General features: G+C 35.5%; 6 protein-coding genes and 1 non-coding gene across 9 annotated transcripts; 2 read left to right on the top strand and 5 right to left on the bottom strand.

Moving 5' to 3' along the window:
• The first annotated feature begins 31,027 nt into the window (after nucleotides 1-31,027).
• LOC145003356 (homeobox-leucine zipper protein REVOLUTA-like) lies at nucleotides 31,028-37,009 on the top strand. Its single transcript, XM_078962481.1, has 17 exons — nucleotides 31,028-32,065; nucleotides 32,353-32,512; nucleotides 32,597-32,670; nucleotides 32,781-32,871; nucleotides 32,970-33,065; nucleotides 33,162-33,275; nucleotides 33,366-33,449; nucleotides 33,559-33,714; nucleotides 33,805-33,879; nucleotides 33,980-34,086; nucleotides 34,152-34,335; nucleotides 34,446-34,634; nucleotides 34,761-34,841; nucleotides 34,961-35,436; nucleotides 36,216-36,321; nucleotides 36,405-36,554; nucleotides 36,675-37,009. The coding sequence occupies exons 1-17, from the start codon at nucleotides 31,824-31,826 to the stop codon at nucleotides 36,822-36,824; spliced, it is 2,535 nt and encodes an 844-aa protein (XP_078818607.1). The 5' UTR covers nucleotides 31,028-31,823; the 3' UTR covers nucleotides 36,825-37,009.
• Nucleotides 37,010-46,119: 9,110 nt separating this feature from the next.
• On the top strand, nucleotides 46,120-46,193 carry TRNAN-GUU (transfer RNA asparagine (anticodon GUU)). The gene has a single exon. It is a non-coding gene; the product is annotated as a tRNA-Asn (tRNA).
• A 376-nt stretch (nucleotides 46,194-46,569) lies between these two features.
• Nucleotides 46,570-49,652, bottom strand: LOC145001470 (auxin response factor 18-like). Of its 2 annotated transcripts, XM_078960840.1 has the most exons (4): nucleotides 49,554-49,652; nucleotides 49,046-49,358; nucleotides 47,789-48,859; nucleotides 46,570-47,106 (listed from the first exon to the last, which is right to left on the bottom strand). In XM_078960840.1, exons 3-4 carry the CDS (start codon nucleotides 48,824-48,826, stop codon nucleotides 46,690-46,692), a joined length of 1,455 nt encoding a protein of 484 aa, XP_078816966.1. In that variant the 5' UTR covers nucleotides 48,827-48,859; nucleotides 49,046-49,358; nucleotides 49,554-49,652; the 3' UTR covers nucleotides 46,570-46,689. The 2 variants fall into 2 exon arrangements, with proteins under 2 accessions (XP_078816966.1, XP_078816965.1); XM_078960839.1 differs by lacking the exon at nucleotides 49,554-49,652 and having other exon boundaries at nucleotides 49,046-49,536.
• An 11,412-nt stretch (nucleotides 49,653-61,064) lies between these two features.
• LOC145001821 (protein ENHANCED DISEASE RESISTANCE 2-like) lies at nucleotides 61,065-63,952 on the bottom strand. The gene is made up of 10 exons (XM_078961167.1): nucleotides 63,844-63,952; nucleotides 63,050-63,252; nucleotides 62,847-62,916; nucleotides 62,576-62,754; nucleotides 62,400-62,501; nucleotides 62,246-62,296; nucleotides 62,002-62,148; nucleotides 61,803-61,898; nucleotides 61,608-61,709; nucleotides 61,065-61,520 (listed from the first exon to the last, which is right to left on the bottom strand). The coding sequence occupies exons 2-10, from the start codon at nucleotides 63,218-63,220 to the stop codon at nucleotides 61,434-61,436; spliced, it is 1,005 nt and encodes a 334-aa protein (XP_078817293.1). The 5' UTR covers nucleotides 63,221-63,252; nucleotides 63,844-63,952; the 3' UTR covers nucleotides 61,065-61,433.
• A 4,372-nt stretch (nucleotides 63,953-68,324) lies between these two features.
• On the bottom strand, nucleotides 68,325-72,764 carry LOC145001621 (uncharacterized). 2 transcript variants are annotated; one of them, XM_078960978.1, is made up of 15 exons: nucleotides 72,639-72,764; nucleotides 71,504-71,652; nucleotides 71,309-71,420; nucleotides 71,108-71,230; nucleotides 70,901-71,005; nucleotides 70,712-70,795; nucleotides 70,516-70,631; nucleotides 70,330-70,431; nucleotides 70,128-70,241; nucleotides 69,972-70,028; nucleotides 69,815-69,881; nucleotides 69,508-69,561; nucleotides 69,315-69,389; nucleotides 69,181-69,216; nucleotides 68,325-68,563 (listed from the first exon to the last, which is right to left on the bottom strand). In XM_078960978.1, exons 2-15 carry the CDS (start codon nucleotides 71,521-71,523, stop codon nucleotides 68,468-68,470), a joined length of 1,161 nt encoding a protein of 386 aa, XP_078817104.1. In that variant the 5' UTR covers nucleotides 71,524-71,652; nucleotides 72,639-72,764; the 3' UTR covers nucleotides 68,325-68,467. The 2 variants fall into 2 exon arrangements, with proteins under 2 accessions (XP_078817104.1, XP_078817105.1); XM_078960979.1 differs by lacking the exon at nucleotides 72,639-72,764 and adding an exon at nucleotides 72,452-72,585.
• Nucleotides 72,765-83,712: 10,948 nt separating this feature from the next.
• LOC145000530 (protein CNGC15b-like) lies at nucleotides 83,713-87,326 on the bottom strand. The gene is made up of 7 exons (XM_078959768.1): nucleotides 86,895-87,326; nucleotides 86,192-86,741; nucleotides 85,884-86,096; nucleotides 85,497-85,789; nucleotides 85,296-85,407; nucleotides 84,971-85,207; nucleotides 83,713-84,690 (listed from the first exon to the last, which is right to left on the bottom strand). The coding sequence occupies exons 1-7, from the start codon at nucleotides 86,921-86,923 to the stop codon at nucleotides 84,034-84,036; spliced, it is 2,091 nt and encodes a 696-aa protein (XP_078815894.1). The 5' UTR covers nucleotides 86,924-87,326; the 3' UTR covers nucleotides 83,713-84,033.
• Nucleotides 87,327-91,093: 3,767 nt separating this feature from the next.
• On the bottom strand, nucleotides 91,094-91,411 carry LOC145002561 (uncharacterized). Its single transcript, XM_078961806.1, has one exon. It carries the CDS (start codon nucleotides 91,409-91,411, stop codon nucleotides 91,094-91,096), a length of 318 nt encoding a protein of 105 aa, XP_078817932.1.
• Nucleotides 91,412-144,179: the final 52,768 nt, after the last annotated feature.

Genomic DNA, 144,179 nt, shown 5'->3' with positions numbered 1-144,179 from the left:
CTTGTCCCTGCGCAATAAAATCCTTGTTCTCACAGATCGGTACATCATCCACAGTCATCTTACACTTATCCCAGGTATCCATGACATAGGCGACATAACCTGCGCAACCCTATTGTACGTAGCGTCTCGCCCTCGCTGCTGAACACAAAGTCGGTCCACCCTGCGACCTCTCAACCTGAATCACTAAACCTCCCCCACTTGAGGTCTGAACCCACACTAGCTATTGCTGGCAGTCGATCACTGCCCTATTGGGGCTTAACCAGTCCATACACACGATAACCTTATTCCATTGCAGGGTAATAAGGACTAAATCCACGTAAAACTGCTCATCGAACAACTGCAGTGTACACCCCTGACGAACCCTCACAACTCTTATCATCCTATCATCCACGATCTCTACATCAAGAGGACAGTCCAACTCCCCCAGAGCTCCAAGAAATCACTTGCTAAGCGCGAGCGATACAAAAGATCGGGTAGCCCCCGAGTCAAATAATACCAGAGCAGATATACCGTTCACAAGGAATGATCATATAATAAAACACATAAACATGAGCAATAATAAGTATAAATAAAGAGATAAGGAGAAGATACATACCCGTCACGACTTCAGGTGTTGCACGTGCCTCCTCTATGGTCAACTGGAAGGCTATGCTCTTCGCCATTGGCACCTCTGCCTTGCCCTGACGGCCATCAGTAATCCTCAATGTAGCAGGAGCGGGTACCACCACCAGTCCTGCTCCTACTAAACTTGGACACTGGGAGATTGCACTGAAAGCAAATTATATCGGATATTGTCATGGTGGTGATGGTGGTAGCAGTATAATCATTGCTGACATGACCACTTCGACCGCACTTGAAACAACCCGAACTACCCGCTCTGCACGTCCCCTCGTACGACCTACCACACTTGCCGCAACGGCCTCAGCCATGCTGGCCCTTTCCTAGGGAATCAACCTTGGGCTTCTTTCTCGAACCCTCTACACCAGATACCGCATCTGGTTTCCTCTTCCTCTCAATCTCTAAATCAAACCCCCCCTCCCTCTTTCTCTCTCTAGCCCTGACAAACATATCCTCCAGCGTCTTGCAGCTGGATCAGCTCATAAACTGTCTAATATCGCTCCTCAACATATCATGGTACCGGGCCTTTTTCATCTCCTCGTCCGCCACATATTGTGGAACAAGAAGGGACCTCTCCCTAAACATAGCGATGATCTCTGTCACCGTCTCAGTCGTCTTCCGGAGATCCTGGAACTCCCGTGCAAGCTGCTGCACCTCAATAATAGGTGCAAACTCGGCCCTGAACCTGGTCATGAAGATGCTCCATGTCATAGTATCAAGGGCAACATCACCAATAGCATGCCCAACCTCCTCCCACCAGTCGCGTTCCCTGTCCTTCAGGAGACAGGAAGCAAGTCGTACCTTGTCTCCCTCGGGACATCTACTGGTACGGAAGGCATTGTAGATATCCACCAACCACCTGCTTCTAGCAATGGGGTCCCTAGTCTCATCGTAGTCTGTAGCTCTACAAGCTCGGAACTCCCTGAAAGTCATCGTGTGAGCCCCTAATATGGCCGTCATCTCACTGCGGAAGGCACCCAACCTCTCATCAAGAATCTCCAAAATACCCTCCTTGACCGTACTGAAGATCACAAGAGTCTGGTCCAATATACTGCACGTGACCTCAGATGAAATGAACTCTCTCATCTGCTCATTGAGCTACCCGGCTCCAAAGCCCGAGCCTGATCCCTCGTCGACGCCAGAGCTGCCAACTAACCTAGTGCGTAGCATCACCATACTGAAAATACACCATAACAAGCATCACAATACTCATCATAACTTGATGGATCTTACATATTACAAGTTCCCTAGGTTCATCTCAGCCTTCCTTGATTCGAGTACGGATCCTCTGCTTTCAGTAGTACGTGCCCATACTACCTTCCACATCTATTGATACTTTCCTCAAGAACTGCCTTGACTCCACCAAGTCCCTTTTCACTACTACTGCTTCACGCGATAATCTCATCCTAGGTTTTCCCTAGGGTAATCTATGTCCCACTCTCCGCCATAAGCAGCATAAGAAGTCCCTGCTACCTTTCCCTAACTAGCTCATGAATACCATTACATATTACTAAGACCAAATAATTATTCGAATGAGAGGTCCTACACTACAACGGTTTGACTCAACAAGAGTTCTGAAATAGAGCTAAACCTAACCTTATGAGATTATTTAGTCCTTGTAATATGTAACTTAACATATTCGTTTACTAGTTAGTTAAAGATAACTAGGACTCATAAAAGCACAAAGCAAGCAGCATTCGAGCATTGAGTAAAAAAACCAAGCATATCCTAATCAGGCTATCATATCACGGACTTATCAGTACTAGCATACAGTTCAAATAAGCTCATATAATAGGCATACAAGGCATCCTTCCTAGATCCTAAGCCCTAATCTAGCATGTAGTTCTCATACACATACATCAGGCATACGAGTCATCCTTCCTAGATCTTTAGCCCCTAATATAGCATGCAATCCTCATAAGCATATCATATCATAACAACATGTATGGGTAATTTGGGAGAACTTCAGCTCGGCTGATTGCATGCACTTGTAATGACCATAAAATTCGAGCCAAATCAAAACATTTTAATTCATTCAAAAACCATTAAGTTCATACATCTTGTTTTCAAAATATTTTAAACATCAGAGTATTCCCCAGAACCATATCACATAAATCATAAAACATGAGGAGCGGTACGTTCACGCCTTCGCCTTGCCACGATCTCCTGAACTAACTTAAACAAAACACTCAACTGTAAGCCCGAAAGCTTAGTGAGTTACCCCTAAAATACCAACCACACAAAAACATACTCATAAAATAACATGAATAGAACAACCATGCACATCGGGTCTACTGTACGACTGGTCCGCCCGCACCGGGCCTTCAGTCCACCTGGATCTATCCCGAGCCTTTAGCATGACTGGACCGCCATATGGGCCTACAATCTATCCGGACTGCTTGTAGGGTATGTTGGCCTTCAGCACAAAGCGGAACCGCCTCAACCCAAAGATCAAGCAAATAACCATGTACACATATAACAGGTAATCACATAACAATCCATAGACAACAAATTGATCTAACATATCATAAAGCATAGCAACATCCTAACCAGGATACCGACCTAACCGGCCACTAACATAGCATCATCCTAACTACCAGGATACTGACCTAAACCAGGTCACCATACATAGTACTATCCTAATTACCAGGGCGCCGATCTAAACAGATCGATAAGCATATCAAACAGTACACATATAGATATCAGATATAACTATCTCACGGATCATTGATCATAGTAATCTCTCATAACCAAAACACCGACCTAACCAGGTCACTAACATACCAATCCTAACGGATCATAAGAGCATGACAACATATTGTCTATCTGGATACCGATCTAACATATCATAACCACATGTAGCATACGCTAACCATGATAACAACTAAAAGGGCCGGCCTTGGTGCCTTAGACCCTATTGATATAGTGAGGATAACTCACTCGCAACTGCCAAACCGAATCACAAGAGCACAATCCCGAAGCAGCGGCTCAAACTCCAAAACCTATATCCATCAATAACTATTGACATAAATATCCAATTTACCATAATACCCTTGAAGGTCAAAGTCAAAGTCCTCAAAGTCAACCTTCCTAATTGACTCTACTTGCCGAGTCAGCCCGCCAACTCGCCGAGTTCTCATATTCAGAAAAATATCATAGCACGACTTAACTTGCCGAGTCGCCCCAAGACTCGTCAAGTCCAACAATCTCTGAGTTTCATCCTGCCCAAATCATTGAGTCCCCAACCAAATCACTAATCCAAGGCTTTAACTGAAAGAGGTTAGGTTCTGCGAGCAGACTCGCCGAGTTCACGATAATCTTCAATAGACTCGCCGAGTTCACGACAATCTTCAATAGACTCGCTGAGTTGTTCTTTTAACTCGTCGAGTCCAAGCTCATCATCATAAGACTCGCCTAGTCAACCATGCGACTCGCCGACTCAATATCTAATCTCCAGCCCGACTCGCCGAGTCATCTCCCAGACTCGCTGGGTCCATACGTGCATTCTCATAATCTCGAGTCATAAAGCTACTCCTTTGCTCCAAACAATAGATCAGGATCTCTAAGGTCCATTAGCAACATAAAGTTGCTACCTTTATGTGCTTCTTGCCACATAATACCAAAAACCAAGCTAGAAAGGGACTTAACTCTTGGGGAAAGGCTTTTGCATAACAACTAGAAAGGATTTCTGTATCAATGATCCATATAGAACTCAGATCTGGAGTTTCAACTCCAGATCTAACTCATGCTTCAAGATCTCAACAATATTTCTCTAGCCAAACCCTAAAACACCATGAAAATGGAACTAGAAAGGAGAAGGCCAAGGATAACGATTTCTTACCTCCAAAATAACCCCCCACAGAAGTAAAATCCGGATCTCTTCAAGTCTCCTTAAGCTTCTTGATCTTCAAGATCCCTCCACAAATCACACCAGTTTGCTTCCAAGTCTTCTCATAAATGAAATTAGGGCTTTTGGATCCCAAAATGGTAGCAAAGAGGCTAAGGGTGGGTTATAATGTGATTTATATAGGGCACAACCTCCGAGATTAGGGTTTTCTCCCTTCAGCACCAACTCGTTGAATACAAGCCGTCGACTCGGCAAGTTGGCCACTTAAACCCGTGAGAAATCCCGCTCCGACTCGGCGAGTAAGCATGCCTACTCGTCGAGTCCCTTTCCTTAATTTACAATTTAAGCCCTTCAACAACACCTCTGGAATTTGGGGTGTTACAACTCTCCCCCAGTTAAATTAGCCTTCATCCTCAAAGCCTACTGCAGTATACGCTTCAGAACAAACCCCTTGCAATGCAGACTCCGATTTCTCAATCAACTCATGCCCTTACAAACCCTACTTCTATATCTCAATTAAAATGGCTTATTCGCACGTGGCATCCTTGCCACTACTCCAAGCAAACCATTGGTATTTCAACTCCATAGCACCACTTATCAGTCACATATCACTCGATGATACCATCCCTTCAAATCAGGAACACACCTTCGCGCCCTGCGAACACTAGATACCACAAACACCCACTGAGCTCTGTTAAGACACTAATCCATCTTCCCTCGCCCAAGATTAGCGATAACCCTGATAACTTGCAACCTAGAATGAACCCTGTTTTCCAATCTGATTCTATACCTCACGCGCTAACAGGATACCGCATCCTTCAGCCCTAATAACCCATCAACCAAACATCTCGCGCAACCACTTGTACATAGCCCAATTAGCCTCGGGTTGGAATACCAGGCACGCCTATAACGATTCGAGACTACTCTTGAGTCTGATAACCTGTTGTCTCACCTTCCTCTATCCAGATCTCCAATCTGGAACCACTATCCTCCTCCTCCTCTTCCAAGGATATTGAAAACATGTCTGCGCATCATCCAACATTGCCACAACCTCAACGAGCATCCTACCCGCAAGTGCTTCCATATATCTGGTACAACCCCAGTGCTTACTATCAATAAGTGGAGTACTTTCGATCATCTATTTACACTGCTATTTTCCTTTCAGAGGACCCACACTCCTTCCGGAGCTATATACCTTTCCTTTCCAGGAAATCTACTCAACAACCCTTGCCACACCTGCAAGTGCCAATGTGCTAACTCCTCTCCACACAATCCATGTAGAGCAACTGCTATTCTCGAACTCCCATATATTCTGAATCCGGTCACATACTAACTAAGCCCACGCACGGCCTCAAGCCAACTCCATCATGATGATCAATATTTGGGGCTAGACCATATCAATTACCATTGCATGGCGACATATTCACTCATTCTCCTTATACTGATCCACTGGCACATATAGAGTCTTCAGCATGATTGGACCACCTTTCCAGTCCTTCAGTCTATCTGGACCACTCTCAGAACCTTCAGCATGTCTGGACCGCCCTCCTAGGCCTTCATCCTGTCTGGACCGTTCCCCGAGCCTTCGTCCTGACTGGTACGCCTTCCGGCCTTCAGTCTATCTGGACCGCTCAAAAACCGTTGTAAATCACCCTTAACCATTCTTCCCGGAAATCTCTCCCATGCAGTCTATTCTAGCCCTCTAGGGGTTCCGAAATCCGAATCCGCCACATGAATTTTTCCCAGCCTAATCCCAGGCCCCACATCGACTAACTACCTCATCCGATACCATGGTCTGTTCCCTACCCTACGAGTCTATCACATACGCTAAAGAACCTGCATACCTGTGTTGCAATGTTGCCGAGCCCTGGCAGCTTACAAAACCTTCAATCTATCAATCCACAAACCCTCTGAGTTGGGCACACCCTCGAGCTAATACTCGAACTTAACTCAATCATAACCATACTTCCAACCTGATTCCCCAAATTATGTTATCAACTACCGAGAAGATGTGATACACATAATGGGGAGTCTTACCGAACCACCAACTCACACAACCCTCAACCAAGCAGCCACTAAGGCCTCCATTCTCCCTATCGGGTTATGAAACTTATCCCCGTTTCAAAACCTTTCCCACTTCCGCATCGTGGGGTAACACTCCCCCACTTAGATTTGACTAAGCCTTCATAATACATGAAAACTAGAGGATTCTCAATCCTTCTCACTTCCCGACGACCGATCTGAGGCCGACCAACTCTTTCCCACTAATGTTCCATTATTAGCCCATCCCGAATGATCACACACCTCCAAGAACCAGATGAGAACTTGCTGAACTCCATAGAACCCGCCACCCACTAATGCTTGAGCGACCCCACACTCATGCCCTGAAGGCCAACAGATAAATGCTCCAACTAATACCTCAGCAACGAACCCTTTTCCATTGGCGGTTTCGTCCATCAATCACAAACGGTTACTAATACCACTGAGTCCCGAAAATGCTGAATAACCATCTTGAGAAACCCTACTCGTAGACTTCCCCCATAATACCCCTTTTTCCAAAGGTGTTCCAATAAACTTCCCGCTCCCAGGCACTAGAATCAGTATCTTCAGGGTTCGCACCATGACCAAATTATCTGCTCAAACGTCCACAACTGAACTGCAGTAGCTGAAACAACCTCTTCCCTAAATTGGGCTTCAACTACTCCCAAGACATAATCTACACTCCCAATGTGCAATAGATTGTACACTCAATCCTTACCGTCCGATGCAAGAGATCTAAGGCAAACCGGACTCCACATTTACTTATGCCAAGTCGACCCACCTGCACTTACCGGCGCTGGAATATTGTTGCCGACCTCTGCAACCGACTGACCCCAAGCTAGAGAGCAACCTGTCCCTGGGTCACAAGTCTTCTCACTCCTTCGAGCTCGAGAAACTGAGAGGGCACAGTCCTTTCCCTACCAAACGTCAATCCAATTCATCAATTAGCCATTTCACTTCCAACTGCAAAACCCCAGCTGAACATAATCATTACTCCTTTCCAGTGACCCTGAGCCCTTGGAGGTTTCACTCCACCATGACCTCCTCCCGTATTCCTCAAAGTGGCCGGTGCTGGAGCCTACACCGGTCTTGCAACAAGTTGTGGACAGTTGACCCTCAAGTGTCCAGCTTGATGATAATGATAACATATTTGCATATCCTGAGTCAGGACCGACTGACGGAAATCCCTCACATAGTGCCCTTCTTTCCCACACTTGCGACACGCACCACCGGACCTACAAACTTCGGCATGAACCTTCCCGCACTTCTCACAGGTGCGACTGCTCTGACCTCTAACCCTAGAGTCAATGGTTTTGCAACGTTTTGGCGCCGGCTGCGACTGCACCAGGGCCTACCTCTGCTCTTGTAACTGCAACTCCATCTATAACTCCCACCGCCTAGCGGCCTCCTGCAGCTCTATCAAGGTATCACACCTCTGCGTGGACACAAACTGCCTGATGTCCCTCTTGAGCATACTTAGATATCGGGACATCTGAGCTTGCTCCGAAGCAAACTCCAGGCAAAACATCACCCTCTCAATGAACATCCTGGTGATCTCCGTCACCGACTCTGAATCCTTCCTCAGCTCCAGGAACTCCTGAGCCAATCTCTCTCTCTCTCTCTCTCTCTCTCTCTCAACCCGTGGAACATAATGAGTGTTGAACATCTCCCGGAACTGATGCATCAAAATAAGATCTCGTAGTCAACCTCCACCAATCCTTCACCTCGAGCCTCAAAAGGTTCAGATCACACCTCACCCTCTGATCCGTAGGGCATGAACACGTGAAGCACGTCTGACAACCCTCTCATAGCAACGATCAGATCCTGAACTCCATCGAAAGTAGGGGGCTTCGTATTATCAGAGTCCCGATACTGAAAACCTCGACCGGTTCCTCCCCTATAGCTGCTGCGGTAGCCGCCTCCGTAAGAGCTTCATAGCGCTCATCAAGGTACTCAACCATGATGGTCTTGATCGACCCAAACATCTCCAGCAACTCAGCCCGAAACATAGCAGCAACCTCATCATGCAGGACCTTACAAATCCTGGCATCCAACTCATCCGTACTCATCTGACCAATGACCCCGGGTGGTACTGATCCATCCTGATCACCCTCTCCTGATCCCGATCCCGAACCGGATCCTGCCCCGAGACGTCTCATAATTGCCATACAGAAAATACACCACAAGATATTAGGCATTCCTCATAATGACCTCGAGAACTAGCTCCCAACAAAAGCCTAGGGGTTGTGACTTCCTTGATACGTGTATGGGTCCTGTGCTTTCAGTAGTACGGGCCCATACTACCTTCCACACCTACCCATATTTGTATCAAGTATCACCACAACACCCTAACAATAGCATACACATAACGCACACTCGATCCCCACTCCTAAAGGAGCACCACTATCCCATAAACGACCTGCCAGTCTCACGCAACTCTCCCATCCATGAAACTTCCACCAACCCTACGGCACTAGTGTATGCTAGTCATACATAACGCTGGATCCTATAGACTTTCGAATATCCAATCCTACCCTAAGCTCCCAATCATACAAGAACATAACATAAGGTCAAATCAAACATTCTCAGGCTATAAGATCTTAATTATGTATAACCATGATGCATACACTAAATAACTACAGTAATGATGTCAATTTCATACAGAGGAAACCCTAGGCTAGCAGGCATCATATAATAAGGCAATTCTATCATCCAATTCCTGAAGATCCCTAGCCTAGTACTAGCATGTTGTTCTAACATATCACATAATCAAATAGCTCGTATGGTATTTTGGGGTCTACTTACTGGCTCTGGATGACTGTACCCTCTGCATCCTCCTTTAATTATTTCAAAAAACCTTTTGAAAACCATTTTGAAAATCCCTCCTTGATTTGAGACTGGATTCACACGAATGTTCCTCCAATTCACTCAAACCAAGGCTCTGATACCAACTTGTAACGACCATAAAATTCGAGCCAAATCAAAACATCTTAATTCATTCAAAAACCATTAAGTTCATACATCTGGTTTTCAAAATAGTTTAAACATCAGAGTATTCCCCAGAACCATATCACATAAATCATAAAACATGAGGAGCGGTACGATCACGCCTTCGCCTTGCCACGATCTCCTAAAGTACCCGAAACAAAACACTGAACTGTAAGCCTGAAATCTTAGTGAGTTACCCCCAAAATACCAACCACGAAAAACATACTCATAACATAGCACGAATAAAACAACCATGCACATCGGGTCTACTGTGCGACTGGTCCTCCCGCACCGGGCCTTCAGTCCACCTGGATCTATCCCGAGCCTTCAGCATGACTGGACCGCCATACGGGCCTATAATCTATCCGGACCGCTCATAGGGTATGGTGGCCTTCAGCACAAAGCAGGACCACCTCAACCCAAACATCAAGCAAATAACCATGTACACATATAACAGGTAATCACATAAGAATCTATAGACAACAAATCGATCTAACAGATCATAAAGCATAGCAACATCCTAACCAGGATACCAACCTAATCGGCCACTAACATAGCATCATCCTATATACCTGGATACCGACCTAAACCATGTCACTTTACATAATATTGTCCTAATTACCAGGGCGCCAATCTAAACAGATCGATAAGCATATCAAACAGTACACATACATATATCATATATAACTATCTCAAGGATCATCAATCATAGTAATCTCTCATAACCAAAATATTGACCTAACCAGGTCACTAACATACCAATCCTAACGGATCATAAGAGCATGACAACATACTATCTATCTAGATACCGATCTAACATATCATAACCACATGTAGCATACTGTAACCATGATAACAACTAAAAGGGTCAGCCTGGGTGCCTTAGACCCTATTGATATAGTGAGGATAACTCGCCCCCAACTGCCGAACTGAATCACAAGAGCACAATCCCGAAGCATCGCCTCAAACTCCAACACCTATATCCATCAATAACCATTGACATAAATATCCAATTTACCATAATACCCCTGAAGGTTAAAGTCAAAGTCCTCAATCAAAGTCAACCTTCCCGATTGACTCTACTCGCCGAGTCAGCCCGCCAACTCGCCGACTTATCATATTCAGAAAACTCTCATAGCACGACTTAACTTTCCGAGTAGCCCCAAGACTCGTCGAGTCCAACGATCTCTGAGTTTCATCCTGACCAAATCACTGAGTCCCCAACCGAATCACTAATCCAAGACTTTAACTGAAAGAGGTTAGGTTCTGCGAGCAGACTCGCCGAGTTCACGACAATCTTCAATAGACTCGCTGAGTTGTTCTTTTAACTCGTCGAGTCCAAGCTCATCATCATAAGACTCGCCTAGTCAACCATGCGACTCGCCGACTCAATATCTAATCTCCAGCCCGACTTGCCGAGTCATCTCCCAGACTCGCTGGGTCCATACGTGCATTCTCATAATCTCGAGTCATAAAGCTACTCCTTTGCTCCAAACAATAGATCAGGATCTCTAAGGTCCATTAGCAACATAAAGTTGCTACCTTTATGTGCTTCTTGCCCCATAATACCAAAAACCAAGCTAGAAAGGGACTTAACTCTTGGGGAAAGGCTTTTGCATAACAACTAGAAAGGATTTCTGTATCAATGATCCATATAGAACTCAGATCTGGAGTTTCAACTCCATATCTAACTCATGCTTCAAGATCTCAACAATATTTCTCCAACCAAACCCTAAAACACCATGAAAATGGAACTAGAAAGGAGAAGGCCAAGGATAACGATTCCTTACCTCCAAAATTACCTCCCACTGAAGTATAATCCGGATCTCTTCAAGTCTCCTTGATCCAAGCTTCTTGATCTTCAAGATCCCTTCACAAATCACACCAATTTGCTTCCAAGTCTTCTCACAAACAAAATTAGGGCTTCTGGATCCCAAAAGGCTAGCAAAGAGGCTGAGGGTGGGTTATAATGTGATTTATATAGGGCATAACCCCCAGGATTAGGGTTGTCTCCCTTTAGCACCAACTCGTCGAGTACAAGCCACCAACTCGGCAAGTTGGCCACTTAAACCCGCGACAAATCCCGCTCTGACTTGGCGAGTAAGCATGCTTACTCGTCGAGTCCCTTTCCTTAATTTACAATTTAAGCCCTTCAACAAAACCTCTGGAATTTGGGGTGTTACACACCATACCCTTTTCTCTTTTCAAAATCATTTTTATAAAAATGGTTTTGCTTTAAAAAATTAATACCAAGTCCTCAGTTTGAGTTCTGACACACCCGAGAGTGTGCCCAAATCCCTCAAACCAAGTCTCTGATACCAACTTGAAACATCCCAAAAATCATGACCAATATTTTCAATTTTAAATATTAAATAAATCATAGTCATCAAAATCATTTCATACAAAAACATAAGTCATCGTATCAAATCAGAATATAATATCCAAACACATGTCAATATATCAGAGTAAAACATCCCAGGCTAAACAAATGGTGCATGCACTGCATTCATCCTGAGCTCTTCCCCTTGCTACCAGAATTACCTGAAACCAAAAGTGAAAACTATAAGCACGAAGCTGAGTGAGTCTCCCCAAACTACCATATATCATACACATAATCATACTACTAGGAAATACGGGCCCCGCCCACACTCAATAAGATATGGGCCCCACCCACACTTGGCTAACTAGGAGATACGGGCCCCGCTCACACTCCACTGACTATGAGATATGGGCCCCGCCCGCACTCGGCTAACTAGGAGATATGGGCCCCGCCCACACTTTGCTGGCTATAAGATACGGGCCCCGCCTACACTCTATTGACTATGATATACGGGCCCTGCCCATACTCGGCTAGCTAAACATGAATACAAGTATCACACAGACAAAAAGTACAATCAAATCTATCAGTCAGTCCTATATCCGTACTTTAATAGTGCTATGAGATACGGGGCCCCACCCACACTCGACTAACTAGGAGATATGGGCCCCGCCCAAACTCCACTGACTATGAGATATGGTCCTCACCTACACTCGGCTAACTAAACATGCATACATACAGGGGCTGGAATTGGTGCCTTTGACCTGTTCAAACCAGGAGGAAACTCACCTCACTATCGGATGATAGTTGAAACGTCTCTTCCCGGAATACTCACTCCTTGAACCAAAGTAACCCCTTAGATATCACTTCGTACTCATAACCCTTAAGGGTCAACTCTGGTCAAGTCAATTCAAAGTCAACGCTCTAAGTTGACTCAACTCATACAGTTTACCCTTCAACTCGCCGAGTTCTCATGAATCATAGAATCGTGAAATCACGATCTAACTTATCGAGTTTTCCTCCAACTTGTTGAGTTTCTCCTTCTCAACAGAAACGGAACTTTCCTAGTGTAACTCGTCGATTTCCCTTCTGGACTCGCCGAGTTCCGTTAACTGTTAACAGAATCGGGAATGATCAACCCAACTCATCGAGTTCCTCTATGAACTCGCTGAGTTCCTCGCATATATAGTTCATTCAACCCTTTCCTCATATCCAAGGTTCCAAGATATAGATCCACATTGTTTCCATGGCATATTTTTGTAAAGTTGACAACTTCATGGCTTTGCACGCCTCAAATGGACCCAATCTCGAGATATAGCAACCTACTTCTATAAACATGGTCGTTCCTTGGATAAGAATGAGTTTAGGACCCTTTTATTAATCTAAGGGTCAAATAACTCTAAGAATGTGAGCTTGTAGCCTCAGAACTACGAAGGTTATCATGCTTCCAACAATGGGTCCAAAAAAGGCCCATAAAACTAGACCAACGGAGAGCTAAGCAATGAATCATCAAGTTAGGGACTTTTTACCTTAGAAAGTAGCCAAAGATGGACGAGATCCCTAATCTAGTGCTTCCCTTCAAGCTCAATGACCTTCTAGTTCTTCCAAGTCCTTCACCAAGCTCAAAAACACACAAAAATCCACTCAAAACCTCAAGTTTCTCACCAAGGAGCTCACAATACGAATTAGGGTTTCAGGGAGGCTGATGAGGGCTGATGGAAATAGATTAAGTCCTTTAAATAGGGTGCAAAACCCTGGAAATTAGGGTTTCATCCTAGCCGGTCTACTCGTCGAGTTAAGGCCTCTCAACCCGTCGAGTAGATTTCTTAAATCATGCGATCCTGGCAATCTCTACTCAACGATTTTGGGGCTACCAACTCGTCAAGTTGCTCTGCAAACAAGAATAATTTATAAATTAAATGTGTGACAGGAACCAGGCGTTACAGGTAAAGTGGATTATGAAATGTTCTTATGTTGGTTCATAGAGATGTTGCTCGTTGGGAAATCTTTGAAGATTGAGAGTTCAACCAAAACCTGAGTCATGTCATTTCACAAGCGAATTGCAAAAACTGTATGAGGTAGAAGAAATAGTAGGTGTGAATCTGGATATTGTAGTATTATTTAAAACATATTTAAGTTTATGTAGTTATTACGTTTGTTAGTTATTTTTTTGCAATACAAACAATTATTTTTCAAAAACCCTACGAAAATACAAGCTTTAATTTTCTCACAAGAAATGACCACACTTTAAATGCTTATTAAAAATATAGACAAAAATATTATCCGAAATGCACAAAACTACAAATATATCTATTTAAAACAAAAAAATAAATGGAAAATGACTTAAAAGGGTAATATATTTTCGATTTGTACACATTTGGTTACTGAGTTTTTTTTCGTCCACATTTACCCCTACAACTTGTTTAATTGTATACATTTAGTTCTTATTACCGACTACTCCAAGTAATCCGGAAAAAAATGGCTTAAAAGTATAATATATTTCTCATTTTGTACATATTTACTCCTTAATATTTTTTTTTCCACATATAGTCCTTAATATATTGCAAAATAAGTCTTTGTTGTTTATGTACACATTCAATACTTATGATCGATTTTTTAGGGTTTCTCACGTCATCATACGCAACACAATCATTAATAAGGTGTTTGGCTGCTGTTAATGGTTATGACCATCATAGCCTAGGCTATTCGGTTGCTTAGTTCTTTTGGTTTGGCTTCGGTCTTGTTTTCTGAACGTCATCATTTCTTCACACGATCACATATTTTAACAATCTTTATATTCACGCGTTTATCTTGAGTCTACTATATATTTCGTTTAGATTATTCTCATTAACAAGTAGTATATTTTTACTTAGGATCTCTATATCCCTGTGTTATTTATGGATGTATGTATGAACTTTTTTTTAAATCGTAACTAAAAGTATATTGTTTTTTAACGAGGGTAATCTAAACGAAAATTGAAATAGACTCAAATACAAATGTGTCGATATAAATATCGTTAAAATTCGTGATTGTATGAAGAAGTCACGGCGTCCAGAACATAAGACCTGAGTCAAACCACAAAGAACTAAGTAACCAAACAACCAAAGGTAGTGGTGGTGGTGGCTATAAGCATTAACAACTTTGAATACCTTATTAATGATTGTCTTATCGTACGATGTAGTGAGAAAAACTTTAAAAAACAATCATAAATATTGAATGTGTACAAAAACAACAAAAACTTATCTTTGCAACAAAAAAACATAAAGGACTAAATGTTCAAAAAAAATATTAAGAAATAGATATATAAAAACTGATAAATATATTACCTTTTTAAGTCATTTTTTTAGTTTACCTGGTATAACCGATCATATGTATTAAATGTGAACAATTAAACAAGTTTAAAATATAAATATAGACAAAAAAAAACACAAAATATATACAAATCGAAAAATATATTACATTTTTAAATTATTATCTCAAAAATAAATAGCCAAACCAAATACTTTCCTACTTTAATCGAAGAAGCATCTACAAAATGGATTTTTTTAGGACAAAATTATTATTGTCACAATAAAATATTAAATTTGTTATTTTTATTAAAAAAAACATCTATATTGCTTGGATTAATCAGTTTCCCTTGAAAAAAGATCCAGTTCAATTTCAACTTTAGTCCGATAAAAACCAAACTAGAAGTTAAGTTTTGATAAATTTAAAACACAAAATCAGTTTCTTATTATTTTTTTTTAAATTATATAAACACAAACCAAACCAAATTCAACCGGTTGGATTGAATCTCGATTCGTGTTTTTTAGCTATATTAGTGAAGATCAATTTTTGTAAAGGCCTACTAGTTTAAATTAGTTTTTTATAATACGTAGGATCTAATAGGGGAGGTGCCTCAAGATTGGATTTGACCCAAGTAGTCCCTGCCATGCCATGCCAATTAATAACAAACGCCACGGTGCCTTGCCCCTCTCACGTCAAATCCACCCCATCTCCAAATCTTTTACTTTTATCACCAAATTCATTTATGAGCAATAATTACCGAAATATATTACAATAAATATTTGTAAGTTATAATTATATAGGATTAGAAAGCAAAACAAACCTACTCATATACATCTTATTTGAGCCGCTAAAAACTGATAATGCCATAAATTTTGATCACTTGAGTATATATTTTTACAATGTAAAAATGGTTTTTTTTTTTATGTATCTTAAAAAAAAAATCTATATTTTTTAATGTTTTCTGTTATTTTTTATATTACAATAAATATTTTTATGCAACCTTTTTATTTTTAATATTTTTAATAAATACAAGATATTAGTATTTTTTTTATTTGGACCTTCCTTTTGTTTTATATATTTATGTTAAGGTACATTATTTTATATTCCTTGTGGTTTGGTCGAATTTTGAGTTTTAATCATTAAGTTTAAATTTTGATAGGTTACATCTCTATGGTTTGCGAAAACTATTTGGACTATATAAAAAGATCAAATTACATTTTCTTTCTTTTTTTTTCTTTTAATAACATATATATATATATATATATATATATATATATATATAGAGAGAGAGAGAGAGAGAGCTAGCTTCAAATGTGGATTGATATCTATTGTGTGGACGTGTGATCATTGTTATTTTGTGAGAATGACATGAAATATGTTGTTTGATAATACGAATATGTTTAATCTTATATAACTATTATCATTATCACGTTTTCTTACTAATTAAATTGTATATAAAGTTATTACAGATTTTTTATTATTATTCTCATTCTGTCAGAATATTTATGGAGTCGTATTCTGTAAAAATGGAAATAAGTAAAAAAAACAATCCGTGAGAACAAAAATAAATAAAAATAAGTGAAAATGCATAAGTATGACGATAGTTGAATGTATTCACATTAACAAACAATATATTCTCTTAGTAATTCTCATAAAATAGCATTGTTCACACGTCTACACAATAGTTGTTTATCTAATTCATAACCTAGCACATAAAAAACATATTTATATATATATATATATATATATATATATATATATATATATATATATATATAATTGTTTTTTATCTTTATTTTAATAGAATTAATATAGATTATTTATAAAATTATTTTTATTTTTTAAATCAATTATCTAAATTATATAAAAACAATTTTTTTTTTTTGAAATCAATTATCTAAAAAAAAAAAAAAGTGAAACTGCTTGCTTAGTAGCTCCTACAACTGAGATGATAACTCTTACATCCCAGGTGGTGCCAAACGGTACAATTCCTTGACAATCGGGGTTGCACCTGACATAAGGTCAATCCTAAACTCGACCTGCCTCTCGGGAGGCACATCGGATAACTCCTCAGGGAATACATCTGCAAAACAACCGGAACCTCTGAAACTAAAATCTGATACCCAACACGCGTATCCACCACATAAGCCAAGTAGCCCATAGAACATGCTGAATATATTGACGAGCCCTGACCACTGAACAAAACCCTGAATCCATCATGGTGCCCTCTTTATAGATAACAAGTTCTCCCCCACTTGGGGTTTGAACTACCACTCGTTGGCCCTCACAATCAATCATAGAACCAAACTGGCTCGGCCAACCCATGCCCAAAATCACACAAACATCCCCCATAAGAATAAGGATCAGATCGGTCGAGTAAGGCACCCCGAAGATCTCTAATACACAACCCTGATACACCGATGATGCAGAAACCCTATGTTCGTTGGCGATAGAAACCCACAACGGACACTCTAACTCTCCGATAGGCATATCAAACTCTCTACTTAACAAACGAGATACAAAGGACCGACTCGCACCCGAGTCAAACAACACGATAGCAGGTAAAATTTTCACTAGGAACGTAGCTAATAGAGGTACATATATAAGCATAACACAAAACATAATCAACAAGATAACAGATAGAAACATATCAGTCATAACATTTGGAGCTGCTCTGGCTTCCTCGACAGTGAGCTTAAATGCACGACCTCGAGCCCACGGGGGCTCCGTCCTCCATTGGTACCCATTTGTGATCCTCAAAGTAGCAGTCGTTGGGGCCTGCGCCGGCTTGGTGGCGAGCAATGGACAGTTGACCTTCACATGGCCAACCTGATCACAATGATAGCAAATCCTGATACTTAGAGTTGGGGCCAGCTAGTGGCAATCCCTCGCATAATGCCCCTTATTTCCACATTTGTGGCACACACTTCCTGATCGATAAGCCCCATCATGAACCCTACCGCACTTCCTACAAATGCAGCCTCTCTAGCCCCCATATTTAGAATCAGCTGCCTTGAACCACTTCGGCATTGGCTGTGACTACGCCAAGGCTGGTATTTACTCTCTCATCTGCAGCTCAATCTCAATCGCACACCGCCCGACGGCCTCCTGCATCTCTAACAAAGAATCATATCGATGGGTGGAACAAACTGGCTGATATATGTCTTGAGCATGCTCAAGTAATGGGTTATCTGAGTCTACTCTAAAGCAAACTTAGGGAAGAACATGGCTTGCTTTGTAAACATCCTGGTGATCTCCGTCACCGACTCTGTCCCATGCCTTAGGTCCAAAAACTCATGTTTTAACTTCTCGTGCGCCACCCGCGGCACATATCTAGTACATAACATCTCCAACTGCTCCCACGACACAATAGCTCTCTACTCTGCGAAATACGATCTTGTAACAAGTCTCCACAAATCCTTCGCTCCAGACCTCAAAAGGTTCAAAGTGTACCTAACCTTTTATTCAACTGGGCAAGAGCAGGTGAAAAATTATCCCTCAACAGCAGATAGCCACCTCATAACTACGATCAGGTCCTGAACTCGATCAAAAGTTGGAGGCTTCCTATTGTCAAAGTCCTGATACTGAAAAACTCACCCAACACTAATCCCTGCAGCCGCGACAGCTACAGCAGCAATAGCCTCAAACAAAGCAACATATATGTCATCAAATAACTCCATCATTGTGGTCTTGTTAGACCCAAAAAGCTCTGGTATCTTACCCCCATGCAACCCATCCTACTACTAACTGCCTCATAACCCTTCATTGGTGCCAGATAACTATCGCATGAATACACTCACATGCCGCACAATTTAAACAATCTTAGACTAAAAGACTTAATCCTACAATGGTTGGACTCAGGTAATAGCTACACAGCAGGACCAAATCCATTATCCAAAGATCATTTAAACCATGTAGCATGTGACTTAGCGTATTCACGCAATAGCTAGTTCACACATGGAAGAGTCATATAACGATCAATCAAGTACTCTACAAGAGATAAAGCATCATATATTAGGCAATTCTATCATGTAGTTCCTGAAGATCCATATCCTATTACCATCATGTTGTTATAACATATCATAACATAATCTCAATTAACTATGTGGTAATTTAAGGTCTACTTACTGGCTCATGCTGATCATACACATCGCATCCTCTTTGATTATTTTTAAAACCATTTGAAAATTGTTTTACAAATCTTTTTATTTAGTTTCAGACTAGATTCACATGAGTGTTCCTCCAATTCACTCAACCAAGGCTCTGATATCAACTTATAACATCCATAAATTTCATGAAATATTTAAACTTTTAAAACCATCCCACAAATCAACATTATTTACAAATTAGTTTTTAAAACATATTTGATATCAGAGTTTTCCCAAAATCAAAAATCAAAACACGAGGAGGTGTACGATAACGCTTTCTCCTTCCCACGATCATCTGAGGTACCTGAAATATAACCCAAAACTGTAAGTCCAAAGCTCAGTGAGTTCCCTTAAAATACCAACACAACACATTATAATAACAATAACAACAAACAACATGCATACAGAGCCTTCAGTTGACTGGAACGTCCCATCAACCTATAATCTACCTGGTACGCTCACAGAACCAACATCATGAATGGTAAGTCACACCGGTCCTTCAGCCTATCTGGAACGTTCTCCAGGACTTCAACCTGACTGGTATGCGCCACTGGCCTCCAGTCTATCCGGGACGCCTTAGGACTGTTGGCATTCAGCACAAAGCAAGACCGCCTCAACCCAACCTCAGATAAACCGTGTCAACACACATATATAACAGATAAGCATATAAATAACTAGCCAATAAACAAAGAGACATATCTTATAGATCACTAAACATAGCATCATCATATCTACCAGAATATAGATCTAACAAATTACTACATTACACAATCATATGATAAACCAGGATAACAATCCAAAGGGCCGACCTTGGTGCCTTCGACCCACAAGTACAGTGAGGAAAACTCACTTCGCAAACAAAACCGAACTGATAAGGCCCGACTCCGAATCTTAAATTTTAAACCAATACCTATTTCCACCAAATGACCAATTCCATCAAAATCCCAAAATACCTAAAATACCCCCAAGGTCCAACTTGGTCAAACTTGATTAAAATCAACTGGTTATACCCATTAAGTCAATCGAGTCAACCAAACCGAGTTGACCCAATGCGAGTACGCGGGGTGTACTTCGGAGGTATGCTTAGCATACTCCAAGCCTCGTATTGACCACCATCGGGGTGGTTGACCGAGTACGCGGCGCGTACCCTCGTACCTCCCAAAAACCCCATTAAGTGCTCAATCCAACACGTCTATATGTCTAATTCCATATCCAATCCTAAAAAGGTGTTCCAAACCATACAGTTTCCAACTTTATGGTTATGCATGTCTTATTATGTCCAAAAACCAAGATCCTAGTTTATCTTAACCACTTAAGACCTCTATAAATTGCATGCATGCACCAAATTAGCCAAGATAACATTTTTATGACTTAATGCACATCATTTCTTCAGAAAAGACATGTCATGTGGTCTTAGAGTAGCTCATACTCATTAAGGCCAAGAAAGGGACTAAAAACACATAAATTTCTCAAGGCTAGATCTTAAAGAAATACAAGTCAAGATCAAAGCTTTATACCTTCTGGAGCTTCTCAAGAAGGTAAGAGCTCCAGATCTACAAGTTTCTCCCACACCAAGGCTTCTCCAATAATCTTCTTATTCCTTCAATACACCAAGAACACATACTTAAGGGTTAGGGTTTGAAAAAATGTCTTAAAGGATGTGGAGACTTAAAAGGTTGGGAGAAACGAGCCATAATGTTGCTTAAATACCCCTTAAACCCTAAATATTAGAGTTTCCTCCTGACATTAGTACACTCCGCGCACATAAGTGTACACCCAATGTACTAGGGCACTCCTTAGTATGCTCAACGGACACACATGTATGCTTGGCGTACTCCTCCTGCCCAAATTTACAAAATTGCCACTTGGGCTTCAAAACATAATTCTTGGACTTAGGGACCAACTTGACATGAAATATAATTATAGGGATGAATTTAGAGGTACCTGAACATCAGGATGTTACATGTTCTATTCGATAATTACACTATATTCAACAGATACATTGTGAATGTTCTTTTTAAGATTTTTTACTTCAGTAGTTTAGTTATATATTTTGTGGATGTTCTATTTGAAAATTACATTATATTCTTTTTATCTAAATCTCTACTTCAAGGTTTGCCTACCACCTGCTCGATGAAATGATCGAGAGAAACTGTTGTGATTGCTTCTTAACAAGAGGGTTCGAAATGCTCCATCTCTTGCGATAGGTTGAGGCTGGAGACTTCACAGTAGGTTTTGCTTCATTGTCGGTGTTTTCCCCAAAGCAGCCTGCCACTTCCTGCTTCCTTAAAGACACGTGTCCATTAATTAATAGGTGCATTCTACATCGCCATTCCTCTACACAACAACTCTTCCTTTTCTTTTTAAATAATAGTGCGAAGGTAAGAATACAAGTTTGTTAGTTAATTCGAACTAAATGTAGGTTCCAAATTTACATTTTCCATCTAGGGTTTTTAAATTGGTTCATAGGTGAAATAGGGCGAAAGTTCGCAATCGTTTGGAAGACTATGGTCTGAATCCCGAGGGATTGTTTCACGTGGGGAACAAGTAAGTAGATTCTCAAATATGGATCTACATGTTGTTTGATTGTTGATTATCCTTTTTAACATTCCTTCTATTTACTAATTAGTTCAATTTTTTTAACATAATGGATTTTCAAAGATGGAGATCGAAGTTGGATGGTCAACTTAAGAGCTATTGTGATGTAAAAGTAACTTATACCACAATAATTTTACTCTTAGAGTTAAACAATTGGTATTTTTAGTGGATACACTTTTCTTTTAAGAGATTGATGCCACGCCAAGTGAGTTGTTTTCACTAAGAGGGAAAGAGATTCTCATATCTTCTTGATGACACCAAGGTTCTTTCTCATATAACTTCTTTACATGGAAGTGGTACAAGCTTAATATACTAGTTGTTAAAATATTTATTATTTCCTCATGGCCTCTTACTTTAACTACTTGAATTGGTGAAAAAAATTGTTGCTTATATGTTGATAGATTGCAGTCGCCGAATACTTTTTTCTTGATGAAATGCGTATAAATCGTTTGAAACAAAATGTCTGGATAAGATTTTAGTTGAGTATTGGTCTCAGATTGTAAAGATCCATCATAAGTGTATTGTTAATGAAAATAATAATAAAGTTTTTGACTAGAAACCATAAACGGGTGGTTCTATGATAAATGTTCTAAGTATTATAGTTGGAGATGCAGAGGCATCTGTTACTCCTAATCCTTCTATGTATTGAAGTTCACTTAAGTACTTTTGGCATAATTGTTATTTTTGGTAGTAATCATTTTTCTTCATATTCATATTTTTCAACATGTTTATTGAATGATCTCTATTGTCCATATGGTGAAGGATTATACATTTTTATAAGCTAAACCAACAGAAATCATCTTTCTTAGAACTATCAGTTATACAGCACTTGAATGTCATATTAACTAAAATATAAAAAGCATATATTGCAATGGTCTATATAATTCCTTGTATTGCAAATCATTCTCATGATCATGTCTTCCTTTTTGGTAGAAAGTGTAAAATCGATAATAAGCATCGCATTCTTCTTTAACACATGAGGCCAGAGGTTTTACAATCATGGATATCCTTCACATGATCTTCATATGTTACTTGTGTCTAATTAAGGTTGGTCAATTTCCAACATCCACACTTCCAATTAGGTTACACACAACGTGTTTGATGTTTTGCTTAAATGGGTTTTTAGAATTTTATTCTTTTTTCCTGACTCATAGCCATAAACCACCAACTCAAACTTTAGCATTAAATTTATTTGATGCTCCGTTTTATACAACTTTCATGACGAGTAATGATGAAATTTGGTATAACTGCAACCATGAAGCAGTATAATGGAAGTCAGACTCAGAGCAATCCTCTCTTATTATCAAATATTATGGTACTTTTGTGATATAAAGTTGTTCATCAAAAAATACATATATGTTTTTATCATAATTATTTTCAACTATTTCCATCATCTTATAATTTTCTTAAGTGTAACCGATTATACATTCCCTAACTGATGGTGTCATATTAGTGATAATAGATGAAGGCTCAACTTGTTATTTGAATGGGAAGCCATGAGTTGCATTACTGAAACATATAAATAAGGGTCGAGAAAGTGACATCAAGAAAGGTTTTTTTGTATATACATCGTTTTTTTTATTATCTTACTTTTTTATTATTTCTCGATAATGATTATTGTTTTTATTTGTAGAATTTAATGTCATCTTCCGAATGTGAAAAGGATTCGTAGAGAAAGAGGAATCAAATGATACTTAAGTTCCAAATATATAATTTATTTTGACGTGACAATAATAGAATCCAGACAACAAAATTTGGGATTCATATGCATATAGAAGCATTTTAATTGCATTTTTCTCTATTAAAATATTCTCATTTCGATTTCTTATTCTGTTAGGGTAGTGTGATTTGAAAAGTGATTATGCATTTGATTGTGTGATATGTGTGTGTCATGTGTGATGTGTGTGAGTGTGTATAGATTGTGGTTGGTTAAAAAAGTTATGATTCCATTGAATGTGAAAATTACATTAGTTTGCAAATTGAGAGAGTGAGTGTTTCCTAAAAGGGCTTAGGGAATATGTGGCTGTTGTGTACCTAATATTAGGTATAGAACCACCAATAACTACATAGTTTTAATAAAATATAATAAAATCTCTCTACCATCTTTCTTATATTCACTATTAGAGTAGATGATAGGATTTGTACATATTTTTATGGAGTTTTAAATATTTTATTTTGGACCACAACCCATGTATAAAAATACACTATCAACTACCTATAATTAAATCTTCATATTCAAATTTAATTTAGAAAATTATAGTGAAAGATTAAAATTGTTCACTAAAATCTCAATAAACTTCTTCCCATAACACATCAAAAAGAACCATGCAAGTATACATATGGTAGGTGTCAAAGAAAATTATAAAGCCTACTAGAAGTCTAATAAAAACAACACATTCGAAATACATAGATGTTGGAGATAAATTATGAAATTAGGAATAATATAAGCTCAAAAGCAATAGAAAATAGCTAACAAAGAAAGAAAATTATGTTTTTTTTATTTAAAATGAAGTTAATTTTGATGGTTCTATACCTAATATTCCGTATATGACAACCACATATTCACTTTTTCCTTCCTAAAAAGTTAAAGATGTTATTTTTTGTGATGCCAACGGAAATATCCAAATCATCCGATAGATGCACCCACGACATTTGTGAAAGAAATATGAAATTACCTTTGGGGTCATGATTATCGCGACCCTTAAAATGTACCATATATATATATATATATATATATATATATATATATATATATATATATATATATATATATATATAACCCTTTGTAGAAATCAAGGAAAGGGGTGAGTGGGTTTGTTATAAATTAACAAGGATTTTTAAAGGATTTTTTTTGGAATTGTAAAAGAGTTTGAAATTAAAATTCAATGAGTTTGTTTTTCATAAAGGTAATAGACAAATAAGCGTGTATGACAAAAGTAACGGTTATCTGCAAACTAGTAGCGAGTAGCTAGAAGCGGACAACCGGTAACAGATAATTGTTAGTTGGAAGTTGTAGCTTTTATTTTTTTATACGAGTGTTTTAAAAAATATAGTAAAACGTTTTTGAAATATGCAAAATTACATAAAGGAGAATTATTATATATATATATATATATATATATATATATATATATATATATATATATATATATATATATATATTTATTAAGGTTAATTTTGTAATTTGATTTCAAAAGCTCAGTGGCGTTTTGTAAACACTACATGAAGTGACTTTTAGATTTCTATCGTTTTGTTTAAACTAAAAGCTAAACACATGTTAGTCAAACGAAACCTTTTGTTTAAATTGAAACATTTTGTCAAAAGTGAAAAACTAGAAGCTTTCAAACACTCTCAAATGACATGTGCTAAACACACCCAATGCATGAGACTTTTTTCAAGATGGATATAAGATTGGAAGGAGTGGGAGGGATGATTCTCTCACTTTTGGTGGACCATACCATTCTTTCCCTCACCTAAAAGCCAAGGAGTGCATGGGAACCCCTTCCCTCACTTTTTTTTTTTTAATAAATAAAATTAACTTTTTTTGTTATGAATTATAATTTTTAAATTAATATTAAACATAAAACTTAATTAAAAATCAAAAGCATTTCATTAATTAAAATAAAACTTACATTAAACCTAAAATATAAAAAGTAGACAATTAAAAAAAAACACACAGAAACTAAAAATCAAACAAACCACCAACGACCTACGGAATATATTTTTTCAGAATTTTTTCCCTCTTCTTTATTACGAGCTCGAGAGCCGGTCCCGAGAGATGATCGACGTTTTCCATAAAAAACTTCATGTCTTCCATTTCTTGTCTCTCCGCCCGCTCCTTTTTCCTTGTTTCTTCTTTTTCTTTGTCAAAAGCTAAACGTTCGGAGAAATTAAGATTATATCGATCAAACGACGATGTTATCTTCCGCATTTCCTCAATGTCCATGCTGAAATCAGATGCACTCAAAGAAGTCCCTTTTCCCTTTATCTTCGCTTTGTCCCTACCAATTGGGCGGACAATTTCTTCTAGCTCGAGTTCGTTGTCCTGATTTAAATCTACACCGACCCGAGCATCGGAGGAGGTTGTGTAACCACTAGAGCCCGTTTTCGTTCGCTTTGATTGTTGGACTCCAAAAATAAAATCCCGCTCGTATGTTATCCACCTAGGACTTCGGACCAATAATTTCCAACAATCGTGCCACTTGAATGGTTTTCCGACTTCCTCAAGGTAAAACTGCAACACTTCTTGAAGTATTTCTTCGTCGCCTTGGACGCTTTTTCGTTGGGTTTTTAGGTTGTTGTACAACCCGTTAATTTTTGAAACCCCCCTTGCTATTTCTCGAAACTTTAAGTTAAGTTGATGTTTAGTACGGTAGTCGTCACATTTTCCTAGCTCCTCTCGAAATCGTTCTAAAATTCGAAACCAAAAATGTTCTCCCGGTTGTGCGTTTCCCTGAATTGAATCTTCAGAAATATCAACCCAAGCTTTGACCAAAACTAGCTTTTCATGTAGAACCCATAGTGTCGGCTTTTGTCTTCCCGGTTATGTAACACCCTCACGCACTTGTTTTTTCCTTTTACGTCTTTGTGGTGGTGGTGTTGGTTGAGTTTCGGGAACCATGTCTTCTTCTTCCGCGTCATCCAATTCATCGACAAGTTGGTGGTGGTGTTGGGTTTGAGTTTGAGTTTCAGTTTGAGTTTGGGGTTGATGTTGATTTTGGCGATTGTTGATCTGGAAACACAACAAAGTTTGAAAACATTTGCGACGGAACATTTGGAACTTGCATCGGGTAATATTAGCCAACATTTTGGTATTGGAATTGTAGTGGCGATTGAATGGGAGAATCGAGTTGGGGGCGGTAAACTCCTTGCTGGGATGAATCGATAGCAAAAATGTTGCGAGGAAGGATGTTTATACTCGAACCATGACTTTTTTCCCATCGATCGGAACTTGGGGTTTGTTTGTCGGGATTCATTTTTTTTTTTTGGTTGATTTGAAGTAGAGAGTATAGAGAATATTTGATATGTTTAAAAGTTATGTATATGTATTTATAGTAGTTGTAAAAGGATAAAAAAAAAATTAAACAAAAAGTAGCCGTTAACAGCCACATAAAAAATAAAAAAAAAACTTTTCTACAGTTACACAACGGTATTTTTTCAAAAAAAAAAGTAAATGACCAATCACAGCAGGAGAGGCTCCCCTCTCCGTTTCCCGCACCCACCTTACCCTCGCCGACGGTGCGGTGTTCCGCCGGGCGGGAAGGTTCCCGTGGCCTTTCCCCGCATCCGCTCCGTCCGGCCTAAGGGCTACAAATGGTCACTTGTGATGTACCTCCTTTCTTTAGACTTATACCTTATGTGTACTATGTTCTAACCAACCATAATCTTTTTGTTCAAAATTTTAATGAACAAGTATTTTACTATGATATGTTAGTTTTATAAATCCCGAACGGAAGGGAGATCGTGAGCTAGTTTGTTATCCTCATGTTTCATCCCAAACATCATTTTTTTACAATAGTCAATATAAGGTGACTACTAGTTTTTTTTTTTTTTTTAATAGAATTTTGACATTCAAAATTCAAGTGAAAACTATTCACATTTTTTTCAGTGCAAAAAATCTATTACGTAATTGTAATTCCTTTTACAATTTATTGGATATTTATATATAATTAAGAGCGATTCTGGAAACACATATTTCATGTGCATTGTAATCATATTCATATTATTATATAGGCAAAACTTTACAAATGGTTTGTGTATTTTTCAGAAATTTGAGATGTAATACGTAAGTTTAAAAAACCTATTAGATACTTCTTGTGATTTCAAAACTTTTAGCAAATAGTCATTTTTGCTTACTCCGTCTGCTTTGGATCGTTAACTGTCATTTGATTAAAATAATAAGAGAGCATTTATATCATTTCACTACCACATTGACCATTTATAAGGTTTTGTCTCACTTAATAAAAAATAAAAAATAAAATATATTATTTAATATACAAAGGACCCCCCACCTCACACACATACACACTCTCTCTTTCTCTCTCATCTTCCATCTGATGTTAATCTACAATGTAAGAATACTATGCCCCCTCCCCCCCTTTATCTATCTATCTATCTCATATTCCATCTGAAGTCAATCTACTATGCTTGAAATGGTAACCTTACATGTTTATTTCTCATATATTTTAGAGCTCTTAACAACTACCATCATACTCATTCATCAGCTGCTACCGACGACCATATCATTTGTTAGCTTGCACCATGACACCACCACCACCATTCTTCCAACTTTTCACCAATTGATGAAGGTGACTAGAATGAAGAGAAAGCATCACCATCTCCATAATTGTTCTTATCGATGTTTTTGGGTTTGATTTAGGTTCGGGTTAAATCATCTGTATCTTTAGAGATTTTTTAGGCATTAAAGCAAGGCATATATATATATATATATATATATATATATATATATATATATATATATATATATATATATATATATATATATATATGCACATGTTAAATTGAAGGCGACTGGATCAGTTAAAATTCATCAGATTTTAGTTTTTGATTAAATCATGAAGGTTATCAGAGTTTATTCTTTCTGTCATCGCCATTAATTTGGAGATTTTAAGGCATGCTTCTAGTTCGATTTCAGCAAAATGATTGACCACCATCCCGGGGAGAGATAATGGTGCTTGGATCTAAACGACATGTTTTATCGTAATTCCTTATCCTTTTTTCTCTACTTCAATAAAACTTTGAGGCTGATTTCATCTTTTTCCGAGTCTACGCTTCCTGTAATCTTAACACTGTTAATGGCTTCCTGTCATCGACCACACAAGGAACAAGTGCTTATCTATTTTGTTGTAAGCTTTTAAGTCGATAAATAGCCCAAAGGAACTCCTCAAATTCTTGATTAACGATTGACTTCTTCTTCTTCTTTACGTTTTTTCTGAGACTTGAAGGAGATTTGGTACCAGACTAAAAGAATCCATTTAAATTCCTACTAATATTATACCAAATCCCCAAATAAAAAATCCTACAAAACTCAGTAAGAACATAAAGAAAGAATCTTTGGCGATGGATGAGTAACAAAATGTTGCTTGAAAACTATGAATTACAAGGGTATGTTGATTGTTAGCTTTGTTCTTGAGCTAACAATGGGATCAAATTAATCATGTAGTGTAGTGTGATGATGTAAAACACAAGTGGGGAGTGAATGAGGTATGACAGGACTAATAGATGATGTTGAGAGAGAGAGAGAGAGTGTGTGTGTGTGTGTGTGTGTGAGAGAGAGAGAGAGACAGAGAGAGACCCTTTATATATTAAACATGTAACTTACCAAATTCAGAGTAAAATTTTCATTTTTCAAAAACAACCCAATGACCATAACTATCTACTCCTCAAATGATGTCCTTAACCATAAAGTTTCTAACTTTATGGCTTTGCATGGCTATTAAGTGCTCAATACCAAAAGCCCTAACTTCTTAACTCATTAAGACATCCTAGTTCATGCATGTAAGGAAACTAATGCCCAAGATTACATTTTTATGCTTCTAAACACTAAACACGTCTGAAAGGACAACTTATATGAATTAGAGTAACCCATGCTCATAATACCAAGCTTATGGGACCAAAAAGAACACAAATCCATGGCTAAACAATATTTAAATGAACTTCATAAAGATCAAAACATTTTACCTCCAAATAGTGTCAAATGATGATATGATTATGGATCCAAAGTGCTCCACTTTTCTAAGATGATTTCCTCTTCCTTCAAGAATACCAAAACGCACTCATGGTCAAGATTGTTTCGCTCTAGAGATTAGGGTTAGCTAGGGTACAAAATGGGCTTGAAGGCTAATGAAAGAAAGGTTAACGAGGGCTATAAAAATGTTTAAATAGTGCACAAACCCTAAATATTAGGGTTTTAGGTCCAAACCACGCACATCCAGTGTACGCAAGAAATCTCCAAAATTATAAAAATGCCATTAAGGACCAATTTGCAAACAATTCTTAGACAAAGAGCATAATGGAATACCTGGAAATCAAGATGTTACAAAATAATATATTTTATTTTTTAAAAAATGAAATAAAACATCATAAATGTTCCTTGTGGTAGTGAAATGATGTAAATACCCTTATATTATCTTAACAAAAATGACATTTAATAACAAAAAACTGATAGAGAGCAAAAATGACCGCTTATTAAAAATTTTAAAATAACAAGAACCATTTAGGAGACTTTTTTAACTTAAAGACTATATCTAAAAACACAAAAACCATTTATGAAATTTGTTTATTATCTATATAAACACTAAGAGCATCCCCATCAGTGCAAGGAGTATGATCTTGCAAATGAATGCCAACTCATAATCTTTCGGAAAAAGAAATTAATTGAAAAGAAAAATCAAATTTTGGAAAGCGAAATTAATGGAAAATAAAGTTTTTTTATAAAATATTAATACAATTAATATTTACAAGTCTTGCAAACTGTAAAAAAAACAAAATACACATGACAAAAGCTTTTTGTGATGGAACATCGCAAATTAGTTTTGCAATAAACGCAACGGATGGTCTAATGATTATTATACATAGTGTTAATGACATAAACTATAAAAATTTATTAACATTTTTAAGAAAATGCTTTTGATCTAGAAATATCATATAAAAGGATTATTGAACTATTTATTTTATTTATAAAATACCCCAAAAGTTATTAAACCATATTATTTAATTAATAATATTTTATAGTGAAGATCCATAGATAATTACAGTTTTTGATAATATTTTAAAAAAATCATTAGTATGTTCATAAAACACATATAAATATACAAAATTATATATATGGTATCTAACATGATATATTTTCATGATTCCAACTCAATTAATCATTTGATAATCTCTCTTTATTACTTTGAGTCACGTTTTACTAAATTTTCATACCAAACCTTTTATAATACAATATATATCTTTGAAACAAGAACGAGATATATGCTTGAAAGAGAACAATTAATTATTTTCTATATTTAATCCCACATAGTATTTAACAATATATCAACAGCTATTAATTTTTAATAGTAGTATATAAATTAATGAATATAATATATTTTTATATTTTTATATTTATATTGCACAAACAAAGGCTGGCTCGAGGCTGCGCGCACCAGCAGCATATAACACTGTCATTTTTCGATTTCCGAGACGACTCCCTCTCTCTCTCTCTCTCTCTCTCTTCATCTTTCTCTCTCTTCTTTTTAGCTCTCAGACAGGAGCTGTGTGCTTCTGTAAACTCTAGTGTGTGTAGTTCTTCTCTCCATTTCCCTTTGATTTTTTCTCTCTCTGCATTTGTTGTGTTGCTGATTTCTTCTGTAACAAACATGTCTAGGGTTTCTTCTTCCTCTGCTTCTTCTTCTCTCTTCTTCATTCGCCCATCCCTCTAATCCTGCAACTGTTGCCTCCTCTTCTTCTACGCGTCAAGAAGATAGGGGGAGCTTCAAACACCCCTTTCTTCTTCTTCTTCTTCTTTCTGTTTCTGTTTCTGTTTTTTTGTTTGTGAAGTTCGAAATCGATAGGGTTTTTGTGTTTTGGAGATTTTGAAGGGGAGTTGAAATGTTGAATTAGTGAAACGTTTGAAGATTTTCGTGGTAGATTAAAAGTGTGTACACAGAGTTCGATCGAACTGGTTAAAAAGAGACGGAAAAGAAACAGGACTGTTTTTGTCTTTATATTAGTTGTAAGTTACAACTTTCCCTTCTGTGAATTTTGGGTGTGTGAACTTAAAACAAAAGCGAAGAGCACTCTCTCTTTCTCTCTCTGTATTTCTGTGGGAATCTTCTGGGAAGAATCGGAGTTGTTTTCGTCTCTTCAAATCACTTCTCTTCGTTTCTCATTTCGCAAACGAACAAACACTTGTTCATACCTCAAAACCTGAAAGAATTTGAGGAATTAAACAAACGAGATTTAGCGATTTCTGAAAATGGCGATGGTAGTTCAGCATCAACAGCATAAGGAGATCAGCAACAATACAAGCATCACCAAACACCAGTTGGATAACGGGAAGTATGTCCGGTATACGACGGAGCAAGTTGAAGCTTTAGAGAGAGTCTATGCAGAATGCCCAAAACCCAGTTCTTTGAGAAGACAACAATTAATCCGAGAATGCCCTATTTTGTCCAACATAGAACCTAAACAAATCAAAGTCTGGTTTCAAAATCGCAGGTATAAACATTGATTTCTTTCTTTCCTGATATTTCTGAAATTGGGTATCCTTCGTTTTCTCTTAAATACGATCTTACATGATTTCATCTCCACTTTAAGCTTCTTCATTTATTTGATCTATTTACATGCATTACGAGTAAATCTAGAACTTTCTGCCATTGCCATTTCCGAATTCACCACTTAAAACAAGCGATTTTACATTTCCGAGTGGGAAATAATAAAATGTAGATAAAATCGATTGTGTAGCGAATCTTATTTCCCCCCTTTGAATTTCGATCCTATTTTAGATGTCGAGAGAAGCAACGAAAAGAATCATCTCGTCTTCAAACTGTGAACAAGAAACTATCCGCCATGAACAAGTTATTAATGGAGGAAAACGATCGCCTGCAAAAACAAGTGTCTCAACTTGTAAACGAGAATGGATATATGCGCCAACAATTACACACTGTATATTCTTAAATTCCCCAAATCTTTAATCATTAATCAAAATCAAGATCCGATTTTTATAAAATAAATCGTCATTCTTTACAGTCAACTGATGTAAGCTGTGAATCTGTCGTCACCACTCCCCAGCATTCTCTAAGAGACGCCAATAACCCAGCTGGGTAATTTCTTAATTTCTTAATTCTATAATTCAATCTTTTTATTAATTACATAAATCTCCATAATTATTTAAACATTCGGATCTAATTATTGTTATTTATATCTCTTGTAGACTCCTCTCCATTGCAGAGGAAACTTTGACGGAGTTCCTTTCAAAGGCTACAGGAACTGCTGTCGATTGGGTCCAGATGCCTGGGATGAAGGTTTTTATTAACTATTTATATAATTAATTCACATAAATCTTGATTAAAATTGTTTAACTTTTTTATAAAAATTTAATCTTTTTTAATTTTTATTACAGCCTGGTCCGGATTCGGTTGGGATCTTTGCCATTTCACAGAGTTGCAGTGGAGTGGCAGCTAGAGCCTGCGGTCTTGTAAGTTTAGAGCCTACAAAGGTAAAAAAAAAAAAAAAAAAAAAAAACTCCCTAATTTTTATTATTCAAATTTATATTGATCATTTTCAAGATTTAATTTCTTTTAAAAATTCTCAGATTGTAGAAATCCTTAAAGATCGCCCTTCTTGGTTTCGTGAATGTCGGAATCTTGAAGTTTTCACAATGTTTCCTGCTGGAAATGGAGGCACAATTGAACTTGTATATACACAGGTAAAATATAAACATAAATATAAATATAATTACAAATCGATTTGTATTTTTTTTTTTTTTTTATAAATTTAATGTATAAATTTTGTTTAGATCTTTGCTCCAACCACATTGGCTCCTGCTCGCGATTTCTGGACGTTAAGATACACAACGACTTTAGAAAACGGAAGTCTCGTGGTAATTTTTTTTTTTTTTTTATAAAACTTGTTATAAAATTTAACGTTTTTGGTTTAATTTCTCAAAAGGGTGTTATATAAATTTGTGATGTTTTTTGGTATTTTATAAGGTGTGTGAAAGATCCCTTTCGGGTTCTGGAGCTGGCCCGAATCCAGCTTCTGCTACACAATTTGTAAGAGGAGAAATTTTACCAAGTGGATACCTAATTCGCCCTTGTGAAGGTGGTGGATCCATTATTCACATAGTTGATCATCTAAATCTCGAGGTAATTCACCAAAAAAAAACTTTAGTTTTATAATTTTGATTGATTTTTCAGAACTTGGTTGCTATAACTGAAACCTTTATCGTGTTTTAGGCATGGAGTGTGCCTGAAGTTCTTCGTCCTCTTTATGAATCTTCCAAAATTGTTGCTCAAAAGATGACAATTGCAGTGAGTATAACTTTAAAATTGGAATTAATTATATACGCTTACTGATTTTGATCATAAATTGTTTATTTTTTGGTTAATTTGATTTCAATTTTGGATTTAGGCTTTGCGATATGTTAGACAAATAGCACAGGAGTCTAGTGGAGAAATAGTTTATGGATTGGGAAGACAACCCGCGGTCTTGAGGACTTTAAGTCAAAGATTAAGCAGGTAGGATTCAAAAGTTTCTTCAATTTTCGTGATATGAAATTTACAATTCCAGTTTCCAATTACAGAGGATTCAACGATGCCATCAATGGATTCAGCGACGATGGATGGTCGTTAATGAACTGTGATGGCGTTGAAGATGTAATCATCGCAGTGAATTCATCCAAAAATCTAAACAACTCCATGAATCCCTCCAATTCCCTTTCGTTTCTTGGTGGAATTCTTTGCGCAAAAGCCTCAATGTTATTCCAAGTAAGTCCCAACTCCTAATATCCAAACTATCCATCTTTAAGGACCAAAATTGCAAAATTTAGATACATAAAGTGCTATTTTGGTAATTTAATTGATTATTTTTTTCCCAGAATGTCCCTCCAGCAGTTCTTGTTCGATTTTTAAGGGAACATCGATCAGAATGGGCCGATTTCAACGTCGACGCTTATTCTGCTGCTTCGGTTAAACCAAACCCGTATTCATACCCGGGAATGCGACCCACAAGATTCACGGGTAGCCAAATCATCATGCCCCTTGGTCACACAATCGAACACGAAGAGGTATTTATATTTTCACTCGTAGAAATCAAACCCTAGAAGCTTATTAGGTTGCGTTTACTTCATTCCAATCCAAATGAATCGTAATTGTTTGGTTAATGAGGGGTATTTTGGTCTTTATCCAAACAGATGCTTGAAGTAGTAAGACTCGAAGGACACGCGCTAGGACAAGAAGATTCCTTCATGTCACGTGACATTCATCTCTTACAGGTTCTTTACTTTTCAACAAATTTCAATAAAAACATTTTATAAAAAAAAACGGAATTTAAAAAAAGATTTTGATTATATATATAGATATATATATATGTTTTTGAATGTTTTGAATATAGCTATGTAGTGGGATCGATGAAAATGCAGTGGGAGCATGTTCAGAGTTGATATTTGCTCCGATTGATGAAATGTTTCCTGATGATGCGCCTCTTGTTCCTTCTGGGTTTAGAATAATTCCATTGGATCCAAAATCAAATGATGTGAAGAACAACACAATGGTGAATGCACATAGAACATTGGATTTGACTTCGAGTCTTGATGCAAGTAATAACCATGGTTCGGGTGGTGATGTGTTGATGACATGTCAGAACATGAGATCCGTGTTGACTATTGCGTTTCAATTTCCTTTTGAGAATAATTTAGCAGAAAGTGTCGCGACGATGGCGCGACAGTATGTTAGGAGTGTCATTAATTCGGTTCAGAGAGTGGCTATGGCGATTTCTCCTGCTGGGTTGAGTCCTTGTGTGGGACCCAAATCGTCTCCTGGTTCTCCTGAAGCACTCACTTTAGCTCAGTGGATCTGCCATAGCTACACGTAAGCTTTTTTTTTTTTTTTGGCTTTATAACAAATTCTTTATTCTTGGTGTTATTGATTCTTGAATCTTTTGGTTGTTTTGATTCTTGAATCTTGGTTTCTTGGTTTTTTGATGCTTGAGATTCTTTTTGGTTTTTTGATTCTTTATTGTTGAATCTTGTTTCTTTTTTGATTCTTGAGTTTTGTTTTTTTGGTTGTTTTGATTCTTGATTCTTGAATCTTGGTTTCTTGGGTTTTTGATGCTTTATTGTTGAATCTTGTTTTTTTTTTTACTCTTGACTTGTTTGTTTTTTGATTCTTGAATCTTGTTTTTTTATGCCTAGATCTTTGTTTTTGATTCTTTATTCCTGATTCCTTGTTTTTTGATTCTTGCTTGTTGAATCTTGGTTTCTTGATTCTTATTCTTGTTTTTTTTTATTTTTTTATTTTTTATTTTTTATTTTTTATTTTTTATTCTTGATTGTTAGAATCTTGGTATCTTGATATTATTATTTCTTGTTTTTTTCTTATTCTTGAATCTTGGTTTTTTTTTTTTTAAGAATATTGGTTTTCTTGATTGGTTTTTTTGATTTTTTTTTTAATTCTTTGATTGTTGAATCTTGGTTTCTTGATTCTTATTTCTTGGTTTTTTTGATTCTTGATTTTTGAATCTTTGTTTTATTCTTGATTTTAGAATCTTGTTTTTTTTTGGATTCTTGATTTTTTTTTCGATACTTGATTTTTAATTTTTTTTTTTTTTTTAAAATCTTGTATTTTGATGTGGGTTTATATACATCCAGGTACCATTTAGGAGCGGATTTACTAAGTTGTGGTTCCGTCGTTGGGGAATCACTACTAAAAGATCTATGGCAACATCAAGATGCCATTTTATGCTGTTCTTTAAAGGTACAAACAAAACATCATCTTTCTCAATATCTTTTTTAAACCAATCATTTCTCACCCATTTCATTTTTCTTTTTTCTTTCCAGTCGATGCCAGTTTTCGTATTCGCCAATCAAGCAGGACTCGACATGTTAGAAACAACTCTCGTAGCCTTACAAGACATCACATTAGACAAAATGTTCGATGATTCCGGAAGAAAATCTCTCGTCCCTGAATTCGCCAAAATCATGCAACAAGTACATATAACATAACTCCTACTACTTTAATACTTTACACCTTCAATTTTTTTAAAAAAAGATCATGACTTTCTACATTACAACAAAAAACAAATCACGGGTTTTTGTTTTTCTTTAAAGGGTTACGCACATTTACCTGGTGGGATATGTATGTCAACAATGGGGCGACATATTTCATACGAACAAGCTATCGCATGGAAGGTTCTTGCATCCGATGAAACAACTGTTCATTGTCTCGCTTTCTCTTTTGTGAATTGGTCATTCATTTGACAACAAACACACCTTTTAATCTCCCATTTTTTTTTTTGTTTTTGTTGTTGTTGTATTAGAGGTTTGTTTAAAATCTTTTTGTGAAAAAAACATATGTGATGATCATGATGATATGGTAAATGGTCCATGCAATGTTGGGTTTTTGAAGGGGTATTTTTAATGAATGTTAGGTAATGATTCTCTCATGGCATGTGTTGGTTTAAAGTTTTTAACTGTTTATGTGGTCCTTTGATCTGGGTTGACATGCTTTGCTTTTATCTTCTTTATTGACTATTGTTGCTGTCATCACTTTCTTTATAATTCAATCAGGTTAGTGCCCAAAAAGATCACTTTTCTATACTTGTAATGATGGGTTGTTGCAGTGCTTTAATCCATCAATTTGGGTTTTTTTTTATGGAGTGTCATCCTCGAATAGACCCCACACACACAAGAAAAAGAAAATTAAAATATCTTTTTAATTTTTTCTTTGTACGAATTATGTATTTTGTGATCCGTTTGAATAATATTTAATGGGATCGTCGTTTCTTTAAAGAGAGCTTCGTAATGATATATTACACATTCAAATTTTTGTTAATGCGAATGAGATATTGACTTTTAAAATGAGGTGATTACATAAAAAGATTAAATTTGAAAGTAGGAAAATAACTTGTTCTACATTATACGTAGGGAATGATAACATTTATTGGATTTAAAAAGCAAATGATACTTTACTATGTAGTTGAATATTCATATTCTAAGTTGGGTACCACACATGTACATGGTTGTGGTCGCAAGTTGCGAAATTTGACGAGTGGCGTGTGTATGCTTACGTAAGAAAGAGAGCATTAGGAGTATTGGTATGTTTTCATTTGAGTTAATGATGACATATTTTGAAAATTCATATTAATAGTTTTAGGTTGAAAACAACAAACATCATGTTTCTTCTGAGATTACATTCTTATTCCGATAAAATATTTAGACAAGCTTGAATCAAATCCAACAATACAAAGTGATCTATCTAATTTATCTTAAGAAACATATGGAAAGTCAAATTTATTGCAAGGAAATTGTGTCAAACACAACCTCAACCACCTCGAATTTTATTTTCTAGATTTCTACCTTCATGTTTCGACCTTGTTTTTTTGTGTTTTGAATCATTTTATAAGCACTCTAGAAGCGGTGCAAATAATTATTTCCAACAAACTTAAAACAAGCTAGAGATTTAAAATATTTTTTCAAAGGAACATTTAAAATAGAACAACTGTGACATGTTTTATTTAGGCCCGATTTGAAAATACCATTATGGTTTTGATATCACAATGGAAAATCATATAAAAATTAATACATGTTAGAAAAAATTAACAAGGTCGGTGCTCAATAACTGCTACGTGTCCAATAGAACATCAAAACAATAAATAAACATAAATAAGCTATAGTCAAAGGCCAACGACAATAAATATCAAAACTCAACAAATAAACATAAATAAACTATAGTCGACGATAAATATCAAAACTCAACAAATAAACATAAATCAGCTATAGTCAAAAGGCCAACAACAATAAATATCAAAACTACAAAAACCGCCTCTCTACATAAGCTTCTTTCAACATAAATATCTTACAATAATGACTAAGCCATGAGTATACACATCAAATAATAATGGGTTGTGTTATAAGTACATGTCTTTACTCATATACACTGGCACATCACGGGTGCATAAATATTATTACACTCATATATAGAAGGGGTATATAACATTGAAGGGATACATATAGAAATTGCCATAATAACATGTTAAGTTAAAATCCTAGTAATAATGACTACCCAACGATGATCCTAACACAACAAATATGTTTTATATAGTTGTACAGTACAATAATTTAAAATGTAAATTATTATGTATGACTAAAAAATATTATTTACAATAATATATCAAAACAATAACGAACATATATGATAATAACTACGTAAAGGAATCAAGAAACCACACAACAACGACCACATATCTCTATCATAAGTATATATGGGAATAAAATAGTATATCCTGGTCATGAATAATAATATTGCACTAAACATGAATGCACACCTCTCTTCAATCAATAACGGAGTTAGAACAAAACATCACGGGCAAGACACGTAAATTTTCGGGGTAGTACACCGAAAAAGGTGAACTACACAAAAATTCTCAAAAAATTTCAAGTATGCCAGGAAATTTTAGGCGTACCACAGGCTATTCCGAACACCTATATAGATTTGCCACAGCCTCCAATGCAACATCACACTTTTGCTGAGCATTATCCTAAACTATGCTGACACTAGGAAAATAATTGTAATGAGGATATTACGCTATGTATACCGTAATTAATCCTTAAATAATCAATATCAGAAATGCTAGAAATAATGTTTAGAGTCATTAACTATTTTGATAATATTTCTAATAATAGCAATATCTTTTTGAGTTGGTCTCATAACACAACTAATTATAAGAAAATGGAGAAAATATAATTTTAATTTATTGAGCAAATTAATAAACTAATTAGAAATTATTTTGGAATTAATTAAATAGTTTTAATCAATTAAAAGCTTGAATAACAATTAAATTCTAATGGTTAATTGGAATATTACAAAAATCCTAGAGAGCTGCATGGGACGTTTTTGATTGTCCATGGATATGAATGATATAGGTTTTGAATAAGGTAAGGATAAACCTAAGAGTTCAAATCCTTTAACGATTTATCAACTTTATAAAAGACCTTTAACCTATGACCATTAACATTGAACACTTTTCCTGTTTTGTTACTTTTGATCTCGACTACACCATGATAAAATACATTAGTAACAATGAGCGACGTATGATGGCAACAAGTTTACTAGTTTAGCAAAATCACAATCAATTGAAGAAAACTCACCCAAAATCCGAGTGGATAAGAATGAAGAATAGAAATCGGGAATCAACAATCAGGTTGTTTCTCCAGTCACCGGGTTGTGTTTGATTTCATGGGTCCCTTCGTTTGTTCTCGTTGAAAAGGAAATCGATCTTGGCCTTCGAACTCAGTATTTAGAAATCAAAAATCAGAGAATGAGATTTTGAAAAAATCGATTGAATGTATCAGTTTTAGAGAAGATAGAATAAGAAATTGAAAGGAATTAATGAGAATCGGCAAATCAAACCACACAACAAATAGTTTAGTCGATTTGAACGTTTCGTCGACTCCTCAATCTCCCCATTGTCCAATTTTAATTTTTTTTAGCGTTTCTATTTGATGATTGCGTTTTCAACTTGGTGCTCAAAAATTCGGTGATGCCCCAATGCCGATCACTGTTCCTGTTATTCTTGGATTGAAGTAATTGAGTTTAATTTTTGGCCTAAAATTATATATATATATATATATATATATATATATATATATATATATATATATATATATATATATATATATATATATATTACTTGTTGGATAAAATAATGCCCCAATTTTTTTGATACCTTGGCTTAAGCCCAACTTGCCCATGTATTTGGGCCGGGCCTGAGTCTGCAACTCCTACAATAAATCACAATAATTAATTAATCATATTAAAAACAGAGAAACCATGATTGATGGCAACAAGTTTACTAGTTTAGAAAAATCACAATCAATTGAAGAAAACACAACCAAAAATGGAGTGGATGAGAATGAAGAATAGAAATTGGCAATCATTAATTAGGTTGTGTCTCCGGTGTTCGGGTTGTGTTTGATTTATTGGTTCCCTTCGTTTGTTGTCGTTAAAAAGGAAATCGATCTTGGTTTTCGAACTCAGTATATAGAAATAAAAAATCAAAGAATGAGAGGAAGGAATAAGAATCGACAAATTGAACCACACGACAAATAGTTCTTTCAATTTGAACTTTCTGTCGACTACTCGATCTCCCCACTGTCCGATTTTCAAAATTTTTAGCTTTTCCATTTGACGATTGTCGATTGTGTTCTCAACTTGGCGGAGAATTCGGTGATGCCCAAAGGCTGATCCTTGTTCCTGATATTCTTGGATTGAAGTCATTGGGTTTAATTTTTGGGCAATATATATATATATATATATATATATATATATATATATATATATATATATATATATATATATATATATATATATATATATATTATTACTTGTTGGATAAAAAAATATGCCCCTATTGTTTTGATGCCCTGGGCTTATGCCCAACTTGCCAATGTAATTGGGTCGGGCCAGAGTTTGCAACTCGTACAACAATTCACAATAATCAATTAATCATATTAAGAACAAAGAAACGATGTATGATGGCAACAAGTTTACTAGTTTAGCAAAATCACAATCAATTGAAGAAAACTCACCCAAAAATCGAGTGGATGAGAATGAAGAATAGAAATCGGCAATCAGCTATCAGGTTGTCTCCAGTCTCCGGGTTGTGTTTGATTTCTTGGGTCCCTTCGGTTGTTGTCGTTGAAAAGGAAATCGATCTTGGTCTTCGAACTAAGTATTTAGAAATAAAAAAAGTCAGAGAATGAGATGTTGAAAAGATCGCTTGAATGCATCAGTTTTAGAGAAGATAGAATAAGAAATTGAGTGGAATGAATGAGAATCGGCAAATCAAACCACACAACAAATAGTTCATTCAATTTGAACGTTCCGTCGACTCCTCGATGTCCCCACTGTCTAATTTTCAAAAATTTTAGCTTTTCCATTTGACGATTGCGATCTCAACTTGGCGCTCAAGAATTCGGTGATTTCCCAATGCCGATCGATGTTCATGTTATTCTTGGATTGAAGTAAATGAGTTTAATTTTTGGGCCAAAATTATATATACATATATATATATATATATATATATATATATATATATATATATATATATATATATATATATATATATATATATATATATATATATATATATATATAACAGAAAACCATAATTAACCAATGAACCAATGAGCCAATTTTTTTTTCAATTTTTAGAATTTATTTTTTATAAAAAAAACTAAAAATACAAAAATTCATAACTTTTTATCATTTTTCCAATGATATCAAATTCAATAATTTTTCTTTCGTCACATTCACAATGTGCATCTTTGAAAATTCATCTGAATCTAAATTCACACGGTGAATCCGAAAAATATATTTAACGTTCACAATGTTAAGTTATTAATTTAGATATTTTTACTTTTTTTTTTTTTTTATAAAGAATAAGTTCTAGAACTTGAAAAAAAAATTTAATTCTTTGGAGAACCAATAATTATAGTTCTGTATTGAACTTCTCGGTATATATATATATATATATATATATATATATATATATATATATATATATATATATATATATATATATATGTTTGAGATCGGTTAACAACTCATAGTTTCCAGAGAACCCGAGAACTAAAAGTGGAGCGTTAGATCAAAAGTAATTAATTAAGGGCATGATCGTAATCTTATCAATTTCATTTAAATGTTTAATTTTTTGTGTTATTCTACATATGAATAGAAATGTCTAAAAAATTATATAATAAATCAAAATTTTGGATTTTTTTAAAGAAAACATGAATTTTAAAAAAAATAAAATTCTGTTTTTTGCATATATAAAAAAAATAGTATTTTTCAGTTTTTTTTTTAAAATTTTTTTTTTTTAATTTTTTTTTTAATTTTTTTAAAGAGCAGATTTTTTAGTTTTTTTTTTATAGAAAACATGAATTTTTGGAAAAAAAAATTGAATATATATATATATATATATATATATATATATATATATATATATATATATATATATAAAACTCCATTTTTTTTAAAAACATTTAAATATCAATAAAAAAGTGGAATATTTAAAAAATACTATATTTTTTAACAAAAAAAAAAATCAACATTTTTGGTACATTTATGCATATTTTTACAACTGCATATATGCATATTTCCTATACTATAATATTTGTAAGAAAATATAAGAAACTCATTTTATTTACTAATCTCTCACAATACAATAAGTATTTTATTTGATACAATGTAAAATATAAAAAACACAAATATGCTACAAAATTTCAAAGTATTTTCATATCTTCGTGTTAATATTTTCATATTTTCTTCAATTTTTCATTTTCTACCTCTTCAATATTCATCACAAATTCTTATAAATCTACAAGAAAATTAAAAAGAATCTGATTGATGCAAAAACACTTACAAAAATACATATGTGATTTACATGTGAATCACATGTAACTCATATGTGAATTACATGTGAATCACATGTAATTCATATGTGAATAACATGTGAATAAATTTTGATTTACATGTGAATCATATGAAATTCATATGTGAATAACATGTGAATTACATGTAATTCATATGTGAATTACACGCGAATCACATGTAATTCATATATGAATTACATGTGATTTATATGTGAATAACTTGTGATTTACATGTAAATCAGATGTAATTTATATGTGAATTACATGATATTTACATGTGTACCACATGTGATTCATATGTCATTTACATGTGAATCACATGTAATTCATATATGATTTACGTGTGAATCACATGTAATTCATATGTGAATCACAAGAATTCAACGATGAACGATAAACAAGTAAAATAAAGAAAACCCCATGGAATTTGTTCTAGGTTTATAAAAAAACGTAATTACAAGTTTTAGGATTTTTGCAATTGCAACATTAAAGGTATCTATAAATGAATAGATTGGTTACCAGGTATGATGGATCTTGAAATGTCATTGTCATATTTGACCAAAATAAGACATGCCATGAAAATGAAAGTAAAGTATCTGTAAATAATGATATTATCTTTTCTAGTAATGAACTAGTAAAGATGAAAAGAACAAAATATTTAAAAAAAAAAAATAGAAAATACTGAAACCAAGCAGAAACCTGAAGAATAGAAATGTCGGATTTAGCCCCACAGACACTCTTCCTCTATGTGGAGGTTATCATAAAAAGCTGAAGCAATTCAAGCTTTCAGTTCCCAATCATATAAGTATTAACTCCATCATTTGGTGATGTTAATATACTTATCAGATTCAGTTACATGTATGTAACTACATTTTATACATCTCAAGCTCTCAACTGCTTATTTATTTATTTTATTGTTTTATCTCCGTATTTCAGATAATCCTATCTCAAGAAAAACAAATTCAAAAGCTTAAAGCACTGGTACAATCTCTTCAAGAACAGTTGCTAGTATGCAGATGCAAAGATGACATTGTGAATGATACTATAGGATCTTTAACTGAACTACTAAACGAACTAAATCATCACCAAATCATGGAGTAATAATTAACGTATTAACATCACCAAATTTCTTATATTACTTAGCACAATCAATGATGAAAATTTTCATTAAGTGAACACCATGGATGGTTACTTCCACAGAAAAATAGATTTTATACGTGTTAATTGTATAGTGCAGTCGAACAGGGGAAACTAACCCGCCTCTGTCGGCATTGTAAGGTCTAATTCACTACGAGACTATAAATTTTCAAGAAGATAAAATCAATTCAGTACGAGAGAGAGAGAGAGAGACTAACTTGTTCCTCGCACCGTTGTAGGGCTTATGAACACCATCAATAAAGAATAACATAATAGGATACCTCCTAAGGATTTAGATCACTATACCTGATTCGCGATGGACATGGAAGTAGTCGTTGATTGTTTGATCGGAAAATCGTCCGGAAACAGGAAGAATAACTTCATAGTCGACAATTATTGTTTCTGTTGAAGGTAATGACGGATTTTCGAGCATAAATTAGATATGTTAATCCATGGAACGACATCAATTTGTTGATTCATCGATTATCTTCCAATGATTTAGAAATTAGGCATTGTGGATTGTAAGTTAGTGTAAATTAGAACTTGTAAAAATCTTGGTACTCTCGAACAAACTCCACCATCACAGCCATTGGAGTTTCTTTTTCTTCATCTCCTGTTACATGTCTGATCGGAAAATCAAAAAATAATGGTGGTTGACTCGAGACAACAGTGCGAATGCGGAGGCGATTGTAGATAGCCACTTCTACATGATCTATGACGGTGGCTAAGATCCGGCGCTTTAAGGCAAATCAAAATCAACAAAATAACGGTGTCAGTGTGGAGGAGTAGAGACGGAGGCGGTACTCTCCGACGATTGAAGACGAGTGAGAATGTGGCATTGATGAAAGTCGTACGAATTACGGCACGAAACTTCGAGAGTGAAGAATGATGCAACCGTCGCGATGTTAAATCAATCAATCATCGGAGAATCTTCAATGAAGGCGGTGGTTGTTGACAGAGGTAGGGTGGTCTTTAGAGGAAGGAGGGGTCAACGAAGAGGGAGGAGGTCGGGTCATCGGAGAAGGGAACGAGCGATAGAAAGACTAATCATGATTTATTTGGAGAGCTAATTAATTGTTCCCTTAAATGCCCTTATCTTATTTTATTAAGATATCCTTCCTTGATTTTTTTCTATTTATTTACAAAATTGCCATCAAAGATCTTGACCCTTACCTTTTTTAATCTAACGGTCCACTTTAGTTTTTAGGTTCTCGAAAAAATATAAATTCTCAAATGATCATTGCTCTCTCTCTCTCTCTCTCTCTCTATATATATATATATAATATATATATATATATATATATATATATATATATATATATATATTATTACTTGTTGGATAAAAAATATGCCCTTATTTTTTTTTTTGATGCCCTATGTTTAAGCCCAAATTGTCAATGTAGTTGGGCCGGGCTTGCATGTGGTAGTCGTAATGAAAACACTTATTGTGCAAGCAATGGTTACAAAGAAGTACTCAAACCAACTGTCAGAATGTGCATCTCCTTGTCGTGATTCACCTTTCTAAGATTGCGGCCAATACAACAAAAAATTGTAAAATGGTTTTTCTATGGTCCTCTTCAATAGTTTTAGCACATAACACGTCATTTATCATATTGATATCCTCATCCATTATATTACTCACATGTTATTTTTTTTATATATATAAAACACTTCCTTTCTTAAACTTTTTATTCATGGGTTTACCATTTTCTTTGATAATACTCATAATAATGTGTCAAAAGGTACCATATGGAGGCATGAACAATATGGAAGACAGGAAGAGCAACTGGGAAAATCAAAATGGATTTGAGCATTTCCTTGTTAAATAAAGAGGTGTAGGTTTTAATAAAACTGTTCCTTACATAAAATAAAAGGGATTTTTAATTTGTCTCTATTAATAGTAGTAACGGATCACATACGAACTTTCTGAAATATAACTTTTAACGATTTTATGGATTTATGTACATGTTTTCTAACCAAATCGGCTGGAATAGCTCAGTTGGTTAGAGCGTGTGGCTGTTAACCACAAGGTCGGAGGTTCAAGCCCTCCTTCTAGCGATCCTATTGTGTTTGTGTTTGTCTTCTGCATCAAACAAGCTTGAAAGTAAGAAATATCAACTTTAAATTGAGAATTGAAATCTGAAACTATTTCCTTTCTCTTATTCTCATATTCCTATTATTTTACACCATTCAATAAACGACCCAAGACCTTGTTGTTAGCTTGATGGCATCTAAATGCATATAGATTTTCTTGAACACACGTGTTTGTCCACAAAACTCGTATGTAGCATCATAAACATACTTCCATTTTGTTAAGAAGCCAAGTTTCTTATTCTGATTTATAAACTAGAAACATAACGACAAAACTATTCATTTTCTCTCTTTTATCCATTATTTAATCTGATTATGATGAGGAATAGAATAACAATGCTACTATGATTAGATATGATTCAGATTGATTCTTAAGAGCATGCATATAATATCCAGACATATAAAAGCAAACACAAGAACTTCAACTTTCAAGTCTCGAAAGTCAACTACAGAAAAGATAAAATCAGTCAATGTGAATGGGTTGACCAAAGAGAAGAAACAAAGGAGTCTTGACTTGTTTCTGATTATCAGTTTTGTCCAACAAAGGAGTAGAGGAAGTTCCAATGGTCAACAGACATGATATGTCATCATGATTTCCATTCACATCATGATGTGAATCAGAAGAAGGAAAAAGACCCGATTGTAGTTTATGGGTAAGATTCAGATCCGATAATGGGATCTCAAATCCACCATGCCTGGCTCCCTGTATGCTTGTAGGAAGATTGTCAGAGTGTAAATCTGGTGGTTGAGGTAATCTTAGCTTCTTTCTGTGTGGTGAAAATGGTGTCAGATGAATGAGTGGCATGTTTGGTAATAATTCAACCACCCATGGGCTTACATTCTTCACGTTTTGTAATAAATCTGGTTCATCCCAATTAACCTGCATCATGATTCATGAATGACACAAAATATGACCATTTTACCCTTACATTATTCATTAATTTTTAGGTGATTGGAGAAAATGAAGGACAGAGAGGTAAAGGGTTAATGAAAAGATGGGAGAGGCAAAAGGGAAGTTTCTTTTTTGGTTATTTGAATGAGACAAAATGACCATTTTGCCCTTACATTATTCATCAATCAATTTCAATCGTGAGAGGAAAGAAAGGAAGGACAAATACGTAAAGGGTTAATGAAAAGATGGGAGAGACAAAAGGAAAGTTTCTTTTTTGGTATTTGAACAAGACACAATGACCATTTTGCCCTTACATTATTCATCAATCGATTTCAATGATGATAGGAAAAAAAAAAAGGAAGGACAAACAGGTAAAGGGTTAAAGAAAAGATTGGAGAGCCTCTTTATTGGTGATTTAAACGAGACAAAATGACCATTTTGCCCTTACATTATTCATCAATCAATTTCAATGATGAGAGGAAAAAAAAGGAAGGACAAATAGGTGAAGGGTTAATGAAAAATGGGAGAGACAAAAGGGAAGTTTCATTTTTTGAATGAGACAAAATGACCATTTTGCCCTTACATTATTCATTAATGTGAGAGGAAAAAATGGAAGACAAAATAGGTAAAAAAGGGTTAATGTGATAATACATTAAGGGTATTAAGTTACCTGAAGTAGACGCCAAGGAGAATTAGGCCATTGAAAAGGGTCAACAACATGAACAGAAGAAACAGTTCCCATGAAGCAGCTTATACGCGAAGAATCCTCTGTTTCAAAAGCCATTTTGAATCTCATTCCATGACACCATTGAATTTGCAATGAAGCAATCAAAGAAGAAGCCTTCACACAAAACTCAGGTGTATTTGCACGTGGGTAATAAGTAACCTCAAATGGTTCCCCATTCACTGCAAATGATGTAGCTTCAATAACATCTTCAGGTCTCATCTTTCCCCTTACACCAATATCATAATTCATTTTTCTTCCATTGTTTATCATCATGAGCTTGTTGTTCCCAGATGAAGAACTCCAGCAGCATTCTGGAGACCCTCTTTTAGCGCGTCTAATTCCAACACAAAGATCCCCGTTTTGTGATCTCATGAACACGATTGAATCACCAGCAATTAGTTTCTTTTGGTTCACAAAAGTACTCCAACCAGTGGTTAAAAGATGTCTCCTTGGTGTTCCTCTGTAGATGTGCCTAAACCTCCAAATTTCACCATGAATGTCTTTAGCTATGATTGTTTGAACAGGTGGATCAGATGAGTAATCCAAACGGGGGAAAATTGTTTCTGCACAGCATCTAGGGACAGAAAAACCTCCACCATTGTTTGCATCAGATTGTGTCAAGGTTTTTGCAAAAGAAGAGGCTTTATCAGAGGATTGATCAGAAAGGTTATGAATCTCCACCGGATTTCTTTCTTCATCATCATCGAAAGTAGTAATACTGTTTTGAAGTGGATTCAACTTGATCTTCGCATACACTTCATCGGTTTCTAAATCTGCCATGAACTTCACATCAATCACCTTGCAAAGGATGAAAGGTGGAACCCCTATAGGAATCGCACTGAAATCTACATTTGTAAGTGTGTGTTCAGCATGGCCTTGTGGAAAATAATAGACCTTCGAATTCGTTAATGGCATCTGAATCAGCCCACCAGCACACGCATGCCATAATTGAGAGTCTACGCTCTTCTCCACCTCTTTCATACTTGTTACTTGTTTTCTAGATCTTTGTAAATGCTGTAGGGAGATTAACGTTAAAAAATTCAGGTGGATTCGAATAGATTCTACGAATATAACGACTGATGTACAAAAAATTTACAACATAAATAATCATCCTACCTATCACAACTGAAACAGTACGCACATACACAGTACTTGTAATGCAAACAACATATAGGAAGAATGTGAAAGGAAGAGAGGTACCTGAAGAGATGTAAAAGTTCGCCGGAAGTCGTAAAATCACAAAATATATCCCAAACTTCGAGGATTTAGTATCTCAATTAAACCCTAAGTAGAGATGAAAGTCCGAAACCAAAAACCAGTTCCACAACCTGAATTCTGTAGCCTCAAATCCACACTATGAACTTTCTACACCAACTTCTTTTGGACGATAAACTGATCGGTAAAAGCCGCAATTCATATACATTAACAGAGCCTCAAGTCTGTCTAATCACGCATTTAACCCGTCGATAATCTCCTTAGAAAGCACTCCATCGTTCATCTAGAATCACCGATACTGTCGAAATTACGAAACACACCACCAATTAGTTAGAATAAGAAAATAGTTGGAGTTGTGAGATCATGGCCATAAGTAGGTAGACGAAAATGAAGTAAAAACAAAACTAGAGTCACAGGCGACAGTAGAGAGCAGAATAGTTAAGAGAGAGAGAGAGAGAGAGAGAGAGAGAGAGAGAGAGGCCATGGCAGATACCTCCATAACAAGTGCTGCAGCATTCTCTCTCTGATTTTCTCTCTCTAAAACAGACAGTCTCTCCCGACCCTACCTGTAAATGTAAATTTTGTTTCTTTCTTATCGAATTTTCTCTCATTTTAAATTTGATTATATAATAAATTTGTTTCTTTGGAATTTAGATTTTTAATTTAATATAATTTATTATTTACAGAACATGTATTTTATGTATGCATTATGCATGAGTATCATAACGACATAACGATGTAACATAACATGTTTAAAATGTGTTTTGTAAATCATAATAAATGTATCCATAGCATTAATTATATATGTAACAAAATAATAAAATATCTATTTAAAAGTGTCATTATTAGCACTTCTAACTAAGATAATGTTAATAAAGAAGAACAAACTGATAATGCATATTTAGAAAGATTACGATGGAAAATGCTTTGAATTAAATAAAAGTAGATGACGATTTAAGTTGTCAGCTAAGGAGGCCACATTTACACCTGTCCTAGTCTGCTTTTGTTTCTATCCGCTCTCATAGTCTATACTTATTTTACAATTATATTATATAAGAAAATTTTAAATGAAAAGAACTTAAAAGATAAAAAAGAGAAAATTGTAAAAATGTTCGGTACACACTTTTTTTTTTTTTTTTTCATGATTGTTTTTGGTTTCGTGGTTATTTTGGAATAGTTTGTATGTAAAAATAATCCTTCCAAAAATTAAAATAACTATAATATCATTCAGATATTTATTTTTCATTTTTCTTTAATTTTTGTATTTAATATTTATTTTAACAATTAAAAAAATAATAAAAGACTTACATCTCTCTCTCTCTCTCTTAAACCCAATTAAATATTCCCCTTCTTTCATAAATAATCTGATGATCGGAAGCACACAAAAAAGAAATTCACGATTTCTACATCCAGTTCAAATAAGAAATCCTCCGGTACACAATCGAACTATCCTCATTTTCCAAGCATCGATTTTTGTATTAATTGTTGATGCGACATCGACTCCGACCACCTTAGTTGAGGGAGTGCTTCTACACCGAAGATAGATCTGCGAGGTCACAACAGATAAACGCGTTAGAGCCTCCCCAGGGAGTGTTCCCCGGGAGTGGGCTCGGACGGTCAAGTTAGATCATCTAGTAGATCTGAGACGGTTCTCTTTAGCTAGAGAGAACCATCTTGGTGCTGGTGATGGTGTATGACAGCGACGGGTGACAGCTGAGCCACCCCGGCCAGAGTATAGTGTGGTAGCTGAGCCAAAGGGAAGATCCCCCTCCATGGAGGAGATACTATTCATTATATAAGGGACAATTAGGTCAATGGGCATTAAGTTAGGCCTTCAGCCCGCCCAATTCAGGCCCAGTTAGCAAGGAGCTGGGCGAGGCCGCCCGGAGGCGCCGAGCAAGGCTAGCGGGCACGCACTAGGAAAAGATGGCAAGGGAGTCCCCAACAAAGCTGGAAAGGGAGAGTCAGGTCGGGCCAACGGGAGTCCCCCAGCAAGGCTGGCAAGGGAGAGTCAGGCCAGGGAGCGCCAGGTCGGGCCAGCAAGAGAACTCCAGCAAGGCTGGCAAGGGAGAGCTAGGTGTAACAACGTAAAATTTCCAATTTAATTTTTCATTTTTAAACCATAAAATGTATATCATATCATAATCTCAAAACCATAACAACAATGTTTTCAAACAAATCCCAAGATCTCTCTAACATAAACTCCATCGGTGTGGGTGTGTACAAGTCAAGCATTCGCCTTCCCACGGTCCTCGCTGGTACCTGAGACATCAAACACAACAACTGTAAGCATAAATGCTTAGTGAGTTCCCCAAAATACCACATATCACAAATACGCCACTCAAGGCTAAACCCGACCCTCCGGTCAAGATGTCTCAGCGGGACCCTCCAGTCTCGCAGCTCGTCGGACCCTCCGGTCCAGTCATAGCTCGTTGGGCCCTTCGGCCCGGTCGTAATCGTTGGGCCCTCCGGCCCGGTCTATATAACCATACATCATACAAATAACACATAGCATGAAATCTCTAAGACAACACATAAACTCATACATAGCACATGAGACCCTCTGGTCAACTCGAAATACCTACTCAAGGTAATGAATAGTGAGAAGACTCACCTCGTGTATCTCGGTAACTCGTAAATCTCGTAACTACTAGTGCTCGATCTCCCGAGCTATCGTCCTCCTACAACACAAGCATATCTCTACTTAATACCACCTTGACCCTGGCTGACTAACACTACAAAGTCAAACTAGTCAACTCTGGTCAACGGTCAACGATTGACCCGACTCGCCGAGTCCCTATGGGAACCTGATTCCCTCTGAATCTCTTCCAATTCACAGAGTTACTCACCCGACTCGATTACTCAGCCCCTGGTTCGTAATCACTGAACAACCTGCACCAACTCGCCGAGTGCATTCCATGCACAACCCCAAATGACCTTCTGAGGTCAGATCCACTCTACTAACTCATAGATCCAGTCCCCTTAAGCTTATTGACCACGTAAAGTCCAAGTCTTGGTGCTCATTAAGCATTAAATAGCTCATTAATGGTGTTTTAGCCTCAAATACATTGATCCCAACCCAAAACCTCCATGGATGCACATAAAGCTTGGGCAAAGAGGTGCTCTGGACCTCTATGGGCCCAGATTCAGAGCCATAACTCACCAAGGGACCATGTGGATACTAGATCTAGCCACAAATGGGTTCAAAAACCCTAAATCTATATGAACATCACAATAACAAAGAAGGATTCAAAATGGTACCTCAGTTGTGATGTCCTGGACCTTAGTTCTTCAAGAATCCACCCCTCTCTTGCTTCCTCTTGGCTAGATCTCCTCTTCCCTTGCTAGACAATAACTCCAAGATCAACAATGGCTCCTTCCCTCACTTGAATCACTCAAATGCTCTAGGATCTAACTCTGGGGACTGATGAGTGCAAATGACGCCCATAAGGCCCTTTAAATAGGCCTCAAACCCGAGAAATTAGGGTTTCATTAAACAGCGCAGACTCGTCGAGTCCACCAAGGCGACTCGCCGAGTCCGGGCATCAATCCGACTGAAAAATCGCGTCTCAACTCGGCGAGTCTACGCACCAACTCGCCGAGTCATTCCACAAAACTCAAAATAAAAAGAATAATTAGTATACCTGAAATCCCGGATGTTACACTAGGCAGGGCTGATGGGAGCGCACCAGGCAAGGCTGGCACACTAGAGTGGTCTAGGCCATGTTAATGAACCATATATCAATAATTGCAATGCGAGGAAGGGGTGTCTAAGTATAAAGTTGCTAAGAAAATCTCAACCAAATATCAGTATACAAAGGTTGATGACCGTTGTAGGATCCAATGTTATATTAGTGACGGGGAGAAGAAGGATTGTCGAAGACGATGCTACAAACCCTAGCAGTATCCAATGAAGAAAGAGAGACCATAAAAAATCGAGCCACGAAGATGGTGGCTACCGCCACCGGCCACCACTAATCGAAAATCACCACCTCTGAGACATTAGCAGTGGGTGGTAATGACAAAAATTCTGATTTTGTTTCAATTCGATGAAGTTGAAGTTCGGTTTAGCTGAATGAGACTAGAAAGAAGTTGAAGGGTGATCGACTGATGTTTCAATCAATGGATGGTTATACTACATCGATTTTTTTGATGCTTTGTTGCTAATTTGTTTTGAACAAGATTGGATTTTATATGATTTAATCTTGTTCCATACCTGTATACCTATCCTTGTCTTGCAGCCCGTAAAAGAATATGAACAATTTCTGGAACCATATTCAATTTATGGATTTATGGATCTGGAGGGACGATAAAGTTCATCAGAGTCACCACAACCGTCCTCTAAAACTATGTTCATATTTTATGACGATAAAGTTCATCAGAGTCACCACCACCGTCCTCTAAAACTATGTTCATATTTTATCCTCACAAGAAAACTAGAGAACGTTTGTTTGATTTTGTCTCCTTTATCTTGTGATCTTCAAAATTTGATTGTCCCATAACATCTTTCACCCACCTTCCCCTTGCCCTCCTACATATCCCTTCTTGTCCAGAAAGCGTTCACCAACACTCATTGATACTTGTTACCGGGATCGGGGTTGAGAATGAGATGTAGGTATAGATCAACAATTGAAAAACAAAGAAGAAGATGATGAAGATTCTGTCAGTTGATCCAATTTGTTTAATGTATTTCCTATGCAAGTAGAGGAGTTATTGGCCACGTGATTTTTAGAGTCTACTTGACGAGTTGGAGGACCCCAACTCGATGAGTAGGTGCTGAGTGAGAAAACCCTAATTTTCAGGGTTTGTGTCCTATTTAAAGGGCCTTAAGCCTTCATGTGACAACCCGATATTTCAATTCTATGTAATGACTTAAAAAACCAAGTATTGTAACCACTTTCGAAAATAATGAAATTATCTTTGAAAATAAAATGTACAAAAAGTCTCTATTTTGGTTACCTACTATGTTAGATATCATTAATCCGTGAGCGTACATAAAAAAACGTCCAAATTTGACTTCGTATGAGGAAGTTATGATTTTTCCAAGTTCAATATAGCGGTAGACAACTAAAAACTCGAAACAGAGATCGAGCGAATTTTGGCCGGAATGACCTCAATGAGAGTCGAAGGTCTCAACAATGGTATTTCAACAGTAAAAAGTCTGGCAAAAACAAACATCGGATAAATGAGTTATGGATTTCTAATGAACTTTTCTTACCCCGACCTTTTAAAAATAAATAATAAAAATAATTTAATAATTTGCCGACGGAGTTTAAATGAAAGTTGTAGAGCGTGGTCTCACCTACGCGTGTATATAAAGAACGTCGAAAACGGAGTTCATATGAAGAACATATGAATTTTTGAAGTTTACTAAATAATAAAAATATAAAATTAAATCAAAATTCGGTATTATCCGAAGGGGGAATCACCGGCCCAATCCAAGTTACGCCCGGCATAACAGCGTATGCTGGCCTCGGATCGTCCACGTCACCCCCTATGCGAGGCTATGCCCCGTCCCATCCGAGCTCCGAGGCAGTCGAGGATGCGGTCACGCATGACGCATGCGTACTCCCAGCGTAACCGCGTACACCCAGCGTACCGAGGCGGTTCCTAGCCCCTATAAAAGGGATGCAAGGGTTCCGGGGAAATTACTCATTTTCTCTCATATTTCTTGCATTTTGCCTCGTTTTCCGTGCACGTGATATCCCGAAGCCCCAGTGTCCATACTCAAGCCCCGAAGGTCGTTTGTGCTAATGAGATTCCCGAGAATCCCGAGAAAATCCGCTTTCTCGAGTCGAAGTTCTGCTCGGTTTTTATCTCGCCTTCTTCGATCTTTCAAGTGAGTTCATACCCCTATAAAATACACTTTTAAATGTTTTATAAATGCTTTTTATACAATATTAAGGGGGAAATGCAAGTAAAACACGCGGTTATTATCGTGTGTAACTTAACGATTCACTATATAAACTTTTTATCTAAGTAATCATATGTGATTCATAAACTACTACAGGAGTATTCTCGTATGAAATATATATATATATATATATATACACACACACACACACACACACACACAAAATCAAATGCTTCATTTTACATTATGTGTTATACTTTACATAATGAGTGAGCATTACACTAGGATTTACTAGATGAACGAAACACAGTTTGAAAAACTATAATAGATATAGTTTACGAGGAAATCATGAACATTTACATACTAGGTACACTACATCAAAGAAGATATTTTCATATACAAGGACAAATGGACATTTTCATATGTAAATCTGTTTTATACTAAATTGTGAGACATTTCACATACTTTTAAGTATGCATTTTAAGTCATGTATTATATACCATAATCCATTGTAGGGGGAGCGTGATACTTGTGTATAGATCTATACGGGATTGACAATCCCACACCTAAGTTGTTAGCCACAGCTAGGCCGGCAGGCCTGGGGTGACAAACGTCATAACTTTTCAACGCCTGAAGAACGTTGATATAGGCATCCTGGTCAAATAGCATGGTTATAAGACTCACATGGAGTATTAAAAACACATTGATTTACGGGGTTTTTCAAATGCCTTAATGATTTACACATAAAACTACTATTTTAGGCATGAAAAACACTATTGCATTACAATTTTGGAACAAATCAAACAACCATCTACTATGTAGAAAATATGGGATTTTCTTGGAACATTTAACGTGAACAAACAATTTTTCATTCTTTTTTTTTTCATAAAAACATTGTCACTAAATACTTATGAGCTCACCAGCTTAAATGCTGACCTACTCTTTCAAAACCACTTGTATTTCTCAGGGATTCAGTAATACAGGTAAAATGTAGCTTTTGAAGAAGGGACATTGCGGCGTTAGTTTAATTTCATTTTAAACATCATGTTGTAATTTATTTTGAAACAAGTACCTTTCAACAATCTAAACTTTTAAATTATATATGTGATGGTTGTATTGCTTTCTTTACTATGTATTCAATTGTTACGATACTACATGAAGTCATCCACCCTCGAACGATTCCGCCATTCTGGTTTGGGGGTGTGACACTTCATATCTGTCTCCCTTGTCATTTTAGAGCTCTATGAAAAACCCTAGACCCATTCCAATCGTTGTGTGAGTGTGTGTGTGTGAGAGAGAGAGAGAGAGAGAGACTAATTTGGGTGTTCTTGTGCATTTTTGGAAGGAGATTTGGAGAGCAACACAGATGATCGAGGAGGACTATTGGACCCAGTGTTCTTCAGTGATTAGCTTCTGTTTGGAGGTAAAAAGCTACCATCTTGATCATTTCTTTTGTTAGATCTCATTCTAGGGAGTTTTAGGGTTTTTTCCCATCCATCTTTTGGTTATTGAGTCACCTGAGCATGTCATGAGATTGAAACCTCAAATATGGACTGTAGTAGGTCTTATGAGCCCAAAGATCCAAGCTTTATTAAGCTAGAGGCGAGCGTTTATGCATCTAACCCTATATAGAGCTTATGATGGCATTTCGAGCCCTAGATGTTATGCATGGACGTAAAGCTTGAAGCTTTACGTGGTATTTCAACCTTGGGAGGCAAGATCTAAAGTTTGGGACCTTAATTCTACTTAGAATCGTTTGAATGAGAAGTTGGTTAGGGGGACTCAATGAGTGCATGAGCCAACTCGACGAGTCAGTTAGGTTTTTTCCCGATGGACTGTACACGCTACAACTTGGCGAGTTGATGAGACAACTCAATGAGTTGAGTTGGATTTTCCCGATATTCCAAAGAAAACGAAGGAACTCGACGAGTTGCATGGGTGCACTCGATGAGTTTAGTCAACATGGACTGTTGACTGGAGTAATGGCTTTCGTTGACTTTTAGGGTTTGGTCAACTGTAGACCATAGAGACCATGGAGGGGTAAAATGGTATTTTCACCCTTTTGAGATTTAGTGGAGGAGTTAGCTTAACATATCAAGTGGTTATTACAATTTTCTTATTAAAGAGAATTATATTATGTAGGTGGAGTCTAGACTGTTCGTGGGGTTCTAGATCTACTTGCTTACTTCCGAGGCGAGTCTTCTTACTATACTTACCTGAGTGGTAATACCGAGTGACCGGAGAGTCTTATTTGAGTTATTGATCGGAGAGTCCTATGTGCTTATATTGAGTTATGTAATATTATGCATATTGTCTTTGTGATACATGCTCTGTTATTTTGTGTTTTACTGAGATCGGATCGGAGGGTCCAAACCGAGTTGTAAGACTGGAGGGTATTCACTGAGATATAGGACTAGATGGTCCAACCCGAGCTGTGAGACCGGAGGGTCCTCACTGAGACACATGATCGGAGGGTCCACACCGAGCCATGAGACTAGAGGGTCTTCACTGGGACTCATGAGACCGGAGGGTCCATGTTGAGTTATAGCCATGAGAGGCTTATTATTTGTGTATGTGGTATTTTGGGGAACTCACCAAGCTTTGTCCTTATCATATTGTCTGTTATGTGTTTCAGGTACTTCTCAGGATCGCGAGAAGGCGTCGACTTGATTGTACACATTTATCGAGACTATGTTTGAGGATTCTGGGATACTATTATTTATTTTGTGGATTTGCGTTTGACATTTGAGACAATTGTGATTTTTTAGAAATATGAAATGAGTTTTTATGTGTTTTAAGAATGAAAATTTTGTTTGAAGACTTACGGTGTTACAAGTTGGTATCAGAGCTTTGGTTTGAGGGATTCAGATGTATTCTCGGGTACGTTCAGACTAAAACTGAGGATTAATTTTTTTTTCTAAAAAGAAATGATTTTGCTACAATGAGTAAGAGTTTCAAAGAGACAACAAGACGGAGCAGTGTGTACAATCAGCCAGAGCCCGAACGGTGATTTCCCAAAATACCATTATTTGTTTATATTATAAGATATTTATGAGATACTAGATCTGCATGTTAGAGAATAGGCTAGGTACTTCAGAAATTAGGCCTAGAGTTGCCTGAGTCATGATGCCTTAGCCTAGGGTATGTTATTTATTGATTTATCTGCTATTTGCTATGTACGTGTATCGAGTAGGGAGAAACATAACATGAATCTTTAGAGAGAGTTTGAGTATTCTAGGAGAGAATAACATCTCTCTTGTTATGTCACTATAAGAAGGGGATAAGATATTCACTTTTGCAGATGAGTGGAACTAGCCCATGAAGTTTGGTCACTTGAGCAATACTACCCCTCCACCTTAAGTTCCATTAAACATAAGTTTCTAAAATGCACCAATAGTCCTTCCTACTTTATTCTTTTCTCAAATAAGGTCATTACGAATATATAATTATTATTATTATTATTATTATTATTATTATTATAACTTAATTACTTGGCTAATAGATGACAACAATCTTCTAAATACCTTTATAAATTAAAACCCTAATGATTTTCCAATTATATATTCTAAAATTTATATTCCTCTTTAGAAATAATTAAAAAAAAATATATCGGATGTTACAAAAACCCTAAAGTTTGACCCAAAGTCAAACTTGGTCAAAGAGTAAAAAAATCAACATTTTGGTCAAAGGTGCCCAACTCCCCTTTCTAGGCACATCACGCCCACTAAAAGATAATTTAGTCTGTATCTGCAAAGAAGTGTCGTTTCCTAGACAGACGCCTCGCATCCAGGCTAATTTTTGTAGATCTTTGACTTAAACCATTAATTTAAGGGTTCTAAATGTCAAATTTGAATCTTAATAGTGCCCAAATGGATAAAATTCCCAACTTTATTAATTGAGATGCTCCAAACAAGCAAGATCTAAAGCCCTAGCTCATAAATTTTCCAAAAATGCACCTTTCTTCATGCATCGAGCAATAAGAGCTCTTGAATACACTCTTTACTCCATTAAATAATTAGATCTAAAGCTAAACATGAATCAAAGTTCATGGAGTTCTACAAACTCCATGGTTTAAGCCATAAAAGGACCAAAACTCATGAAAATTGTTCAAAAACACCTTTAACTCACAAATCTATGGATGAATGAAATGGAGCTTAGATCTTTATGACTTACAAAGTTCTGTAAGTAATATGAGAGCTGATTACTTTAAATGCAAGGCTTCATACACCATTCTTTTTTGATTCTGTTACTCTAGAACCACAAAACACACCAAAAATGGATATAAGGAGAGAGGATGATATCCAACACTTCAAGGGAGACTAGGGTTTCCTTAGAGGCATTCTAGGGGAGGTGGAGGTTGAAAAAATATGAAACCCTAAGGGTTCATGCTCTAAAATAGGCTCCAATCCTGAGAAAATGACACCATCCCATGGGCATGGGCACCCATCGCATCCTTATCGACGCTCTGTATAAACACATATATGAGAAAATAATCACACTTTTTGAATAAACAGAGGCATCGCACACCTTCTTATCGATGTTCTACGCCTCCAAGCTAATCCTTAAAAAAATCCATGCTTTGCTCATTCCTTGGATTTTAAAACCATCAATTAAATAATGGAAAAACAAAATCGGAACGTAGGTGTTACACAACTTATAAAACAATCTCTATAAAATGGACAAAAAAAATGATATACAATTGCTTATTTTAGTATTCTTCGAAATACTATACATTTTGAATTGTAATAATGTCAGTTTGAAATATACAATGTCAATAACGACGTTAAATTCTAGAGGTAACTTTATGTTACATCTCACCACCTTCAAAACACTCATAAGTAATGTGGAATGGGGCATTTAAAAAAAATATTATTTTCAATTACAAAATATAAATATTTTTTATTAATTAATTTAATTAGTATACCTATTTGTTAATACATGATATCATACTTATCCCACTTTGTATACTATAAGCATTACACTAATCCTTTTTTAAAAACAATTTTTTTTGTACAATTTAAATATGTAGTCGAACACTTTAGGCTAAATGATACTCCCATTCGTTCCAAAATTATTGTTCATATTTGACTTTTTAAGTTTTTTTTTTGTTCAACTTTGACATTAAATAATTTATTTCTTATTATATAATTTTTTATACAAGATATATGAATAATTTGTTTTTTAAATGTATTTTTATTTTTATAAATTTCATAAAAAATTATATAATACAAATAAAATTATTTGCGGTCAAATTGATAAAGACTTTAAAAATCAAACATAAACAATAATAATTTTAATTTTGAGACAAGTAATCGATAAGATAGCACCATGATAAAGGTAAATAAAATATTTATTTGGATAATATAATAGTCAAATAAAAAATGAAGTGGGATGGCGTATAAAGTATAAACTATAAAGAAAGGGAGGATTTGGGTGGGCTCCATCCACGGAATATTCCATTTGGAATTCAAGCAACATTGACAGTTTGATACTCCACCCCACCAATCCATATCACCATCTTACCATCTGCCCTTGTCTAGTCATTTTCCACCTTTTCCATATATAAATGTTTTTTTTTTTTTTTTTATTAGAACTCTATTTGTCAAAAAATAAATTACATAAATCATCCCTATACTTTAGCCAAATCTACAGGTTTCATTCCAACACCCTCCCCCACCTCTCCCCTGTCCTTCCCCTTCCTTTGTAAGGCTGCTCGTATTAATATCCTATACCCTCGTAATAACACGGCCAATTTTCTGTACCAAAGTAGTCAATAGCCATTAAGTTGTATACATATAAAGCCTAAAAATATAAAATTTGGATTGTGGCCCCCTGCTTTCTAATTCTTATACATATTATAATTTTACCTCTCCAAATAAATTAAACGTTCAAACTCTACCACTACTGCAAGTTGCACCAAGGAAGATTTTTGTAATTTACTTAATATTGTATAACAAGTATGTTGAAATGAGTTCCCGTGTATCAAAGTTAAATAATTCAATTAATAAAAAAGGAAACATGTTGAAAAGCAACTGTGTTTAGTTGTTTATAACTTCATAAATTGTTAGTCTCCGTTTTAAAATAAGAATGCACATTATTTTATATAACGAAACTCCTATAGTTTTATAAAAAGAAAAGATGGAAAATCAATAAAAGAAAATACACATCATTTTATTCATATAATTGTTGGCTAAAACCGTAAGAAGAAAGATTGAAAAGTGATACAAAGATTGCAAGGGTGCATCACTCGGACCAAATGACAACAACAATTTTTAACTCTGGTTAAGTAGTGGCTAAACTCTGTTCATCATATTTTTAGCCTCTAACCAGGGCTTTAGTAAACGTGAAATAAAAATTAATTAAAAAAGTAAAAAAGTTAACCACTATCGCTGTAATCTAGTATTATACGCCGTGTCCAAATTCACCTCTTCAAGGAAGTTTACGTTACATCTCTCCACTTCACAATTTAACATATTTGCCCCTTACACTTTCAGTCAACAACATTTTTTTCCATTATTATTATGTAGTAGCCACTTTTGATATATCAATATGGCTCATACGACATGTCCCAAGCACATGTTCCGGTAATTCCTCCGGTGTGTTTCCCTGAATTAATACAACACCATTATTTTTTTTCTAAAATATATTATTATTATTATTTTTTTTTTTTAATTTCATATTTATTTAAAGTACCTGTATCACAAATGCTGATTCAACTATCAAATGATTGAATGTACTCACAACTCTATTTGCCACCTTTTTTGCAATCATAGATGAACCAACATCCACATCGAGCTAAAACCATAACATAATTTCAGAAAATATTAATTTTTTTTTTAATATAATGAATAATGTAATAAAGTGATAAAAAAAAATATATTTTTTCACCTCTAAGTAGTTAACTCCACGGACATAATGGATCTTGAGAACTTGACCCAACAGACATGGTCTATTTCCAACGCTTTGTTTTACAATCCATGGCCCCTAAAATAGAATTTTGACATATTTGTAATTATCTTTTTTTTTTTTTTTTTTTTTTATTTAATAATGTTAAAAGGATTATTTAAGGAATTAAAAAAATAGAGACCTTGGAAACACGGGGTATGAGCTTAAACCTTGCATTTCTATATGCATCATCTCCTTCTACAAAGTTTTGTAGTAAGGGGACATCTTGTATGGGAGAAGTTGTTGCATAATAGAAAGCAATATGAAGAATTGTTGTGGGACCCGGGATCTGGTTTTAATTAAAAAATAAAAAAACATAATTCATAAATAGTAATCTACTTAAAAAAAAAAAGTATATATTTTTTTTAAAAGGAAAAGAAACTTACTTGCATATTTACAATGAAAAAGAAATCTGGGCGTTCCACAGCTGCAAATTTCTGCACAAAAATCTTGTAAACTTTCCATTTGCAAGAACTTTTATTATACTGAGATAAAATTTTATAAACTTTTTTTTTTTTTTTTAGAAATATTAGATTTAACCTGACAAATGCTACCAGGTCTTCCAGCCAAATCATCTTGTTTATTGATTGATCTGAGCATGTTGGCTGCAACAAGTTGCATTGTTGTGCCTTTTCCTGTAATCTGAAAGGAAAAGATATTTTTAATATCAACTTTTTTTATAAGAAACCAATGAATAGTTATTTACTTATTACTACCTTTTTGCGATTTTGTAAATAAGTTTCTCCACGAATGCGAAAGGATGAGGAATCTGCAGCTCCCCAACTGTTGATGAGTTCACCAGTTGGATCATTTGGAAATGTTGAATCATTATGGCTTAAGAAACTATCTTGCCATTCAAGATCATCATCAAAGGCTGAACCACCCTTTTTCTGCACTGAAATATACAACAATTTTGTAATCTTTCACAAAAGAATTCATCCGTTTTGTGTATGATGTTTAGTGAAGATTAACTCAAGTGAAACTTACCTACTGAACCATGTAATCTTCTTAAAAACTCAACAGCAAGTGAAAACTTGGGAGATGGAAGATTAACTTCCTGAAGAACAACAAGGATGTTAGCTTGTTCATGTCTAATTTGTAGTTTGTATTCAGATTAGGTATTGGTGTAAGAGATGTAAGGAAGAAAGAGGAAAAAGGAAAGAGGATTTAGTAGTGAAAGTGGTGTATACCCGAGGGGATAAATCAGACCAGCTTGTTTCTGAACGTGTTTCTTCCATAGAATCTGAGTTACTGAAGTACTCATCAGATTCATCTTCCTTATCTCCACGGATCGATTGGTTTGAAGGAATTTTAACCAATCCACCCATTGATTCCTCCTTTAATTGAAGTTCAGCAGTCATGGTAGCTTCACGACAATTGAAATATCTTAAAGCTACAGAAAACAAAGCCAGAATGTGGTAATCAAGGCATGATTGAAATAGTCATGTAAATAATCTACAAGATACGAATAGATTGGGCATTTGACAAAGTTGTGGTATATCATCAACTGATCGCATTCCTAATTGTTATCCTCATAATCGGATAAGGTAAATGACGAATGAGAGTTAATAACAAATCAATGATAATGATCCCTTCCTATGCAAAAGCAAAATCACAATCTCTTGTTTTTGGGGAAAAAACATCTCTCGATTTTCAATAAAATAACCTACATCGACCAGTTAAAACGATTACAATACGTCGAAATCACAAAATTTATGGATTGGAAAGCTAATCAACGAAAAACAAACAGCAACGAAAGAGATTATTCGTTATCCTATTACGATTGCACACATCCATTCCTATTTTATAGTTACATGAAATTAAACATAAACAATGATTCCTAACGAAGGAAATGGAGGTTTATCTGGATTAAGAGACCGACGACGAATCAAACAATCAATGCTCGCAGGATTATAAGAAAGTATGCAAATTATTGAAGATAATATCACAAATTATATATAGATATGTGGATACAGAAAGATACCTTCGCCGTCGTCCTCTCTCGTCCGGCACTAGATCGTCACCGGCGAGAGTTATCGGAGAATGTTGGGAGTGATCCGTGAGAAGGTTTTTTGATCGATGAGGAAGCTATGATAATTGATACGAGTTTGAAGTTATGCCCCATCTTTCAAAACTCTGTCAAACCACGCGCGAAAACTGCGCTAATTTTTTTTATTTATTTTATTAATTAATTAACTGCAAAATAAATAGAAAAAAATTACTCCAACCAAAATATTTCGATTTTGTTGTCCTGCCATGTTGTGTTGACAACATTTGAAAGAATATAATCGACCAAAGATTAATAGTTTTATTGATTAAAAGAATATAATCAATAAATATGATGTTTTAAGTTACATATTATCATGTCGATAGTAGATTTCTATAATGGATTAACCATGTTTATACCTCTTCAATCTTTCCGTTTTTCACACAAATATTTTCCACGTCTACAACTATGAAATGCATTTAGAATCATCTAATTTGGATTGTGTTTGTGAAGATGAGAAATTGAGAATGCACAACTTGTTTCTCATATTTAATTTCTCTTAGTTTAATTACTATCAAGTTTTAGACAAAATTAAATATAAAACTAAGTCTAGTTTAGGGTTGTTTGATAGTTGCTAACTGAATTAAAATTGGCTGGATTAGAAGTTGATTGAGTTAGAAGTTCTGACTAAGGGGGTGTTTGGGATATCTTTTTACCTTCAAAAGTCCTTTTTGTCAAATGACTTTTTACAAAAGATGTTTTTAAAAATGTGTTTGGATTAGCTTTTGAGAAACAAAAGTCAAAGTTGTTCTTAAAATGCGTTTGGTTTAACTTTTACATGTAAAATTACTAAAAGTTCCAAGGGCTTATTGATTAGGGTAGTGGTAGTTGAGGGGTATATGAGTAATTTAAGTGTCAATGGCTTCAAAAGTTCCAAAAAGTCACAGATTTTTTCCCTTTCCCAAACATCTTTTACCTCATTTTTTTACTTTTTGGAAAAGATAAAGGCTAAAAGTTGGTTGAAAAGATAAAACAAACACCCCCTGAATCCACATCTGACTGAGTTTATGTTGTTTGATGATTTTTTGACCGACTATGGTGAATGATGAAAAATAACTATATTACTCTTATGACCACATATGACTAATCTTTATGTTGTTTCATTCTTTTTTATTTTATTTGTTTGGAATTATGTTTATAATTGTAAGGAAGAGTATGCAATCTTGATAATTAAAACAAATTTATAAAATGTCTTTAAAGAGTGGTTTCAATAATTATTTCTGTTGTACAATTAAGGGAGCATAACTTTTTCGAAACAAAATTACAAAGAAAAAAAACTTTGGCATAATATGCTTATTTAATACCAACATTACTATGATCATAATATGTTTTCCAGAATCAAAATAAAATATGCTACCAAAAGTACCTGCATAATAGATTACAATAAAAAGAAATTCAAAATAAATAGCATCATATTTCTATTGATTTTATTTATCATATTATCATTTTTTGGATAAGCATTGATTTATAACATGTGGTTCTATTAGGAGAGATCACTGTTAAATGCTCTTCCTAGTGTTCAATCATACAATTAACATCGATTTGTAATGACATTTGATAATGCTTGAGCTGATGCAACACACTTTCCTCCATTCTACGTATCAACTATTTTACCCATGGGGTCGTTTACTTGTTTCCTACTATGCCTTGACCATTTTACCAACAATGTATTTTAGTAATCTTCTTGGTTAGGTAAAAACTGCATACCTAGAAAATAATTTACATATTGAAGAGTTAGGTAAAAACTTCATACCTCAGATTATGTGTAATGAGTAGCAGGGTTAGGTAAAAACTACATACCTCAGATTATACTCCAAAAATCACTAATTGAAGCTCTTTCAAAATGTCGAAGAATACAAGAGTCAAAGAGAGGACTCTTGAGTACCTTTATATTGGATTGAAAAACCTTAATTTCGATCGGAAGGAGGCCACAAATACGACCACAATCAGTCGATGATGACGACCTTTAGAGCTCTCCCCTCAAACTTTAATCTATATATCCATACCTGAGCGGAGACGAAGAGAGAATGCACGAGCAGGGGAAGGAGAGATGGTGAATATCGTTCATGTAGGAAGATGCAAATGCGTGAATTCTATATGGGAACAAAGGTGAAGAGCAAATACGTGAAAGGTAAAAGAAGGATGGATCCAACTTCTTTTGTTGGAGGACTGAATAAGCATAAAATTAGGAACTAGTCCAAGAATGCAAAAGGCAAAACAAACAAGCTGATTAAGGATTGAGGACCATGTCTTAACTTTGGACCATGTCTTAACTTTGGATTCAGTTAGAAGGCTTATCAAATAGGCCATTAGTAGGTTAAGATTTGTTTGTTTTCAATTGATTTGTATATGATTTCCACTAATTAAATTTCTACATTTAAGTTTATTTGTTTAGAATAATTTATTTTTAGTTAAAAGCATGATTTCAAACTTTAGCATTAAATTTATTTTAAAAATTAATTTAAAGGGATAACTATAAAAGTGATGATGAGTGTAATTGATCCAATTTTTAGCAGTTTACCAAAATAACCATTAAATTTAAATTGATCATTTTAGATTTTGTTAATATATAATATACTTTTTTTCATTTGCATCAAACATTTTAAAATTTTTTTTTCTTAATTCATTAATTTGGAATGTTCATCGGAATTTAGACTTTTCTTGGAACTACAAAATATCTCTTTGAAATGCTTTGTTCAAAATCTAAAATATAATTTTTATGAGAAAAATTACATTTAATTTAATGCAACATAAAGTTAGTCCGTTTCTGATGGTAGTTAGTTCAGCCAAAGGCTCAAAAGTTATTTATAAAAGAGATAAAACCATATTTATGATGGCCATTTTTATGATTATCCTAATTTTTATGAAAGGGCATCTTCTTTGTTTTCGTCTAGAGTCTAAAATATGTTAGAACATATGGTATGGACAACGTGAAGTGGTGTTATGACAAGAAGCAACAAGAAGAGGGGGTGGTGTTCATGGTGTTATAATACCATGTTAAGAGGAGAGGGATAGAAAGAGAGATTTTGGGCAAACCAATAGAAAATTACGTTGCATCTAGTCATGGCCACAACAAGAAGCAACACAATTAGATACAACAAGAATGAGGGGTTGTGTTGATGCTTCTTAACGTCGTTGAAGATGCTCCACCTCAGCAACAACGAGATGCAACATGACCCATACCTTATACTCTTAGGGTGCGTTTGGTTGACAGGAAATGAATGAAATTTGAGAGAAAATGATTCCAATTCCCTCGAATTCATGTGTTTGGTTGGACTTAGAGGAGGGAAAATGATTCCTAAATGAATAAACTTTCCACCAGATGGAGGAAAGCGAATTCCTTCCAAAATTGGATGGAAAACATTCCTTCTCATCAAAGAAAGTGGCAGATTACAAAAATACCCCTTGTAGTTATCAGAAAACCCACCATCACTATCATTGACCACCACCACCAACACCACTACCACCACCGCCACCATCACCACCACCGATGCCGTCTCACCGGCCGCCCCACCGACCACTACCACTACCACCACAACCACTACCATCGTCACCTTTGCCGTCGCTGCCACCGACAACCACTACCACCGCCATGACCACCACCCACCACCACCGCCACCCACCTCCACTGCCTACGACGCCACCACCAATTACCATCATCGTCGTTAGCACCGCTGCCGCCACCATTACCATCACCACCACCACGACCATTGCCCACCGCCACTGCCAATGCCATCACCCACCACCACTGTCATCACCATCACCACCACTAATAACACTACCATCACCACCACTACCACCACCACCGCCACCACCCGCCACTGCTACCACTAGCAACATCACCATCATCACTATCACCACCAACTGACACTGCCACCATCACCACCACTTCCACCACCACAATCAATGCCACCGCCACCATTACTGCCACTGTCGTAGCCACCATCATCGCCACCTACCACTATCACCGCTACCACCGACACTACCCCCACCACCACTGCCACCACCGCTGAAATTCTACCGTTTTTATAAATTTCATAATGTATTTTGTAAGATAAGTTAGAAAACAAGGTAAAATTAAACAAAACAGTCAAAAATGTTAATTATGTCATTTTATATGAATTCCAATTTTATTTTCTGCGAACAAAACAGATTCTGGAATTAATTTTAATTCCATATCCTGCCATCCAAACAACATATGAAATTGGATTCAAATTCCTAACATATTTTTTTTCCAATTTCAATTCAAATTCATTCAGCAACATTCTATGAACCAAACGTCACTTAGTCCCTGTCTTTTCTCTGGAAAATCAAATCATTTAACAATTTACACTACACCACTGGGAAATAATTCGTAACATTTAAAAAAAAAAATCCTATATTAACATTACTGAACATACACATATTCGATCAAGAAAGAAACAAACAAACAAACCACATATTTAATTAAGTATTTGGTATTTTTTTTATATATGTACAAAAGCTAAAAACATCATTGCCTATTGTACAAAAATGATTAAGCCCACCAAAATTTAAAAAAAAAATAAAAATAAAAATAAAATCAAAGTTTAGTCCTATTCTGCTTCAAGTAAGCTTTATCAGCACTCACAAGTCGATCTTGAAATAGTGCCCACTCATTTTTGCACCTATCTTTTACCTATACAATCATAACATAATTACTAAGTTTACTTCTGATTATCTTTGATTTTCAGAATTTTGTAATTTCGGTCCTTATTTAAGGTTATTGTAACATTTTTTATCCATGTTCTAAATAAAATGACTATCTTTGTCCCTGACGTGAGTATAGCTCTTTTTTGAAAATTTCAACCCAAAACATTATCTTGTTCACTTTTGGTCCTTATTTGAAGTTCTTGACTTCTTGTCTCTAATCCAAGTAAAATTACTATTTTGTCCCTGAGTATAGCTGATTTTTCCAAAATAAAAAACTTTTGCAATTTTGGTCCTTATTTAGGGTTTTTGTAACGTTTTTGGTCAATGTTCTAAATAAAATGAATATTTGTCCCGGATTTTTGCAATTTCGGTCCTAAAAATAGTAATTTTACTTGGAACATGGCCCACAAACGTAACTAAACCTCAAATAAATATCAAAATTACAACTGAAAACTTTTTAGGACGAAAATTGTAAAAACCAGCTCATCCAAGGACCAAAACGGTAATAATTTACTATTATAAATGTTGCATTTATATCAAACCTAGACCTAGAAAATAATTTATTTATAAAAATATGAAGGTATAAATGTATAATTATCTTACCCCTTCCCATGGAGCTTTCCCCTTCTCATACTCACCCTAAATAAAAAAATAGAGTATAAAACCATTATTTATTTATTTATGCATTGAATATATGAAATATAATAATAATAAATTTGAATGTCATAATTACTCACCTGCCCCCCTAATGAAGGAATATGTTGATGCAAGATCCATTGCGAATCAACCACACCGATTTTTTCATGTGCAGGCTGTGAAAAACCAAAGTTTTTTAATTAACAGAAAAATATTTATTAGAAAATAAAAATAAAGTATATTGCCTACATTGGTATAACAGTAAATTTGCTCATTGAAAATAAGAAAACTAACCTCTACACATCTTCTAAGTGCAAAATCCAAGCCCCATCCATGCACCAAGTCATTCTACATGTTTACACAAAATCAAAATTTGGAAAATAACTTTTGAGATTAAATTAAGAGTAAATTACAAAATTAGCCCTTACGCTTTACACAAATCACGAATTCAGTCCAAAATCCGTCTCAGAGACCATATTCGGAATGAAATTGCAAACTTAAGGATGACATTGGGACAACTTTCAAATATGGACTGAACTTGCAATTTTTGGTAGAGCACAGGGACCAAACTTGTAATTTAATCTTAAATTGAAAATTTTACCTGAATCATATACCACACACATCGCCACGCATCACGAGAAAATACAGGCGCCATAATCTCCACAAATCTGGATTAAAGCAAGTCGTATTCATTACATGTATGCATGCATGTATGTATGTATGTATATATGTATGTATGTATGGGAGAGAAATTATACGCTGCGCATGGGGGTAGATGTGGATCGCTGCACCATCCTGGTTTTTCATCTGTGACTCTGTTGACCAAGTCAAAGATATAGAATTTTTAAGTGTTGTTTTGGATTTTAGTTTTTGGAGTTATAAATATTAAAAAAAAAAAAAAAAAGGTGATGTACTTATGAACTTCTTTATCGCCTCTTCTTTTAGTCATTTCCCAGGTTAATCCCTCATTGGGTTCAAGGCCAGGTTGAGAAATTTCTAAACGGTGTTTTTTAACTAATTGAATATACCTGAAATGTTATAAGTAAGTGAATAAATTTATATAAAAAATATATATGTTAAAAGGAAAGATCTAGAAGGAGAGAAGAGGGAAAATACTTGTCCCCATTGAAGTGTTCAACACCAAGATCTTCATCCCAAATGAAAATGTAATCGTATGATGATACGATATCTGGATGCAAAAATCGCTTTGCATACCACCTTAGAAAAAAGTGAAAAATAATTTTAAAAAATATATACAAAAGGTTAATTTGGAAAATTAGATAATGGGAATCTAAAGCATACCATTTGGATTGTTTCCTTATGCTGACATGAATTGCCTTTTTTGCCCATTCATATTGATCCCATTCTGTTGTTTTCCCATCATAGTGAAAAAGCATGATTTGGAAATCATCCGAAAACTATAAAACATCAAAATCCATATCTCAGTATTTTTCAAATTAACATATGAAATTTGAATCAAAAAAGAAAAGAAAATAACCTTTTTTACTGATGCATCTATATTATCCCTCTGATCCCAACCAACAGTGAAAGTTACCAAATACCTTGGCTTCTTCTTCAGATCCTGAAATTTTCAACACCTTTTAGTAATCAACAAAACTTACTAGTTAAAGTAAAAGATATAATAATTAATAATTAATAATGAATAATTAATAAATATATTATATACCTCTGAGGGTTCACCCCATAATCTTCTCAAATAATAATCAGTCTCTGTAACTACAATTGCTGGAGGCAAGGATTCTGCTCCATGAGGATTTGTTGGAACATATATCTGAAACCAAAAATAAAGTAATTTATTTAATCAGATAATTAATCACTTATTTAGTTATTTACATACTTTTATAAAATAATTAATACTAGAATAAAATATTACCTTAGGTGGTTCAGGTGTATTAGATGAACCAAGATTTTCAGGGAAACTGCGTTCTTGAGCTTTTGAGTTATCTCCATGCATTGTTGTATCAAATGGTGAACGAATGCTTGGAGGGAAGTTAATCTGAAGGGTATAATGGTAATTCTAACAAATGATGATTCTTGTTGTTTAAGTGTACTGAATATTTGAAAGGTAAACTACCTTAGTAAAAGAAATATATGGAAAAGAAACACCAATGAAGTATCCAAAGATCGTTGCCATGATTGTAATTGCAACAAGTCTCCCATTATCATTTGACTTCTTGAGTAAACCACTGAATACAAAAATGGAGGTAATCAATTGTACAGAATTTTGTAATTTGAATTAGAAGATAAATGTTTAATTAATCTCACTGACCTTCGGTATAGACTTTTCATTGATGAAAAAGTGCTCAAATTTAATGGTCAACCACTAAGTCAAACCAATTATGCATGCAATTCTACACAGCATGTAACCCCTTTCAGGATATGACAGTATCAAAATGGTGTTATCACAGTAGATAGTACCTGAAATGTATGGAAAAAGGTGGAATGTTAGGAAAGAAAACAATCCTAAAGACTATATAAAGAAATTATATTTTTTCCATTTAAATCACATGAAAGATAATAGTAACATTCAAATACAAAACAAGGTAATGACTAATGAGAAACAGTTTCTTTTCATTTCAATACTCTAATCCAACTCAAGTATGAGCATTTGTTATCATTATGATATGCAAGACTTCCACAATTTAGAAGCAATATACTATCCTTTTTACTTGAAAATGGCAACAATCGAATTTATGTGCTGATTAGTAGAAATATCTGATTGTTATTTAGATGTATAAAATGATCCTTCATCATGACAAACTGGAGGGCATTATTGACAAAAGTTGGGAATTGTTTCACTCTTGAATGAACATCTAACATCCAAAAATGGAATTTGTAGTACTTTTCGTGTAATTAACCAAATTTGTTATTGACAAAAAAAAGGAATTTCATTTTATTAGCTAACATCAAGACGGCATATTGATGATCGAGTGATCAATTGAAGTTCGACAAGCTGTGAAATTTTTTTAATCCGGAATAAAATCCAAAGCCACAAGGTTTAATTAGGAGCACAAAATTGTTACTGGCGATATGATTGATACTTATACGTTCTTTTCACATCACCAAAATCTCAACAACAGAAATGAAGATCTGCTCCAATCAATCAATCATCAATCATATGTTATAAGTCGAACAAATAACAGATTGGACTCAACACAGTGCTTTAATAACGCAAATAAAGAAAAAATTAATCACGAGAAAGAACCACACTACGTACTAACTCCAAACGCATGGCCTTGGAATAACCGAAATCGATCACACCGATGAAATTCACAAGAACGACATGTAGGTAATGTAAGAGAAACACAAAATTGCAAACATCTATGTTCACATGTGAGATCACCACTAAGAATTAACAATATAAAATACAGTCCACATAAAATCTAGGGTTTAAAGCTGCTTACAAGTTGAGAGGGAAAGAAAGATGAAGATTGAGGCGTCGTCTTCTTAGGAGATCGTATGAAGTTCGAAAGGTATTATTGAGTGCGGGCGAAATAAAAATATCATCTTTTCGGTTGTGTGTTTTCCAGAGCTGAATTTGTAAACGTCAGATTAGTGGACAAATTTACTTGCGTAATGTACAATTGGAAAAGAAGTAGTGATCTGGTTTAAGTAGATTTGAGCATTGAAAAAGACCTAGCCTTCATCATTGGCCAGGTGTCCACAATCCACATCATACTCTTCTTGAATTGATCCCCATCTTTTTCTTTTTTCCTTTTTCAACCTTTTCCTTTTTTCCCTTTTAATTGCTTTTTTATATTCCATTATTACCAATATGCAGTATATGAATGACACATGTTATATTCGTGTTATGAAGGGCATTTTTGTAAGTATATTAAGATTCTAAATGTTAGGTTTTGATAAAAAGTGTTGTAGGAGGAAAAAAATTATTCTTTGCAGTCACATGGCACAAAAAGGTTATTGTGGAAAATGTGACAGGTTGAGAAGATGAGAAGATAAGAAATAAAGTTTTAATTACTGAAGGAATAAGTTGTTGTGTGTTTAAATAAGTCATGGATAAATTATCTAGTAATATTTTTTTATTAAAATATCTTATATGATGTGTTTTTAAAAATCTATAAAATTAAATTAGAGGATTTTATATAACATTTTAGATAGTTTAGAATAAATTAGTTAAATTTATATAAAAGAAATTTATTGGATGAAGTTAATCATTAGAGAAAATATTTAATTAGATGTTAAAGTAAGTGAAAATATGAAATAACAATGGTTTTTGAATATTAGCATAAATTTACTATTGGAGAAGCTATGGAATAAAGAAGAGGTATATTTTTTCTTCGATAATTTAACTAGTAGTTTATTTGTTCTTGACCAAATCAATTTTAAAGTCTGTTGTGATGTGTATGTGAAATAATACAAAAGCCAAAATGCTCATATGCCCAAACTTGACATGTGGATGCAAAACGAACGAAAAGGACGTACGACCCTCTCCGTATTCAACTTTCTATATTTATACATGTTCAAAATTCAATATTGTTAGTACGATATAAATTAGACACAAAATAAAGATTCTTTTAATTACTTTCCATTTTAAGAAACACTGGTTATGTTTGGGGAAAAAATAGTAACTTATTTTATACTTTTTTCTGATTTTAAATTGAAATCAAATCATATGGGGCCAACAACTAGGGTGAACATAGACGTTATTCATCCTATTTGTCCGGAATTGAAACAGGAACCAATGATTCTTGGAATGCAGGAACCGGAACTAGAACCGATCATAACGGTTCTTTAGATTGTGGAACCGGAACCGGTTCCAGGACCGGTTTCCCAGATGTTTAAAGCTTTCTTACTATTTTTCAATAGAATCCACAATTAACTGTTAAAAGTTAATATAAACATAACTCCTGTTAGCTTCAATGTTCATGAAAAAAAAATGCTTAATAGTTGGAGGCACCTTTATGTTTAGAAAACATGCATCTATTTACCAAGCTACAAATTCAAATAAGAATAATCATGTTTTTGAAGTTAAGCAAAATAAGCCATGCAAAATTGTAGTTACTGTCAGTTTTTTAAAAGACGCGCTATGACGTGAGGCGTGACTTCATCGTTACGAAAAACTTCATAATGTTGCTGTTAGGCGTGGAAGGCATGATATGGCGTGCCATGGCGCGTTATGGCATGTTATTGCGCGTGTTTTTTCGTTTGAGACAGTTTTTTGCTCTTTGCTATGTCTTTTCAAATCGAAGATACAAGTATTGTGGTTTTTGTTAACTTTTTGTTATTAGTTATTGATCTAACACTTCTAAAAAGTTGTCATATTTAATATAAATTTATATTTATGTGGTAATATAATTTTAAATTAATACAAAATCGCCGCCTTACATCACGCTTTGAAAAATATCATGGCTCGTTAAGCTTGAGGCTTGACCTTACCGCCACGCCACGGCTCACGCCATTTAGAACCTTGGTTATTGTATTACTAGAAAAAACTCAAGTTTTATATATCAGGAATACTTAGTCCAAACTATCAAAATGTGAATGTATATGTTATTTTTCTTGATATATATACTAGAATATTTGGATTTAGCTACCAAAAATTTCCAATAATTTTGTCTTGTAGGAAATTTCCGTCTAATTTCCTACGCCCTTGCAACAAAAGTAGAATTTAATAAAAAACCAACAAAACCCCTACAAAATTAGATATTGTACAAAGTCCGTTGCAAGCCTATTGGAAGTTTTTTACAGAATACCAACGAACAATTAATTAATATTTAAAATTAAAAGTTTTGTTGGAACTTAATAAGAAATATAAAGTTTTTTCCCATCTTTTCTTTTTGATTTTCCCTCTCTGTTTTGCCTTCGCCTTTTTTTAATATTATCATTTTTATAAGTTTAATAATTAAAATTTTATATTATTATTAATAAATATAATTAATATTATTTTATTTTGTTATTAATGTAAATATAACAAATAATATTATTATTTTTTTATTGTTATTGTTATTATTTTCGTATCCAATTTATTTTTATTAATATTTTTTTTATATACAACTATATTGTTTTATTAAAATTAGGCTTATTATAATTATATTATTATTATCATTGTTATTAATATTAGGTTTACCACATGTATGACTAATTAACTAGATATATGGTACACATGCTCATAATAAAAAATTTAAAAAATAATAAAGCTATTAATAGTTATAAGTTTGTATAGTAATAATTATAAGTTTATATAGTAATAATTATAATAATAAAACTATTAATAATAAATCTAATAATCATATTTGTCACCATATTATATCTTTACTATCTTATAAAACAAATCTCACTATTTCTAAAAATAAATTGAATAAAATAATAATATTTTTTTAAGACGTCTAAATCATTAAGCTAATTGTACAACTAATTACTAATAAAATAATATTAAAATTTAAACAAACTCCTATAAATCTTCTCTTCCAAGGTTTTCACCATATATTTTTAAATCCAAATAAATACTCAACACCCTATAATTTGATCATTTCATGAATTTTCTTTATTTTTAATATGACATGTTTCCTAAAACAAACTAATGATTGAATTGAAAATAATCATTCTCCATCGAAAAGGAATTAATTGTCGAAACAAACTATTTGTCGTCCGCAGCTTTACGCGGGTAAACGGCTAGTATATATATATATATATATATATATATATATATATATATATATATATATATATATATATATATATATATTGAAAAGGCTTTTTAATCTTAATCTGGAAAGATGCAATACCTGGCGTCCTCACCCACACAGAATCACACTCCAAAATCAATATATAATGTTTATATTTTTTTTTGCTTTCGTTGGAAATTTGTCGGAAAGTTCCCACGAAATTCCCACAAACTCCAAAAACTTACTTCTTCCTTTTTTATCCTAGCCTTTCTTACTTCTTTGTCTTAAAGAAAAAAAAGGATAGACCATTCTCCCCAAACGATGGTCGGCATCTCCCCAAATCATCTCTAGCCACCGCCGATTTTCCCCACAATACAACCGTTGTTGCGATAAACCACCATCGCAGACGCTTTATGGAGATGGTGTCTCAGTTGCCAGCGTTTATTCCCATAGTTGCTGCATCAAACGACCATCACACTCGCTTCACACCGATGTTGTCCCCGTTGCCGCAGCCAGTAACTTCTAGACCACCACTTGTTTCCGCCGCCGGTTACTTCAGGTCAGTTGCTTGCTACCACCTCCGCCCCTCACCCAACTAATTTATAAATCAGAATGTATGTATGAATCTAAGTTTCTCTTATGTCTATTATGTATCATCATCTTCAAAATCTTATTTGTACAAATTGTTTCATCTATATGTATCGATTTGTACCTATTTGTGCTTGTTTGTGCTTATCACAATGTTTCAGTATGTAAGTATATGAAGATATCTAGATCTGTTTCGTTTAATAATCTATAACTTTCACGATTATATATGAATCTTGTATATACAATTTAAAAATCTTTTATTTCACAATTATCTATGAATCCTGTTTTTATGAATCTATTTCTGTAAATGCAACTATTTTTCTATCCATTTCTGTAAAAGAAACTAGAGTTGGAACAACATCCAATACTAGTAGTCTAAAGCTTTATATAGAAAGCATTCAAACTGGAAGTAATTAAAAGCTTTAATTTATTGATGGATTGATTATTGTGATGATATGTTACATTCTAACATTTGCAATATAGTAGAATTACATATCGATAATGGAGCCAATAGAGAATGGATGTACACAATGAGAGTCAATAGAAATCAGATTTTTAATCCAGAATTTCAATCCTATGTCAAGCAACTCTTGGATTATGCATTTACTAATGTCACAGTTATCAAATATAGAACTCTAAGAAACAGGTTAGTTGTTTCCAAAATTAGATGTCCACGTACAGTTTGCAAAAATCGGATTTACAAGTATGGTTGAATTTGAAAAAATATTCAATCTAATATTGGTCTTATTTGAAAAAAAATTGATGTTGTCAAATAGAAGTAAAAGAAGTAATAATGTCATTATTAAAAATAAGTCTTCAAACGAACTGCAATGTTCTAAGAATAAGCATACAAACTATTTTAAAAACGATACAAAAGAAAACAAGCATGATTGAAGGCGAACATGGTAAAAGGAGTTCTTACTCATTACCTAAATGTAAAGGAAAAAAACAAAAAAGAATATGAGCGTGTTTGGCAAAAGTAGCTGTTAGCTGGAAGCGGGTAGCAGTTAGTTAGTAACAGGTAGCTGGTAGCGTGTAGCTGGTAGCTGGTAGCGGAAAGCTGTAGCTTTTATTTGTTATATGAATGTTTGGCAAAAGTAGCTGGAAGCTTTTGAAATATATAAAATTACATAAAAGGACAATTGATTAAAAATAAAAAATATATATAAATATATTTTTAAGGGTAATTATGGAAATTGATTTCAAAAGTTCCGGAGCGTTTTGTTAAAAGCTACATGAAGTAGCTTTTAGAATCGGAGCGTTTTGTTAAAACTAAAAGCTAAACGCTCGTACTATCAAACAAAGCTTTTTGTTTAAACTAGAGCGTTTTGTCAAAAGCTAAAAGCTAGAAGCTCTCAAACGCTTCTAAAAGCTCCGTGCCAAACACGCCCTATATGTTGTTTTTGGTTGACTTAGTCAACTCATTCAAAATTCAAAATCAAAAGGAATATTGATCAGTGATAAAATTAGCATCTTCAAATAAAAAGACAAAATTTATTTTCATCCAACTTATTCTTTTTAATTGAGGCAATATTATAATTTTGTTTTAAACCCAAAATATTCTACCTAAACGAGTTAGATTTCAATTTAAAAGTTACCATCTAAAAAAATAAATTAGATTTTACTATCAGGGGTTTACTTTTTCATTACCTCCGTATCAAAGTTGGGTTCCCGATCAAACATGTTTCCTAATAGAAATGATTGTTAAAAGAAATTATACGCATTCGTCGCTTGACGTGGATAAACGGCTAGTATATATATATATATATATATATATATATATATATATATATATATATATATATATCCACTAAAAGATTGATCTTGTCGAAGGCCCTTTGTTGATAGCTTAAGGCAACCATGACATATCAAAACACGTGCTTCTACAATCTCCTTCATTATGGCATATTGACATTGCTCTTTCGACAAATCAATTCTTTTTAAACCGTGGGAACAAAACTGGAACCAATCTCATTATCACCGATCTTACTTTTAACCACCATCTTAACATATTCACAGTCTTCTTTCTTATTACTTCGTTGTTCTTTGAACTAAGCATTACCCTATGAATAATTCCTTCTAAAATTGTAAAAACAAAACTATGAAGATAAAGGGGATGTTTGGATAGGAAAAAAAGAAGTGATTATTGCTTATTCCCACAATAAGTTAATTTAAGTGTTTAGATAAAATCCAGCTTATTAGGTTAAATAAGCTAATTTTAATGAGCATCTCTCCCCATGCTTGTTGCTTATTGTTTATTCCCACCACAAATAAGCTATAAACAATAAGCTAAATAGCTAATCCAAACACCCCTAAAAAATCATATGGATATCAATGTAACGAATCTAAATAGCAGTCATATACAACGATCTAAAACATATCTAAATAATTATACCAATCCAAACATCAACTCCAATGGTTTAACCATTTAAGACAATAAACCATCAGAATCTACAAAACAATCAACAAGAAATTATTTTAATGTGAAAAAATCTAGAAAACTTTCAAGTCGTAGTTATCATTCTTGCACTCCTTGTTCGTGCGTGATGGCGAATAAAAAAAAGCTGCAAGTCGTAGTTTTTATATCCCCTCTAGAGGTGGCAAACGTGTCGTGTCGTGTCGGGTTCGTGTCGTGTCGAAACACTAAACGGGTTGAAAGCGCTTGACCCTAACCCGACCCATTTAATTAACGTGTCGTGTCGTGTTAACCCGTTTATTTTCGTGTCGAGTTCGTGTCGGGTTTCGGGTTAGGGCTATACCTTGAAATATGTCGTGTCATATGAGGATAAAAGATTGAGCATGTTGAAAGAGTACGAGTTTGGTAGGCGGAAATCAAAAACTAATTGTTTTGAGGCAGAATAGATGAAGTCGTAGCAAGTTTAGATGACAAAATTAAAAGAGTGAGAGTTGGGGAGGTGGATGACAAGATCATGAGGATGTGAGAGTGGTGAAAGAGACTGGGTAGTTTGGGAAAGAATGGAAAAACTGAAATGAAATCTTGATCTAGACGGATAAGTCATTTCAACATTACAAACAATTCAATTCGAAGGTTTTCTTTTACTTATGCTTTTGGTTTTGTATCTTTCTAGTTTATTTAAATAATTCAAAAAACTTGCATATAAATAAACGGGTCATTTTCAAGTCATATTCGAGTTGAAATTCTCAACCCTAACCTTACCCATTTAATTTTCGTGTCGTGTCGTGTCAACCCGTTTATTTAAACGGGTTGAAATATCTTACCCAAACCCGTTTATTTCGTGTCGGGTCAATTTTTACCACCTCTAATCCCTTCCAATAAAATAGAGTTCGATCCTTTTTTTTTGTCCTAATCATATGATAGTTTTCTTGCACTCATCAGTGCAGTTTTTTTTTTCTTCAGTTTGAAATGGGCTAAGATAAGGTGATATTGAACTGCTATTTTTAGCTATTTAATTATCACTTTTTTGGGCTTCAATAATTCACGAAAAACGAATAAAAGTGGGGCCAAAAAGTCATGCTGATGGGTTGAAATTAAATCATAAAAGTGGGTTGCCAATTTATGGCGTAGGGCAGATTTTTCTGCTCTTCATAAGACCCATAAGGTATGTTGTTCAAATTAAATTTCTATTAGTTAGAAAAACATCCGTAAAATTTTATTTTAATCGGACTACGTTTTACTTACAATCCAATCATTTGATTAAGACTACGTAATGCTACTAAAAATCCAAAATTTATATCACTTCGATTTTGTGCTTGATTACATATGTTGCTACATGATTTTAAATGTGGTTGCAACGTTTTCCATATGACAACATTGTTTCTATAAAATACCATCACCCACTTGCATAAATCTCCATAAATATAGATTAAATGAGTAACATTGTCCGTAATTAACGATGTAATGGAATGTAAAAGAAAAAGAAAAAAAGAATGCAGGATATATCCAAGATATCATGAAAATCGTTAACAAAATATACTAAAATGATGCCAAAAATGAATCTAACATTTTTTTTATAGGAATAAGTATTGAATTAAGAGTGGTGTGAGGTGTTGGATGATTATCCATAGAGAATGGATATTTATTAGCACTCATATGTACTTGATAGAAATCAAATATTGAAGTAACACACATTTATAAATTATTTTATGAAATCTATCACAAGTAATTCTAATATGGTAATATCTTATATCCTTGAAATGAAAATACATAGGGTATGTTGCACCTTAACATGCTCTAACGTTATCCATTATTGGTAGGCATGCATGATACCAGGGGCGGAATCAGAAATTTTGATATTGAGGGTATAAACATTATCAATATATTATATATAGTTATAATTTTTTAGTTGGGGGTACAATAACATAAAATATGTTTACAAATAATATTTTTTTATATATATAAAACAATTTTTTGGGGATACTGTAGTACCCCTAATGCTCCATCTAGCTCCGCCACTGCATGATACGATGAGGTATAATATGATGTATGGGCAAAGGTCTATGTAGTTAGTGTTGATTTTTCGTTCTAACATATGGTAGAAGTGATATCCATAGGATAATGATTCGACACTGACATTATATGTATTACAATACACAAACTCAAGCTGATATTGAATCAATCTGCAGTATGTCCTTTGAGATCATCATGAATCTCTATTAAGAAATAGAATCGTGAACAGTTGAGTTTTATCACTTTTCATGTCATATGTCCATCCACATATCTATAACAAAAATATATTTGATCACATACCTAAGAATGGATCATACCTTAAGGTTGTGATCACAACACTTTACACTTTTCTTGGACAACATATCTTATGTGGTTTATCCTTCTAACATTGCGACATAAATTAGTAAGGATGTTGAAATTACTATATCAACGAAAGAAATAAATTAGTTGATCACTTAAGTAGTCAAACATATACAGTTCATTTAACTACACCCACTTGGATTAGCACATGTCAAAGGATCAACTACATGGTAGCAATGACACGTTTTATAGATGATGATTGAGTTATGCATAAAAAAATTATTAATTTTAGACCCATTGATAGTCATAAAGGGGAGAATCGGTTGAGTGAGTTATTAGATTACATACATGGTTGAAGGATAAGAATGTAATGAATATGCAGTTGACAATGCATTTGACAGTTGACAATATATATATATATATATATATATATATATATATATATATATATATATATATATATATATATATATATATATATATATATATATATATATATATATATATATATATATATATATATATATATATATATGACGATATCAAACATTTTCAAATAAGGAGCATGGATTATAGTTTGAATCTTATTGTTAAAGATGAGTTAAACGAGAAAAATTATCATGTAGAATATTTACAAAAGGCTGTAAGATCTGTAAGACAGTCCACATTAAGAATCAGAAAATTTAAAAATAGAAGTGGAGTGGAATCGAAATATTTTTTAATGTGGTGATTGTCCAAACTCAACTTACGAGTTGTTAAAATTTGTCATGGAATTAAGAGAAGTTTTCATCAAGTATGAAGTTAAAGGTAAATTCTCGAGTTTTATGTTTATAAATTCCGAGTTATATGTATTTGTTTTTATGTTTTTTTGGTGTTAGATAGTTCGCTTGGACATGATCTAGATAGAGTTCACGAGCATGAGGATTTTGGTGTTTGCAAAGATATGGTCAACTTTCTTGAAAATTCAAGACTAAAATGGAGCTTGTGTAGTCAACTTCGAAACAACATGCACATCATTTTTAGAGAAAATTAGATGTCGATAAACATCTCTGAGATTGGAAACAAAATCGCAATTTGTTTAATATGTGTGGAAATGTGCCCTCAAGAATGACACATATTGGTGCAATTTTAACAAGCAAAAGGACTTCATTATTTTTGTAGTTTTATTAGATCCGACAATGAAATTTGTATTTAAATAGACATGTATTTCGGAAGATTAGCATGTACATTGTTTGCGGATGAAAATCACATGTCAACACAAGTTGTTGATATGAATGTCGCTTCTTTTGTTCCGTACGTTGAAAAGAATGCACAAACAAAAGTTTGACGATGTCATGCATCATGTCATGAAGGTAGTAATGAAGAAGTTATTTGTTGTGAAGATGACAATGACATTTTGGGTGTGTTTCTAGCCGATAATTTCATAAGGAATTTGACATTCTTAGGTGATGGAAATAAAATGTCTCGCCATTCCCTATCATTTCTTGGATGACCAAATGTATACTTTATTAGTTTGTAGTATTTATTAAAATTGGGAGTCATAGTTTTATATATTTATGTTAGGGATTTTGGCAATTCAAATTTCGATAGTTGCATCCGAGTTGGCGTTTACCACTAGCGGGAGTGTATTATATCCACATCGAACAAACTTGTTAACATTGATAGACAAGACTTTTGTTTGCACCCAAGAATGGCTAAATAAGCCGAGGAAATTTATTGTAGACGATGTTGAATATTTTAAAATATGATGAAATAACGATCTGTAATAATAGTGAGCATATTTCTTGTTTTTGTAACAAATTATAAGTTAAATGCTAACTCTTTTTTTTTTTTTTTTTAAATATTATTTATTTTTATATATATGTTTGTTTTTTATATAAAGCTTTTGATAGTTGACACGTTTTTTAATGGAAGTACTTATTTTTTTTTATGTTGGTAATTTATTTTCACATGAGTGTAACACTTTAAAACTGTTGCTATTGCTATTTCATCATGCTTAGTGTTTATCACATTTCTAAAGTTGTTGCCATTGTTCGATAAATTTTTGCTAAATTAAGTGTGGTTGTACATGTTGATATGTTGCAAATTCAGTTCTAAAGCAGGATTGGTACCAAATACCTGAACTTGATACCGGAATCAAACCAATACTGTCGAATGAATGTAAAAAAAGTTAGACAAAATTACAAAAATAACTCATATGAATGTAAAAAAAAAAAAAAAAGCAAAAAGCCTGTAGTTTTAATATAAAATGATTTGATGGCACATAGATCAAATATCAAAAAGATATCTAACATTGTAAAATGGACTCATAGGCAACCAAATATCAAAAGTATATCTACATGTACAATAAAGGATATATCTTATATATTATAAGTTTTACTTTTTATGTGAAGTATTTAATTAACGTATTATTTGAATCTATTAAAATATAACATGAATTTAAAAGAAAATCAATAGTCCAAATGATTAAAAGTTAAAACAAACATTTTATACGTCAAACTATACTACTACAAAGAAAACATTTGGAGTGTCGGCTAAAAATCGACTTTCACTCGGAAACTTATATATTTATAAAGCCTTTACCTACTTATGAACCCCATCTCCCACCAATTGACCACCGCCAACCTCCCCCACCCATCTACCGACAGCCCTCCCCCACCAATAACCACCGTCTACCTTCCCACCCTCCACCGACACAAGATAATCTTTTGCCTATTCATGCTTTTACAAATAAGATAAAACAACATATTGAAAAAAGTATTATTAAACCACAATTCAAGAATCATAGTAAAAATACATAACAAGTCTACGTATTCACAAATTTTCTATCCCTTTTTGCACACTTTCCTATTTCTTTCAATAATCATTCCTCTCCTCTACAGAAAAATCAGGTTCTGTCGGCTTCTGCAACGAGCCACCACCACCGCCGCCAGGTTTCGACCCTCCTGGCCTTCTACTCCCGCCACCATGCACCGGTGAGCTAGTTCCCGACTCATAATCAACACTCTTAAAGCTCTCACGAGCTTGAAGTTCCCTAACACTCTTTCTCCTCTTATACCGCCGCCACGCCGCCTGAACAAAACAAGCCGCCCATGTCCGCCACTGGTGGCTATAAAACCTAAACTTATGCCTTAATTGCTTACTATGCAATCTTCGAAACTGTGATGCCACAAATTTCAAATCCTCTGCTATGAGCGCAAAAGCTTCGACTTCAGATATTGCCTTAACTGTCCGGGTGGACGAGGGGAGGACCACACTCGGACGTGGGTCCAAGGCCCACGTCAGCAGCTCCTCCCCACAAAAATCACCTGGACCGATCTGACATGAATTGTAAAAGCCAGTTCGACCTCCGTTTGTAGTGTGGGAATCTAGGTTTCCTCGAATTATAAATAACATTTCGTTCACCGGATCTCCTTCTCGCACTAGACATGTCCCTTGAGTACACAATGATGGTTGTAGCCTCTCACATATCGCATCTAGCATCCTTTCGTCCATTTGATCAAACAACGGAACCTATCAAACAAAATTATTAGTTTAAATGAGTTCTTATAAAGAGTCCGATCCACATTGAAATTAGACTCGTCAGTACACAAAACCCTAGACATTTTTTGTCATTTAGTTGAAAAAGCTATTTTTCAACAATCATGAGCTGGCCCACACCAGCTAGGCAAATCTGCTAGGTGGCTTAACTTATAGAGTTTGGTTCACAATGGAATTAAAACTCTAACATTGTAGCTGCTGAGACTCAAACCCTAATACTTTTTTTTTGCTGACTGCAAATGATTAAACTTACTCGGCGAATTAGATCGTAACAAAGATGACGTTTTATATCTCGCCGAAGGTCTAATGGAAGTCCTTTAAGAAGAGATTCTTCATCCACCCCTCGAGTTGCCACCCATTTATACTGATCATATCTCCGGACAGACTGGCGGAGCTCCGGCGGCAGTTGTCGGTGGTGCATCCATTGTTCCGTATCGGTTCTCTTGATCCGCCATTCTTCTAATCGAACCGTTGTAGATTGAAGATAAGTCTGTCAATAAAATAAAACTTGTCAATAATTAATAATGTATCATTGATTCATGACCTCAAATCGTATAATTTTTAAAACCCTAATTCACCTGCATATTTCCTATTAACAACGCGAAAAGAACCAAACCCACAGTCGCTATCACAATGGCAAACATTATTTCACCAATGTAAGTGCTCGTTGACAAGTTTTGACCCAAAGAACTGTGTGATTCAATAGTCAAAAGTCAAGACACAGTTAAAGTTGAAGAATTTGATGAAAACAAGAATCTTTTTCGAGAATCTCTCTCTACCTGAGATTCTGTAAGCCGAACCAAAGACAATAGAAGTACTTGTTGAAGAACAAGGCTGACGTCACTTCCGAATCGAGTGCATCCCCATAGATACCAAACGGATAAAACTCGCTAGTGGGGACACATTGATTTGTCAGATTACTTGTTTGGAACCATGAACGTCTAGAAGCTTCGTTAATTCTTTCACAGTCGAAAAATTCGTCTTTACAATTCGGATCTTCAACAACACATATGCTTCTCCAACACGCTTCTTGCCTTTCAACTGCTAAAAGATACCAACAAGCTCCTACAACCTGTAAAAACTCAACATTATAAACAAAAAAAAAAAAAAAAAAACACCATTTTTGTTTGGATTTTTGCATTGTTTATTAAAAGTTTGCGACTTACGTGGCTTGCCAACATGTATAACATCAAGTTATACGCTGCTCCAGCCCATGCTGTTTCTGTAACGACACCTGTCGCTTCGACTATTTGTGAGGAGAGAGGGAAGATAAGGTAAAGTCTTGGAACGTATTGAAGGATGATAAAGAAACGAAGAACGTTCTTTGTGTTCGCCATGGCTGAACCACTTAAGCTCGGTATTATTACCCAGATTAACAGCTTCAATGAGATCAAGAAAGCAAAATTAATAAAATAAAATATTAGATTTAACAAAATCATACACAAAAAAGAATCGATTTTTATGTTTTGTATACCTGAGGAAGGGGAAGGGCAGCTACAAAATCGATCCAAAGATCACCCTTTATGTATCTTTTTGCTATTTTGGAAGAATCTAAAACAAGCTCACCTCTTCCAAAAACACGGGAAGAAGGTGCCACGTAAGAAGTTACGAACTTCATGTATATCTGAATCATGTAAAAAACATCGGCTACTGATCTTACGATTGTGAGAGAGACTTCGAGGGTGAATCCGATGTCGATGCAAGCGTTTTCTCTGACTGATGGTAAGTAAAAGAACAAAGGGTCTACGAATAAAGAAACCAAACATGCGACTAAGAAAATCTTGTTCCATTTTCGTATGGATTGACCTCGAGGATCCAAGATTTTTTTCTTGACTCTTTCGTAATCTTCGGAGAAAACTCTTGAAAGAACTTTGGATTTTAAGGAGGGTCGTGTGTGTTTTTCGATTCTTTTTTCGGGAATTCTTGTTTCTGGTATTTGTTTTGCTTCTATGTTGTATTTGACTTTAAATAAGTCGTCGGCGTTGATTGATTGGAACTTTGGTAGTTCGACTTCATCTTGAAATCTGTAGATTCATTTCGGAAAGATCGATCATCTCTCAGCAGATTAAACCAAAAATTAAGCAAACAGGAATCGAATAACAGCAGTATTAAGTGAAGAACAGATTCGAAATGGAAGAATTTGAGCATGTTTTAAGAGATTTGAGAGGAAAAATTACCTTACAGATCTTGAATTAGCATATGACATGGTGGTTCAATGAAAATATTGAATCTTTGACTTGGGTGTTCGAATGGTAGAACTTTGGATCTGTTATGAAGAGGAAGAAGAAGATACAAAGAGGGCATGAGTCACCGGTGAATTAACCGGCGATGAGTAGCAGAACGGAAATGAAAGAACCCCATTAATGAATTTGCTTCAAAAACTATCAGAAATCATGTGAAGTGATTAAAATAGTATCGGTTTCGCCTTTCAAAACCAGAAATTCAGGTCAAACATGTGACCATTTCGTCTGAAACAAACTTCATATTATAAAATGGTGTTGTTGGATTAATTTAAAATATCGGAAAGCCATTGAAGTTTGATCTGGCAAATCAGAACTTCAACAACAATCAATTTTTTAATAAAAGAACTAGAGATCTGACAGAGAGTGAGATACCCAGAAATGAAAAAAGCCGAAAAAAGGAACCTTTTGCTAAAGACAAAACCGAAACAGAAGAGAGACGAAGTGCACGTTTTCTTCACACATGCATCGATTTTTTTATATTTGTTTTCTGTTTCGTAAATGGGTTACCCGTTTCTATCTCCACTTCATACGGAAACAGAGCACCTGATAAGGGTGTTTTTGCGTGCGAATTTTAGACACTGAAGGTGTTCGACGAAATGCTTACAAGAATTTAGAAGCCATGTCTTCAATGGAGGTGTGAGGTGCAATCTTTGCAAGATTCTTCTACATATATGGAAAGTTTTCTTCCTCCCTTTGGTTTTTTTATATTTAATTTTTATAACTTTTTTCGACTTTGAAAATTGAAAACACTTTTACTTTTTGCTTTTTCTGTTATAATAAAACCTATAGAAAAGAGTGTTGGACACTTATTTGTAATTAAAACTTTTACATATACTAATTATAGATTATTAAGTCGATTTTATATCTTCATGATCTATAAATAATGATACAATATTATAGTTATAAACCATTATTAATAAACACAGTTCTAATTTCATTATTACTCTTATTAATTTTTGTGGACATAAAATTAAGTGGATTTCAATATTTTATTTTTATCTGCATTTAACTTTTTTTAACAATGGTTGGATGTCATTTTCATTAAAAAACAAAAAGATACAAAAGGCGTTGAATTTATAGCTTATGACGGTGACGGAGCTGCCTCCGGCCTCCACATTCCACACTACCGCCACAATTCTCCGTGTGGAAAAACAACGAATTCCACATTTCTTTTTCCTTCGCTTTCTTTTTACATATTATTTTGGATATATTTCCACAACGAATTCCACATTTTTTTTTCCTTCGCTTTCTTTTTACATATTGTTTTGGATATATTGTAGTTGGAAAATATTTTATATTAGGATTTTTTTAACTGAATATTTTAAGATTGTATTACGGGTCGTTTTAGTTTTTAACAAACAACTAGTAGTTAATTTGTAACATCTAATTTGACGTTTAAAGTGAAAATACCGATAAAGAAGATACGGTGAGATATTAAATTAATGAATGTGATGTTAAAAAATACTTTCAGATAGAAATTTAAGAGAAACTTCCATAAATTTTTTTATATACTGATTTTATAATCGATTTAGTTATTATATATTTCTTTTATTCAATTAAGTCTTAAAAACCGGAATTCGTATTCCATTTAATCATTTTACCCGGTTAACTCATAATTCAACTTTCAAAAATTACATTTTCATCCCAGATTTAAAAATATATTACAAATTTGGTCCAAAATTTATACTTTTGGTTCAGATTATAAATTTATTACAATTTTGGTCCAAAACTTACTATTTTAGCCAAAATTTTAGAATTTTCACATGAATTCATACTAACTTCAGATTTTTGTACAACTCTTTTTTCTCAAAATTGTGTTTCGAATATGTTTTTTCTTTATAAAATTATATTTATACGAAAAAAAACATATTTTCATATAAAAAATCTTATATTTTTTATATTAAAACTTAGAAAAAAACTTTTTTGTCTACGAAATAAATATTTATAAAAATAGATATTCATTAAGTACATAAATATATATACAAATATGTTTTTATAAAAAAATATATACATACATGTAATTTACAAAAAATATATATACAAACACCTATTTCATAGTAAACATATACATTTCCTTTGTAAACATATATACATACATATATATATATATATATCTTTACTATCTTATAAAAAAAATCTAACTATTTCTAAAAATAGATTGATTATAATAATAATATTTATTAAGACGTCCAAATGATGAAGCTGATAGTACAAATAACCATTAATAAAATAATATTAAATTTTAACCACATTTTGAATTCAAAAATTTATCATCAAATCTCCTTATATTTCTCAGCAATTTAATATGGTTCCCTCAAATCCCGGATTCATTCAAAATTTGAACCTTTTTAGATATCCTTAAATTTAGCATGTTGATTCAAATATCCCTCCAATCGCATATACCTCTTTGTTCTCTCCTCTGCTATAAAGTCCACCGTCCAAGAACAAAAAATGATTTCATATCCCAAATAACACCATAGTTTGATTATTTTGTCTTCAACATGTACTTTTTTTTGTAACATAACATTTTTGTAGAGGAAACATATCACCGAAAGAATTTACATGCCCCGCCGCTTTGCGCGGGTACACTGCTAGTGTATATATATATATATATATATATATATATATATATATATATATATATATATATATGTATATAACCTATTTTATAATAAATTCATTTGTATTCAAACACATTTAAATAAAAAATTATCCAAACACGTTTTTATAAAAGAAAGGTATACAAACACGATTTTATACAAAAAATATAGATACACACCAATTTGTGCATATATATATACACACACACACACACTATGAAATGAGTGTTTGTTTACGTATTTTTTATAAATGTGTTTGTATACAAATATATTTATAACAAAATAGGTGTTTGTATACATTTTTTTTTTGTAAAATACGTGTTTGTATATATTTTTTTTATAAAAACGGATTTGTATATATTTATATACTTAATAAACACCTATTTTTATAAATAGTTACTTCATATACAAAAAAGTTTTTTTTAAAATTATATAGAAAATATAAGATCTTTTATGTGAAATATATATATATATATATATATATATATATATATATATATATATATATATATATATATATATATATATATATATATTGTTTGTATAGATATGTTTTTATAAAGAAAAAACATATTCGAAACAAAATTTGTAGAAAAAAAATTGTAAAAAATCTAAATTCAGAATGAATTCATAACAAATTCTAAAATTTGTGCGAAAAGATAAAACTTTGACCAAATTTGTTATAAAATTTAAAATATGGTCCAAACAATAAAATTTGGACCAAATTTATAATACATTTTAAAAATTAGGCCAAAAATATAATTTTTGAAAGTTTGATGACATGTTGACCGGGTAAAAGAGTTAAATTGAATATGATTACAGGTTTTTGGGACTTAATTGGGTAATATATATATATATATATATATATATATATATATATATATATACACATATAATGACTAAATCGATTATAAAACCAATATATAAGGAGTTTATTGCAGATTTTCCTTTGATATAAAAGTTATGTTTGTGTAAGAAAAAAGTTGAAGTTAAATAAAGTACGCTGCTATTTTAGCATCTACACTTTGAGTCTTACAAATGTAAATATGTGATAATTTCAACAATTATCATTCTTATCTTAAGTTTGGGCTTCATAAGGCTGGTGAGTTTAGTGATACACTTACCACGGTCCACATAACACCATATCATATTTGTCACACTACTTGCCACACTTGTCATCTTTTTTTAACTAATTTAATTTAAACCTGCATTTTCATTCAAATTCAAAGAAAAATACAACAAACACACAAAAAAAAAACATAGAATAAAAAATAAAATAAAAAACATAGAAACTAAAATGATCAAACCTAGATAGACCTAAATGAGATCTTCATCGGAAAATTGACCTTCCAAATCGTCGACCGATTCTGCGTTAAGATCGATATGGTCGACGTTCCGTATATCCCTACGTAGAACATGATGTGTCTCTACATCATGAATTATTGCGCTGCTCGCTAGGTACTCCATACTTCTAATCTCAAAAACTTGTGTCAGTGGAACGAACTCGTTTTCGTTATACTCACATATTGCATTTCATTCGTCTTTAAGAATCATATTATGCAATATGATACAAGTATACATCGCCTCACTCATTTTCTTCTCCTCCAAATAAGGCGTGGGATATTTAAGAATATGCCAACGTTTTTCCAAAGCCCCAAATGCTCGTTCAACATCCTTTCTCACCTTCTCTTGAGCTCTCTTAAACTTCAACCTTTTGTGATCATTTGGGCAAAACAATGACTTCACAAAACAAGCACGATCTGGATAGATCCCGTCGACAAGATAATAGTTGTTCATGTACAATGTTCCAGCTACTTGAAAGGAAGAGTATGGTGCAGTCCTGTTATACATGTCGTCAAATAAGGGAGACATGTTAAGAACATTAATATCATTAAGGGAACCAACAAAACCAAATAATTCATGTCATATCCACAAATCATGTGAGGCCACCACTTCAAGTATAATGGTTAGATAACCATGATCACCTCAAGTGTATTGTATTTTATGAGCATTCAGACAATAACCCCATGCCTAGTGGAGGCAATCTAGGCTTCCCAACATTCCACTAATCCATGCACACTTGAATGGTGAACATACATTCGTTAGATGTCACTACAAACAAAATTTTGTAGATATCGTGGACCGTATAATCTCATAAAATACTTGCAAAATTTATGAAGGCTAGTTTGTGCAGTACGTCTGGACATCCTAATATTCTCATCTACTGCATCGGGGAAAGCGACATAAGCTAATTGACAAAGTACAATGGTGTATTTTTGTATATGAGTAAAACCAATTGTACCTGTAGCATCCCATTTTTGCTGAAAAATGGACACACTGTCATGATGTCATTGACGATACATAAAAACAGAGCTTTATGCAAATGAAACCAGGGATAAAAAAATATTTTTGAAATGTGGCGTCCTCGACAAAGTAATCATGCATGCGTCATTCATTAGCCGCCTCACGGCATCTTGGTATGTATCTCCTCTTCCACCGGCATGCATTCTCCACATTTTGTTGTCGTAGTTCTTCGATCTTTTGTTCCGCCTCCTGAATGACCTCTATGGTCGTTTCAAGCAAGGCATCAACACATGCCTAATGAAGATGATAAAGTTAGACATTTTGAGAGAAAATATTTGAGTTGTAGAATGATTTTGATGAGATAAATGGGTAAGGTGGTTGGTAGGTTGGGAGTATTTATAGGAGTTAATATATATATATATATATATATATATATATATATATATATATATATATATATATATAATGAAGAAGTAGTTATTCCAACCATCCATTGGTCAAAATCAATTTCCTAAACTCGACATTTGGTAGCTGAATTGTCAAGCCGAGCTCAGCATGCTGAGAATTAGGTCCGGTGTGCACTGATGTAACACCCGTAGATCAGAGCTAGTCATTTTAGAGACATTAAGCGTCAAAAATGACTTTTTTACGGAAGATTATTTTGAAGGAATAATGTTAACTAAGTTGTAGTATATGTTACAAGGATTTCGTACATATAAAGAACACCAAAATCCGAGTTATAACGAAGAAGTTATGACATGTTGAAGTTTCGCGACAGAACCGACACGACACAACGCGACGTAAATAGTGAATTTACGTTAGAGCGATATTTAGCCTTAGAAATCTAAACGAAATTCGTAGAGTTCGTTAAACCGTGAGCGTGCATAAAAAGAACATCCAAATCCGACTTCGTATGAGGAAGTTATGATTTTTCTAAGTTTCAACTTAGCAGTATGCAACCCGAGTACTCGATTTGAGATCGAGCGGCTTTTAGCCGAAACAATCTAAACGAGAATCAAAGATCTCATCAATTGTAGTGAAACGATAAAAAGATAGGCGAAAACGGACGTCGGATGAAGAAGTTATAAATTTATAACGGAGTTTTCCTGTCCCGGCCTACCAAAATAATATAATAAAAATAAAGTCAAAATTAGCCGACAGAGTCTAAACGAAAGTTGTAGAGCATAGTCTCACATACGCGGGGATATAAAGAACGTCGAAAACGAAGTTCTTATGAGGAAGATATGATTTTTTGAAATTTATTAAATAATTTCGATATTTAATTTAAGGGTTTATGTCATTTTTGGTCACTTAACTTTTGGTTTTGTGCTCATTTGGCCACTTAACTCTTTTTAAGTTTTAAATGGTCATCAAACTTTTTATTTTGTGCTCATTTAGTCACTTAACTTTTGATTTGGTCACTTAACTTTTAGATTTGTGCTCATTTAGTCACCTAACTTTTAAAATTGTGCTCATTTAGTCACTAAACTTTTAAAAAAAATTAAAAGTTTAGTGACTAATTGAGCACATTTTTAAAAGTTAGGTGACTAAATCTAACCAAACCAAAAGTTAAGTGACTAAATGAGCAGAAAGCCAAAAGTTTAATGACCTTTTAAAACTTAAAAAGAGTTAAGTGACCAAATGAGCATAAAACCAAAAATTAAGTGACCAAAAATGACCTAAACCCTTAATTTAATTATAAATTTCGATATTATCCGAAGGGGGGGGGGGGGGGGGAGTCAATGACCCTATCCACATTACGCCCAGTGTAATTTGGGTTTCCAGCCCCCTATAAAAGGAAGTCGAGTGCAGTCGAGTTCTTTGCTCATTTCTTCCCTTTCTCTCGCATTTTTGCATCGTTTTTCGTGCAAGATTTATCCCGAAGCCCCGATATCATTCCCGAGCCCCGAAGCAAATCTCGAAGCCTTAAAGATCCCGAGAAGTGCGATTCCCGAGCTGAAGCTCTGCCCGCGAGGATCCCGCTTTTTGTGAAGATCTTCCAGATCTACCGAAGAATACTACTTCTACAAGCCGTAGTGCTGTCCGGTCATCTTCTAATCAAGTGAGTGTGTGGTTACTTTCTTCTAACACATAAATATGAAGTATTTTCTTTGAAATATGTGTTATGTGTATATATATTGTTGTTTATTTGAGATGAGTGTGGAATGGATGTTTTATATAGTTTTTAAATGAGTTAAACTGTATATGTATTTTATATCTACAAATATGTTGGGTAGAACATGGGTAGATGAGATAGTTGGTGTGTGATAAAAGGATGAGTTGGATTAGACCAAGAAGTTAGTTTTAGATCCGGGAGTATGGATCAGGTAAAGAGATAAAACTTGTTATTAGTCCGGGAGTATGGATTAAGACTAAGTTAATTGGCCCTAGTCCGGGAGTATGGATTGGGCACAATTATTGATCCAGGAGTATGGATCGGATCAGGATTAAGGTATAGTTAATTGTCCCTATTCTGAGAGTATGGATTGGGTACAATTATTGATTCGGGAGTATCGATCAGATCAGGAGGTTAGTTTTAGAGTTTGGATCAGGGGAAAATGTTAGTTTTAGATCCGTGAGTATGGATAAGGTGAAAATGTTAGTTTTAGATTCGTGAGTAGGGATCAGGTAAAGAGGAAAATTTTAGATACGAGAGTTTAGATCGTGTCGTTGTGAAGATCAATGGGGTGGGATAAGAGTTGCTTTTATATGGTGAAATTGTACAAGTTTGAATGTTCTATATTTATAAATATATGATATAACATTGTGGAATGAAAACCCTATATGCTCACCAGGCTCCCAAGCCTGACCCACTCATTTTTCTTTGTATCACATGTATCAATACAAAGACATATTTCACTGAGAGATTAAAAGAGATGTAAATCATTAGTGTAAATAAATGTAAGTTCTGTATATGCTTATGTGTCTGTATCGGAACATGACATCCCAAGATTTTGTTATATAATGAAAATACATTTCTTTAAAGGAATGCTTTGATAAATTCTTATCATATTTTGTTTTGGAAACAAATTCTACAACTGTTTTCTTTAAAAGATTACTCTAATTTTAAAAACAAGCATAAACAAATCTGTCTTTTCTGGCCGTGAAATTGGGGATGTCACAGCTGGTATCAGAGCATTAGTTTAAGCGAACTAGGAATTTGTAGGAAATTTCTAGACTTAAACTTAGAATGCTAAGTAATGATTGTGAGGAGTGTGCCTAAAATGTGTTAGGTAGTACACCTAAATTGACACAAGCACTAGTTTATTTTAGGAATGATGCCTAAGATGCTTTTATGTGCTAAATGTTTTGTGAGATAGCTATATCAATGCTATTATTTGTTCGGATCCATGGTCTATTGCCGACCGGATCTGGAAACCTTATGTGTTTAGGATTCTAAGCGTACGACTACGATATTAGAACTAGCATGTAAACGTTTCGGAGTGATAAGGAGGAATTCATTATCTATCGTGATTGAGGATCTGAATTCACCATATTCGGTGTGTAGATAAAAAATGGTAAGAACCAGAAATGGAGTTGGAAACATGAACAAAGATAGGAATCAACCACCTGTGATTGAGTAAGCACCTGTTGTAGCAGCAACACCAGAGCCAATGATGATGGTTGGGGTGCAAGCGATGATGCAGATGATGTTGAATCGCCAAATGGAGGAGACAAGGCGATTACTCCAACAGAATCGTGAGGAACTGTCACTTCAAGTGGAAGAGCCCGAAGTGAATGAAGGGCAGTCGGAGGGAGGTAACTATAGTGGGACTGTTGGATAAGCAGAACCCCCAGTGGCAGAAAGGAATGACCCGGAAAAGGAAAGAAACAGGGATGGGCGTATGTATAAAAATTTCTTGGGCGCCAAGCTGCCAAGTCTTTCTGGAAGCCCAAAGCCTGTTGAGATTATGGACTGGATCTCTGAAATGGAGATGGTGCTTGAGAGTTGCGACTGTAGCAACAAACAGTAGATTGTCTTTGCAGTTAGACAACTAAAGACCGGAGTCTTGAGCTGGTGGAAGTTAGTGGCATATATGATGCCCGAGGGTAAGCTCTGAGGATGTCTTGGGAATCATTCCTGGAGCAGTTAAAGATGCAGTACTGCTCAGAGATAGATCTGATTGATTTGAACAATGAATTCCAGAACCTGAAGAAAGGTAAATTGAGCATTGATGATTATGCTACTGCATTTACCGAAAAGATGAATTTATTTCCATACTTAGTGCCAACTGGATCTCAAAAATTGAGAGGTTTGCAAATGGACTGCCTGCCGACTTTGGCCCAACGGTCAAGATGGCAACTACTTTGAAGACAACAGTCCGAGCTGCTAAAAATGTGGAGACCCAGTTAAAGGAAGGGGGTCTGAAGAGAAACAAGGTGGGCGAGAAAAGAAAGATTGAAGGATCTTCAAGGTCTGATGAGAAGAGAAAATTTTCGAAGTCTGATTCGAAGAAGCTCGAAAAAGGAGCACAATGGTGTGACAAGTGCAAAAGGAAGCACATTGGGGAATGCTCTACAGAAATGACCTGCTTCAAATGCGGGAAGACTGGTCATTACGCCAACAAATGCCCAACCAAAAGAGAAGTCTGCTTTAAGTGTGGCGAAGAAGGGCACTTCAACTCTTCAACCAAAACTGCCCAAGAAGAGAAGAGGCTATAAGGCCAAACACAATACCAAAGCTAAGAGCATTCCACATGATCCTTGATGAAGCATAAAACAATGCGAGGATTCAAGGATGAAGACTTCATATCAATATATAAAGTCTGTATTAGGAAGTGTAGCCTACTAGAGGCGTAGTATAGGGTGAACTTGAACCTTTGTGTAATTGTTTCAAGAAATAATATAAACCCTAGTTTTGCTATCTGATGTGTTGAATGATTATGTGATTTTCTTGTATGGTGACTTAGGAAGTGTTAGAATGCTCAAAACCCATCAGTGGTATCAGAGCCTAGGCTTGTTTGCTTTTTATTTGTGGTTAAAAGTTGAAAAAAGTCGAAAATCTTGCTGTCTACGAGTGGACTCGTCGAGTCTATAGGGGGACTCGGCGAGTTCACGTGTATCTTCAACCAACTCGGCGAGTAAATTCATGCACTCGGCGAGTAGGATCGACTGATTGCAGAATTTCGATTTTAGTTCCTGGAAATGGACTAGAAACATTACTCTAAACTGTTTTGGTACTTGAAAACTTGTTTTGATGGTGTAATGTTCTTTCTAATTCATTCACAACAACTAGTTATCAAAATTACAAAGTTTTAAATGTAATTTTTGATTGTGTTCATATTCATGTTCTTGTTCTTATGATGTTTTAGATGATCATAGGAATTATTTGTAACCTATGTGGTAGATTAATTCTTGATCATAATGTGTTTTAATGGAGTCCATAACTTGTCCTCAAGTTATGGAAAACCAAGAGTCACACTTGAATTAAAACCATTAAAACAAACACAAGAGTTAGAAAAATGAAGAGTCTTCATTTTATTACTCTATTAAACTCATAAGTTACAAGAAATGAAAAGTTTTGAAAGTTACAAAACTTGCCCTCAAGTTTTGGAACAAGAAAAGTTAAGTTAAAACTTTAAGTTCCAACCCCTAGAATTTTAAAAGTTAAAATTCAACCCTTATACTTATATTATGATGATTTAATAATTATATATATATGTATAAGAATAAAGTCGTCTTACCGCTAGTACGCCTCATTCACGAAGCCGGTCTATAAGGTGGGTATAAGGTTGTTGCCTATAAAATGGTGACTTAATGGGTGTCTACTCTCACCCACCGCTTGCTTGACTGGTGGAGGGTCGTTAGCCGAACGGGTAAGACAAGGACTTATAAACTCTCATTCAAAGTATGATGAATATTATAAAGTAACTAAATGTTTTATTAAATTCCCAATCTTAGTTACTTTAGGAAAATGTGAATAAGGTGCTAATCCATGAAATTACACTTTACACTTTGTCTAAGTCGTTGGTGGAGCGTGTGTGGTTAACCGGCACACTAACTTGGACTTAACAAGGTAGGTAAAGGGTGACTTAAGGTTTATTATAGTATCGGTGGAGCGTGTGTGGTTTACCGGCACATCGATTGAGTGATAAACTTTAAGGGTACCAAGTGATTTGCATGGTTACTTCACACCTCGTTTTGTGATCCTCGGTATCCCAGTCACAAAACTTGGAGGGCACTCTCGAGATTGAAACATGCCTTTGAAAAGTTCATTGAATCTCAAAGAATCTAGGAATTTCTAAAAACCAATAAAACCTAATATCTAATATTTCGGTTTTCGTGGTGGAAATTGGTGAATCGTCATTCACCTACCTTTCAAATATGGTATAGCTTAGATTACGGCATACCTCTTCTAAGTTATATTATATTGTGATTGGATCCTAGCCTTAATATTACATTTGGGTGTTTTATTAAGGACTCTCTTAAATCTATACTAAACTTGTTCTCCTCTTTCAGATGTCTTCAAATAGTGCTTCTGGCTCAAATCCTAATGGCTCCTTTACTCTTATGAGTTTGTGTGGGAAAGTCACCTTTGATGGATCCAACTTCAATGAATGGATCAGAAACATCAAGATGATTACCCGCTACGAGGACAAAGAATATGTCCTTGACAAGGAGCTTAAGGAGATTGATAGGACCACTGCAACTCCTCAGGAGATCGCTGACTTTCAGGCACATGAAAGGGATGCTACGAAAGTAGCATGCATCATGATGGCCACAATGACAGCAGAACTTCAAAAGTCCTATGAGGATTTCTACCCTTATGAAATGCACCAAGATTTGATGGAAAGATACCATCAAAGTGCACGACAAGAGAGGTACGAAATCATCTGCTCCATGATAACAACCATGATGAAGGACGGGGATTCCGTCACGAGCCACATGCAGAAAATGCAAAGGTATGTGGATCGATTGCTGAAACTTAATGTGAACCTCCCTGAGGAGCTAGCAATAGATATAATTTTGCGCTCCCTACCATCGTGCTATGATCAATTCCGCGTGACATATCACATGAATAAGGAAGAGGTCACTCTCAGCAAACTTCAGGGACTTCTCAAGACTGCAGAAACAGGTCTTAAGGGGAAGTCGGTTGCTATCACTCCTACTCCAAACTCAACTCCGGTTTTGGCAATCGGGAAAAGTCGAGGGAGGAAGAGAAAGAGATCTCCGAAGGGTACCAAGGCTCGGACCCTTGATGGCTCTTCTTCAAGTGGAACCAAGAAAGGTTTCATTACTCCTTCTTCTGACCCAAAAGAGGCTGAATGCTTCTATTGCCATGAAAAAGATCATTGGAAGTGGAATTTCCCAAAGTACCAGCAGGATGTGAAGGATGGGAAAGTCAAACCCAACCATGTAGGTATTTACACTATCATTTCTAATAACTCACCCCATTCGAAATCTTGGGTCCTTGATACCGGTTGTGGTATTCATATTTGTTGTGACTTGCAAGGACTAAGAAGAAGTGAGGATGTGGAGCAAGGAAGAATAAACTTGATCATGGGGAACAGGAAAGCTTCACCTGTCACCAAGATTGGAGTTTATACTTTATCGCTAAGTAGTGGGTTTAGGTTAGATTTGAATAAGTGTTGTTACTCGCCAGGAATGGCAAGAAATATTATTTCCTTTCATGCTTTGTACAAACAAGGGTTTACCTTTTCGTTTAATAATGAAGTTGGTTCTATTGATGCTTTCTTTAACAATGTTCTTTATTTTAAAGCATTACCTTGTGATGGTGTGTATGAAGCTGTGTCTGTTGTAGATAACTTAGGAAATGATGTTTTGTGTATTGATTCTACTAATAATAATAACTTGGATAAAGCATCATTATGGCATTGTCGTCTTGGACATATAAGCAAGAAACGCATAGGCCAACTCCAAAAGGATGGAGTCTTTGAGTCGTTTGACCTAAAGTCAAATGATAGTTGCGAATCATGCTTACTTGGAAAGATGACAAAGTCACCCTTCACAGGCTCGTGTGAAAGGGGTGAAGGTTTGTTGGACCTGATACACACGGATGTGTGTGGACCATTCAAACATGCCACAAAGGATGCTAATCGTTATTATTTGACTTTTACTGATGATTACAATAGATATGGATATGTCTACTTAATCAAGCATAAGTCAGAGACTTTCGAGAAGTTTAAGGAATTTAAACAGGAAGTCGAGAATCAATTGGGCAGGAACATTAAGATGCTTCGATCCGATCGGGGTGGTGAGTATCTTAGTTCAGAGTTCCTCGACTATCTAAGGGAATGTGGGATTGTCTCACAATTGACACCTCCCAGGACACCGCAGTTGAATGGTGTGGCTGAGAGGCGTAATCGAACCTTGTTGGACATGGTTCGTTCCATGATGAGTCGAGCTTCGCTACCAATCTCATTCTGGGGGTATGCCTTAGAGACTGCTGCCCATATCCTTAATCTAGTCCCTACAAAGAAAGTTGCCAAAACTCCTCACGAGATGTGGACTGGTAAAGTACCTAAAATAGACCACATCAAGATTTGGGGTTGCGAGCCTTTCGTGAGACGCGAGACTCATGATAAGCTCGAACCTCGAAGCGAGAGGTGTATTTTCATCGGCTACCCACAGCAATCCTTTGGTTACCTCTTCTACAGACCTAGTGACAATGTGGTCTTTGTAGCAAGAAGAGGAGTCTTTCGAGAAAGAGAGTTTATAAGCCAAGGAGACAGTGGGAGGCAAATTGATCCTGAAGAAATTCAAGAGTCAAGTGGTGATGGAACTTCAAACTCTAGCCCTCAACTTGAGGAGGAAACTCCTGTTGAGCCAATTGACGAATCTGTACCTCTGAGGCGTTCCACGCGAGTTAGGAGTGCACCTGAGCATTACTATGGATTCCATATTACTGCAGAAGGTGAGACACTTATTAGTGATGGGACACTAGTAAGTCAAGATGACCCTAACAGCTACGAGGAAGCCATGGCAGGCCCCGAGTCTGCTAAATGGAAAGAGGCTATGGATAGCGAGATACAATCCATGTATGACAATCAAGTTTGGAACTTGGTTGAGAATGTACCAGGTCGAAAGACTGTAGGGTGCAAATGGGTCTTCAAGAAGAAGACCGACATGGATGGTAAAGTACACACTTATAAGGCTAGACTGGTTGCAAAGGGCTTCTCTCAGATTCCTGGAGTGGATTATGATGAGACCTTTTCTCCGGTAGCCAAGATTAAGTCTATTCGGGTTCTGTTAGCCATAGCCGCATTTCATGACTATGAAATTTGGCAAATGGATGTCAAAACCGCTTTCCTTAATGGAAAGTTGGCTGAAGATGTTTACATGAGTCAGCCAGAGGGTTTTGTCAGCAACAAGTACCCCAATAGAGTGTGTAAGCTTGAGAAATCCATTTATGGGTTAAAGCAAGCACCTCGCAGATGGAATCTTTGCTTTGATGAAAAGGTCAAGGAATTTGGCTTTTCTAGGAGTGAAGATGAATCTTGTGTGTATGTCAAGGCTAGTGGGAGTATAGTTAGCTTCTTGGTATTGTATGTGGATGACATACTACTCATAGGAAACGACATTCCAACCCTGCAGGAAGTAAAGTCCTGGCTTGGAAAGTGTTTCGCTATGAAGGATCTTGGTGAAGCTGCCTATATTTTAGGGATAAGGATCTTGAGAGATCGGAGTAAAAGACTAATTGGACTTAGTCAAAGTACCTACTTGGATAAGGTGCTGAAGAGATTCAGAATGCAAGACTCCAAGAAAGGAGAGTTGCCCATCCAGAGTAACGCCAAACTGAGTAAGACACAAAGCCCTAGCACTGAGGCTGAGATAGCACAAATGAGTCGAGTACCTTATGCTTTGGCTGTAGGATCGATCATGTATGCTATGACGTGTACTCGACCTGATGTAGCTTTTTCCCTGAGCATGGTTAGCAGGTTTCAGGGGAACCCTGGCAAGGCACACTGGACTGCGGTAAAGAATATTCTCAAGTATTTACGAAGGACTAAGGACTGGGTCCTTACCCTCGGTGGGAGTGATGACTTGAGAGTTGTAGGGTATAGTGATGCTAGCTTCCAGACTGATAGGGATAACTTCCGCTCTCAGTCGGGCTGGGTCTTTACCCTAAATGGAGGAGCAATTTCTTGGAAGAGTTCCAAGCAAGAGACAGTGGCAGATTCTACTTGTGAATCAGAGTATATTGCAGCTAGCGAGGCGGCAAAGGAGGCGTTATGGTTGAGGAACTTCATTGGAGACCTTGGAGTTGTACCAGCTATTAAAGAGCCAATGGAAATTTTCTGTGATAGTGAAAGTGTTGTTGCCTTAGCCAAGGAACCAAGGGATCACGGGAGATCCAGACACATTGACAGAAAATACCATTTCATCAGACATCGGATCGAAGAAGGACTCCTCGTGGCAAAGAGGGTATCATCAGATGAGAATCCGACAAATCCCTCACGAAGGGACTGACTCGGGTTAAGCATCTCCAGCATGCTCGGAGCATAGGGCTGAAGGATGATATTAGATTTAGTAGTTAGATAACCTCGAAATTTGTAATGTGTAATTCACATCTGATGATGAATAAAAGTGTTTTATTTATGAGTAAAGTGTTGCTATCTCTTGTCGATCATTTACTATATTTCTTTTGCATGTTTTGACTTCCAGAATAATTTTTGTTTGGTATAACATATTATTCAAACCTCCACAGTCGGTCATATGTCGGAAGTAGATATGAATCAAGACTGTCATGTTTGGTTGTAGAGGTCTTGGACAAGGCTACAACAATCATGAGTGCTCAAAAGTTCTGAGCATTGGACTCAACCCACGCTCACTGGAATCACTTCATGGAATTCTATCTCGAGTGATCGTGAGACGGTAATATCGTATAAGTCTTCAAACCTAGAGATATGATTTGTTACTTACAAGTTGGTTATGCATTGATTGTACGAAAAACGCATTGGTAACTCGATGTTATAAATCGCGCTCTTGTGTATAATTCAATGAGTGGTAGAACAAACATATGAGTCGAAGTTTATCTGTTCCTTCTTGGATTAGAAGCTGATATCTGGGCCCCTCGATGATTTTGTTTTGACCCATGTACCGGGCCCGGTCAGAACTAAGTTGATGTGTTCAATTAAGTTCTTTGTCAAACAAATCGGAAATCGGGAAACAAACTGTTGGACAATGAGTAAGACATTGTTCCATGTATTTGTCCGACTGATATCTAGAACAGAGGATTATATGATCACTTATCTTAAATGGCGTACCATCATCTTCTCAGTTCCGAGAAACCTTGTAAAGAGCTACGATTGCCGATCGGTTCCTGAAGTCATACTTGCAGTAATAGTTATTAGACTTATCCAAGTGGGAGACTGTTGGATAAGGTGTCTAAGTCCATAACTATTTCTGGTATGTACTTGACCCGACCCGGCATGGTCCATTTGGGTTGCATGGCACCGTGCAATTGGATAGACTAAATGAGAGAAATAACACTTGGAGATTATTAATATATTATAAGTTCTAATATATTAATAATATTATTTGATTAGTTTGATCAAGAATTAATTTAGAATTAATTATGTGATCAAAAGATAACTAATTAAATATATGGGTTGATTATGTAAATCATCCATATCTTGTATAGTGGGCTAAGAGGCTCCATGGATTATCAAGTTGGGTTCCACCCATAGGATGCTTCATGGATGCTCCATGGGAGTTACAAACCCATGGGTCATGGAAATGAAGAGTCATGACACATTAGGGTTTAACCCTAGATGTGTCAACACTATATAAGAAACATATTCTCCACCAAAATCGGTTACACTAAGAAACAAGAGGGCTTGGCCGATTTTTGAGAAGTGTGTGTTCTCTCATAAGTTCTTCCAAGAGCATTTGGTGTTGTGTGAAGCATTTTAGGCATCACACTTGGGGTGCTAGGCTCACAAGGTTTCAAGGAACACAAACAACAACAAGGTAAGTTATTCTATCTATACTTTAAGTTAAAATTGTTCCCCATGTATGCTAGATAGGAATATAACCTTGGAATTCAACTTTGCATGATAATTAGACAAACATAGATCCAAGGTTATTAGGGTTGCATGTACACTTAGGAAGTGTTAGAATGCTCAAAAACCATCACAACGTAGTGGGGTCTTGGGACTACGTGTGGCGTACACTGGGTTACACCCATCATACAACCAGTTTAAGCACTTTCTCCATTAAGTGCTTAATACTCGTTTCATTTACGTCCAAAATCCAAATATAAGTTTGATAAGACGTCCTGAGGCATAAAGTTGGCAACTTTATGCCTTTGCATGCCTCATATACACCCAACACCTCCATTAAGACCTTTCCAAGGTCTTTAACCCATGCATGAGGCCAATACGCCCATCAAGACTCAATTTTTATGGTTCTAACGGACCAAGGGGCCACATATCTGTCTTTCTCATCATCTGGAGTTGCTCAACTCACAAATGGAGGTCCAAAGTGAACCAAAAGGGACTAGGAAGAAAACCCTAACTAAAGCTAGAGATTTAAGATGAAAGATCCAAGCTTTTTACATCCAGAAGCTTTGCAAGATGACTATGATGCAGGATCTTGAAGCACCAACTCGTTCCAAGCTTTCTTAATCACCTCTTCTTTTTGGAATAACCACTAAAAGGGCCACAAATGCACTTTTTAGAGCTCAAAATGGTCTCATACGTTTCTCTGGAGTGTAGGGACGTTCTAAGGTAGTGGAGGCTCTCTAGGGTTAAGTCCAAGGGACTTAAGGTCGCTTAAATAAGTCTCATGTCTGAAAATTAGTGTTTTGGACCCCTGGCATGTACGCTCGGTGTATGGATTGGTACGCCTAGCGTACCTCTAGTTCCTCCACGACCATTCAAGCATAGTACGCTAAGCATACACTAAATTACGCCCAACATACTTAAAGGGCCAATTATGCTAGAAATGAAATTCTTGAGGGTTTCAAGACATACCAGACTTAGGGTATTAAATACATGCAACATTGGAGTAGCGAACACAAAGAACCGAGAGCAATGTTACGGGTGAGATTCACGCCTCACTTAGTGCATTGGTTCGTGTCGGTCACATTAATAGTGAATGGGATAATTCCCTTGGAATTTATGATGGATAATTAGACATATAAATGGGATGTATTATTGTAATAATTACAAAGGTGGCTAGCGGAGGGTATTATTAAAGATGGAAAAAAGGTTAATATTATTTCATGATATTATAGTGATGAATGAAATAATAATTAGTTATAAAGATGAATAAAGAAGAGTAACTAACTGTAATAGCTCTAAAAGAAGAAAAGTAATAATTGAGCAGAATTGTGTGATGACACTGTTTGCATGTAGCAATGATATTGTTTGACCCATTTGAGATATGTGTGTTCTATGACACTGTACTATTATTGACTCACTTAACTTATGCTGACACGTGTTTCTTTGCTTGTTATTTGTCTTGCATTTGAACAGGTAGCATGATATGAAGTCTTGGCGAGGATGGGGATCTATTGGGGTAGTTATATTAGTTTATTATCATTGATGATACCACTTTGACTTGTCGTTGAGTTTTTATCTATTTTGGTTTTAAAGACTTGATGATTTTGGTTTGATGAATTTGGAACTTTTGAAAGTGGTTGTTTTGATATTTAAGGGAGTTTATTTATTTATTTATTATAAATAAACTCATGAAGAGACTTCCATTGCATTTTTTCGGTTAAATGATGGTTTAAAAATAAAATAAAAAATTGGATGAAAAATCACAATGTTACACAATAATTTCTTCTATTCTTAAAACAGAGATATATGAGTAATAGTTTGCAAATTTGTTGTGCATTGCATTTACTTCAAAGCATTCGTAATTGGATATTATAAAATGTATTTCCATATATGGAGAGTAAACAATATGATTATATAGTAAAATTTTATTAGTTCCATTTGTCTTAACAGTAAACATGATTATATTTGGGCCCCTCAATGATTTGATGTTGACATTCATGTGTTAGGTCTAGCCCGGACTAAATTGACGTGTTCAATTAGTAGTTTGAATTTAGTCATCATAAATCAAAAATTGAGAAAAAGAATCTTGGACTATGAGATTGATTTATATCAATGTCTCATTTCTATATGGTATCTTGTAGAATGAATGGATAGCTGATCACTTATCTAAGGGTCAACGTTTGGTTTTATCAGAGTTTAGCAGTGGTTGTGGAAAACACTCGTTACTAGTTATTCAAAGTCTATATTTTTAATTGTAGTTGATGACTTGTCCAATTTTGATATTGTTGGAATAAGTCTATAAGGTCATAACTAAATTGGTCAATGTCATGACTAAATTGATAAAACTTTATAGTATAAAAGTAAAGTTCTTTTTGGGTTGCCCTCAAAAGCTAGAAATAACTAGAAATAACCTTGAGATAGAGATAAAATGATTTGTTAATATACTATATGATTAATATATTAAACAGAAATATTTAATAATTAATTATGAGTGAATTAGAAGTAATTGGAATTAATTAATTATTGATCAAAATTAATCTTGAATTAATTCAAGATTAATTGAAATTAATTAAAGGTGCAATTGTAATTGTTTAATAGTTTAACAAAAGTGGAAATTCTAGAACCTCCTATATCATGAACAAATTTAAGGAGTCTTCTAGGGTTTCTAGAATCCTCTTGATAGTTGATAAGGAAACTAATTTGAACCATTTAAAAATATTTTTTATTCAAATTAGGATTTCTACTAACTATAAATATGACCATTAGCTTGAAAATTTCCGTTCATAACCTTCATGGAATGATGAAATCCGAATTTCATCATTGTATCCCATCTCCTTGTCAATTTCAAGTGTTCTAGGATTTTCGAGTGTGAGTCATTAGAGATGTTCACATTATTGACGCTTGTTTTCTATGGACTTTGAAGAGTAAAGGAGTTTAACATATTTGATTATGTTAAAGGTATGTATTCGAATCTAGTATTTTAGATTCATTAGGTTAGAAGTTTGTTTCATAAAGTATTTTTCTATGACTTGAGAAAATGCCATAGAAGAGTTCTAGGTTGCATGAGCCTTTAAGTTTATATATATATATATATATATATATATATATATATATATATATATATATATATATATATATATATATATATATATATATAACTTCCACTATGAAAAACATCACGTTGTAACCTAGAAACCCATCATTTACAATACCAAAAAACATCAGGAAATTACATACAAATGATCTAGATTAACCCATACTCACATGGATCAAGATTATAGGGACAAAATGGGGACAAAATGTATAAAATGCATGACCAAACTAGGTCTAACAAGAGAAAGCATCAAGACAGAAACTTTATACCTTCAAAGGATGAAAGAAAGCTTGCAAATTCCAAATCCACATAGATATGGGCTTCCAAGTGGCTCTACAATGCACCTCTTCCTTCAAAAGTGTACACAAAACACTCCAAGAGCTCAAATCTCAAAAATAGTTGATAGGGATTCAAGATGGCTTATGGGGAGGGTGGAGGCTTATTATGGGAGGATCCTAAGGAATTAGAGCCTTTAAATAGAGCTCACAATCCTGGATTTAGGGTTTTGGTCCAACGTGGCTAAACTCGGCGTAGCCTAATCTACGCTTGATGTAGATCATTAAGCACTTGACTAGAATTCCCTCTCCTACGCTCGACGTAGGGGACTATCCTACGCTCAATATAGGGGATAATTTCCCAATTCCAAACTTATGGACAAAGAATTCCAAAGAATAATTCCTGAAAGATTTGGATGTTACAGCAGGAAAGGTTGGTATGATTGTTGATAAAGTTGAAGTTGTGGGATAGGTGGAGCAAGTTCATAAAACCACCTTAAGGTGATTCCACATTTGGGTATTAGTGTGAAGTTGTATCTAACGCAAAAACATTATCGGGATTGCGGTTTTGATTACTTGGTTTGGTGTTTTGATATTGATCCATGGTATTTGGATTTTGACAAAATAATATGTATGTATGTAAATAGAGTAAGAGAAGAATGATGTGAAAAATATGGTTGTATGGGTTGTATTTATAGGTGAAAATATGTTCAGAAAAAAGAATTAAGCGTAGTTCAATGACTTGTCAACGAGTCAAACACCTCTTTTTTTCTCCATTGGTCGCTGTATTTCGTTATGTACAACACAAACCGTAACGATAATGACCGTTCATGACCCACCACTTTGTTGTTTACATATTGTGGTCGTCGCCACGTAAATAACAGATCAATTTATGGTATATACTCCGTTAGGCCTTATATTGATGGTATGTTTAATCGCCACAAGTTGTATTTATTTTAATTAAATATTTAACTTAGACAAAGGCATTTTTCATAAAAACAGTTCTTAAAATTATTAAAAACCAACTCCGTAAAGTTTGTGAACTTCTATGGGCACTAAAAAAAAACGTATTAGTCTCAACTCTTTAAGAGTGAGAACTGAGAACCATCGAAAAAGTAATATCACGAATTTGCAAGAACTTTTAGCAAAAAATACAATCATATTGAAATATCTTTAAACGGATTATATGGTCTCAACATGGTTATTTTAGCGAATGATTTTTCAATGATTAAAGGAACACAATATGATATCAAAAACCATAAATGAATAATAATCTTCTAGATACTATTTTAAAACAATCATTTTTTTTATTAAACTAAAAGTTATAACATACCAAGACAACGTGTTACAACCTAATTACATGAAATCCAACTAACAAATGAACCAACAACTACAAGACTATTACTTTAATCTCCCCCCTCCAATAAAGATTGTTTATTTGTTTTCCATTCCTATTAATGATTCAGGAACAGGAATAAGAAATTCAATGTTTTTTGGACTGATTAGTTGCAAAACCCTGTTAATTATACTTTATTGTAATTATTTTGGCAGCTCTTTATTTGTTGGTTCCAATAAATTATTTCAGTTGTTTAAAAAATAAAAAATAAAAGCTAAAAGACTATTACCTAATTGACGCATCCTTCAAACTAAAAACATGATTTGATACCATGAATAAACAGGACCATAACTAAATAAATTTGGAAAAGGACTATAACAAAACAAAACACAAATAACCCAAACAAAACCATATGAGTCTCAACACCAAACTGTTGGCAACACCGTTACATTGTTGTCATAGGATTATTTTTTAGAAGCAGAAAACCATATATTAAAAACGAAAAAAAAAAAACTTTATTTGATACCATGAATAAACATGACCATAACTAAATATCATGGGGTTTTGTAGCCAGTTAACCCAAAATTAAGAGTATTTTTTTTTATTCATATTAGAATACCATAGAAAAGAAAATTCTATAATGGAATAACATTCTCATTGTCTCATTTTTCCATATGCAACAATCTTATCATTTCTAAACCTCCATATATACCCAGATACACAAAATCACGTCGAGTACATTCTTATTTTTCAAGTTTAGAGACAAATTATCAACTTTGGTAAACAATTCATGAATCGAATCAAAACTTATCTGAGTAATCTCCAGCCATGATTGTGTTCCAAGTTCTAGTTGCACTTCACATTTCACAAACAAATGATCAAAACCTTTATTATTTATCTAGTCTAATAAGCGACTATTCGGGTTTTTCTGAACCACTAATTTTATGAAGATACTTTTTTGGAACCACGAAAGATTTCATCAAACAACTAACAAGGGGCAACCAAAATCAACAAACTATATATATGAGTAGCCATTATATGAATACGAAACAATCTTTTCAAAATCGGATCGTTAGTAAACTTATTTGGATCAAACGCCATTGCATTATGATACAACCAAAAAATCCAAATAGTCGTCATAAAATAGCCTCAAATCCAAAAAAATGCCATGAAATAATGTCCATAATTGAAGCAGACCACATAAAGGAAAGATCCACCCATCCCTTAACAGAAAACCAAACTCATTCAACCACATCACAAGCATAAATTATATGATGCACCTCCTCTATTTGTTTTTCACAACACGTGCACAAATTCGTCTCCAAGTTAATGCCTCGGTTCACCAAATTGATTTAGTAGGAATCCAACTGAATAAAATCCTCCAAAGTAAATTATTGATCTTTAAAGGCATACACTTATTCAGTCGAGTAACTCTGTTAACACTTACCAAAGTAACTTCATCAATGTAGAATCTAGTAAAATCTAGCATAGCTAACAAGAAATGGGGTAACATCTTAAATGGAGCATGTTCTCAACAGTAATACCTTAAAACATTAGTTTAGGAAAACACTAAAACCAAAACAAAAAGGAAACTGTTTGTGGGCCATACCCAATCTAACTCGACCCAAAATTCAGATCATATTAACCATACTCAAGTTATCCGTTTTGACAGGTCCAAAACCTAACTGACACATTTATTCAACCACCTCTAATATTTATCATAATTATTAAAAAAATATTATGAAATAAATAAGAGGGTGAGGTGGGTAGAGGTTAGGGTTTTGGGTCCCAAATCCGACCCAAGGACAACGGGATCGGGTGTAGAAGCAACAAGCCAGTCGAGCATTCCAAACTTTGAATCTATTAAACGAAAGTGTCGGTTCCATTGGGTTCACATGTATTGTTACATTGATTTATAACTCATAAACAACACTAGCAATAAACTAAAAACCCGTTTAAAAAAAAAAAACAATTGATGCTGGATATCGACTGTCACATTTATTATTTTAATCGTTTTCATGCCACTGGGCATACTATGCCTGAAAATATATGATAGTCATTTCAATATCCTAGACATTTTATTTGAATATTGCCTTTTTGAAAAGGTCAAGGGAAATGGATTTCTAATGCGTACTTGTACCTTTTTTGTTGTACAAATAAATACTTTTAATTTATTAAGGTTATAATGAATTATTTGTTTTGAAATTAATACTTTACATTATTATAAGGTTATAATTAATTATTTGTTTTCTCATAAGACATTGATTTTTTTGGACAAAATTTCACAAATGGTTCACGTGGTGTGGTGTTCGTAAAATGACACTTTCAGATATCTTTGGAAAGCGTTACAACGATGGTCCTCGTTAATTTGTTTTGTTAGATTGTTTGCACTCCGGTCGTTAATTTTTTATTTTTTATTATTATTTTTTTTAATGACAATCTACCCTTAGACCAAATATTAAAAAATTAAATATACTATAGGTACCATTTATGCGGTTTACTCTTCATATCAAAATCCAAACCCTTAATTAACCTCACACATAACCTCCCAAGTCTCATATTGTGATTCCACCCCCTCTATTGTCTCATGTATACATGTGGTTGCCTTACACAACAACCTAGCTAGCGGCGACACCCTCCTTCACTGTTAAGACTAATTCAGAATTATTTTCATGCATGTTTTATTAGTTTTAGAATAAATCAAAGTAGCCAGTGAAGTGGTCCCTGGTCTACAACAACTAGTGAAGTTTGTTTCCTATTTTTTAGCTAAGTTTTAGTTTAAATTCACAGACAAATGTATGTTGTATGTATCCCAAGTTTATTTTGCTCTAGTTCAGTGAATAAAGAATACTTTGCCTCAATTACCGTTGTGCTATTACTTCTCTTCTGTGTTTCTTTGTTTACTGTCCAACTTTCTGTAAAACTGTTTATTCCAGTTTTACCCTTACCTGTTTTTGTCAATTTTTGTGCCCTGTGCAGTTTCCTTTGTTGTGCTTCGTTTCTTATCTTGGTAATAAAAGTCTTTATTACCCCTACAAAAGACGAACATTTGGTGTCAGAGCAAAGCATGGCTGTTGCATGCCAGAGTACCAAACTCGTGAAGAGATGGCAGGAAGCAATGGAAATGGGGAGAAGGAAGGTCCAATCAATTTTCACTACCCGAAACTGTAAAGAAGCAACTATTTTGCATGGGCTATAAAGATGAGAGTTTTCATGCAAGCCCAAGGAGTCTGCGATGCTGTGGAACCCAGAACATGCAACACATTTGTGGAGGTTAAGAAAGATAAATTGGTATTGGCTGCTATCTACCAAGGGATACCCGTGGACTTGTTGTTGTCCTTGTCCGAGAAAAAGACAACTAAAGAAGCCTGGGATGCTTTGAAAGTGATGTTCCTTGGAGCGGATCATGTCAAGACAACAAGGATTCAAACATTGAAGGATGAGTTTGAATCATTAAACATGAAGGAATCGGAAGGAGTCAATGAATTTGCTGCCAAGATAAGCAACTTAGTGAGTTCTTTGCGTACATTGGGGGACATAGTGAATGAGTCCTATGTAGTGAAGAAGCTGCTTAGGGCAGTATCTATTGGGTTATGAGCATTCTAACACTCCTAAGTGTACATGCAACCCTAAATACCTTGAATCTATGTTTTCTCTATTATACATGCAATTATGAACATCCAAGATATTATCCTAATCTAGCATACAAAATAATGAATATAACAAGATAGTTAACATACCTCTTTGATGTAGAATGTCTTCATGAAGCTTGAGTGCCTAGTGCCTCAAGTGTGACACCTCAAATGGTTCACACAACACCAAATACACTTGGAATAACTTGAGAGAAACTTGAACACTCCTAAAATTGGCTAGCCCTTTCTTATTAGTCATAGTGGCCGATTTTTCCCAAAGAATATGATCTTATATAGTTGTTACAATTAGGGTAAACCCTAATTGTCATGGCCTTCCATTTCCTTGGATCCATGGGTTCAAATACACCATGCAACATCCATGGACCATCCTATGGGTTTTAGCCCAACTTGATTATCCATAGAGCATTAGCCCACTATACAAGTATGGATGATTTACACAATCAACCCATATATTTAATTAGTCTACTTTTGATCACTTAATTAATTCTAGATTAATTATTGATCAATACTAATTAAATAATCCTATTAATATATTACAACTTATAATATATTAATCAACCTTAAGTGTTATTTCTCTTATTATAGTCTATTCAAGTGCATGATGCCATGCAACTCAAATGGACCATGTCGGGCCGGGTCAAGTCTTACCAATTATAGTTATGGACTTAGACATTAATCCAACAGTCTCCCACTTGGATAAGTCTAAAACTATTATTGCGAATGACTTCAAGAACCGACCGGCAATCGTAGCTCTCAAAAGCTTCTGTCGAACTCTGACCTTGCCGGTGATCTCTGACCTTTGTTAATGACTTGTCCATTAGATAAGTGATCATACATTCCTCCATTATAGATATCATATGGACTGAGACATGGATTGTAAATCATTCTCTCTATCCATCTGTTGTTTCTCGATTTCCGATTCATGATGACTGACTGATTGAACAAATCAAATCAGTCCTGGCTTGGCCAAGCACTCACATGTATCATCATTAAATCATCGAGGGGCCCACATATATCGCTTTTATCCCGAAGGTAAAAGGAATGGATAAACTTTGACTCATATGGCTTGTTCTGCTACTTGTTGAATCATACACAAAGGCACGTTTTATAACATCGAGTTACCAATGCATTTTCATGCAATCAATGTACTATCAACTCATAGCAACAATTCATATCTCTAGGTTTGAAGAATATAAGATGTTATCGTCTCATGATCACTCGTGATAAAATCCATGAAGTGATTCAAATGAGCGTGGGTTGAATCCAATACTTAGAACTTATGAGCACTCATGAGTGTTGTAGCACAACTTTTTCCACCAACTTGGACCTCTACAAGCCAATCCATGACAGTCTTGATTCACATCTACTTCCAACATATGACCGACTGTGGATGGTTTGAATAACTTAGTCATGCCGGAAGAATAACCTAGTTATTATGGAAGTCAAGACATGCAAAGTGAAAAACAATAATAATTGAATCCAATATGGTATCAAAACCTATAAACATAAATAAAACACCTTTCATTTATCACCATATGATTACACCTTATTCATTGTATACTGTTTCAGCTATCAAATTTATTCTTGAATTTAAAACAACAGTTGTCCCATGCTCCAAGCATGTACACTATGTTTTGTAAACACTAGTCATGCCATACACCAAGTATGAATACTATGTTTGTCTATGATCTTTACTTTGTGAAATAGATCAATTGAACATAACTCCAATGATCCTCTTTTCACAGTCCCAAATCCTATTGCAAATGCAAGAATTCCAAATTCATGCCATTTACTGAAATCTGTTAGATTCTAAGCTTATATGCATTGATCCTCTTGTAATGATTATGCACAAATTCAGAAAGACTTGACAACAACCATTACAGAGCATTCCAAAGGAGATCAGCTACTTGGAAACATTCTTCTTGCATTAAGTTTCCTAATCTTACACAGATTGAATAATTTCTAACTTTGAAACATTTCCAGATTCCATTTTGACTATCACTTTGAGCAAGAGTTGCCTCCTTACAGATTATGCGAATATGGTCTTTCCAGAATTATCACTATACTTCCAACTATCCTTGAGCAACCAATCATTGGTAAATCTTAGATTGTCCTCGACAATTGTTTAATCCTTTTAGTCATATCCAATTCTAGACCTTTTCCATTCTTAATGCCCCAGGCATTTGGAAAATTTTAGAAATGATGAATATAGCACATGTAATCGATCCTATATCCGAAGCATATGGGACACGATTCATGATGTCTTACATAAAGACTAAACCAATCTTTTGCTATAATATTTCCATTTCAATTTGCCAAGTTCTCATAATTAAGATTATGAAAAGGGATGCCGTAATCATAATCGGATTTTAGAACGCAAATAATGGACCCATATACAGAATTTCCTTATGTTGAGCCATTCCGACATGAAATTCATATATATATATCCTTGACTAAATACGATTAAAATCTCAATCTAAGCATTTTGATTTGAGATGAAGTATAATTTCCTCTCCCTTAATTATAGCAAAACAACTCTTTCCCAATTGAGACTTTTGTTATCTATAATTAACATTGCTAACTTGCAACTTTTATCATAATTATCATGCTCCCACTAACATGATGATCATTAGCATAACACTTATGCTCCCACTAGCTTTGACATGTACTCAGAAATCGGCTGGACTTCTAGAAATCAATACTTTATTGACTTTCTTACTAAAGTTCATATTTTTTATACTAGATTGCTTTGATAAAACTTTATCAATATCATACACCTTATCTTAGATAGCTCACAGGTGTTTCTAAACAGTTTTAAGAACTATGAATAGGGATGTCGTAATCATAGTCTCGATTGTTTAGACCTTTTCCACTTCTCACAAGTCCATGTTAGTGTGCCGGTTAACCACACACGCTCCACTAACGACTTTGAGAATGCAAATATAACAATTCCTATCTAGCTAAAATCCACTTAGTGAAAGTGTTTCCTCACCATCATTTTCATGAATCGGAGAGAAACCTTATGACACTTAGATTTAATAGTGTATGTGTTCTTATCCATGTGAATTGTCAAAACCATAGTCACAAGACAAGGATAACGACAAATCCAAACTTATATGGATTGACCTCAATCTTAATTTCTTGCCACCTGGCAGCTCAAGGGCCTGCCATAGCTTCCAAGTTGTTGTACAACCAATTGAGAACTCTAAGAACTCATATGCAAAGCCAACTTTAATTGGAAATGGGCACAGAATATGTCAACACGATAGGTTGTGAACCTCAAGTCGTGTGCTAGTGAAGAACTTCAGGTTTTATTCTTGATTAGTTCTTGAGACTTTCAAGACCTTTAAGACTCCCACTGTCCTCTTGACATATAAGACTTTCTTGTCAGATATTCAAGAGATAGTGTGGATTCTAATCAAGACAAAAACTTCACACAATTGGCCTTAGTTGGCCTTTGTTTTATCTAAAACATCACAACTTACCAAATTTAAATGTACATGAGTAGGATACTTTTACTCTTACATTTGATAAGTGTTTTAAACCTACTTTAAGACATGTCACTCAAGTTACAATTTTAGAGTATAACTCTAAGAATTATTTTTTGGAACGAAGTATAAATCATCTTCTTGATTTAACCACTTCAACAATTCATAACTCCTCTTCTTAACTATCAGAATCCACTTAGAGTATGAATTGTGAAAAGGTCTCTTAATCATTAAGATGATCATATAACATGGTACTAAAGTACTCTCCCATCTTTTCAGATTTGAGAAACTTTTATCCTTCTGCCTAATTTGATTCTTCTTATTCGCTCTTCCATACATTGGAACCTTTCCAATGTCTCAGAATTACACTTAAGCTTGTAAGTATAACCATATTTACTGAGCTTTAGTAGATTATGACGAATAATCTTATCGATCTTTTGTGGTGGACTTAACCAGTGCACAAGAATGTGTACTCGATTCCTTAGTCCTTCACTTGACTCACATATACATGTGAACAAAGAACTAGTCTTAATTTTTGCAATGCTTGAAAGTTCTCATTCATCATGCTATACAACTTGCATGATTCCAAGTTCCGGTCCAATTGAAACTTGGGTGATGAGGATCTTTCCTTATTTGGTAAATTTAGACATTACCACAAATGAAAGAATCAAATTCATATTTCCACTCTTGCTCTTAATGGAATCTTATAAGCAACAAAACTTTTCACAAATGCCATTGTAAGGATATTTTAAAATAAATAAAATCAAAATTTTTCCTTTTATTTCAAAAATTTGCGGAAAAACTATCCTTACAGTGCAAAAGCACGGGAAAACTTTGTTGTTATTTATTCCTAAGCAATATATCATAACTCCTAAGAAGTAGCTCAAGAATCCGATCTTCAAACTGTGTGATAGAAATCCATCTACGCAATCAGATTCAACATATTATTTCTTATGGTTTCTTCACTTTTCTTGTATTCTTAAAACATCAACATGTGACCCAGTCACATCATGTATAAAGAATCTCAGAATAGATACTTAACAGAGTGAGATAGTGGACTTTACCTGAAGTTGAGTCAAACTTATTGACTTTACCAGCCTTATGATCTTTCAAGTAAATTTGGCAGCTTCGCAATCAATTCCCCTTCCTTTGGCAATTTATCATATGGACTCTTTGATAATGGTACCGGTACTATCACAGACTTAGCTTTTCTCTTTACCATTTGGTCAACCGAGTTGACTATGGTCGATCCCTTTCGATTGGGAAGAGAATGCTTTTTCTGGATTTCCAGTGGCTTCATTGCCAATGTCCATAAAGTTTTAGGAAGTTGATCTTAGCAAATAGATAAGATCATTAAGGGTCTTGTCATAGTTTGTTTCATAGGAGTCCCAAAGGAACTCACTATGTGACCTAGAAAGTGATTGAACCACCAACTTTCTCAAGTCCTTGACACCCAACTCTCCCGACTTGTCAGTATGTGACTTCATCTCCAAGATGTGAGCACACCTAGACCTTGCCTTGCCAATAGGGCTTGAGTGACCTTGAACTTGTGGGATAGGGAGAATAATTGGAGGAGGTGGAGGAAGTGAAGCTCCAAGAGATTTGGGAGGATCATAGATGTCTGAACTAGACATATTTTGGGAGATATTCAAGATAGTTGATTAAAAGTCCTTAATATAACACGCAATATAAGATATTAAGGCTAGGACCCTACAAACTATTTTATAACTTGGAAGAGGGATGCCATAATCCAACCTATAAAATATTTGAAGGTAGGTGAATGACAATTCACCAATTTCCACCAAGATAAACGAAATGTATTATTAGGTTTTAATTGGTTTTGAAACTCCTAGATTCTTTTGAGATTCATTGAACTATTCAATGGCATGTTTCAATCTCGAGTGTGCCCTTCAGTTTTTTGTGACTGGGATGCCGAAGATCACAAAACAAGGTGTGAAGTAACCATGCAAATTAATTGGTAGCCTTAAGTGTTTACCCTTAATCGATTTGCCGGTTAACCACACACGCTCCATCGATACTATGATAAACATTAAGTTACCCTTTGCCTACCTTGTTAAATACGATTTAGTGTTCCGGTTAACCACACACGCTCCACTAACCGACTTAAACAAAGTGCAAAGTGTAATTTCATGGATTAGCACCTTATTCACATTTTCTTAAGTAACTAAGATTGGGTATTTATAAATGATTTAGTTACTTAGTATTTATTATTAATACTTTTAATGAAGGGATAATTCTAGTCCTTGTCCTACCCGTTCGGCTAACGATCCTTCACCGGTCACGGAAGCGGTGGGTGAGAGTGGACACCCATTATACTGCCATTTTATAGGCAGTAACCTTATACCCCCTTATAGACCAGCTTCGTGAATGAGGCCTACTAACGGTAAGACTGACTTTACTTTTATACATATATACATATACATATACATATATATATATATATATATATATATATATATATATATATATATATATATATAATTAACTTATAATATTATAAAGTATAAGGGTTGAATTTTAAATCTTTAAAATTCTAAGGGCTTAACTTGGAATTAAAGTATTCATAAGAGAAAACTTTTTCAAATTCCAAAACTTGAGGACAAGTTTTGAAACTATTCAAAACTAATTAATTCCATAAATTATGAATTTAAAGTAGTTTTAATTAAAAACTCTTCAAGTTCCGTAACTTGAGGACAAGTTATGGAAGACTTTAAACTAATTAATAAAAAAAAACAACTTTTTTTTTATTGTAACTTATGGAACTAATTAAGATTACATTTTTTTTTATTATTTAATGAAGAGACTCTTGAACCTCCATAACTTGAGGACAAGTTATGGAGTCATAAAACCATTTAATTAGAACTAGACTCTTCATTTTGTAACCTTTGCCAACTTTTACGAGTTTTATGATTCTTAAATGTCACTTTTCATATAACTTGAGAACAAGTTACAAAAACACACTTTGGAATCAACTCTTAAATTAAAATGGATTGAAATCAACTAATTCACACAACTTTTCTATTAATCTAAGAACAAGATAATTCAGATAATCAATATTCAAGAAATTAGCATGAACATACAAACTAATACAAATCTTGAAATTATGACAATTATCTTAGAAATTGGATTAGCATGAACATTACCACATCAAAAACAAGTTTATAAGTCCAAAAACATCTTAAGATAATTTTCCTAGTCTAATTCCAGCCAAAACAATAGAATATATGCTGTCAGGGGGACCAACTCGTCGAGTGCACGAACCAACTCGGCGAGTTGGATGCATTTTTCCTTGGACTCGGCAAGTCCATTCATGGACTCAGTGAGTCTGCTGTGCAGACAACATCAAAACTTGATTTCTCAGCTACTTTTGCAAGTATAACAAGAAAACAAGCCTAGGATCTGATACCACTGTTGGGTTATGAGAATTCTAACACTCCTAAGTGTACATGCAACCCTAAATACCTTGGATCTATGTTTTCTCTATTATACATGCAGTTATGAACATCCAAGGTATTATCCTAATCTAGCATACAAAATAATGAATATAAAAAGATAAAATACATACCTCTTTGATGTAGAATGTCTTCATGAAGCTTGAGTGCCTAGTGCTTCAAGTGTGACACCTCAAATGGTTCACACAACACCAAATACACTCGGAATAACTTGAGAGAAACTTGAACACTCCTAAAATTGGCTAGCCCTTTCTTATTATTCATAGTCGCCTATTTTTCCCAAAGAATATGATCGTATATAGTTGTTACAATTAGGGTAAAACCTAATTGTCACGACCTTCCATTTCCTTGGATCCATGGGTTCAAATACACCATGGAGCATCCATGGACCATCCTATGGGTTTTAGCCCAACTTGATTATCCATAGAGCATTAGCCCACTATACAAGTATGGATGATTTACACAATCAACCCATATATTTAATTAGTCTTCTTTTGATCACTTAATTAATTCTAGATTAATTCTTGATCAATACTAATTAAATAATCCTATTAATATATTAGAACTTATAATATATTAATCAACCTTAAGTGTTATTTCTCTTATTATAGCCTATCCAAGTGCATGATGCCATGCAACCCAAATGGACCATGCCGGGTTGGATCAAGTCTTACCAATTATAGTTATGGAGTTAGACATTAATCCAACAGTGTCCACTAAATTTCTCCAAATTGCTTCAACACTTGAGCAATTTGGGGACCTAGAAACAATGACAAATGAAGAGGTTGTCGGGAGGCTAAAGGCTAATGAAGAAAGGTTGAAGGGGCATGGTGAGAGTGAAGAAAGAAAGCTACTCGTAACCCACCAAGAGTGGACTGAGAGAAACAAGAAGAAAGGAGAATGTAGTTCAAAGTCAGCCCCAAGAGGCAACCGTGGTGGGTCATCACGGGAATGAGGAAGAGGCCGGAGCAGGGATGGTCCAAGTGGCGGTCGAGGTGGTTGTGGCCGGGGCGGTTCTAACCAACAAAAAAGAAAGAAGTCAAAGTCAAGATAAAAGTGAAATACAGTGCTATAACTGTCAAGAGTTTCGGAACTATGCAGCTGAGTGCAAGAACCCAAGGAAAGGAAGAAATCATGAAAGCAGCCTGATCCAGGAAGATAATGAAACTGCCTTGTTGATGTCATCCTTTGAGGCTACAGAAGAGATAGGGGAAGTATTGTTGAATGATGAGAAAGTAAATCTGAAGCTAAGATCGAATGGTGATATTGTGAGTGAATCAAACATGTGGTACCTGGACATAGGGGCCAGCAACCACATGACTGGAGAAAGAAGCAAGTTTCAAGAACTAGACACCACAATCCAGGGCACTGTGACGTTTAGCAAAAATTCAAAAGTGAGAACTGAAGGAAAAGGGATGATAACTTTTTAGTGTAAAAATGGTGAGCAAAGAAATTAAGAGAAGTATATTATATACCTGAATTGTGCAACACTATTATAAGTCTTGGACAACTTTTAGGAGGGGATGGGATTAGAGTCAAGCACAACTTTATGAGGATTTATGACTCAAAAATGAGGCTACTCATGAAGGTACAAAGGTCACCAAATCATCTTTACAAGATAGAGCTAAGAGAAGTCAGTCCAAAGTGTCTAGTTGTCAAAATTGATGACCCAACCTGGCTTTAACACTCAAGGTTAGGTCATGTAAATTTTGCTTCTTTGAAATCGATGTTTGAGAAAGTGATGATTGAAGGAATTCCAAAGATTGTTATGCCATCCCAGTCGTGTGAAGGCTGTCTGGGTGGAAAACAATCAAGAAGATTGTATCCAATGTGTACAAGTTTCAGGGCCAAGAAGAAGCTCGAATTGATTCACAGAGACTTATGTGGTCTAGTCTTACCCCATACACCAGCAGGAAACAAGTACTTCATGCTCCTGGTTGATGACTATAGCAGGGTGATGTGGGTATACCTGCTAAAGACAAAGGACGAAGCTTTCCAGTCGTTTAAAAAATTCAGAGCAAAAGTAGATACTGAAATTGGTGAGAATATTAAAGTTCTAAGAACAAATAGAGCCGGTGAATTCTTGTCCAACCAATTCACTGCTTACTGCAGTGAAACAGGACTTGATCGACAATACACCCCCCTTTATTCCCCACAATAGAATGGGGTGGTGGAGAGGCATAATCGTACGGTGATAGAAATGGTGAGAAGCAACCTAATGGCGATGAAAGTTCCATACACGCTTTGGGGAGAAGCAGGTAGTTACGCCATCTATGTGCTGAATATGTTGAGTACGAAAGCGCTGAATGAATCCACACCGTACGAGATGTGGACCAGTCGTAAACCTCATGTGGGTCACTTGAGGGTGTTTGGATGCCTTGCATGCATGATGATTCCCGAGAATCAAATGAAGAAGTTGGATGAGAGAAGCAAACGACTTGTACATCTGGGGAATGAAAAGGGGACGAAGGCATACAGGCTATTTGATCCCGTCGCTGGGTCAATTCACAATAGTAGGAATGTTATATTCGAAGAGGATAAGATGTGGATTTGGGAGAAGGAAACGAAAGTCAATGGTACACCTGGATTAAGTTTCACCGTTGAAGGATTTGGCTTCGACGATGGAGACTTCCATGATGTTGAAGGCACTGTTGAAGCGGATGGATCTATCCATGGGTCAACCCCATCTGCACCCGATGCCCACTTATCTCCAGTCAATGTGGACTGGACCAGCAGTGAATCCCAGCCTAATAATTACTTGGGCCCTCAGATAAGCCCACAACAAATCCAGTCAAACATTTTGACCCGATTAAACTCAGTGTCAACACCAATTACGCCCAATTCATCCAGCACCGCCTCGAGCTCAACTGGTGGCGGTGCTTCAAGACGATACCGATTGCTTGCTGACTTTTATGAGAACACCGGAGAAATCGAGCTGCCACCGGAAGAACTGATGTTAATGTGCAGCGATGATGAACCTGCAAGCTATGGTGAAGCATGTCGAAAGAAAGAATGGGTACATGCTATGAATGATGAAATAGCTTCAATTGAGAAGAACAATACCTGGAGTCTAGTCGAACTGCCAAAAGGAAGGAGGCCAATCGGGCTAAAGTGGGTCTTTAAGGTGAAGCGTGACCCAACTGGAAAGATTGTGAAGCACAAAGCAAGAATCGTGGCAAAGGGTTACGTTCAAAAACAGGGCATCGATTATGAAGAGGTTTTTACGCCAGTGGCGAGAATTGAAATAGTTCGAGTCATCTTGTCACTTGCAAGATCGAATAGGTGGCGAGTGCATCACCTGGACGTGAAGTCTGCGTTTTTTAAAGACTTCTTAACCGAAGAGGTCTATGTCTCACAACCTCAAGGTTTCGAGAAAAAGAATGAACCATGTGTTGGAATAGTGTCTAAGGCTGCAACTATATTAGGCAAGTATTTGATCCGGTTGTGCATGGTCCTTTTGGGTTGCCTTCACCATAGCAACTTGATGGATGATTTGTTAAGAGAGAGTAAATATTATAAGGAATAATATATGGTTATTTGATTAATATAAGTCATAGATTAATTGGAATTAATTTGGTGACTTAAAGAGATTAATTAAATAAGAGGGTATAAACTGTCAATTGTTTGATAGTTACACTTTAGACTATAAATCCTTATCCTAGATAGGATGGACGATTTCTAGGGCTTGGATAAGCCAAAATCGTCCATAGGGTTATCTATGGAATGGATTTGGATAGCCTTAAGAGAAGATTATCCAATTAGGGTTTAGGTTGTAACCCTTAAGGAGTCTACAAGTATAAATAGACCCTAGGGGTGAGGGAATTCGACACACCATCTAAAGTAGAGATACTCTGGCCGAATTCCTCCCCTCTCCTCTCTCCTACAATCATCTTGCTTGCTATTGGTGTTTGTAAGCCATTAGAGGAGTGACATTTGTGACTCTAGAAGCTCCAAGACAACAAGATCAACAAGGAACTCAAAGGTATGATTCTAGATCTGTTTCAATGTTGTTATTTAACCTAATTAGCCATTAGAAGTCTTGGATTCAAAGCATGTTTAATTAGAAAGCCTAGATCCAAGCATTAGGGTTTTGCATGCGCACATGGGAAAGTTCTTATGGTTAAAACCCATCAGTGGTATCAGAGCCTAGCTTGGTTTTCTTTAAATTGTTGCTTGATTAACTGAAACAAACCTGCAAAATTCGATTTTGGGTTTATGAGTCATGTACTCGGCGAGTTCCAAAGTGGACTCGGCGAGTAGGCCTGTACTCGGCGAGTCCGAGCGTCTGGATTAGGCAAAACCGGGATTTTTTCATGTTTATCTTATGGAAACTTACCTTAATCATATTAGATCAACCCTGATTCAATTTTTTGATATATATGACTATTATCTTGATCTAGTTAAAGATATTTATCATCTAATAAAATATTTAATTTCCTTATGTGATAAATGATTAATTATTTTGATAATTATCTTAAAAGAAATCTTGGATAAATCAAATAAAGATAATTAGGATATTAATTGTTAATTGGAATTATTTGTTATTTGATCCTTCATGTTTTAAATGTTTAAAACCTACCCTAAAGTGTTGAAATTTATATTTGTGATTAAAAGTTTTAATTTAGACAACTTAAATTTCAAACCCTAGATTTTGAAAAGTTTAAAATACAACCCTATACTAATATGATATTACTAGAATAATATATATATGTATAACTAAATGCTAGTCTTACCGTTAGTAGGCCTCATTCACGAAGCCGATCTATAAGGTGGGTATAAGGTTGCGGCCTATAAAATGGCGCTTAATGGGTGTACACTCACACCCACCGCTTGCTTGATTGGTGGAGGGTCGTTAGTCGAACGGGTAGGATAGGGCAATCTCATCCTCTCATTAAAAGTATAATAAGAAATACAAAGTAACTACACGTTTTAAAAAATTTCCCAATCTTAGTTACTTTAGGAAAAGTGAATTGATGCAATCCCATGAAATTACACTTTGCACCTTGCTAAGAAGTTAGTGGAGCGTGTGTGGTTTACCGGCACACTAATTGGTTCTAAGCGAAGGTGGCAAAGGGTGATTCATTGTTTATCATAGTTCGATGGAGCGTGTGTGGTTTACCGGCACATCGAATAGGTGATCGTTACAATGAAGGCACCATGTGAATTTGCATGGTAATTCACACCCGCTTTGTGATCCTCGGCATCCCAGTCACAAACGAGAGGGGCATATCGAGATTTAAACATGCCATTGAATAGTTCAATGAATCTCATCCGAACCTAGGAATTCTCAAAAACACTTAGGACTAATAGTTTAAGTTTTGTAATGGAGAATTAGTGAATCGTCATTCACTTACCTTCAATTTATTTGCATGTTAGATTACGGCATCCCTTTTCTAGTATGTAAATGTTATTGTTGGATCCTAGCCCTAATTTTTCTTATTGGGTGATAATTAGGGATTCTTATTCTAATCTATCTTTGTCCTTTTCTAATTGAAGATGTCGAACGCAAACAACGCTGCTGCTAGTTCTTTCACGTTGATGAGCCTTTGCCAAAAGGTCACCTTCGATGGAACGAACTTTAGCGAATGGATAAGATACATTCGCACCATTGCTCGCTATGAGGATAAAGAGTATGTCCTCGATGAAAAGCTCGAGAAAATCAACCCCGAAGTTGCTACTCCCGAAGAAATCACCGCCTTTGAAACTCATGAGCGAGATGCAACGAAGGTACATTGCATCATGATCGCCACCATGAACTCCGAATTCCAAAAGTCCTACGAGGACATGTATCCATACGAGATGCATCAAGACTTGTTGGAGAGATACCACCAAAACGCGAGACAAGAGCGTTACGAGATTTTCACTAACATGATCTCCGCTAAGATGGGTCATGGAGAATCTCTTACCGTGCACCTGCAAAAGATGCAAAGGTATGTCGACCGCCTTCGCAAGTTAAATGTTGACTTCGGTGAAGACTTGGCGATCGACATGGTGCTTCACTCTTTGCCTCCGATGTACAACCAATTTAGGATGACCTACCACATGAACAAAGAAGAGGTCACCCTAAGCAAACTCCAAGGTCTCTTGAGGGTTGCTGAGAGCAACTTCAAGGACAAGTCTGTTGCACCTAATCCCAATCCGTCCGCTGCTCCTGTCTTGGCTATTGGTCAAGGGAAGGGAAAGAAGAGGAAAGCTTCATCGAAAAACTATCGCAAGGTGAAAGCCCGAGATGGTGCCTCTTCTAGTGGGACCAAAGTTGATCCCGCTAAGCCCTGCTTTAACCCGAAGGAGGTAGAGTGCCACCACTGCCACAAGATAGGACATTGGAAGCGAAGCTGCCCGGACTACCTGCAAGCGATCAAGGAAGGAAAGATCAAGCCATCTTTCGCAGGTATATATGCAATAAAATCTAACGATTCTAATCATGCTATTTCTTGGGTTCTTGACACCGGTTGTGGTTATCACATTTGTTCTAATGTGCAGGGACTAAGAAGAAGTAGGGATGTAGAGCAAGGAAGGATCAATCTAATCATGGGGAACAGAAGATCGTCGCCTGTGACCAAGATTGGAGTGTATTATTTAGTGCTTAGGAATAGTTTGGTTTTATATTTGAACAATTGTTGCTATTCGCCAGAAATGGCTAGAAACATCATTTCATTTCATGGTTTATATAGACAAGGATTTAGATTTTCTTTTAATAATGAGAATGGTTCTATTTTGGTTTATCTAAATGGTGTCTTTTACTTTGAAGCTATACCATGTAATGGAATATATGAAACTGTTATGATTATTGATAACTTAGGAAATGATGTTTTGAATATTGATTCTTCCACTAGTATGGATAAATCATCCTTGTGGCATTGCCGTCTTGGACATGTCAACAAGAAATGCATAGCCCAACTCCAAAAGGATGGAGTGTTGGAGTCATTCGACCTTAGGGAAGATGACACATGCGAGTCTTGTTTACTTGGAAAGATGACTAAGTCACCCTTCACGAGTACTTGTGAAAGGGGTGAGGGACTATTGGACCTAATACATACCGATGTATGTGGACCCTTTAGATCGACCACGAAGGATGGGAACCGCTTCTATGTGACTTTTACCGATGACTATAGTAGAAATGGGTATATCTACTTAATCAAGCAAAAGTCAGACACCTTTGAAAAGTTCAAAGAGTTCAAGAATGAAGTGGAGAATCAATTAGGCTAGAAAATCAAGATGCTTCGATCCGATCGAGGAGGAGAGTACCTAAGTCTTGAATTCCACGATTATCTCAAGGAGTGTGGAATAGTTTCGCAATTGACGCCTCCTAGGACACTGCAGTTGAATGGTGTGGCAGAAAGGCGTAATTGAACCTTATTGGATATGGTTCGCTCTATGATGAGTCGTGCTTCACTACCTATCTTCTTTTGGGGGTATGCCTTAGAGACTGCCGCCCATATCCTTAACCAAGTCCCTACTAAGAAGGTTGCCAAAACACCTCACGAGATGTGGATGGGGAAAGCTCCCTCGTTGGCACATATCAAGGTTTGGGGTTGCGAGGCTTTCGTAAGACGAGATACTCACGACAAGCTTGAACCTCGAAGTGAGCGATGTATTTTCATCGGCTACCCGCAAACATCCTTTGGATATCTCTTCTATAGACCGAAAGACAATGTTGTCTTTGTTGCGAGGAGAGGAGTTTTCCGAGATCGAGAACTCATAAGCTAAGGAGACAGTGGGAGGCAAATCGAACTTGAAGAGATTCAAGAGTCGATAGATGAAGGAACCTCTACCGCTGGCATTCAACCCGAGGAGGAAACTCCGATTGAACCGATTGACGAATCCTTACCTCTCAGACATTCCGATAGAGTTAGAGTTCAACCCCAGTTTTATGGTTTTCATATTACTACCGAAGGGGAAACGTATATTAGTGATGGTACACTAGTAAATCTTGATGAACCTAATAGCTATAAGGAAGCCATGGCAGGCCCGGAGTCTGCGAAATGGAAAGAGGCAATGGATAGCGAGATCCAATCCATGTACGATAACCAAGTTTGGAATTTGGTTGATTATGTGCCCGAACGTAAGACCGTTGGGTGCAAATGGATCTTCAAAAAGAAGATCGATGTGGATGGGAATGTACACACATATGAGGCGCGATTGGTCGCGAAGGGCTTTACTCAAACTCCCGGAGTTGACTATGATGAGACCTTCTCACCAGTTGCGAAGATTAAATCTATTAGAGTGATGCTAGCAATTGCCGCATTTCATGATTATGAGATTTGTCAAATGGATGTCAAGACCGCTTTCCTTAACGGAAAGTTGGCTGAGGATGTTTACATGGCTCAGCCAGAGGGGTTTGTGGATCCGAAGCATCCGAATAGAGTGTGTAAGCTTGAGAAGTCCATTTATGGACTTAAGCAAGCGTCTCGCAGATGGAATCTTTGCTTCGATGAGAAAGTCAAAGAGTTTGGATTTGTACGAAGCGAAGACGAATCTTGTGTATATGTCAAATCCTGTGGGAGTATAGTAAGATTTCTCGTTCTATATGTCGATGACATATTACTCATAGGGAACGACATCCCGACTCTGCAGGAGGTCAAGTCCTGGCTCGGGAAGTGCTTCGCTATGAAGGACCTCGGAGAGGCTTCTTACATTTTGGGAATAAGGATAGTAAGAGAAAGAAGTAAGAGACTAATTAGACTTAGTTAGAATACTTACTTAGAGAAGGTACTAAAACGTTTTAGTATGGAAAACTCAAAGAAGGGAGAACTACCGATACAAGGAAATGCCAAGTTGAGTAAGACTCAAAGTCCGAGTACCGAAGTTGAGACAGCAGAAATGAGCCGAGTACCATACGCTTCCGCAGTTGGCTCAATCATGTACGCTATGACTTGTACTCGCCCTGATGTAGCCTTCGCTTTGAGCATGGTTAGCAGATATCAAGGGAACCCTGGCAAAGCACATTGGATTGCGGTGAAGAACATCCTTAAGTACCTTCGGAGGACGAATGAATGGTTCTTAGTCCTTGGAGGGAGTGATGACTTGAAGGTGCAAGGGTATAGTGACTCCAGCTTTCAGACCGACAGGGACAACTACCGTTCGCAGTCGGGCTGGGTCTTTACCCTAAATGGAGGAGCAGTGACATGGAAGAGTTCCAAGCAGGAAACCGTAGCTGATTCAACGTGCGAATCAGAGTACATTGCAGCGAGCGAAGCGTCGAAGGAGGCAATATGGCTAAAGAACTTCATTGGTGATCTTGGAGTTGTGCCGGCCATAAAGGTGTTGGAATAGTGTCTAAGGCTGTAACTATATTCGGTTGTGCATGGTCCTTTTGGGTTGCCTTCACCATAGCAACTTGAAGGATGATTTGTTAAGAGAGAGTAAATATTATAAGGAATAATATTTAGCTATTTGATTAATATAAGTCATAAATTAATTGGTATTAATTTGGTGACTTAAAGAGATTAATTAAATAAGAGGGTATAAACTGTCAATTGTTTGATAGTTAAGCTTTAGACTATAAATCCATTAGGATGGACTTTGGACGGTTTCTAAGAGCTTTAGGATAGCTCAAAATAGTCCATAAGGATATCTATGGAATGGATTTGGATAGCCTTAAGAGAAGATTATCCAATTAGGGTTCAGGGTGAAACCCTTAAGGAGTCTACAAGTATAAATAGGCCCTTGGGATGTGGAATTCGTGAACAATCTTTCAGAACCTAAAGCAAGGAACCTCTGGTCGAATTTCATCCCCTCTCCTCTCTCCTAAATCATCTTGCTTGCTATTGGTGTTTGTAAGCCATTAGAGGAGTGATAATTGTGACTCTAGAAGCTCCAAGACAACAAGATCAACAAGGAACTCAAAGGTATGATTCTAGATCTGTATTAATGTTGTTGTTTAACCTAATTAGCCATTAGAAGTCTTGGATTCAAAAGCATGTTTGATAGAAAGCCTAGATCCAAGCAATAGGGTTTTGCATGCGCACATAGGAAAGTTCTTATGGCTAAAACCCAACAGTGGTATCAGAGCCTGGTTGGTTTTCTTTAAATTGTTGCTTGAATAACTGAATCAAACCTGCAAAATTCGAATTTTTGGGTTTTGAGTCACTGACTCATCGAGTTCCATGGTGGACTCGTCGAGTAGGCCTGACTCGTCGAGTCCCCTTGTGCACTCGGCGAGTCCAAGCATCAGGAAGGGCCAAATTCGGGATTTCTTTGTGTTTATCTTATCCAAACTTTCCATAAACTAATTAGATCAATATGAATCCGATTTCTTGATAAATATAAGTGTTATCTTGATCTAGTTAAAGGTAATTATCAACTAATTAAATATTTAGTTTCCTTATATGATAATTAATTAATTATTTAGATTATTTTTGGTAATTATCTTCAAAGAAATCAAAGATAAATCAAATAAAGATAATTAAGATATTAATTGTTAATTGAAATTATTTGTTATTTGATCCTCCATGTTTTAAATGTTTAAAACCTACCCTATTGTTTTGAAATTTATATTTGTGATTAAAAGTTCTAATTTAGACAACTTAAATTTCAAATCCTAAATTTAGAAAAAGTTTAAAATGCAACCCTATACTTATATAATATTACTAGGATAATATATATATGTATAACTAAATGCTAGTCTTACCGCTAGTAGGCCTCATTCACGAAGCCGATCTATAAGGTGGGTATAAGGTTGCGGCCTATAAAATGGCACTTAATGGGTGTACACTCACACCCACCGCTTGCTTGATTGGTGGAGGGTCGTTAGCCGAACGGGTAGGATAGGGCAACCTCATCCTCTCATTAAAAGTATAATAAGAAATACGAAGTAACTAAACTTTCTTTTAAAATTTCCCAATCTTAGTTACTTTAGGAAAAGTGAATTGATGCAATCCCATGAAATTACACTTTGCACCTTGCTAAGATGTTAGTGGAGCGTGTGTGGTTTACCGGCACACTAATTGGTTCTAAGCGAAGGTGGCAAAGGGTGATTCATTTTTTATCATAGTTCGATGGAGCGTGTGTGGTTTACCGGCACATCGAATAGGTGATCGTAACAATGAAGGCACCATGTAAATTTGCATGGTAATTCACACCCGCTTTGTGATCCTCGGCATCCCAGTCACAAACAAGAGGGGCATATCGAGATTTAAACATGCCATTGAATAGTTCAATGAATCTCATCCGAACCTAGGAATTCTCAAAAACACTTAGGACTAAAAGTTTAAGTTTTGTGATGGAGAATTAGTGAATCGTCATTCACTTACCTTCAATTTATTTGCATGTTGGATTACGGCATCCCTTTTCTAGTATGTAAATGTTATTGTTGGATCCTAGCCCTAATTTTCTTGTTGGGAGATAATTAGGGATTCTTGTTCTAATCTATCTTTGTCCTTTCTATAGATGTCAAACGCAAACAACGCTGCTGCTAGTTCTTTCACGTTGATGAGCCTTTGCCAAAAGGTCACCTTCGATGGAACGAACTTTGGCGAATGGATAAGATACATTCGCACCATTGCTCGCTATGAGGATAAAGAGTATGTCCTCGACAAGAAGCTCGAGAAAATCAACCCCGAAATTGCTACTCCCGCCGAAATCACCGCCTTTGAAACCCATGAGCGAGATGCAACGAAAGTACATTGCATCATGATCGCCACCATGAACTCCGAATTCCAAAAGTCCTACGAGGACATGTATCCATACGAGATGCATCAAGACTTGTTGGAGAGGTACCACCAAAACGCGAGACAAGAGCGTTACGAGATCTTCACTAACATGATTTCCGCTAAGATGGGTCATGGAGAATCTCTTACCGTGCACTTGCAAAAGATGCAAAGGTATGTCGACCGCCTTCGCAAGTTAAATGTTGACTTCGGCGAAGACTTGGCGATCGACATGGTGCTTCACTCTTTGCCTCCGATGTATAATCAATTTAGGATGACCTACCACATGAACAAAGAGGAGGTCACTCTAAGTAAGCTCCAAGGTCTCTTGAGGGTTGCTGAGAGCAATTTCAAGGACAAGTCTATTGCACCAACTCCCAATCCGTCTGCTGCTCCTGTCTTGGCTATTGGTCAAGGGAAGGGAAAGAAGAGGAAAGCTTCTTCAAATAACTATCGAAAGGTGAAAGCCCGAGATGGTTCCTCTTCTAGTGGGACAAAAGTTGATCCCTCTAAGCCCTGCTCTAACCCGAAGGAGGCAGAGTGCCACCACTGCCACAAGATAGGACATTGGAAGCGAAGCTGCCCGGACTACCTGCAAGCCATCAAGGAAGGAAAGATCAAGCCATCTTTCGCAGGTATATATGCAATAAAATCTAACGATTCTAATCATGCTATTTCTTGGGTTCTTGACACCGGTTGTGGTTATCACATTTGTTCTAATGTGCAGGGACTAAAAGGAAGTAGGGATGTGGAGCAAGGAAGAATCAATCTAATCATGGGGAACAGAAGATCGTCGCCTGTGACCAAGATTGGAGTGTATTCTTTGGTGCTTAAGAATAGTTTAGTTTTAGATTTAAACAATTGTTGCTACTCGCCAGAAATGGCTAGAAACATCATTTCATTTCATGGTTTGTATAGACAAGGTTTTAGATTTTCTTTTAATAATGAGAATGGTTCTATTTTGGCTTATCTAAATGGTGTCTTTTATTTTGAAGCTATACCATGTAATGGAATATATGAAACTGTTATGATTGTTGATAACTTAGGTAATGATGTTTTGAATATTGATTCTTCCACTAGTATGGATAAAGCATCCTTGTGGCATTGTCGTCTTGGACATGTCAACAAGAAACGCATAGCCCAACTCCAAAAGGATGGAGTGTCGGAGTCATTCGACCTTAGGGAAGATGATACATGCGAGTCTTGTTTGCTTGGAAAGATGACTAAGTCACCCTTCACGAGCACTTGTGAAAGGGGTGAGGGACTATTAGACCTAATACATACCGATGTATGTGGACCTTTTAGATCAACCACGAAGGATGGGAACCGCTTCTATGTGACCTTTACCGATGATTATAGTAGATATGGGTATATCTATTTAATCAAGCAAAAGTCAGAAACCTTTGAAAAGTTCAAAGAGTTCAAGAATGAAGTGGAGAATCAATTGGGCAGGAAAATCAAGATGCTTCGATCCGATCGAGGAGGAGAGTACTTAAGTCTTGAATTCCACGAGTATCTCAAGGAGTGTGGAATAGTTTCGCAATTGACGCCTCCTAGGACACCGCAACTGAATGGTGTGGCAGAAAGGCGTAATCGAACCTTATTGGATATGGTTCGCTCTATGATGAGTCGTGCTTCACTACCTATCTTCTTTTGGGGGTATGCCTTAGAGACTGCCGCCCATATCCTTAACCGAGTCCCTACCAAGAAGGTTGCCAAAACACCTCACGAGATGTGGACGGGGAAAGTTCCCTCGTTGGCACATATCAAGGTTTGGGGTTGCGAGGCTTTCGTAAGACGAGATACTCACGACAAGCTTGAACCTCGAAGTGAGCGATGTATTTTCATCGGCTACCCGCAAACTTCCTTTGGATATCTCTTCTATAGACCGAAAGATAATCTTATCTTTGTTGCGAGGAGAGGAGTTTTCCGAGAGCGAGAACTCATAAGCTAAGGAGACAGTGGGAGGCAAATCGAACTTGAAGAGATTCAAGAATCGATAGATGAAGGAACCTCTACCGCTAGCGTTCAACCCGAGGAGGAAACTCCGGTTGAACCGATTGACGAATCCTTACCTCTTAGACGTTCCGATAGATTTAGAGTTCAACCCCAGTTTTATGGTTTTCATATTACTACCGAAGGGGACACGTATATTAGTGATGGTACACTAGTAAATCTTGATGAACCTAATAGCTATAAGGAAGCCATGGCAGGCCCGGAGTCTGCGAAATGGAAAGAGGCGATGGATAGCGAGATCCAATCCATGTACGATAACCAAGTTTGGAATTTGGTTGATTACGTGCCCGAACGTAAGACCGTAGGGTGCAAGTGGATCTTCAAGAAGAAGACCGACGTGGATGGGAACGTACACACATACAAAGCGCGATTGGTTGCGAAGGGCTTTACTCAAACTCCCGGAGTTGACTATGATGAGACCTTCTCACCAGTTGCGAAGATTAAATCTATTAGAGTGATGCTAGCAATTGCCGCATTTCATGATTATGAGATTTGGCAAATGGATGTCAAGACCGCTTTCCTTAACGGAAAGTTGGCTGAGGATGTTTACATGGCTCAGCCAGAGGGGTTTGTGGATCCGAAGCATCCGAATAGAGTGTGTAAGCTTGAGAAGTCCATTTATGGACTTAAGCAAGCGTCTCGCAGATGGAATCTTTGCTTCGATGAGAAAGTCAAAGAGTTTGGATTTGTACGAAGCGAAGACGAATCTTGTGTATATGTCAAAGCCAGTGGGAGTGTAGTAAGCTTCCTCGTTCTATATGTCGATGACATATTACTCATAGGAAACGACATCCCGACTCTGCAGGAGGTTAAGTCCTGGCTCGGGAAGTGCTTCGCTATGAAGGACCTCGGAGAGGCTTCTTACATTTTGGGAATAAGGATAGTAAGAGAAAGAAGTAAGAGACTAATTGGACTTAGTCAGAATACTTACTTGGAGAAGGTACTAAAACGTTTTAGTATGGAAAACTCAAAGAAGGGAGAACTACCGATACAAGGAAATGCCAAGTTGAGTAAGACTCAAAGTCCGAGTACCGAAGCCGAAATAGCAGAAATGAGCCGAGTACCATACGCTTCCGCAGTTGGCTCAATCATGTACGTTATGACTTGTACTCGCCCTGATGTAGCCTTCGCTTTGAGCATGGTTAGCAGATATCAAGGGAATCCTGGCAAAGCACATTGGATTGCGGTGAAGAACATCCTTAAGTACCTTCGGAGAACGAAAGAATGGTTCTTAGTCCTTGGAGGGAGTGATGACTTGAAGGTGCGAGGGTATAGTGACGCCAGCTTTCAAACCGACAGGGACAACTATCGTTCGCAGTCGGGCTGGGTTTTTACCCTAAATGGAGGAGCAGTGACATGGAAAAGTTCCAAGCAAGAAACCGTAGCTGATTCAACGTGCGAATCAGAGTACATCGCAGCGAGCGAAGCGTCGAAGGAGGCAATATGGCTGAAGAACTTCATCGGTGATCTTGGAGTTGTGCCGGCCATAAAGGAGCCCATGGAGATTTTCTGTGATAACGAAGGTGCGGTTGCCTTGACCAAGGAACCGAGGGATCATGGTAGATCTCGACATATCGACAGAAAATATCACTTCATTAGACATCGTGTAGAAGAAGGACAACTCGTAGTGAAGAGGATATCATCAGAAGATAACCCAGCAGATCCGCTTACGAAGGGACTGAGTAGGGTTAAGCACTTACAGCATGCTAGGAGTATTGGGCTGAAGGATGATATTAGCATAGATTAGATGGTATTAGAAACGTATAATAGATAAATGTAATTGACATTTGATGATTAAATAAAGAAGTTTTATTTATGAGTAAAGTTACTATCACATGTTAGTTGTTTAACTATTGTTTCACTTTGCATGTTTTGACTTCCAGAATAATTGAGTTTATTAGGAATAATCGAATTATTCAAATGGTCCACAATCGTTCATATGTTGGGAGTAGATATGAATGAAGATTGTCGTGAATTGGTGTGTAGAGTGTCTAAATGGTGTTAGACATAGCAAGAGTTGCTGCAACGTTCATGAGTGCTTACGAACTAGTTTTGAGCATTGGAATAAACCCGCGCTTACTGGAATCACCTTATGGAATATGATATAAAAGGTGATCGCAAGACGATAATATCATATGGTCTTAAAACCTAGATATATGGTTTATTATTTGTTAATTGGTTGTGCATTGATAATGCGAAAACGCATCAGTAACTTGATGTTATAAAACGCATTGTTGTGTATAGTTGGTTAATGAATAAGTAAATGCATATAAGTCGAAGTTTATCTGTAAATTTTATCCTAAGAGGGTAGAAGAGATATCTTGGCCACTCGATGATTTGATTTGACTTATGTGCCGGGCCCGGTCAGAACTGAATTGATGTGTTCGATTAAGTTCTATGTCAAATAAATCGAAGATCGAGAAATCTAAATGCTAGACTAACCATTCCATAGGATTGTCAGCATGATATCTAACAGAGGACTGTACGATCCCTTATCTAAAGGACAAGATTGATTAGATCAGAGTTGATAGAGTCTTTGAGAGCTACGATTGCAAACCGAATTGTACTTGTATAGTTACTAGACTTATCCAAGTGGGAGACTGTTGGAATAGTGTCTAAGGCTGTAACTATATTCGGTTGTGCATGGTCCTTTTGGGTTGCCTTCACCATAGAAACTTGAAGGATGATTTGTTAAGAGAGAGTAAATATTATAAGGAATAATATTTAGCTATTTGATTAATATAAGTCATAAATTAATTGGTATTAATTTGGTGACTTAAAGAGATTAATTAAATAAGAGGGTATAAACTGTCAATTGTTTGATAGTTAAGCTTTAGACTATAAATCCATTAGGATGGACTTTGGACGGTTTCTAAGAGCTTTAGGATAGCTCAAAATAGTCCATAAGAATATCTATGGAATGGATTTGGATAGCCTTAAGAGAAGATTATCCAATTAGGGTTCAGGGTGAAACCCTTAAGGAGTCTACAAGTATAAATAGGCCCTTGGGATGTGGAATTCGTGAACAATCTTTCAGAACCTAAAGCAAGGAACCTCTGGTCAAATTTCATCCCCTCTCCTCTCTCCTAAATCATCTTTCTTGCTATTGGTGTTTGTAAGCCATTAGAGGAGTGACAATTGTGACTCTAGAAGCTCCAAGACAACAAGATCAACAAGGAACTCAAAGGTATGATTCTAGATCTGTATTAATGTTGTTGTTTAACCTAATTAGCCATTAGAAGTCTTGGATTCAAAAGCATGTTTGATAGAAAGCCTAGATCCAAGCAATAGGGTTTTGCATGCGCACATAGGAAAGTTCTTATGGCTAAAACCCAACAAAAGGAGCCCATGGAGATTTTCTGTGATAACGACGGTGCGGTTGCCTTGACCAAGGAACCGAGGGATCATGGTAGATCTCGTCATATCGATACAAAATATCACTTCATTAGACATCGTGTAGAAGAAGGACAACTCGTAGTGAAGAGGATATCATCAGAAGATAACCCAGCAGATCCGCTTACGAAGGGACTGAGTAGGGTTAAGCACTTGCAGCATGCTAGGAGTATTGGGCTAAAGGATGATATTAGTATAGATTAGATAGTATTAGAAACGTATAATAGATAAATGTAATTAACATTTGATGATTAAATAAAGGAGTTTTATTTATGAGTAAAGTTACTGTCACATGTTAATTGTTTAACTATTGTTTCACTTTGCATGTTTTGACTTCCAGAATAATTGAGTTTATTAGGAATAATCGAATTATTCAAATGGTCCACAATCGTTCATATGTTGGGAGTAGATATGAATGAAGATTGTCATGAATTGGTGTGTAGAATGTCTAAATGGTGTTAGACATAGCAAGGGTTGCTGCAACGTTCATGAGTGCTTATGAACTGGTTTTGAGCATTGGAATAAACCCGCGCTTGCTGGAATCACTTTATGGAATACGATATAAAAGGTGATCGCAAGACGATAATATCATATAGTCTTAAAACCTAGATATATGATTTATTATTTGTTAATTGATTGTGCATTGATAATGCGAAACCGCATTAGTAACTTGGTGTTATAAAACGCATTGTTGTGTATAGTTGGTTAATGAATAAGTAAATGCATATAAGTCGAAGTTTATCTGTAAATTTTATCCTAAGAGGATAGAAGAGATATCTTGGCCACTCGATGATTTGATTTGACTTATGTGCCGGGCCCGGTCAGAACTGAATTGATGTGTTTGATTAAGTTCTATGTCAAATAAATCAGAGATCGAGAAATCAAATGCTTGACTAACCATTCCATAGGATTGTCAGCATGATATCTAAAAGAGGACTGTACGATCCCTTATCTAAAGGAAAATATTGATTAGATCAGAGTTGACAGCGTCTTTGAGAGCTACGATTGCAAACCGAATTGTACTTGTATAGTTACTAGACTTATCCAAGTGGGAGACTGTTGGAATAGTGTCTAAGGTTGCAACTATATTAGGCAAGTATTTGATCTGGTTGTGCATGGTCCTTTTGGGTTGCCTTCACCATAGCAACTTGATGGATGATTTGTTAAGAGAGAGTAAATATTATAAGGAATAATATATGGTTATTTGATTAATATAAGTCATAGATTAATTGGAATTAATTTGGTGACTTAAAGAGATTAATTAAATAAGAGGGTATAAACTGTCAATTGTTTGATAGTTACACTTTAGACTATAAATCCTTATCCTAGATAGGATGGACGATTTCTAGGGCTTGGATAAGCCAATATCATCCACAGGGTTATCTATGGAATGGATTTGGATAGCCTTAAGAGAAGATTATCCAATTAGGGTTTAGGTTGTAACCCTTAAGGAGTCTACAAGTATAAATAGACCCTAGGGGTGAGGGAATTCGACACACCATCTAAAGTAGAGATACTCTGGCCGAATTCCTCCCCTCTCCTCTCTCCTACAATCATCTTGCTTGCTATTGGTGTTTGTAAGCCATTAGAGGAGTGACATTTGTGACTCTAGAAGCTCCAAGACAACAAGATCAACAAGGAACTCAAAGGTATGATTCTAGATCTGTTTCAATGTTGTTATTTAACCTAATTAGCCATTAGAAGTCTTGGATTCAAAGCATGTTTAATTAGAAAGCCTAGATCTAAGCATTAGGGTTTTGCATGCGCACATGGGAAAGTTCTTATGGTTAAAACCCATCACCATGTAAGGTGTATAAACTCACTAAAGCCCTGTATGGATTGAAACAAGCTCCTAGAGCTTGGAATTCGTGTTTAGACAAATATTAGAAGAACTTGGGTTTCAAGAGATGTGCTCAGGAATATTCAGTGTATACAAGAACAAAGAATGGAGGCACTTTGATAATTGGAGTCTATATGGATGACTTGCTTGTGACTGGCAGCAATCCAGACGATGTAAAGGAATTCAAGAAAGAGATGAATGCTAGATTTGAGATGAGTAACCTTGGTTTACTGACATACTACCTAGGAATTGAAGAAAACCAACAAGACAAATGTATCACACTAAAACAGGAAGCTTAAGCTAAGAAAATTTTGGTCAAAACTCGTATGATTGACTGCAACCACACCAAGAGCCCGATGGAGCATAAACTTGTTGGGTTTTGAGCATTCTAACACTCCTAAGTGTACATGCAAACCTAAATACCTTGGATCTATGTTTTATCTATTATGAATATTCCAAGGTATTACCCTAACTAGCATACAATTATAAGTACTAGTATAATAAAACTAGATAGAATACATACCTTTTTGATGTAGCTTGATTCCATGGAGCTCAAGATCCTAGTTCCCCAAGTGTGACACCTCAAATGGTTCACACAATATCAAATACACTTACAATAACTTGAGAGAAATGAGACACTTCATGAAATCGGCTAGCCCTCACCATTCCTTCATAGTCACCGATTTTTGGGAAGAATAAGATGCTTATATAGTGTGTCAAAATTAAGGTTACACCATGTAAACCCTAATTGGCATGGCTTTTCATTTCGATGATCCATAGGTACAAAAACACCATGGAGCATTCATGGAACATCCTATGGGTTTTAGCCCAACTTGATAATCCATGGAGCATTAGCTCACTATACAAGTATGGATGATTTACACAATCAACCCATATATTTAATTAGTCTCCTTTTGATCACTTAATTAATTCCAAATTAATTCTTGATCAATACTAATTAAATAATCTTATTAATATATTAGAACTTATAATATATTAATAAACCTTAAGTGTTATTTCTCTCATTTTAGTCTATCCAAATGCATGATGCCATGCAACCCAAACGGACCATGCTAATCGGGTCAAGTACATACCAAATATAGTTATGGACTTAGACACTAATCCAACAGTCACCCAGTTGGATAAGTCTAAAACTATTATTGCGTAAGACTTCAAAACCTGACTAGCAATCGTAGCTCTTAAAAGCTGCTGCCGTCGAACTCTGAACAAATCAATGACACGTCCATCAGATAAGGGATCATATATTCCTCCATTCTAGATATCATATGGACTAAGACATGGATTATAATCATTCTCTCTGTCCATTTGTTGTTTCCCTATTTCCAATTTATGACGACCGACTAATTGAACAAATCACATTAGTCCTGGCTTGGCCAAGCACTTCGGGGTGTCATCACTAAATCATCGAGGGGCCCACATATATCGCTTTTATCCCTTTAAGGGTAAAAGGAATGGATAAACTTTGACTCATATGGCTTGTTCTACTACTTGTTGAATCATACACAAAGACACGTTTTATAACATCGAGTTACCAATGCATTTTCGTGCAATCAATGTATAACCAACTCATAGTAACAACTCATATCTCTGGGTTTGAAGAATATAAGATATTATCGTCTCATGATCACCCGTGATAAAATCCATGAAGTGATTCCAATGAGCATGGGTTGAATCCAATACTCAGAACTTATGAGTACTCATGAATGTTGCAGCACCATTTGCTATGTCCCATACCATGGACATCTACAATCCATCTTCATGACAGTCTTGATTCATATCTACTTCTAACATATGACCGATTGTGGATAGTTTAAATAACTTAGTCATTCTGGATAAATGACATGGTTATTCTGGAAGTCAAAACATGCAAAGTGAAACACAAGAATAATCGAATCCAATATGGTCTCAGAACTAATTAATATAAATAAAACACCTTTTATTTATCACCATATTGATTACTCATCATTCATGGCATACTGTTTCAAACTATCAACTTTATACTTGAATTAAAACAATAGTTGTCCCATTCTCCAAGCATGTACACTATGTTTTTCTAAACACTAGTCATGTCATACACCAAGTATGCACACTATGTTTGTCTAAACATTAGTTATGCCATACGCCAAGTATGCATACTAAGTTTGCCTATGATCTTTACTTTGTGAATAGATCGATTGAATATAATTCCAATGATTCTCATTTCACATTACTAAATCCTTACCGCAAATGCAAGAATTCCTAATTCATGCAATTTACCAAAATATTGTTAGATTTTAAACTTATATGCCTTGATCCTCTTGTAAGGCGCAAAGTCACAAAGACTTGTCAACAGGCATTACAAAGTATTCCAATGGATATCAACTCCATGGAAACATCCTTCTTGCATTAAGTTTTTCTAATCTTACACAAATTGAAGAACTTACACCTATGGAAACATTTCCATATTCCCATTTTGACTATCACTTCTGAACAAGAGTTGCCTTTTTCCAGAATATGTCAATATGGTCCTTCCAAAATTAACATTATACTTCCAACTGTCCCTGAGCAACCACTCTTTGGTAAACCTTAGATTGTCCTTGACAATTGCTTAATCATTTTAGTCATATCCAATTCTAGACCTTTTCCCTTCTTAATGCCCTAGGCATTTGGAAATTTTTTAGAAAGGATGAATATTATAGCACATGCAATCGATCCTATATCCGAAGCATATGGGACACGATTCATGATGTCGCACATAAAGATATGATACTAGACCAGTCCTTTTGCTACAATATTTCTATTTGCCAAGTTCTCATAATTCAGATTATGAAAAGGGACGCCGTAATCATAATCGAATTTTAGAACGCAAATAATGTACCCACATATAGAATTTCCTTATGTTGAGCCATTCCAACATAACATTCATATATATATATATATGAATGTTATGTTGGAATGGCTCAACATAAGGAAATTCTATATATGGGTACATTATTTGCGTTCTAAAATTCGATTATGATTACGTAATCCCTTTTCATAATCTGAATTATGAGAACTTGGCAAATAGAAATATTGTAGCAAAACGACTGGTCTAGTATCATGTCTTTATGTGAGACATCATGAATCGTGTCCCATATGCTTTGGATATAGGATCGATTGCATGTGATATAATATTCATCCTTTCTAAAAAATTTCCAAATGCCTGGGGCATTAAGAAGGGAAAAGATCTAGAATTAGATATGACTAAAATGATTAAGCAATTGTCGAGGACAATCTAAGGTTTACCAAAGATTTGTTGACATTCATATATATATATATATATATATATATATATATATATATATATATATATATATATATATATATATATATATATATATATATATATATATATATATATATATAGGAGTAGGATCAAATGAGAAAACCAAAAAGGTTGAGAACGCGAGAACAAGGTATATTCATTTGTGACTCCATGTATTCATTTATGGAGACATGATAAATTTTTACGACTTTAATTTCAATTAAAGACAAAAAGCATATTCATGTTGATTGTGCGTAAAAAAATTTCATTTCTCCACAAATGAATACATGGAATCACAAATGAATATACCTGTTCTCGCGTTTTTAACCTTTTCGGTGTTCTCATTTGATCCTTTCCCTATATATATATATATATATATATATATATATATATATATATATATATATATATATATATATATATATATATATATATACACTTGACTAAATTTGATTAAAATCTCACGATCTAAGCTTATAGATTTGAGATGAAGTATAATTTCCTCTCCCTTAATTATAGCAAAACAACTTTTACCCAATTGAAACCTTTTGTTTTCTATAAATAACATTTCTAACTTGCAACACTTATCATAATTATCATGCTCCCACTAACATGATGATTATTAGCATAACACTTATGCTCCCACTAGCTTTGACATGTACTCAAAAATCAGTTGGACTTCTAGAAATCAATACTTTATTGACTTTCTTACCAAAGTTCAAATTTCTGATATAAGATGCTTTGATAAAAACTTACTCAAAATCATACACCTTTCCTTAGATAGCACACATGTGTGTCTAAACAATTTCAGAACTATGAAAAGGGATGTCGTAATGATAGTCTTAATTGTTTAGACCTTTTTCATTCCTCACAGGTCAATGTTAGTGAGCCGGTTAACCACACACGCTCCACTAACGACTTTGAGAATGCAAATATCACAATTGCTATCTACTTAAAATCTACTTAGTGAAAGCGTTTCCTTACCATCATTTTCATGAATCGGAGAGAAACCTTATAACACTTAGATTTTATGGTGTATGTGTTCTTATCCATGTGAATTTGTCAAAACCATAATCACAAGACAAGGATAATGACAAATCCAGATTCATATGGACTGAACTCAATCTTAATTTCTTGCCACCTAGCAGCACAAGGGCATGCCATTACTTCCAAGTTATTATGCATCCGATTGAGAACTCTCAGAACTCATATGCAAAGCCAAATTTAACTGTAATGGGCATTGAAATAGAAATATGTCAACACGATAGGTTATAAACCTCACGTCGTGTGCTAGTGTCAAACTACAAGTTTTTAGTCTTGATTAGATCTTGAAATCCTTTCAGGATCTTTAAGACTCCCACTGTCCTCTTGACATATAAGAATCTCTTGCCAAATATTCAAGAGATAGTGTGGATTCTTTATCAAGACAAACACTCCACACAATTGGCCTTAGTTGGTCTTTGTTTTATCCAAAACATCACAACTTACCAATTTCAAATGCACAAGAGTAGGACACTTTTACTCTTACATTTGACAAGTGTTATAAACCTTTCTTTAAGATATGGAACTCAAGTTACAATCTAGGAGTATGAGTCTAAGAATTGTTTTGGAACAAAGTATGACTCACCTTCTTGATTTAACCATTTCAGCAATTCTTGATTCCTCTTCTTAGCCATAGGAATGCACTAAGATGTCCTTAGAGAACCAATTGCGATATGGTTTCTTAATCATTGAGATGATCACAAAACATGATACTAAAGTACTCTCCCATCTTTTAAGTTTTGAGAAACTTTTATCCTCCTGCCTAATTTGATTCTTCTCATTCGTTCTGCCATACATTGAAACTTTTCCAATGCTTCAGAATTATACTTACACTAGTAAGTATAACCATATTTACTAAACTTTCGTAAATCACAACAAATAGTCTTATCAATCTTTTGTGGTGGACTTGACCAGTTCACAAGAATGTATACTCGATCCCTTAGTCCTTCACTTGACTCACATATACATGTGAACAAGGAATTAGTCTTAATTTTCCAAAGATCATGTAATAAGAATCTCAGAATAGAAACTTAACAGAGTTAGGTAGTGGACTTTACCTGAAGTAGAGTCAAACTTCTTGACTTGATCAACCTTATGATCTTTTAGGTAAATAGGCATCTTCGTTATCAATGCCCCTTCTTTTGGCAAGAGAAACATATGGACTCTTTGGGAATGGTACATGGGACTACCACAGACTTGCCTTTCTATTTACCATTTGATCAACCAAGTTGACTATAGTCAATCCCTTTCCTTGGGAAGAGAAGGCTAGACTAGATATCCAATGTTACCATTGTTAATGTCCATGGTAGTTTGGGAAGTTGATCTACTAATCAAATTTGCTTTACCAAAGCTCTAAATCATTGCTGATTCAGTAGTACCAAGCACATAGATAAGATCATTAAGGGTCATGTCATAGTCTATTTCATAGTAGTCCCTTAGGTAAGTCACTATGTGACTTAGAAAGTGATTGAACATCCAACTTTCGTAATACTTTGTAACATTTCATTTTTAATTAATTGATTTATAAAAATTGCACAAGAAAACATAGTGAAGACATATCATTTCATAAAACTAATATCTCATGTCTTAAAACCAAACCATAAATATAATAGCATCAGAGTACGATCCCAAGAATCTCATAATGCGGAAATCCAACGTGTGTGTGTGTATGATGTGCAGCTACTGCACCAGCTCCTCCCCTTCGGTGAAGAGGTATCTGAAACAAAACTGAAAACTGTAAGCATGAAGCTTAGTGAGCTCCCCTATCATACCGCATACCAT

This window comes from Lactuca saligna, chromosome 6 (genome assembly GCF_052625555.1).
Source record: "Lactuca saligna cultivar CGN05327 chromosome 6, ASM5262555v1, whole genome shotgun sequence".
In the NCBI taxonomy this organism is placed as follows: domain Eukaryota; kingdom Viridiplantae; phylum Streptophyta; class Magnoliopsida; order Asterales; family Asteraceae; genus Lactuca; species Lactuca saligna.
This window is presented reverse-complemented; position numbering and strand designations above follow the sequence as displayed.

Bases quoted from the DNA above. Each gene is read 5' to 3' on its own strand.
- LOC145003356 (XM_078962481.1), top strand. From the start codon at position 31,824: ATGGCGATGGTAGTTCAGCATCAACAGCATAAGGAGATCAGCAACAAT. The intron at 32,513-32,596 runs GTATATTCTTAA...CATTCTTTACAG, and splicing joins TGCGCCAACAATTACACACT to TCAACTGATGTAAGCTGTGA. The intron at 34,842-34,960 runs GTTCTTTACTTT...TTTTGAATATAG, and splicing joins GTGACATTCATCTCTTACAG to CTATGTAGTGGGATCGATGA.
- LOC145001470 (XM_078960840.1), bottom strand. From the start codon at position 48,826: ATGAAAGAGGTGGAGAAGAGCGTAGACTCTCAATTATGGCATGCGTGT. The intron at 47,107-47,788 runs GTAACTTAATAC...ATCATGATGCAG, and splicing joins CTCCTTGGCGTCTACTTCAG to GTTAATTGGGATGAACCAGA.
- LOC145001821 (XM_078961167.1), bottom strand. From the start codon at position 63,220: ATGACTGCTGAACTTCAATTAAAGGAGGAATCAATGGGTGGATTGGTT. The intron at 62,502-62,575 runs GTAGTAATAAGT...TTTTCCTTTCAG, and splicing joins ATTTACAAAATCGCAAAAAG to ATTACAGGAAAAGGCACAAC. The intron at 61,521-61,607 runs GTACTTTAAATA...GTATTAATTCAG, and splicing joins AATCAGCATTTGTGATACAG to GGAAACACACCGGAGGAATT.
- LOC145001621 (XM_078960978.1), bottom strand. From the start codon at position 71,523: ATGAAAAGTCTATACCGAAG. The intron at 71,006-71,107 runs GTAATATTTTAT...TTTTGGTTTCAG, and splicing joins ATACACCTGAACCACCTAAG to ATATATGTTCCAACAAATCC. The intron at 68,564-69,180 runs GTAAGATAATTA...ATGATTGTATAG, and splicing joins GGAAAGCTCCATGGGAAGGG to GTAAAAGATAGGTGCAAAAA.
- LOC145000530 (XM_078959768.1), bottom strand. From the start codon at position 86,923: ATGTCATATGCTAATTCAAGATCTGTAAG. The intron at 85,790-85,883 runs GTAAGTCGCAAA...GAGTTTTTACAG, and splicing joins TATACATGTTGGCAAGCCAC to GTTGTAGGAGCTTGTTGGTA. The intron at 85,408-85,496 runs GTAGAGAGAGAT...TGAATCACACAG, and splicing joins TTCGGCTTACAGAATCTCAG to TTCTTTGGGTCAAAACTTGT.
- LOC145002561 (XM_078961806.1), bottom strand. From the start codon at position 91,411: ATGTATAACAGGACTGCACCATACTCTTCCTTTCAAGTAGCTGGAACA.